This window comes from Onychomys torridus, chromosome 10, assembly GCF_903995425.1.
Source record: "Onychomys torridus chromosome 10, mOncTor1.1, whole genome shotgun sequence".
Classification (NCBI taxonomy): Eukaryota; Metazoa; Chordata; class Mammalia; order Rodentia; family Cricetidae; genus Onychomys; species Onychomys torridus.
Window position 1 is genome coordinate 14,013,315 of NC_050452.1, and position 144,179 is coordinate 14,157,493.

At 41.3% G+C, this 144,179-nt stretch overlaps 2 protein-coding genes and 1 pseudogene across 3 annotated transcripts; 2 read left to right on the forward strand and 1 right to left on the reverse strand.

Moving 5' to 3' along the window:
• The first annotated feature begins 38,699 nt into the window (after window positions 1-38,699).
• On the forward strand, window positions 38,700-100,402 carry Plek (pleckstrin). Of its 2 annotated transcripts, XM_036201701.1 has the most exons (12): window positions 38,700-38,897; window positions 54,301-54,563; window positions 68,312-68,467; window positions 68,790-68,971; window positions 70,986-71,077; window positions 74,404-74,588; window positions 76,194-76,298; window positions 80,491-80,574; window positions 80,721-80,783; window positions 86,990-87,059; window positions 89,327-89,459; window positions 97,608-100,402. In XM_036201701.1, the coding sequence occupies exons 2-12, from the start codon at window positions 54,522-54,524 to the stop codon at window positions 97,609-97,611; spliced, it is 1,116 nt and encodes a 371-aa protein (XP_036057594.1). In that variant the 5' UTR covers window positions 38,700-38,897; window positions 54,301-54,521; the 3' UTR covers window positions 97,612-100,402. The 2 variants fall into 2 exon arrangements, with proteins under 2 accessions (XP_036057594.1, XP_036057595.1); XM_036201702.1 differs by lacking the exons at window positions 80,721-80,783; window positions 97,608-100,402 and having other exon boundaries at window positions 89,327-90,670.
• Window positions 82,151-82,913, forward strand: LOC118592215 (annotated as a pseudogene).
• Window positions 100,403-125,050: 24,648 nt separating the features above from the next.
• Window positions 125,051-128,093, reverse strand: Fbxo48 (F-box protein 48). Its single transcript, XM_036201093.1, is given in 4 exon segments — window positions 125,051-125,230; window positions 125,694-125,947; window positions 125,950-125,992; window positions 127,938-128,093. Coding segments are annotated over 4 exon segments (633 nt in total).
• Between the last annotated feature and the right edge of the window lie 16,086 nt (window positions 128,094-144,179).

The following is a 144,179-nucleotide window of genomic DNA, read 5'->3' on the forward strand; positions in this document are numbered from 1 at the left end:
TCGTAGCAAATGCACGAGATGTTAGTTTATGGTCCTCGTTTGGTTTGGCTTCTCTTGATCACTGCAAAGTCCAAAGTCACGCTGAAGTACACCACATTACGTCTTCACATCTTCCTCCTTCCCAGGCCTTAGATTTTTATTCTTCCCACCGATTTTTCTGGAGTTCCACTTCCTGGTCTTTATACTGTCTAGCTCAGACTTTCTCACCTGTCTGAGAACAGAAGCAACCACAGCTCCTCCCTCCTTATTTATCATATGAGAAAAAATAATGATATTAAAATTTAGTGTCTTGAAAATGTTTAAATTGATAAACTTTTTTCCTCATCTTATCAGTATTTTGAGCATTCTGAACAATGTGTTTTGATCACAGTCACTTCGCTCCGGATATCACTCAGATACACCCTCCTCCACCCACCCAACTTGCATCCTCCTTTTTATTTTTTTAATCCACCCAGTACAGTTTGTGTTGCCTATATATGCCTGGATATGTGTGCTCTGGAGCATGCCACACCTTTAAAATGATTGACTCTCCCTTTCTCAGTAGCTATCAATTGCCAATAGCTCTTCAGCTAGGGGTGGGACTTTTTACCTTCCTCTCCTCTCCATGCTGGGATTTTGTCTGGCTTGAGTTTACATAGATCTTGTGCACAAGTCACAACTGCTTTGAGAAATTAATATTTTTTTAAATTTAATTTTAATTTTTTTTGCAGGAGTTGAGGACCGAACCCAGGGCCTTGCACTTGCTAAGCAAGCACTCTACCACTGAGCTAAATCCCCAAACCCTATTAATACATTCTTAACAATTGAATAAGAAGAATAAAAATTACCAATGTCGTGGGTAAAAAGTAAAACAGAGCACAAATTACACATTACATAGACCTTAAGCTGTGAACTCTTTATAGCAATAATTTCAGTCAAGATGGATAACCTGGCCTGACAGAATCACTCAGTGAGCAGAGGAAAGTAAGCAGTGGCATGCAAGCCTAGCAACTTGATTTTGATTCCTGGAGCCCACATAAAGGTGGATGGAAAGAGATGAATACATAAAGTTGCCACCTGATCTCCACATGCACACTGTGGTGTGCACACCTGTGCACACCCTCCCACATACTAGAAGTAAAAATTTCCCCTTGAAAGATACAAACTTCCAGTAGAGTCATAGCTCCTAAAGGCATTGAGTTGAGCAGATGGCTCCATTAGTTGGTGCCTACTGTACAAACACAAGGACCTAAGCTTGGGTCCACAGTACTCATGTAAAACATTGGGCACAGATCTCTAAGTCCAGTGCTGTAAGGGTGGAGACAGGCAGATCCCTGGGCTTACTGTGCAGCTAGCCTAGTCAAAGTGACGACCTCCAGGTTTAGTGAGAGACCCTATCTCAAAAAATAAGGTGGAGAATGATCAAGGGAGCCATCTGGTGTTAATTTCTGGTTTCCATAGAGATATAAACACAGATTCACGTGAATAGAAACACCACACATACAGAGAGAGAGAGAGAGAGAGAGAGAGAGAGAGAGAGAGAGAGAGAGGATTTTAAGATTGAATATAGGTTTAAATCTTTGATAAATCATTCATTCATCAATAATTTCAGAAACTTAAGAAAATATACCAATTCTACATAGATTCCTTCAGATAGAGTTGGGAAAATTTTCTATCTTATGAATCCAACATCACCTGTCTTAGTTAGTAGGGTTTCTATTGCTTCAGTGAAACACCATGACCAAAAAGCAAGTTGAGGAGAAAAGGGTTTATGTGGCTCACACTTCACAGCATCGCTGTTCATCACTGAAGGAAGTCAGGACAGGAACTCAAACAGGGCAGGATCCCAGAGGAGCTGATGCAAAGGTTATGGAGGGGAGGAGTGCTGCTTACTGGCTTGCTCCCCATGGCTTGCTCAGCCTGCTTTCTTATAGAACCCAGGACCACCACTAATTGAGAAAATGCCTTACAGCTGGATCTCATAGAGGCATTTCCTCAACTGAGGCTCTTTCCTCTGCTGACTCTAGCTTGTGTCAAGCTGACACACAAAACCAGCCAGTGCATCATTGTAACAAACCAAACTGGTAAATGAATTATAAAGAAAGAGGATTTATACAGAAAACATCATGGTCTTTAAGTAAGTTTGTATATTGTTTCTATTATTTGAAATATTAAACTCAGAAATACGTAAGAAGGATGTCAAGACCAAGAAAGTTTTTATTTTTTTTAAAAAACAGAATAAAGGGTGAAAAGTCTATACAGATGTGTGTTAGATAACTATTTTAGGTGATAATGGACCTGATATATACTGCATTGTGACATCACAGCCATCTCAACAAGTGTGAGTACATACTGTGATATTTTCATAATGAACTTGCCAACTGATGCATTTTCTCTTTATTTTTGTATTTTTTATTTAATTTGTGTGTGTACATGAATTTGGATGCCCGTGTGGAAGACAAAAAAGGGAGTTGGATCCTCTGTACTTGGAGTTACAGATAGTTACAAGATGCTCAATGTGGGTGCTTGGAACCAAACATGGGTCCATCTCTCCAGCACCACAAAACACTTCTTAAAAACACATCTCCATTATTAAGTAACACATGACTGTAATGATTCAACAGATACAAGAAAGAACTTTGACATTGTAGTGTTGTTTCTGTCCTCAGCAGACTAGAAATAGAAAGTTTTTCAAACTTATTAAGGGGCACTGACAAAAAAAAAATTCCATGAAACATCATCCTAAACGGTGAGAGAGTGAATCCTCTGCTCATGAGATTAGAAATTGTAAACCCCTACTGCCACTATTCAGAACTGAACTGGGAGTTCTAGTAAGTGCCAAGAAACAACAACAACAACAACAACAATAGCAAAATAGTGTGGTGTGAAATAAAAATGTTTCTGCTTGAAGACAAAAGTGTGTCCTGCAGAAAATGCCAAGCAATTGAACACAAACCTACTAGGATGACTGATTTTGGTAGGTGTTCAGGATACAAAAATTCTTACTACTTTATAGCTGAGCTTTGGCTTTGATACATTTATGTTTTTTTTACTAATAGTGAAAGCAAGATCATATTCATATATTTATGGGACAATTTTTCTCTTGTGAGTTGCCCACTTACATTTTTTTGGCTCACTGTTCCATTTTCGTATTCTTATATTATTTCTTTCCTACTGGTGGCTAAAATTTGTGTGTACATCAATGTGACTGCTCTTGTCCAAACATCAGACCAAGTAGCATGAGGGACAAATTTTATATCTGGTAGTGCATGTGTAAGGTCACCTTCTTCACTACACACTAGCCTCATAACCAGCTCATATCTTCTCTGCCTTATTTCTCCAAATTGCTACTGACAAAGGCCAACAAAGGGGCGTTATAAGGATTCATGCAGACAGAATCTCTGATGCTTTCCCAGGAAGGGCTAAATGAGAGAGGCTTCTGAGGCAGTAAGACCCATGAGCCTGAGATACACAGTATGTTATTTTGAATGAGAATGGCCCCCATAGGCTCATATGGTTGAATACTTAGTCCTGAGTTGGTAGGACTTTTCTGAAAGGATTAGGGGGTGTGGCCTTATTGGAGGAAGCATGATATAGAAAAGTAAATAAGACACACAATGAAATATGTTTGAGGGTTTGGTTTGTTCTTATTTTCCCAAGGCCGTAAGGTAGATCATTAAGTCATTAATTTGAGATCTCTCAGTTTTTGCATGTAGGCATTTAGTACTATAAATGTTTATCTTAGGACTGCCTTCATTGTGTTCCACAGACTTTGGCTTGATGTGTTTTTGTTTTCATTAAATCCTAGGGATTTTAAAAGTTACTTCTTTAGTTCTTCCTTGTCACAATTATCATCCGATAATGTGTAGTTAGGTTTCCATGAATTTATTTACTTTCTATTATTTTTGATGTATAGCTTTTTTTGTAATAAGATAGAGGATGTCATTTCAATTCTTCTAACATGTGGTCTGTAAATGTCTGTTAAGCACATTTGATTTATGATGTCATTTAACTCCAATGTATCTCTCCACCCCCCCACCCCACACACACACAAATTCTAACTGGTCTTAATAAAAAAAAAAAAAAAAAAAACCTCAGAGCCAGATATCGGGGTAAATGCTGAAGGATCAGAGAGACAAAGGAGCAAGCCACAGACATTTCTTACTTCACCAACTCCTCAGCCTGAAAAGGGGTGAGCTCCTGTCTCCTCCTGCCTTAAATTCCTCTTTCCACCCAGCCATATCACTTCCTGCCTCCACCTCCCTAGTGCTGAGATTAAAGGTGTGTGACTCCCAAGTACTAGAATCAAAGGCATGAGATCCCAAGTGCTGGGATTAAAGGTGTGTGCCACCACTAACTGACCTCTATGGTTAACTAGTAGCTGGCTTCACACTTTGATCTCCAGGCAAGCTTTATTTGTTAGAACACAAACAAAACATTTCCCCAACCCCACACACATTCAGATGATATATCTCCTGGTGAGAATGAGGTATTGAAGTCATTCACTGCCACTGTGTTGAGGTCAATCTGTGATTTTACATCTAATGGCATTTGTTTCATTAAATCGAATGCACCTGTATTTGATGCATATATGTACAGAACTGTAATACCTTCCTAGCACATTGTTCTTTTAATGAGTATAAAGTGATCTTTGTTATCTTTTTTGATCTGCTGTGGTATTAAGACTATTTTGTCAGATAGTACAATAGTTATAACTACTTGTTTCTCTGGTTCTATTTGTCTGGAATATCTTTATGTATTTTCACTCTAAGGTGGTGTCTATCATTGACAGTGAGGCAAATTATTTTTGAAGGTGGCAAAATGATGGCTCCTGTTCTCTGATTCAATTTGCTGATCTGTATCTTTTTAATGGGAAGTTGCAACTGCTAACATTCAGTCATTGATAAAGGATATGTATTAATTCCTGTCATTTTATTGTGGTGCTTTCCAAGATTTCTTTGATTAACTGTTCTGGTGTTATTTATTTATTCCCTGTGTTCTCTATAGTGTGTTTACCCTTCTCCTCAGACTGAAGTGTTTCTTTTGGTGACTGTCTTAGTTGGGGTTTCTGTTGCTGTGAAGAGACACCATAACGACAGCAACTCTTATAAGGGAAAACATCTAATTGGGGTGAATTGCTTACAGTTTCAGAGGCTCAGTCCATTATCATCATGGCGGGGACATAGTGGCATGCAGGCAGACATGGTGCTAGAGAAGTAGCTGAGAGTTATACATCTTGCAGGCAACTGGAAATGGTCTGAAAGTCACACTGACGGAAGCTTGAGCAAAAGAGACTTCAAAGCTCACCCCCACAGTGACACACTTCCTCCAACAAGGCTACTGTACTTTAACAAAGCCACACCTCCTAATAGTGCCACTCCCTATGAGATTGTGGAGGCCAATTACATTCAAACGTTCCACTCCCTGGCCTCCATAAGCTTTTGACAAATCATAATGCAAAATGCAATTGGTCCAACTTCAAAAGTCTATCACAATCTCAACAATGTTTAAAAGTCTCTTCTGAGATTCATGCAATCTCTTAACTATAATTCCCTATAAAAACCATATCACATACTTCCAACATAGAATGGCAAAGGATATATGTTACCAGTCCAAAACATAGGGAAGGGAGCATAGTGAGGAAATACTGGACCAAAGAAAGACCAAAAACTATCTGGGTAAACTCCAAACCGTGCATCTCCATGTTTGACTTCAAAATGCTATTCAGATCTCCAACTCTGTTCAGTTCTGTTGAATGCAACACACTTCTTTTTCTTGGGCTGGTTCCACCCCCTGTTAGCAGCTTTCCTCAGCAGGTACCTCATGCCTCTGGCATCTTGCACATTTTGAGGTCTCCAAAGAAATCCAGGCTTCAACTTCACAGCTTCACACAATGGCCTCTCTAGGCTTCCATTCAGGGAAACCCCTGACACACGCCTGGCCTCAGTGACTTTCCTTAGGCACAGAAGCAAATTCCATATAACCTGTTTCTTCTGTCCTTAACTCTAAGGACATAACCATGGGGCTAAAGCTACCAAATTCTGCTGCTTGCTGGGACTGGAACATGGCTACATCTTCACTATCTTTTTCCTTTTCACCTTCACTACCTAAGCTTGGTGGTCCTGAAACTGGATCTGTAGACCAGGCTGGCCTCAAATTCAGAGATCTGCCAGCCTCTGCCTTCCTAGTGCTGGCATTAAAGGCTGTGAGCTACCACACCCAGCTCTAAGATTTTCTTTAGTTCCTTTTCACAAGTTGGAAATTTAGCTGGATGAGATCTTGCCCTGAGGTCACCACTCCCTTTATTCCATTTCTTAATCTGTTTATCTCCCTGAACACAGGACTTAGTTGCATTCCACTATTTGGTGCTTCTTTTCTCCTTATGTTTTACATTTTGTAATTTACCCTGCCCAGCTTGCTCCTTTTCATTATAAATCTTCATTAGAGTCACCACTATCAACCACACAACAGAGTCTATACCAGGCTGTTTAGAGATTCCCTCTGCCAGTGGAGTTAATTCCAAACTCCTCACTCTTCAGTGTCTGTGGTAGAGGTATCTTAGTGATCATGAATTCCTTTGATCAGTTTTTATCATACAAAGTTTTCTTTTGACTTCTCCTTCAACGTTAATAGATAACACTTTGTAGGTATACTAATCAGAGTTGACAGTTGCTGTCCTTCAGAACCTGGCAGACATCTTTGCACATACCTCTCCTTTTACGTTTCTTTGAATAATCCAGCATCTGTTATTCTGATGAGCCTGCCTTTATAAGTAACTCAACCATTCTCTCCTTCAGCTTTCAATACTCTTTCTTTATTCTACGTTTTTAATGTCTTAACTATAATGCTATGGGTATTTAATTTCTGGTCCTATCTAATTGGTGTTCTGTTGGCCTTTTGTACCTGGATTGGAATTTCTTTCTCTAGGTTTGGAAAATTTTTCTTTTATGCTTTTATTGAAACTATTCTCTATGACTTTGGTATGATATTCTTATTTTTCTATGCAAACCATCCTAAGGCTAGATCTTTTAGTGGTATCCCAAATCTCATCTATATTCTATAAATATATTTTTAACAATTTGTCATTGACTTTAATACATGATCCAGTCCCTCTACCTTGTCTTACAGCCCTGATACTTTGTTTTCTAAATGATCCATTATGTTGGTGGGGATCTTTAAAAATTTAGTTTATTGAAGATTTTCATGTCCAGCATCATTTCTGCTTGGTTTTCTTTAGTAATTCTCTTTTTTATAAACTATATTTTTTCATGTCTTATATTGGTTCCCTTATTTGATTCAGCTTGTATCTGTTCTCTTGTACTATATCTATGCTTCCTTTGAGTTGTTTGAATATAATTACAACCACTGTTTAAAATTCTATTTATGGAAGTTCTTCCATGTTGTTCTCCTTAGGGTTCATTATTATGGGATTAGTAAGTTTTGGAGGAAACATGTTTTCTTTGTTTTTAATTTTGTTTTTGTGTGGGGATATATGCACCTGAAGTTAATTGGCTGGGTCATTGTTTCTTTTAAAATAAATTTATTTTTATTTTAATTAATGTGCATGTGTTTGTGAACATGAATGTGTGAAAGCTGGAAGAAATCACTTTATTCCCTTGAGCTGGAGATACAGGTAGTTGCCAAATACTCAAGGTGTGTGCTAGGGATCGAACTTTGGTCCTCTGGAAGGGTAGCAAGAACTCTTAACCACTGAGCTATCTCTCCAGTTCCCCTTTTGTTCAAGCCACCTTTCTTCTTTCAATGGAAGTGTGTGCAATAGTCAGAAGTTGGTTAAGTCTTCGTATGTTTGGAATAATTTTCCATTGTGTGGCTGGTATTGAGGGCTTCAGGCTCTACCTCTCCTTTTCTTCTGAGAGTTAAAGATTGTCTACAGCAGTGGTTCTCAAGCTGTGGGTTGCGACCCCTTTGCAGGTCTAATGACTCTTTCATTGGGATTGCCTAAGACCGCTGGAAAACACAGATATTTACATTACAATTCATAACAGTAGCAAAATTGCAGTTATGAAGTAGCAACAAAAGTAATTTTATGGTTGGGGGTCACCACACCATGAGGAAGCAGCATTGGTAAAGCTGAGAACCACTGGTTTAGAGTGAAGTCTTGGTGCATGGGAGGTCCTAAGTAGAGAAAGCCATGTTCCCTCAACTGCTACAGGAAGCTGTGTGGGTTGGACTCCTGGAGAAAAAAATCCTGGGAGGCATAGCACAGCAAATACAGGAGTCTGGGCACACAGAGTAAGGTTCCAACTTGGCTTAGGCAGACCTGGGCAGGGAAGCTGGAGGTCTCTCATTTGGTGTAGCAGGTTTTCAGGTATTGTAAGTGGACCTAAGCAGGGAGATGTGGGTTCCTTCACTTAGTGCAGGAGATAATTTCACAAAAATAAATACCAATGGACTTAAAAGACCTGCTTGGTCCTTATACAACAAGGATGGATTATTTTGATAAACGAGCCTCATTTCTAGGTAGGTCCTCTAAACTAAAAACCAACAAAGAAACCTCAGAGTTAAACTATACTACAGAGAAAATTGACTTAGCAGGTATCTACAGAATAGTTCATTTATCAGAAACAGATTTTTCTCTGCAGCCCATGAAACCTTTCTTAAAATAGACAAAAAAGAATCAAAATAATACCTTGTATTTTACTATACTATAGTACAATAAACTAGAAATTAATAGAAAAAACTATAGAAAGTACATAAATACATTGAAATTGAACAATCTATATACTTGAAGTACTAATGAGTTGATGAATAAATCAAGGCTAAATTCAAAAATTCCTAAACCAGGCTGTTGAGATGGCTCATAGGTTAAAGGCACTTGACCTCAACCATGTCACCTTGAGTTCATTTCCTGGGACCCATATGTGGAAGGAGAGAAACAACAAAGCTGGCCTCTGATCTGCACATGTATGCTGTGGCATGCCCTGGCATACAAATCAATCAATTAATCAATTAATCAATCATCAATCAATCAATCAATCAATACAATACAATTTCATAAAAATTACCTATGGGCTGGATAGATAGCCTCATCAGTAAAATGCCTACTGCACAGCATGAGGACATGGGTTTGAAATCACCTATGCAAAAGCTGGACATGATCACACATATCTGTAATGCTAGCACTTGGGGGTCAGGGTGGAGGGACAGGTAGATCCTTATACCTTACAGGCTAGCCAGTCTGATCAGTCAGTAATACTGTGTAGAATGCAGTAAGAGACTCTGTTTCTAAAATTAAGATGGAGAATGACAGCAGAAGACACCCGACCTTTACTTTTGGCTTCCACATGAATACACACAGGTGCCTACATGCACACTCACACACATAAACCTATATGTACATATACCAGACACACACACACACACACACACACACACACACACACACACACACACATATGTACATAAACTACATACACACACAATAAATAAACCTAGCCAAGGGTACTGAAGATCTTTAAAATGAAAACTTTAAGAAAGAACTTGTAGAAACTAGAAGATAGAAAATACTTTCATACCAATAGGTAGGTTGAATTAATATTATGAAAATGGCAATATTGTCAGAAGCAATGTATAGATTTAATACAATCCCTCTAAAAGAAATTCTAGTGGCATTCTTTCCAGAACAAGAGAAAACAATCCTAAAATTGATAAAGAAAGACATAAGATCATGAATAACCAAAGCAATCCTGAGCAGAAAGAACAATGTTGCATGCATGCATAGCAATACCTGACCATGTAATTAGACTACAGGGCAGTGGTCCTCAACCTCTGGGTTATGACCCCTTTGGGGCTGCATATCAGGTATTCTGTATGTCAGATATTTATATTATGATTCATAACAGTAGCAAAATTTCAATTGTGAAGTAGCAACGAAATAATTTTATAGTTTGGGGTCACCACAACATGAGGAACTGTATCAGAGGGTCTCGGGATTAGGAAGGTTGAGAAGCCCTGCCACAGAGTCATAGTGGCAGAGACAGTATGGTGCTGACAGAAAAACAGACACAGAAAAATGGAGCAGACTAGAAGATCCAAAAATGTACCCACATGTTACAGTCTCCTAAACTTTGACAAATGTGCTTGGGTTGATTAACTTTTTTTGTTGTTGTTGTTGTTTGTTTGTTTTTTCAAGACAGGGTTTCTCTTTTTTTTAACTTGTGGGGTTTAAAATAACCATGGAAACAAATTTCTGGGTCTGTGAGATTGTAAGCTTCGCCCTAAATGTGGGTGGCACCGTTACATGAGTTGGGGTCCTAGGCCAAGTCAAAAGGGGAAAATGAGTTGAGCACCAGTGTTCAACTTTTTCTGCTTCTTAACTTGGGACGCTTTGCGGCCACCTGGCTGAAGCTCCTGGTTACGCCTTCCCAGCCGGGATGAGCCGTGTCCTCTATCTCTAAGCCAAAATAAACCCTTTCTCCCTTGATTTACTTTAATCAGGCTTTTTTTGGTCATAGTAACAAGAAAAGTAACTAATCCAGGTCCCAAAACATTCTCTGGGGAAAGCACAGCCTCTTTAAAACGATGTTGGGAAGAATGAATGTATACGGACAGACAGCCTCTTTAACAAACTGTGCTGGTTGGTTTTTGTCAACCTGACACAAACTTAGACATTTATGGGGAGAGAGAATCTGTAGGAGGAATGTCTTTGTGCTCATGGACAAGTACTAGGGAACCAGGAGTGTTAAACACACAGGACTGTCTCTTCAAAGGGGGCGATGTATAAACTGCTTTCCATCCACAAAGCTGGGGAAGGATTTGGTTCATAGCCTGGTGACCTCTGTGCTATCTGTAGGGACACACCACATCTGGCTTCCCCAGACCCTTATCATGGGCTTAGCTACCTTGATCCTGTTTTCTCAGTTAATCTATAGAACCCATCTTTATGGAAGATGTCACTTGTACGTTACAGGAGTTTCGGTGTAATCATGTCTTAAGATTTGTTGTGCACACGGGATTGAGATAATTATCACCAGGAAGCCCCCCCCCCTCCCAAATTTTGCTGTGCTAACTATACCTAAAATAAACCACCTAGTGTCAGATACTTGAACTTTGAACCAACACTAAATACTGAGTTGTGTTCCCTTCTTGCCTCTCATGGACTGACATTCTGCTGATTGTGGTGTTTGCAGATTCCCACCCCCCAATACCTCAGTTGAGGAATTGCCTCCATCCGATTGACCTGAAGGTAAGTCTGTGAGGGAATTTCTTGATTATTTATGTGTAAGGTACCAGCCCATTGTGGGTGGTCCCACTCTTGGATCAGGTGGTTCTGGATTGTGTAAGAAAGCAGGATAAGCAAGTCACAGAGAACAAGCTGGTAAGCATGCTCCTTTACTTCAGTTCCTGACTCCTGATTCCTGCCTTGATTTCCTTCTGTGACTTCCTTTCATGATGGACTACACTTGTAAGATGATATAAACTTTTTTCTTGGTAAAGGGGTTTATCATAGCAACAGAAACTTAACCAGGATAAAAATGATTCTGGGAAGAACAAATGATGTTTCACAGGGCAAGGATTAGACTGGAAACAGATCTCTCACTGTACATAAAAATAAACTCAAAATGGATAAAACAAAACAACAAAAAACCCTGGAAACTTTTTGTCTTAGGTTTCTATTTCTGTGAAGAGACATTATGACCATGGCAACTCTTATAAAGGAAAACATCTAGTTGGGGCTGGCTTACAGTTCAGAGGTTTAGTGCATTATCTTCAGGGTGGGAAGCATGGAAGCAGGCAAGCAGACACAGTGCTGGAGAGGCAGCCTAGAGTTCTACATCTGCATCAGCAGCCAGCAGGATGACAGAGTGACCCTGGGCCTGGCTTGAGCACCTGAAACCCCAAACTCCACCCCAGTGGAATAACTTTACACCTATTCTAAAAAGGCCACACCTCGTAATAGTGACACTCCCTATGGGGTCCATTTTCATTCAAACCACCACACTATGTAAGAACAGAAACTTAAAAATGGATAGAGGAAAACACAGGTAAAATACTTCAAGGTGTAGATACAGGCAGAGTCTCTAAACAGGATTCTAGCAGCACACAGAGTGAGCCCAAGAGTTGACAGATGGTAGTCTGTAAGATTATGATGCTTCTGCATAGCAAAGGGTATTGATATCCAGAATACACAAAGAACTGTGAAAATGAAACACTCTAAACCCCAACTCTCCCATCAAAAAATGAGCCAATGAACTGAATAGACTGTCTTCAAAAGAAGACATTCAGATGACAAATAATTACTTGATCAATTGTTCAATATCCTTAGCTACTAGGAAAGATGGTTAAAACTGGATTGAACGTCTTCCTTACCCCAGCAGAGTGGCTATTACCAAGAAAGCACAGGACAACATATGCTGGCTAGGGTGTGAGAACAGAGGAATCCTTAACCACTGTTGATGGAAGTGTAAACTTAGATAGCCGCTGAGGAAATAGTGAGGAGGTTTCTCTAAACACTGAAAATAGAACTATTATATGACCCCAGGTATAGCATTTTGGGGCATATGCCTGAAGGACTTTAAGCCAACATACTGGAGAAATATTTTTATATCCACATTTATAGCTACAGAGGTAGGTAATGGAGCACACTTACATGTCCATTAACAGATGATTGGATTAATAAAACACAGTGCATAAACAATGGAATTTTATGCAGCTTAAAAGAAAATTTAATAATGACATTTTCAGGAAGATGGGTATAACTATATATCATCATGTTAAATAAATTAAGTCAAACTCAGAAACACTTTACATTCTTTCTCAGAGGCAAGATACAAATTTAAAAGTATATGTGCATATGAAAATGAATAAGCTGCAGTCCAAACTTGAGAAATTGAAGTTTTACTGATTTTAGTGCAAAGAAAAGAATTTAGAAATGATAGTGAAGTTGGATATTTAGAGGCAACTCAGGGTAGACAGGTCTAAAATCTTACTATAAAAAAAAAATCTCAATTTGGGACTAGGAGGATGACTCAGAGAGTATAGCTACCTACTTACTTCCAAGCCTGGCAACCTGAGTTTGATTCCCGGGGCAATAATTACATGGTGGAAGCTGAGAACCAAATCCCATTATTGCTCTTTGATTTCCTCCTGTGTACTGTGTCCTGTGTGCTCACACACAAAATAAATAAATAAAATGTAGAGATAAAAATCTCTAGTATTGTCTGACTGTTGTATCCCATGGGCACAAAAGGATGTCAAGTTAGAAAGTCAGCAAACAGAAGGTAAGAAGGCTGATAGAGCTGTCAGCTGCTACACACAACCTGGAAGACAGAGCTTGAAGTTTGAGTCAAGCTGTTCAGCGCTTGCTAGGATGTGAAAACACCATAATACAAGTTGAACATCTCTAACATGAAGATAAAAATACCTGTAACTCTGCACCAGCTGATGCTCAGGAAGTTTGGGGTTTGAGCTGAACGTGGTGATACTTACCTGTAACCTTGGCACTCAATAAGCTGGAATGAGAGAACTGTGACTTTAAGACCACCTGATCTCAAAAGGCAAAACAATTATTTTTGGTCTGAAAACATTTTGGATTAAATTTGCTTATCAAGTTAAGTTTGTGAAAATAATCTCCAATTCTCAAAGCCTCTGAAATCGGGAAAGTGCCGACTTTTGGATAAGGGACACAATTTATACACAGGAGAATAAAAGAGAAACTATAACAGTCAGTGTTACCCACAGTGTTTGGTTTCTAGCCAGAATTACCAAACATGTAATGACACAGAGAAGTGTACACCTAGGGGGAAATCGGCCCATAGCTACTTATAAATGGAGGCAGATATTGGACTTATCAAAGATCTCAAACCACCAATTACAGCCAGGTGTGGCTTTGTTGCAACTGCAGCTACCTGGGAAGCTGGAGTAGGGAGATCACAGGTTCAAGGCCTCTTTAGGGGTACAGAATATGAAAATGTTTCAGGCCAGTGTAGGCAACTTAATGAGACCCTGTCTCAAAATAAAAATTAAAAAGGGGGCTGGGGTATATCAGTGGTACAGAATTTGTTTAGTATTAGAAGGGCCCTGAGTTTAGTTTCCAGTACCACAAAGAACAACAAATCAATAAAACAATCAAACACCTCCCCAGCAGTTATAAATGTTAAAAAATAAAGAAAAACATAACTTGAGCAAGTGGGCAATTAAAACCCTAGAGTTGGAAGTAGGATAGCAAAGGTTTAGAACAAAGTGTGCATCTGAAAATTTGAGGAGAACCAGTGAACTTAAACACACTGCATTCAGAACTCTCCGGGGACCTGCAGAACTACAGGCGACTAATTACAGCTGGGAGAAGGTGAAGTAACCTCTGCCAGGGAAGAACCTACTAACTGGTTGTCTAATCCAGGGTCCTCAACTGTGAATTATATACATACCACCAACAAAAACAAACCGAAGAAGTTGTATTTGTTTATATTTTACATACACTACACATACATATATACATACATCTATATGTATAAAACAATAATAACAAAAGAAAAAGAGGCTGCCAACTTGAGAGTGGGGGACACAGAAGGGGTTTGAGAGAAGGCAGTTTGAGGGGGGATGCAGGGAGGGAAAAGAGGGGAGAAAGTGATGCAATTCTATTTCAATAAAAACATTATTTTTTAAATTAAAGAAGGTTGAACACAGTCTCAAAGGCTTAGGAGATAACACCAAGCTTCCTTACACATGTGTATTTGAAATCCTATAAGAAAAGGAGAGACAAAGGATTGCTATGAAAAATTTTTGCCAATGAAGTTGTCAATGAAGTCGACAACTTAGTTGAAATGAACGACCTCAAATGCAAAATACAAAAACAAAAGAACCCTAAGAAATAAATGTGGATATGCCAATACTAAGAAATTTTAATTTGTAATTGAAAATCTTTAATAAAAATAAAATTTGTGGCTCTAGGAGAAAAAGTATTTAGCAAAATAAAGATTCAAAGTACTCTAAATTTTGGTAAAAAGCTTATAGATTCAATAAATTCAACAATTCCCAATAAAAACCAATATAAAGAAAAACACAATTAGGTGCGCCACAGCCAAACTACTTAAAACTAGACTTTACAATATATAAAGGCATCATTTTACTTTGTATTATACCTCAATTATATGTCAAGGCAAACAGAGGAAGAAAATATTGGCCCAGAATCATGTAAAAGCAAAGGCAGGATTTTGAAAAGGTTGTTAAAGGCAATAAATGTGTAGCTAGACTGACCAGAAAAAACAGACATTTTGAATATCAAGAGTAAATGAGAGGATCTTATTAGAAATCCTAAGGATGGGTAAGAATTACCATGAAGGGCAGGAAAGATGGCAGAGCAGTTAAGAGTAAGCATTACTCTTCCAGAGGACCTGAGGTTGGTTCTCAGCACCCACATCAGCCAGCTTCCTTTGACCTCCTTGGGTACCTGAACACACACACACACACACACACACACACACACACACACACACACACAGTTAAAATAAATTGAAATAAAATATTAAAAGAAAAATTACTGTGAACAGTTTTATTGAAGTAAATAAAACAACAATAAAATTAATTATTTCAAAGGCAGAGTCTATAAATATGACTAATCTGATAAAACTGAATTTTAATGGAAAGCTTTAGTGAATTCTATCCAATATATTATCTGTAAGGTGTGAACGCTTTCCAAATCATTTCATGCAGCCAGCTCTATCTTGATACTGAGACCAGATAAATATATAACAAGAGACGTTCAGACCAGTCACTTGCAGAAACATAGATAGAAAATTCATCAATAAAATATTAATATGAGAAGACATTCTTCTCATACGGAAAACACACCATAATCAATTACTACTTATCTTGGAATTCAAAGTTATTTCAACATTGGAAAAAAGTAATATAAACAAAACAAAGAAGAATATACTTATAAACTCTGTTAATACACAAAGATCTTGAAAACATTCTATAACAATATAATGAAAGCACTCAGGAAAGCAGAAGAGAATCTCTTTAATATCGAGTTTATATTAAAAAAAACTATATAGCTAACATCATACTGTTAAAAAGTTGAATTCTTTTTCCTAAAGATGGAGAGACATGGATAACAACTCTCACCTTTCCATTCAGCATCACACTGAAGTTCCTAGCTACTATAATCAAGCCATAAATAAAAGGAATAGAGATGGGAAGGAAAGAAAGAAAAATGAATTTTTCCATGACAGCACATGTAGAAATTAAGGATTCCACAAGAAAAGCTACAGGATGAACAAGATTTGCCACATTTCAGGATCGGAGATTAATGCAGAAACCCATTTTATATCTGCATCAGCAATGAAAAGAATTCTATTTATAGTAGCATAGAGAATTATGAAATAATAGTAAATTTAAAAAAAATCATGAAACCTGCATGGGGATATTGTAACCTATTACATAGAAGGTAAGAGAAAATGAGGATTTTTAAATAAATTTATTAATGGATTAGAAGATTCAATATAAAGGTATCAAATTTCTCTAAACTGATTTGTAGATTTTCATCACTGTTTTTTTGTCTCCTGACACAGCCTTGGTATGTTGTCTAGTATTGTTCCTTCTCTCTTGGCTTCCCAATTGCTGTGATTACACATATAGATGACCCCTCTCTTCCTCCTCTTCTTCTCCTTCTCCTCCATATGGTGTCTCATGTTTCATAGCCTCACTTTGAACTCTTGGGCACAAGCTATCCCAGCCTCTTGAGTAGCTGTGATTAGCAAATGTATGTTATCACACCTGGCTGAACTATAGATTTGATGCAAATATAGCAGCCCAATTATTGAATAAATATACAAGCTAATTTTAAAATCTCTATAAAAATATAGAGGGCTCAGAATAACAATTCAAAGTTTTAAATATAAACTTGTAGTTCTAAAGTAAGAAATCAGTATAGATTGCAAAACAAAATTTTGTCTCTTTCATTTCCAGACTTAAAGATGGGCATCTACAGAGAGTCTAAAGCAACCAGGATTCACACAATACTTCCAGTGGAAAGAAAAAGTTACAACAGTGTGGGCATTTAAAATAGGATTTATTTTATTTGTAAATGGTGTGTGTGTGTGTGTGTGTGTGTGTGTGTGTGTGTGTGTGTGTGTGTGTGACTACGTGCACATGAGTACAGGTGCTTCTGGAGGTCAGAAGAGGATGTCAGAGCTGCTGGATCTGGAGTTATAGACAGTTGTGAGCCATGTGGTGGGGGCTGGAAACCAAACTTGACCCTCTAGAAGAGCATTACACACACTTGACTTCCATTTTTATTATTTTAAATTATGTGTGTCTGTGGGGGGTTGTGATATGAGTGCAGGTACCTGCAGGGGGATGGAAGTATCATGGAAGTGTAAGATATTCTAGAGCTAGAGCTACAGGAAGCTGTGAGTCCCTGATATTGGTGTTGGGAACTGAATTCAGGTCCTCTGGAATAGCAGCATGTGGCAAGCCATCTCTTCAGCATGGACATTTCTTATGTAGTTAAATGTACACTATCTTGTGTCTTAGAAATCCTCTTGGACATTTACTCAATTGGAATGTACATAATGTTGAGAATTATACTCAGATGCACATCACAGCCTTATACACAATGCCAAAAGCTGCAAACAATCAAGCTGTGCACTTATATGTAAAGAGAAAAAGAAAGCTTGAAATAAAGTGTGCTCTCTACTGATAAATAGCACACACAATAGCAGAGTTCACATACGCAGCATAGTTGAAGATCAAAAATATGGAAGACTTCTTCCCTTCTTTCAGGATTTATTTACTTTTATTTATGTGTATTTCTGTATGCCTGCCTGAGTTTATGTGAAGGAACCCGTGGCTGGGAAAAAAGCCTCAGATGCTTGGAATTTGAGCTGCAAGTGGTTGAGAGCTTGTCGAAGTGGGTGCTAGGAACCAAACCTCTTCAATAACAGAATTTGCTCTTTCCTGTCAAGCCTCTCATCCTGTATTTCTTTCCTAATCTTGAACTAAAATAACACTCCTGGTATATCCTCCAAAGGGACTATACATTTTCATTATAGTTTTTATAATAGCAGCTGTTCTTGTTTTTGAGACAGGGTTTCACTATGAAGCATAGGTTAGCTTTGAACTCACAAGGCTGCCTCGACCTCATGAGTGCATGTAGGCATGCATCATCATGCTTGGCTTATACTAGCTACTGTTAACACCATTATTGATAGACCTATATAAAATATGCTTCTGCCTCCTAAGATTAGAAGCTCTATGAAGTCAGGAATGCTTATTTTTTTTTCCTTGCTGCTATTCCCTTAGTGCCCCAAATTTAGGAAATTCTCAAATACTTTCTGATAAATGAAATAAATAGAAATTAATAATATGAAAATTCTAAATGTAATCTTACACCATTGAATTTACCAATATATTTAATAAAATATTTAAGTTAGGCTTATTTTAGGAATTAATTCCTACACTATCTTCTAATAGAATGATAGGAACTGAAATGATATTTAAGTCTAATTCATCCAAAATTTCACAAATGAAACCATGAGAATTCAAATAAAAATATACAAATGTAGTTGTGTTTATATGCATGCACAATTAATCTCAGAATTAGGAAAGATTTTCCATTCTGGATTGGTGCTAACTGCAAAAGCCTTAGAAGGAAAGACTAATATGTCAGGCTACATTTAAAAAAATTAAATTTACATTGTGACCAAAGTTAATACACATGATAATTGATGAGCACATTTAAAATACAGATCACTTTAAGATTTATTGAAGTCAGTAAGACACACAGGTAGAGATGGATAAAAGATACAATATGTAATTTATAAAGGAAGGACAAATGGCAAATATTTCAAGCCAGCAGTAATTAGAAACATAAATGTTAAAATATTCTATTGTGTTTAAAACATTTAAATGTGGTTTTTAAATTATGTTTATTTATTATTATTAAGTATCCTATCATTTATTGTGTGGGTGTATGTCCCAGGTGCAGTCTAAGTTGGATTTCTTTCTTTCCACTAAGTTGGCTCTGGGGATTGAACTCAGGTTGTCAGGATGGCTGGCAATCTACTGAGCCATCTATCCAGACTCTCCTTGCATTCCTGGAGGTCAGTGTTTGTAAAAATCCCCTAGCATGCACGTTTCTTTTGGAAATCTATCCCAGGTAAACAATAACTTGGCAGACATGAGTAAAACTTAAAGTAGTTTTCCTTACAGTAGTGAGAAATGGAAATATCCAGTAGGTAATAGGAGACATTGATACACTCACATAATGGACTTCAAAATTATGTTCCATATTTACATCTTTGGATGTATATGTATATAAGAAAAAAATCTATGCATGCATGCAAAGACATAGCAGAAGCAGCTATGTTCTAAGAACATAAACTAAAATATTGACAACAGTTGTCTCTAAGAAAAATTAGTATTTTCCACACTTGTATTTTCCTCTGTTGACTCTCTAGTGGTAAATAGAATTCCTGACTAAAGAAGTTCAAATGTATCTCTCAAAAGAATGGGCTGCTAGATTCTTTCCCTATGTTCCCACTGTAGCTGTTTTAAGCATATTGGACACTGTGAGGCCTTAAGGTTTTACAGATGGGATGGATAAGATCTTAGATCCGTGTCTCTAAAGGGGATTCCACAGACCGTCTTTATCAGGGTTGATGCTCTGTAGGCATGTCAGTTTCTTTGGTCCTAGTTTACCCATCATTAAATTAAACAACAATAACAGCAACAGCAATAGCAGCAACAGCAACAACAAAGCCCCAAACACTGGATATGGGAACTAGGACTGAAATTTTAAGTAACCTTCAGAGGAAATTTTTCCCTATATGGATATTTGGGAAATTCTGTGATCTCCTCTGTGGAGGCAGAGGGCACACAGTGCAAAGCTGCTCTTTCTGAGGGAAAAGACTGACCAGTTTTTACAGTAGTCTGCTAGGTGATCTTCCCTTTTCTTATATTTTAGCAAGCTTACTGCATCATCTATTATATGTGCACATACAATTAACTAACTTTATTTGTCAGCTCTATCCTTTTATCTATTCAATGTCAATATGTATTCTATGTGAACATGTATTCTATGTGAACATGTATTCTATGTGAACAGACTCTACGTCTGTGGATTAAACAATCTTGAGCTGAAAACACTCAGAAGAAAATTCTGTGTGTATTGAACATGCATAGACTTTTTGTCATCATTCCCTAAAGAATACAACACAAGAGATATTTACATAATGGTCACAATCTAAAGATGATTTAAAGTGTATGCAATGGTGTGCATGGTTTATATGCAAATACTGAGCCATTATATATAAGGGAAGAGTACCTGTGGATTCCAGCATCTGTGAGTGATCTTGGAACAAATCCCCCATGGATACAGAGGAATGACTGACTGGATGTGGAAGGACTAACATGTTATTGTCCACCATAGCAGTCACTTTTTAGGTTCCTTCAGGTGGAGTGCATTTAAATAGCCAAATGTCATCTATTTAGAGATTTTTTTTTCACATTTAAAGAACTACGAGCCATATAGAATCACAACCTTTTCAGAGTGAATTATTTAAAGTCCTTATGCAGAACACAACAGAGAAAATGGCAACATAGCAACTCTCTCTCCCAGAACTGTTTACCTGGCTTCTTTGATGTCTGAAAGTTCAGTCCATCATGTAAAAGAGCATCAGTTACATTACTCTCTCTCTCTCCACAGGTCCATGAAGGAAACTGAACCCAATTTCCATAGTAACTGGCTCCAAAGCATTTTTCAAAAAAGATTTATTTATTATGTATACATTGTACAGAAGAGGGTGCCAGATCTCATTACAGATGGTTGTGAGCCACCATGTGGTTGCTGGGAATTTAACTCAGGACCTCTGGAAGAACAACCAGCGCTCTTAACCACTGAGCCATCTCTCCAGCCCCAGCATCTTTTTTTTTTATTCTTAAAGAGGTAGTGATTTTTCCCCCTGTAGTTTCTATTTGTTCTGAAACCACACCCCTACTTGGACTTACCGGCATGGTGATCTGGATGGGTTGTCGTTCACCACTTTTGGTAGGAGCTACACCTTCTGTATCATATATGCCCGTGTAGACAACTCTCTCCCCATCAGGCTCTTTACACTTCAGCTCCAGTGGGACAAGCACACCGCCAATGGAAATGTTCCTGCAATGGACTTGAGTTGAGCATAGATGGTAGGAATTAGCTTAGGTATCCTGTTCTAGTCTAAACCAAAATCCTAGAGAGGAAACCCACAGGGTTTGGCTAAGGAAGACATGGTAGAAACTTCTGAAAGTTTAGGAGGTTATAGTTGTCCAGCTCTGCAGTATTATGATCATAGACCAACTACTTCCACTCTCTGGGCTGACTTCAGTATTCTCATGTAGAAGAATTCTTTTCTCATTGAAATCATCTATGGAATTAAAATTCTGCTTATGCTCAGCCTGACTCCAAACTCCAGAGATTAGGATTCTATTGGTCTGGGATGTAATTTGATACTGGTAAATCTAGGTGATATACATAGTTTCAAAGACTCCTGACCTCTCTAATGGGTTTTATTATTATTTTTCCAACAATCAAAGATTTTCCTTCAGGTTTATCATGTTCTAGAAATTCTCAGTGGTATCACTCCTGATCTCCTTTATCTCAGGATACCTGTTTTAAATGCAAAGTCTGAGTATCAACTATCAGAATGTAAACATTTAGGTTTCACCATGGAAATATCAAACTAGAATCTCTGGTGAGCCCCAAATGGTCAGTCCTTCAGGAATTTGATACAAACTCAATTTGTGAGTTCCTGGATTAGAGCACTGAAGAAATCCTTAATAAAACTTAAATGTTGATAGAGAAAACTTTACCACCATCCAATTTGCTTTTAGATTAACTCAAAATCTAGAGAACTCCCCCCAAAAGAAGGGGAAATAACACTTATAAGTGAGGGCAAATGTTGTCAGGGTAGACAAGAAAGGAAAAGCCTGGATACAAGTGCAGAGACAATTAGGCAGTGTGAGGACAATGGGTACAGGGACCTGTGAGGTGGAGGTTTGTGTGTGTGTGTGTGTGTGTGTGTGTGTGTGTGTGTGTGTGTGTGTGGTGGGGGGTGCTGCTGCTGCTGCTGAATTCAATGGACTGGGAATGCCAGAAACCATCCAAGCGTGGCTACAGATCTTTGTGTCAAGAAGACTAAATAACTTTACTGAGTTCAAACTAATGGTATCTAGTGGATTCAAAGCCCCTTCCTCCCTCAGCATGTGTTGGGTATGCTAAGTTTTGGGTTGTTTTTTATTACAAATCCAGACTTTACACAATGTTAAGGTGAAAGGTAAATGTAAAGAACCCTATGATGGCTGGTTCTAATTGTCAATGTGACACAATCTAGAAGCACCTGGGAAGGGATTCTTAAGGATGGACTATCTCGATGGCTTGGCTTTAGAAGATCCATCCTAAAAGTGGAGGGTACCATTTCATGGGCTGGGCTCTGGACCTAGGGAAAAGGAGGGCGCAGCTGAGCACTGGTGTGCAGGTATCCATTCTCTGCTCTCTGTTCTTGACCGTGGATGTAATTATGATTAGCTTCTTCAGGTTCCAGCTGCCCTGACTCTTCCACAAGATGGACTGTAACCTCGAATTGTGAGCCAAACAAAACCTTTCTTCCGTGCGTTGATTTTGCCAGGGAATTTTATCACAGCAACAGGGAACGAAACCAAGACCCATGTATGAATTATTTTCCATGTGCCACTAGGCTGCTTTACACCTGTCTTGTTAACCATCACAGGTAACATCACCAGGCTGACCGAAAAATTCAGCCAGCAAAGAAAGAAAAAGCACAGTGCATGGACAACCATAAAGATAGGCCAAAACCAGGCGGTGTCCTCTAATTTGTGCCGTTAACTCTGGAAAGGAATAGTGGGGAGCACCCCTCGGGGAATCCAATGACCATCTGTCCTCTGATGCTACTCATTCCTCAGCCCTCCCCCACTGGCTTCAGTCTCCTCAGCAAAAGCAGGAGAGCTCCCAGGATCCAGGAGAGGAGGGATGGGATTGCAGTTGCTGAACCCCTTTCTGTCTTTCTACCAACTGCCCCACCCTATCTACCTGTGGTTCCCGTTGTAGCTGGACCGAAGAGAAATTCACAGTAAAACTAAAGCAAACCCCCAAACACAACAACGAAAGCCCCAAGCCCTGGCTTCCTATCTAAGAGATTTAAAGGCTCTTGCTGAGATGGGTGGAAGGAAGATGGAATGCGGGGCTACAAGCTCGGGGCAGGAGAATAGCTTGGGTTCAGGGCGTTCACCTCTTGCCCTCACCCCAGATCCCGCTGAGCACCGGAGAGACTAGGGGAACCAAGTGGAGGCTAGGGATGTCCTGGGGCCTCCACGCTCCTCCCAAACCCGGCGTATTAACGCCCTGCCGCCCGGCGCGCCCCACACTCACTCGACCTGCAGTGTTGTGGGTTTGATCTTCACCTCCACCTTGTAGGAGGAGCCGGTGAGCAGCTTGATTGTGCGGTTCTGGCCGAAGCGCTGCCCGTCCACCTTGAAGAAAACAGGGCCGTCATTGGGCTGGATGCGCAGCGCGATGGAAAGGCGCACGAGCCCGGGTAGGTCCCCCATAGCTGGCAGAGGGGCTGGCGACCGCGGCCGTGGTGATGATGGACAGGGTGGGTTGGAGGGAGCTGCTGCAGCGCGATGGGCGGAGGGGACAGGCAGAGAGGAAGAGGGAACAGATGGATGCAGGCCACAGCTAGGAGCGGTCGCCTCCGTCCACCCCAGATTTTGAGCAGCTGCTGTTGAGGCTGTGGCCCTCCACCGCACTCAGCCTCGGAGCCAGCCCCAGACACAGCACGGAGGCAGCTGGCTGCCCCATCCCCCGCTCCACGCGCTGGGCTCTGCACGCACGGCGAGGGCTCGCGGGGACTGGACTGGCAGGCTGCCCCGCAAATCAGCACAGCTGGGGGCTAGAGAGTTAATCCTGTTTACGCACCACAATCCCCTTCAGCAGGACTGACGTGTAGGCTCCTCCTAGAACGGCACCGGATGCGAGGAGGAGGATGGGGCGGGCAAGCACTGGGCGAAGATTAATTGCTACACCAAGGAGCGGAGACCCCGGTGTCTAGGCACCAAGAGATGTGGATTTCCTTTCTAGAGTGTCTGAGCTGAGATTTGGTGTGAAGAGGCTGAGATGGGAAATGGAGGCGAGGCAAGTTACGGGAAACGGGGTAGAAAACTGCTAGCTAGTGATTTAAATTTCAGGAAATGAGTGTATCCTTTCTAGAGCTTGGGGCAAATGACCCGGGAAGGCAGAGTTCCTTCTTTTGTGGAGCAGAAGCTACCCTAGGTCAGGTGCAGGTGGAAAGACAGATGCGGGTTAGGGAGGAAGGGGTGGGGGAGAGGCCGAGAGAGCCCTGTATGTCCATTTCCATTATACATTTCTTGTCTCAAAAAAGACACCATAGTCAATCACATATATTTGCACGAATCTGTAAGGGAAACCTAACCAACTCTGTCAAAGGTAAGCTAGTGTGGTACTTAAGGTGTAGGTCGTGACAACGTCCAAGAGGGAAGGATGAGCCAGAGGACTACCGCAGAGCACTTCAGACGACACTGCGGAGTTTGCATTTGCAAGTTAAATGTGATTTTGAAAGGCTTTCTCAAAGACGTTGGTTGACGATTCTGAGCAGCAAAGGGAGACCAGGTGTATGGAACTGCGTTCTGATGGAGAAAATGAGTTCCTTGTTCAGCACCACACAGGTGGATAGTACCAGAGCCTCCGCGTACGGCATACCTGGGAAAGGCAGGATCCAATTAGTGCATCCAATTGGGAAACAAAGACTTGTTTGTAACTTTGTACTCACTCAGGTTAGAATTTTTCCTTAGAAATAATAATCTCTATTTGTGCATATAAATTATACACACGTGATTCTGTTGAATTGGTGTTTATTGTAACTATGATTACAAAAATCAAAACAAAATCTAAATGGATTGACAATCCACAAAGAATGGTTGAAAAAAGACCCAACAACATAACGAATGGTTGAATATACTCTCACATATCTATACTACAGATTGCTATACAACTATTTAAAAGGTGTATCATATGTTACATTTGGTAACACTTGCTAAAGCTTAATTACAAGAGCAGGTGTGTGATGTGCAGTGGAAACGTGAGGGTGGGATTTGAAACACAAGGATGGGGGTTTCTCTGTTTTACTTGTTACTGAATACTCAGCACACACAAAACAGTACCTGCACATTTTACATGCCCCCCCCCCCCCAAATGCTGAGTGGCTGGAATTATTGCTGTTTTAACCATAGTCATATGTAAATTCTTCCACATCTAAAAGTAATTAGATTTATGGTGATTCACCTAGGATGAGGGCAAAGAGATACAAGTCCGATTGTAAATAGTATCTGTATAATTTTATTGTTTATCTTGAAGCTCAGGAACAACTTTATTAGTTTGAAAGAAAACCCCTAGTGCAGACTAGCTATAATCTTGACTGGATGAGGAAAGCGGAGAAGAGAAAGAAAAGCCATGCTGTTTCAGTTAAGCTGTTGTGGAGGTCAGCCACATAGTGAACAAGTAGCTATGTATATGGGGAGGGGAGCTTTAGAGAGAGAGGGAAGAAGCCCAAAATACCAGAGAAAGTGTGCTTAGGCTCTGGCTAGCATCCAACAGAAAAAGAAGAGAAGAAAAGGGGCCATGATGCCTTTCTTCACTTAGAAAGGCAGACAGACCCAAGGGAAACTTATGGTGGTTGTGCAGCGACTACAGAGGATGGGGACCCTGGAAGGAAAAGTCCACAGTCCTATTAGAGAAATAGTTATTCCTTCTATCTCTTAAGCACATAATCAAGTGGATCCACCTTCCTGGGGATGATCCCTTAGCCAGGCTATTGGCCTGCCCACTGGATTAACTCTCAAGGGAGGGACAACTGCAACCCCCCACCTGGAGAGAGACCCCCATTCTCTACTGCCCCATTTCCCCTAGGAAACAGTAACTCTAAACTCCTGCAATACGCTGGAATTGGGGACTGGATACAACCCATCCTCACCGAAAAATGTAGAGCTTCCATTCCAAAACTGTCCACCAGAAGGGATCTATGTTTGGATGGCAGTTCTTGTCTTCACCCCTGAATTTAGCCTGTAGGCGGGGCTGCTCATTTAGGAAGAGATGAGAAACTGGAGCTCTGCTGTTTGCGGCCAGAGAAATGAGAACATTTCTGGAACCGCTGATTTAGGGGCATCTCTCTTCCCATGTAAGGTTAAACATTATGTACCTCCCATTCTCATACCCAGTTCCACACCAAGAGGTAACCCTAACTGCTATCTAGGGAGTTGGGGCATCAGTCTGTTATTGGCTTCTTAGAGCTGAGTGAGGTCACTGAGCTTAGTACTTGAGATATTCCTTCAGCGGGACTTTCTAGGGGACACTGAAAGTATATAGATGGTTGCATTTTATAACAGCCAAGTAGAGTGAGGAAGACAAGTCCTTGACTAGTGTCTGCAAAGGGCCACAGGAGGGAGACTGCAGGCAAGAGTTACTAGTATTGCAAGCTGCAAGCTGAGAACTAGGAGAAGCCAGACCAAAGGACAATTTACAATATTTCCTGCCCTTTGAGGTTTCCGTGAGTTGCCCCAAGAGCTCTTTCATGTCAAACCATCCCACCATGAGCGGTGTAACACTTTTGACTCATCTCGACATTGTAACAATACTGAATGTTATTCTTTTTAGGTGTTGAAATTATTATAGGGTAAAAGATGATTTTTTATTTTATGAATTATTCAGTGAGTATGAATATATTAAGAATCATTTAATGCTTTCCATGCCTTGTAGCTGAAGGGGCAGAATGAGCTGGCTGGGCAGTCATGAGGACGTGAAGGGAATGACTTAAGGAGGAAGATAAAAACTTGTATATGATGTTAATAGTATGTGATGTCTGCATTATTTCTGAGAAAGTGCTCAACGCTAACCAATAAAAATGTCTACAAAGTGAGTTCCAGGACAGTCAGGGCTGTTACACAGTGAAACCCTGTCTTGAAAAAACAACAACAACAAGAAGAAATGAATTACAGTATGACATAAAATTTGGAATAGAGATTAGAAGAATTTTTCAAGTCTTAAACTGGTATTTGAAAAGTAGTTGAGACACGAAAAGAACCAATACCACAGTAAGTACAATGTGAAGGCAAGGAATGAGCCTGTTGTTCAAGTACATGAGTCAAGTAAGGAAAAAAAAGTCTGAGTACAGGTTCTACAACTCAGTATGTTAAGTACTTGCATATTTATTTTTCCCTTCACAATGATGCTTACTTGAGAAATCAGAGTTAAGCAAAAAATCCATTCTATTATCAGCCACATCACTATCAAAATTTTTTTAACTTTCTTTTGATTTATTCTATGTGTCTTTTACATGATGTATTTTGATCCCATTCATTTTCCCATCCTTCCACATCTGCCCTGTACCCATGCACACCCCCCAATAAAACAAAATTTAAGAGAAAAAAGAAAAAATTTAAAAAATCTCATAATGGAAGCTGCTGTATGACACGATGAGCCACGCAGCAACCCCCTTGTCCATATATCTTCACTTGCAAGTGTTCATTACAAAGAATCATTGATCTGGTTTGAGGCCTCTGGTTTCTACTACACTATTGATGCTGGGCCCTTGATAGGACTCTCCTTGGATATCCTGTTGTTGCCCTGTTTTGTGGAGAGCCTGCAGCTTTGGGTCTGTGGGTCAGGTCCTTTCACATGGTCCAGCAGATCACAAATGATGTTGGGTTGGGCCAAGTCATAAGCCTGGTTCTGGACCTGGGCAGCTCTAGGGTTGGTCTGCCAGACAGTTCTCTCCTGTCCTCACCACCAGGGGGAGCTCTCCAGCATTGCCCCAGCTAATTCACCTCTTGCACCAGTGATTGAGGGGTCTGGCCAGTTCTCCCACTTTCATGTTCTCAGAGTCAGCTCTCCCACACCTATGCTGTTAGGACTAGCTCTATTGTGTTGTCCAGGTAAGGTACAGGGGCCACTCTCCTGAGTGCTGTAGCTGGTGAGAGGTAGGGACAGCCCACTTGCTCTTATGACCCCAGAGCCAGCTCCTCCACATGTCTCAGGTGTTGATGGTCAGGAGGTTGAGGGAGGGGGACGTCATCTCTCCTCCATCCACACTACCACATGTCAGATGAGTAATGGGGACAGCTCTCCTTTGCTCCTAACATCGGGGCTGGGTCACACTCAACTCTGACCTCTGGGTAGCTCTCCCGCTTCCTAGGTAAGGGCCAGGGCCCATTTCCTGAGTGCTACAGCCGGTAAAGGGAGAGTCAGCTCTCTCATATGTTGCAGGCATTAAGGGGCAAAGGGTAAGGGGGGCATCATCACCCTCCCACACCACCACATGACAGACGAGTAGTGGGGGCAACTCTTCCATGCTTCCAACTTCGGTGCTGGCTCCCCCATACCTCCACCAACAAGGTTGGCTCTATTGTGTTACCCGGATGAGGTGCAGGGGTCTGCTCTCCTGAGTGTTGCAGCTGGTGGGGGGCAGGGACAGCTCTCCCACTCTTGTGACCTCAGGGCCAATTCTCATACCTGCCTCAGGCATTGATAGGCGTGTGTGTGTGTGTGTGTGTGTGTGTGTGTGTGTGTGTGTGTGGTAGCTCTCCCCTGCCCATTCACTAGGACAGATGGGTGATGGGGACAGCTCTCCCTTGCTTACTACTTCAGGGCTGGCTTACCCATACCTGCGCAAACAGAGTTGGCTCCATTGTGTTGTCCAGGAAAGGTGCAGGGCTTGCTCTCCTGAGTGTTGTAGCTGGTGGGAGCCAGAGACAGCTCTCCTGTTCTTATGACCACAGGGCCAGCTCTCGCTTCTGCCTCAGGTGTTGATGGGTGGGTGGGAGTAGGATGGCATCTCCCCTGCCCATGCCACCACAAGACAGATGGATGATGGGGATAATTCTCCAGTGCTCACAGCTTCGGGGCTCACTCACTCACATTTGCACTAACAGGACTGGCTCTATTGTGCTGCCCTGGAGAGGTGCAGGGCCTGCTCTCCCGAATGTTGTAGCTGGTAGAGGTCGGGGACAGCTCTCCACTCTTATGACCACAGGGCCAGCTCTCCTGCCTGCCCCAGTCATTGTTGGGCGGTGGGTGGGGGAACACTTTCTTTAAAAAAAACAACAACAACAACAACAACAACAACAACAACAACAACTTACAGAGGGAATTAGTATTCCAAGAACTATAATTCACATAAGTGTTCATTTGGTAATTAACAGGATAAATATCACTTATTGAAAGTATGAGGCAGAAGTAGACCATTCACTATTCACTTTTAGATTTAAAAGAACAAACATTTATTTTTCTCTAATTATATATGTGATGGTTTGAATGAGAATTGCCTCCATAGGCTCAAATATTTGAATGCTTAGTACCCAGTTAGTGGAACTGTTTGGGAAGGATTAGGAGGTGTGTCCTTGTGGGAGGAAATGAAGATGGGCTTTGAGGTTTCAAAAGCCTATGCCAGGCCCAGCCTCTCTCTCTCTCTCTCTCTCTCGCTCTCTCTCTCGCTCTCTCTCTCTCACTCTCCTACCTGCAGATAGATATAAAGCTCTCAGCTACTACTCCAGTGCCATGCCTGTCTGCTTTCCGCCATGATGAATACAGACTAATCCTCCAAAACTATAAGCAATCCCCAATTACCTTCCTTTGTAAGAATTGCCTTGGTCATTGTGTTCCTTCACATCAATAGAACAATAACTAAGACAATATATAATGAACCAAGGGGGATAAGAGCCTTCTACCCCATATAAACTTCTCCCTCTTCCAGTGATCCAGCCATCATCATTAGAGAAAAGGGTGGGAAGAAAAGTGGAGGCAACAGATAGCTGTTGTCCTCAGCAACTGTGGCCTGTGTGGCAAATCTTCCAAGAGTCAAAGCTTTCTTTCTTTCTTTCTTTTTTCTTTTCTTTTTTTTTTTTTTTTTACAGAAGTGGTGATATTTATTGGGCCCCATACACTTATAGACCCTTGGATATGATCATAGATGAAGGACTGAAACAGTGCATTTCTCTTATATGTATGTTTACAGGGTTGGCCATTTATCCCTGGACATACAATTGGTGTGCTCTTCCCTGGAGAAGACCACCTCCCCTGTTTCCTGCTTTACTTAGTTACCTGTAGTTCTTTATGTGGGGCTGGGGCCCAGTGGGCTTTTCCCCATACAGTTTGGAATATTCATTGGTATTGTTGTGTGAGAAAACTTTCCCTGGTGAGACTTAACACATGTCTATTCACCCCAGATAGAGAACTCACCACAGATCAAAGTATGGATACCTCCAATGTCCAATTTGGTGAACCAATGAATTTTATTGGGGTTACTTTTTTTCTTTTCATTCATTTTTTTATTAAGAAAGTTTTTATTTATTTTACATACCAATCACAGTCCCCCCTTCCCTCCTCCAGCCCCTCCAGCCAAGCCCCTAACCCACACCCTATTCCCTCCTACAAGAAGGTAAGGTCTCCCATGAGGAGTCAGCAGAGCCTGATACATTCAATAAAGGGCCGTCTAAGCCCCTCCCTCTGCTACAAGGCTGTGAGCAGTTTCCCACCATTGGTAGTGGGCTCCAAAAAGCCTGCTCATGCACCAGGCATGGATCCTAAACTGTTGGTAGGAGTGCAAACTTGTATAGCAGTTTCTCAGAAAATTGAGCATCAGTCTTCCTCAAGACCAAGCTATACCACTCTTGGGCATATACCCCAGGAATGCTCAATCATACCACAAGGACACATGCTCAACTATGTTCATAGCAGCATTATTTGTTATTGGGGTTACTTACAGGGATTTGGATAAGGAATTACTTACAGTAGTAAAAATGACTCAGACAGTTGTATCACCAAGGCCCACCCCAGCATGCATGGCAGATCACAGATTCTGGGAAACCTGGAGCATAACGCACAGCCTGCAGGCAGCTCAGCAGGCTGGAGAGTGTCCTTTCAAAGTGACTCTGCTCTAAACCTCTTTCAGGTCTAAACCTCTTCCAGGCAGCTCTGCTGTTTTCTCCTTCAGGGCAGCTGGTCTGGCCTCAGGGTTTCTTTGCATCTTTCCTCCTCTGAGAGTGTTCTTTGCAGCCCAGCTGTGCCAACCTGAGAAGGATTCCCAGCTTTTATTGTTACTCTGGCGGGGAGGGGGCCTAGTGAGTCTGGTCCATTTCAGTGACTTCCTGAAGCTATTTAAAGTTGTTTACCTTACTGTTCAAGGAGCTTTCTACAGGATAGAATGTTTCAGTTCTCAGAGGAAACTGTTACACAATAGGTATACTATTCAGCTCACATATGGTCACATTGGTGAGACTCTTGAGTATAGCTTCTGAAAAGAGAGATTTATGGGAAGGCTTAGAGGGATGAAAGGTAAAGAAGAAACATAATTAAAATATAAGTTCAAAAATAAATAAAAAGGGGTAGATCTATTGCTGAAGATGCCATCATACACTTTGGATACAGATCTTGGAGAAATCATGTCGAATGTTGGAATCTACCTGAAAATCCCCTCCATGAGGAATAGATATCAGTATTATAAGAGGTTATGCAAGTTGTCAAGATTGAATGCATTTGTAAAGACTATGAACTACAACAGTGAAAATCTCAGAAAGAATCCCCAAGAGTGTAACAGTGGCACTTATATCTTGAGGGTAACCAACAGCTGTTTAATTGGACTTAAGGCCTGCTAAATAAGAAGTAAATCATTCTTGGTATTGTAAGCCTAGCCAGCTAGCTGTGGCTGGTTAGGACATGGACCTGAGAAGAGAGTGTATTACTGACACTTCCCTAAACCAGTGTTATACCTAATTGTATTCCAGATACCTATCTTTCAATGCACAGATGAATCAACTCTTCTCTCATCAAAAGAGCTTCTTTTCTCTAACAGATAGAGAATGTGACAGGAATTCACAACTGTTCAAAATGTAGAAAACAAAAACCCATGGTGCTCAACCCCAAATGATCCATGTGGTTATACAATATCTACATATAAGGCTAAGAGAACATCATGGAAGAGAGGGGCAGAAAGATTCCAAGAGGCAGAGGACTAGAATGTCTGATATATATATATGACTAAAATGTCTAGTTGTGTATATATATGTGTGTATATTTGTATATATGAATGCATATTTGTATATATATGTGTATATCTATCACACACATATACGTATATATATATATGAATGTATATTTGTGTATATATATGTGTGTGTGTATCTATCACACACACACACATACACACACACACACATACATATATGTATGAATGACAGGGATGTTTGTCCTGTGAAATCTTAACAATATGGTCACCAAAACAAGATGCCCACATCATAACATGGATGGGGAAATATCACAGGCCCTACTGCTAGATGAAGAGGAACAATCAATTGATGGCTGCTGAGAGAAAAGTCAGTCTTCTTCAGGAATGAGTGCCCTAATAGTTTATCCATCCCTAAACCCATAGACACATGGGCCACACTAAATACACTAAATGGACTCTAAATGCAGGGTATATTTATACATACACACACACACACACACACACACACACACCACACCACACCACACCACACCACACCACACCACACCTCACCACACCACACCACACCTCACCACACCACCACCACCAGACAATAACAACAAGAGTAATTAAAAAAGAAGTCATGATTTTGAGGGAGAGTGTGGGGACACGGGAGGAGCTGGAGTGGAAAATGGGGTTTGAAATGATGCAAATACAAGTATTAACGTATGACATTCTCAAAAAATTAAAAATTTAACTTAAAAAGAGCATTTGTTAAGATCAAGATATTTTCTGGTTCTATGATGTGAAAACACCTTTTACTAGACAGTTTTTTAAAATGGCAACTTAACCATTCTTTGTTATCCTACATTGACGGTTGGCCCAGGACATCTCCTATATGCTTAGAGGAATTTCATAAAATAGAGCTTTATGTCGATTTCCATGTAAGAAAAGTTAGTACTCTGGATATGCCTCAGCCAATGGCAGGAACCTAAGAAGGTAGTTTATGGTTTCCATTGGTGGACAATAGCTATGGATTACCGAGCTCCATGTGCGCCTTTTGAGGTCTCTGTGTTCTACATGAATAATGCTGGATTCTTAGCATATTCTGATAAATAATTTAACTTGTTTAGGAGTTAAAAGTTAATTTTCCTACCTAACAAATATAATAGATTTTTATATTGCAGAGCAGTGTAATCAGAGCATATTTTCAAGGCTTTAAATAATTGTTCTCTCCCCCTTTTATTTTTTATTTATATTTACTACAATGAATAATGAACATGTATTACTTACATAATATGATATAAAGGTAAGAAGTGTACCCTTGATAAAGCAAAACCAGAGAGAGAGAGAGACAGAGAGAGAGAGACAGAGACACAGAGACACACACACACAGAGATAGAAAAACACCCAAGCACCTATAAATTGTTGGCTAAAAAATCAGGCCTTCAGTACAGTCCTGACTTTCCTGAGAATTATGAAAAAGTGTAGAGACAGAAAATGAGTTCTTGAGTATGACAGAAAGAAGCAGACTTTTTTTTTCCCTAAAGAGATGAAGTTCTTCCTGTCACTGAATTTAAGGAGAAATCTTGTCAGGATAGTCTCAGTCAGGGTTTCTATTGCTGTGATAAAATACTGTGACCAAAAGCAACTTAGGGAAGAGAGGATTTATTTCATTTTTGACTCATCATGGAAGCAAGTGAGTACAGGACCTGGAGGCAGGAACCTGGAGGTAGGAACTGAAGCAGAGGCCATGGAAGAGTGCTGCTTACTGGCTTGTGCCCCTCCAGAATTGCTGTCTGCTTTTTTACACACTCCAGGACCTCCTGACCAGAGATGGTGCTGCCCACAGTGGGCTGGGCTCTTCCACACCAATCATTAATCAATAAAGCACCCCTTAGCCTTTCCCACAAGGCATTCTCTTAACTGAGGGTCCCTCTTCCCAGATGACCTAGTCTATGTCAAGTTGAAAAAGACCTAGCTAGCACAGGGAGGTACTTGAATAAAGTACACTGAATGATTCAATATATATCATGAAATATGCTTTTTAAGATGAATATTCTTCATAAGCATTTAAATGTTATTTATTCCATTATCTTATGTGTATGGGTGTTTTGGCCTCATGTATACAGGTGTGTGCAGTGCCTGCAAGGTCAGAAGAGGGTGTCAGATCCTCCAGAAAGGGAGTTTCAGATGATTGTTAGCTGCCATATGGATGATGGGAATCAAAGTTGGATCCTCTGGAAGAGTACCCAGTGCTCCTAACCACTGAACCATCTCTACAGGTTCTAAAAATAAAATTGTTTTTAATATTAATATTAAATTAATTATTAAAATAATTAATATTAACATTAATATTAATGTATAAGAACTAAGAGATTAACATTGAGTCTTACTATAATAAAGATATTTCTATAAGAGACTAAAATGAGATCAAGGTAAGTTTCATTCTTTGGATACCAAGCAAATGTAAGTCAATTCTCTCTTATCCTCCCACTCACCTTAAAGCATTATTGCTTAAAAAGGATAGTCAAACTCACAACATTATTTGTACAAAGTGGACATCTTTGTGGTTTCATTTGTAATTCATATTCCTCATGAAACAAAGGAAGCTCAACTGAACTGGTTCAAGTGGGTATGCTTTTCCTTAGCTCTCTTCACTCCTCTCTCTTCCCTAAATTTCTGTAAACTCCCTGAGATCCAAGTTCACTTCTTGTTCTCAACTGAGTAGAATCAATCTCTTTCCTTCCTTATTAAACAAAGCAAAAGTCTGGTTTGATTGGTTGTATAATTTCTAGTTGTTTTTGCCAGTTGGTTACCCAATACCATACAGTCAGCCCAGAAAACCTTCATACAAGTAACATTATGCAGACTGAACAGGGTGTACTTCCATACCTAGGAGTATCTGTGCATAGACACATGTGCATGTAGCAACAATAAATGAAAATAGAGCCCATGAATTGAAAGAGAGCAAGGAGAGGTCTATGGAAGGGTTTAGAAGGAGGAGAGGAAAGGGGGAAATGGAGGTGTAACTGTATTTAATCTAAAAAAAATAAAAGAGATAACTTTTTGAAGGCCTTCATGCTTTCTTCTTTGTCTTAGGTTGTTTTTCTGTTGCGGTGATGAACACCATGAGCAAAATCAGCTTGGGAAAGAAAGGGTTAAGAGCCAAAGCAGGAATTCAAGGCAGAAACCTGGAGGCAGGAACTGAATCAGAGACCACAGAGGAACAGTGGTTATTGGCTTGCTCAGCTTGCCCTCAATATAGCCCAGGACCATCTGTGCAGGGGTGGTATGACCCACAGTAGCTTGGGCCCTCCCGCATCAATCACTAATCAAGAAAATGTTCCACATCCACACCCTAATGTGATGGAGGCAATTCCTCAATTGAAGTTCCCTCTTCCCATGGGACTCTACTTTGTGTCAAGAACAAAAACTAACAAGCACACCAACCTATGACACTATCCCTTAAGAACTTCTGCTATGAAAATAATATTAAATTATATAGTTTGAAAAGACCTTTCATCTTGTCCAAAATACTCAATCTTACACAAAACACATTTTTTAAAAATCATATTGCTTCTGCCACAGGACATTGGGAAATTTCCAAAGTAATGAAACAAACAATTCCAGTGAGGTACCTTTAAAAGGGAAGAGTTGAGAATGGATCTCATGAAATTATCCATCAGTTTTGAAATGCTGAAGCTTGGAAATAAAAAAACTAAAGTGTATACAGGTAACTTTGAAAAGCATTTGTTTTGTATTTTGGACATTTTGACCATGATGTGTGTCAGTGAAGTTCTGCTCTGGCCATGTCTATATGGATTTGTATAGTATTTAAATGTCCATTTCTTTCTTTTGATTGTCCCTTGTTCCTGAAATGGAACCCCTAAGGTCTTTCTGAGGTCCAGAATGATAGATGTCTCTGATACAGAGATCTCAACTCTCTTAGAATTTCTTTAGTGATAATGTTTTTTTTATTTTTTTGTTCTAAGGAGATGACTCTTTGTAGGATCTTTAATGATTCCTGGCCAACCAAAAGACTCAGCTAAGATTAAAGCTTGCAAATTTCAGCCTTTTACTCACATAAATTGTATTAACCACTGTTAACTATTGATTATATCTTCATGATGAAGCCCTAATAAAAACCTTAAAAAATGTATGGTTTGGAGACTTTTTGGATTTCTTAACATGGGAATGGCTTGGAGGTTGTGGTGCCTGGAGAGGGTCTGGAAGCTTTGTTTCTTGTTCTCCTTTACCCCTCTTCCATCTGAACACCTTACTATATGCCTTGTTATGCACTAGGTAATAAATCAATAAATTTAAGCATTTCTCTGTACTGTTTTTGTTTGAGTTTTTGAGACACGGTCTCTCAAAATAGTCCTGGCTGTCCTGGAACTCACCATGTGGACCAGGCTGGCCTTGAACTCACAGAGATCCTTCTGCTCCTGCCTCCCAAGTGCTGGGATCAAAGGTGTGTGCCACCACTGCCCAGTCTGTTTCTGTATTCCTTAATCTGCCTTAGAAAATTAATAGAGTTCAAAGTGAGGTGTAGGATCCTCCAAATTGTAGCCAACTGAAGTTGTGGGAACCAGACCTTCAAATGGGAGTTATTTTTGTGGGCCTGAGATGATAACTTGTGGGATCTGACTCAAACGCTAGACAGAACCTGTCAGAATTGAATTGGAAGTCAATTATTTGGCATCCACTGAGCATTATTTGCTATAGGAGACAACTACCCCCATCCTTTTGGTGGGCAGAGTTGAACTATAGCCATACTACTGTAAAACAGAACATTTTTTTCTGATCACAATCATATTGAAGAAAAACATTTTGTTTATGTTCAATAAGACATTAAAAAAATCTAAATAATCAGGAGCCCCAAATAACAGAAGGAAGAAAACACATTCCTCAAAACGATTACACAATGTTCAGTACACCTTTCTATACCATAGAACTATTTTTGTTTTTTATACCAGATCTTTCATTTCGTCCTCATAAAACAGCAGTCAGGCTGAAATTGGCTGTGGGCCAGACTGATGAGGACTGGCCTTGAAAATGAGGTGGGGAACAAGGCATAAAGAACATGGGACTTGCCAGAGCTGTGGTAGAAGCTGACCCCAGGCAAGCATTGTGTGTCCGAGCTGGTTTTTGATGTAATGTTTTTCTTTTGATATGCCTTTGGCTATTTGTGACAGCTCTACCATTCTTGAAGAAAGGTCCTTGTTTTATCCATTATTTTATGGACAGTCACTCTGGCTCTTCTGACAGAGTCCAGCTGTATTTTCCATTCATAGCTGGCTGCGGTTCTTGTCCTCAGAGAATTTATAGAGAAATTTGTTAGAAACCCAGGACTATGATCCAGACATTGCACTTAAGATATTATGTTAGCTTGAGGGGTCTGTCTTAGCAAAGTACCACCTACATCTTTTTAGATTTATTTTATGTCTATGGGTATACCTTTGTATGAATATATGATGTGTACACGTGTGAGTGTGTGTGTGTACGTGTACGTGTGTGTGTGTGTGTGTGTGTGAATGCCTGTGGAGATCAGAAAAGAGTATCAGGATCCCCCTAAAAATGGAGTTATAGGCACTGTGAGCCACCTAATTTGGGCACTGGGAACTCACTTAGGTCCTCAGGAAGAGCATCAAGCATTTTTTTTTAATTCTAGTTGTATATTTTTTATTTTTATTATTAAGAAATTTTCTATTCATTTTACATACCAACCACAGATTCCCCTTTTCTCCTTCCTCCTGCCCCTCAGCCTCCCCCCCCCACCCAATCACCATTCCCAACTTCTCCAAGGCAAGGTCTCCCATGAGGAGTTAGCAGACCCTGGTACATTCAGTTGAGGCAGGCCCAAGTTCCTCCCCTCTGCCCCAAGGCTGCACCAAGTGTCCCTCACTAGGCACTGGGCTCCAAAAAGCCCGCTCAAAGCATCAAGCACTTTTAACACTTGAGCCTTCTCTCCAGTCCCCACCTACAATTATCAATAATATATTTATTTTAGGCATTGGGTCATGATGTGATTAACATTGGTCTGCTTCTTCAAGGAGTTATGCAAAGAAGCCTAAACTGAGTGATATAGTTTTTATTTATCCCAGAGTATGGCCCATACTTTCATGAGGTTCTTTGTTAATCCCTTCATAGTTTTCTTTAATGGAAAGGTAGTTCCTCTTCTTATTGTTACCAATATCATATTCTTTTTTTGGTAGAAAGTTGAGAGAGGAAAGGAGTTAAATACGAATTTTCAAGACACTCTGAAGCTTTAACTGCACACACTTTACACTTGTGATCACCTTGGCCTTCATTGGATTGTGCACTATGTTTATTTTATGACAAAAAGAATTACACAGACAATGAATATAGCCTACTTTTTGAATGATCAGCTCAATGCCTCAGCGTCAAAGAGACCAGATAGACCCAGGCTTCAATCTCCGTTTTGGCAGTTACTAGATTTAGAGAGGGTCTTGTCATCTCATGCCTCACTTTACCCTTCTGCAAAATGTAGACAGTGGTGGTTTCCTTGGACGCATGGACTGAGCTCTATAAACAGTTCTCTAAAGGGGAACCATGGGGGTCATAGGGAGACCATATTTGCACTCCACTGGCATCTACTGAAGGGTGGCTGGGCTGGATCCTAAAGGACACAGAGGAAGTTTCTCTGACTTTTGCTTTTTACCTGCTTTTTTTTGTAGTGTTAAAACAGGAACACCTCACTGCCTTTGTGGTTACCATGGTGATTCAGGTTCATTTTAGAAGGAGTGACAGGACAGATTGGTCTGAAGAATTGTGAAATCTCACACTCTAAAAATAAGGACTAGGAAGTCACAGTGACTCTGACAATGGAGGATGGGTAGAACTTCTGCTACCTCTCAGCAAGACGGAATCAGAAGATCCATGGTGAGTCTGGCATGCTGCCAGGGTATGGGTCTCCAGTTTGTCAGGGAACAGTTGTATGAGTGATAAGTCAAAAGAGTGCCACCAACTGTGACATTTCTTTCTCTTTGGATTCTTTTTATGCTTCATGTCTTCCCTCCTGTTCTGTGCCTTTATACCATCAGGCATCTGTTCCTAGGCTATTCATTCTTACTACACAGACACAGAAATAATTTAATGGGCATTAAACACAAGGATTCCTGTAACATTATTTAAGAAAATTTCAAATATGGAAAAGTAGGCTGTATTCAGTATCCAGCTTCAATAGGTCCCAATCCCTGGCTAACATATATACCTATCACTAACTGCAGTGAGAGTCTCCAGCAGCCAAGAGTATGCAAAATATCCATGAATGCAGTGAGGGCTAGACTTTTCTATATGAGGGGTAAATAAGGAAATGCATACTTTCTGATGGTAACTTTCTCTTTTTCTTCATCTTAAAAAAAATCTCTTTCTGGGGTTGTAAGAGCATGGTGGGGTCAGAATCATGAAGGGAAAACCCACAGAAATAGTGACCCAAGCTAATAGGAGCTCATAGACTATGGACTGACAGCTGGGGAGCCTGCATTGGACTAACTAGGCCCTCTGAATGTGTGTGAAAGATGTGTTTGTGGGTCCCCTGGCAATGGGACTAGGACTTATCCCAGGTACATGAACTGGCTTTTTAGACCCAATTCCCTGTGGTGTAATGCCTTATTCAACCTTGATGCAGGAAGGAGAGGCTAGGTCTGTCCTCAACATTGCATGGCAGCCTGTGTTGACTACCCAAGGGAGGTCTTACCCTCTAGGAGGAGGGGATGGGGATAGCGTGGGGGTAGGTGTGTGTGTGTGGGGGGGAGTGGGGGAAGAAGAGGGAGGGGGAATAGGGGTTGGCATGTAAAAGGAAAGAAAAATTTTGTTTAATAAAAAATTATATAAAAAAATCTCTTTTTGAAAATCTGTCTCTGCACTGCTACAATTCTTTACATAAAGCTACATATCTCTCTTTACATAATGCAGCTCTCTCCTGCAAAGCCACACATCTCTATACACAGTTACGTCTCTTTTTTACATAGCTCCACATCTTTCTTCTACACACATTTCTTCTCTCTACTTTGCTACATTCCTTCACACACTACATCATTCACTCACTCGTTATTCACTCACTCACTTACTCACTCACTCACTCACTCACTCACTCTCCTCTACACACACATTTCTGCCCTACTTACACATCTCTATTCCACAGCAAAAACTCTGGACAAATATGATTTACATTTTCAGGGTCACAAAGCATTTCTTGAGTAAATAATAAGAGACAGAGCTGCCGGGTGGTGGTGGTGCATGCCTTTAATCCCAGCACTCGGGAGGCAGAGGCAGGAGGATCTCTGTGAGTTCAAGGCCAGCCTGGGCTACCAAGTGAGTTCCAGGAAAGGTGCAAAGTTACACAGAGAAACCCTGTTTCGGGAAAAAAAAGAGAGAGAGAGAGACAGAGCCATTCTGACACATGTAAGGAATTGTTTCTCTCAGGCTTAGGAGGTCGAGCTGACTGGGCATGATGAATAAAGCAGGCATGTAGCTCCGCTGTGTGATATTTTGTTTGTGTTCTGACAAATAAAGCTTGCCTTGAGATCAGAGGTCATAGCTAGTCACTAGTTAACCACAGAGGCCAGAGAGTGACATTAAAATTCAGGACTTAAACAATAAATAGTTAGTTGGCTGAACCTTGAGGTTAGGAGTACATGCATAAAGTCGATTGCTGCAGGGAGCTTATGTCTTAATGTTATCTGCAGGTTTTGGTTAAACAAACAGACACCCGGAACTTGCCCTTGTGCAATTTGTCTCTAGGGGTAACTAGTCTACTTTGGACTTGCTCTGAGGTCTTAGCTAAGTATATGAAAAGTTGTCTTTGTAGCTGAGGATACAGTTATTTTCCTGCATCAGTCTGAGCATAAAAAATATCCTAGTATTATTTTTAGTCATCAGAATTATACAGATTAAACAAAAATCATCTTCCTGATCATCCACAACTATTATGAGTGCCCAAAGATGGAATATTTTCATGAGATAAACACACAATCAGTGGGAAAATACCCATAGATGTTTTTAAGGAAGAAATGTAGTAACACATGAAAACATTATAGACAGAACAACCAATCCAGAGTCTGTGGTCTGTAAACCTTGCTTAATGAGGTTCCTCCATCAGAGGGTTATTCCTCTGGTAGGTCGACACTTGAATTATCAATTGCCATGTGTTGTATATTCTTATTGGCCACCAGCATATCCCTATTCAATTTTACATTATTTATATTTCTTTTTTAAAAAAATTATTCTCTGAGAAATTCATACATCTATATGATATGTTTCCATCATCCATATCCATTGCTTCATCTTCTCTTCCTCTTACTCCCACTGAATCAGTCCCTTCCTATTTCTTTATCTTCTTTTGTGACCTGCTGCATTTAATCAGGGTTGTTGTATGAGCATGAGTTTGGGATTATTTACCAGTGCATATGCAAGTTACCAGAGATGTGCCTCTAAAAATATTACTTCTTTTTCCCCAGCAATAATTAACCTACAATGGCTCCTCAGGGAGGGGTAGGGTCTTAAGAGCCCTCTATCCATGATGGAATATTAACGGGTCTAATATTGTGCAGATTTTGTGCAGGTAACTAGAGCTATTGTGATTTCATGATGCAAAGCCACACCATGTCCAGGAGATCTTTCCTCCCTTTTGTCTTCCAGCTCTTACATTCTCTCTGCTCCATCATCTGTGATGCTCTGTGAGCCTCTGAGAAGGTGATAGAGTGCTACATAGGGCTGAGCACTCACCAGTCACTTATTCTTGACATTTAGATAGTTGTGGGTCTGATGTGAATCAGCTTGACAAATGCAAGTCAAAGTTCCTCACAGCAAGGGAGAGAACAGTACAATTTGTAGGCATAAACACAAATATTTAGATGACAGTTTGACACCATGTCTCTTCAGCAAAATAACAGGAGTCTATCTCCTCACCCTTCTGGAATTACCACCTTCCCAGCCAGGGATGGGAGGTTTACAGTTTCAGGCATGAATTCTCTCTTAGAAATGACCCTAAATTCCAACCAGGAAGAAGTTGGTTACCCCCATAAAGGTCTTGTCAGTATTATATCAGTGGGCACATATGCCTGGCAGGCCAATACTGTAGTGCACAGGGTTCACAGCTGGGCAAGATCTTTGATGGCTTTCCTCTGCCATCAGCCTGCTCAGCACCCAGCACCATGAAAGCTCACTTCTAAAGAAGAAGCTTCAAGTTCAGCTCCAGTTAGATTTTTCTGTGCCCTGCAAAAAAAATATGTTGTGTCTTCAGCAGCAGCATCTTAGTATTCAGTTCAGCAGTAGTCTATTTGGGATGCTTCTGGAATTTCCCTGGCCAACAATGCTCAGGGAAGTATCCTACACCAGGCACCACAATTTTCATTTTCAAACTCATGGCTCCTGGGAGCCACATTATCTATCCATGCAGGGTACCTCAATTAATATATTTTACAAGTTGTATTTTAATTAGCTTATACAATAGGCTTTCATATGGCATTTTCATATCTCCTAAGTGTCAATCCTTCCACCATATCTCCTCCCATCTCCTGCCCTGATCCCTAATGAACTCTTTCTAACTGAGTCTTCCATGATCCTTTCATCATCTGTGTTCTGTGATTACCCATTTTAATGTGTTTTTTCTTCTTCCTTCATGACCTCTTACTAGCTTCTTGGCCTCTACAGATACTCCAAGTTAAGCTTACAAGTTTAAAACTTTGAAATTAGGATTCTGAAACGAGACTGCATACAGCCTTTGTCTTTCTGAGCCCAGGTTACCTTAGCATGGTATTTTCAGTTCTATCCATTTTATTGTAATTTTGTGATTTCTTTTTTCTTCATAGCTGAATAGAGTTCCATTGTGTATATGTTAATACCACATTTTCATTATCTGTTCTTCAGTTGATGGACATCTAAGCTGATTCCGATTTCTAGCTATTGTGCATGGGGTATCAGTGAACAAGGATTTGCAAGTACATTATTACTATTAATAATACATTGGGTATCTGACTAGGAGTGAAATATCTAGGTCATATGTATTTCTATTTTTTCTTTTTGAGAAATCTCACAGAGCTCCATAGTGACTTAAACTGCTTTACACTTCTACCAACACTAAATAAGGATTCCATTTCCCCAGCATCTTGCTACTTCAGAAGTGCCTTGTTCTTTTTTATGACATTGACATTTTTGAGGAATTTAGTCAGATATTTTGTAGAATATTATGCAGTTGGGGCTTTATCTAATTATTGATTCATGATTAGATATCAAAATATTTACCTTCACCAACTTGAATCACCACTATTAAATTTTTTCCACTGGGCTCTGGCTGAGCAAGTGTTTATCATATTTCTCCTTAATAATGTTATTTTCTTCGTCCTCTCTATTTGGTAAAAGAAAGCCATTATGTACAGTCCTAAGAGTAAGAAATGGGGAATTTCATTTCGTTTTCATGGGTAGTCTAGCTACATAAATTATCTGAAATTCTTGGAATGTATGTCTCTTTCCTTTTTGAACTCCACATCATTTATCAATTTTATAATTTGATCAGTAATGTAATACAGTCACCCTTAGGCACCCACAGGGGATTGGCTTCAGGTTTTCAAGTTCCTTGTGTAAAATTTCATAGTAATTGAATACAACCTATATATATATATATATATGTATATATATATTCTTATATATTTAAAATTACCTCTAGATTGCTTATGAAACTTAGTGCAATATGAATGTTGTGTGCTACATTTGATCTTAGCCAAAGAACTACAAAAGAACCATAAATGTTGTACAAATAGTTGTAATGCTATAGTACTATGTAAATGACAAAAATTCTGTTATACTTCATATAGGTATGATTTTTTTGAATATTTTCCTTCAATGATTGTATCTGCAGATGGAGAGTTAGTGTTTGCTCTCCAAATTGTTTCAGTTTTGACAACTGGGTGTTTTTTCAGATTTTTTTTTGTCTTTGATGTGACACATAATTGTGGATTCATTTATTAATTTTTCAAATTAAACACTTCTTTAAAATACTTTAAATTTATTTTTATTTTGTGTATATCAATGCTTTGCCTACCAGCATGTATGTGCACCATGATGCTGCCTGTATCCCCTGAGACTGGAGCTATAGATAGTTTTGAGACACCATACAGGTTTGGGGAATGGAATCTTGGTCCTCTGGAAGAACATCCAGTGTTCTTAGCCACTTAGCCATCTCTCCAGGTCCAAATTAAATACGTCTTAAAATCACTTTAATTTTGACAGTACAAGTTGATCCTGGGTCACCTTGTGTGTTTCATACTAGAATTGTAAAATCATCCATTTCTCCAAAAAGCTCTAGTTCTTTTTACTGGAGAATAATATTAGAAATCAAGATCTGAGATCCAAGTGTGCTTGTTATTACTACCAGAGTGTTAACAACAGTTTCTCACTGATAATAAAGCAAGGGAAGCTTTCTGTGTGGAAACCACATTTTTAAGAAAAATGGACATATATATCACATGCTTCTACACACACATTACACACATATAAAATAATTCCATGTGAATTTTCCTGTCTGTTGAACTAGAAGCCTGTTTCCTGGACACCAACTAGATACCTTCTAATGTATTTAAATGAGTCAGGAAATGGAATTTTTTTGGCTATTCCCATGAATATCTTAGGTAAAGATCTTTGCAAACAGAGGTACTCTCTTTTTTTAAAAATGTATTTGTTTAATAACAATGACAATCTATTGGAAAGAAGGGAGAGAGAGAGAGAGAGAGAGAGAGAGAGAGAGAGAGAGAGAGAGAGAGAGTCCTTTTAGAGAAGGGGACAGATTTGTTTACTATTCAGAACAATAAAGATTATCTCTTTCAGAGGCAAAATTTGGGCACGTTTACTTGTGGCTTATTGTAAAGGATTCAGGCTTCTTGAGCTCAAGGTTCCTTAGGGGCAATGCACAGTATCCACCAGAGAGGATCTTTGCTCTTCACAGCACTTGAGGGCAAAGAGTACCTCTACAAACATTTGTCTCACTCTGCTTTATTAGGATATAAGTAACAAAGTCCGCTGTCTCATCCAAAGGTCCAGATATTGTATGTGTCGGCCACGAGCCTGGCAGGGCAACCATTTGCTTGCAGCTAGGTAAAATCCCAGACTTGACAAGGTTTGGATACTTTCCTTTCAATTTAGGATCAATAATAGCAATTTTGTGATATTTCTCAGGTTAATTTAAGGTTCTTTTGAGTAACTAGAGATAATGGAAAACTCAAATAGGGCTACTATTGCAACTCTCATGTAGAATAAATAAAAAAATTGCAATTCAACATCACAACTTGTTTAAAGGAGAGGTGAAAGACAAAAACATACAGAGTCAAGGAGTGTTGAAATCCACTCACAAATGGACAGGAACCTGGCTCCACCAGGGAAAGTGCAGTAGGAAATCAGGGCTTGATGGAGTCTCTTGAAATGCAGTTCTGTTCTTGTTAGGATTTGTATTGCCACCAGTTATCCATAACTTACAGTTATAAAAAGGCCCCTAGACAAGGAGAGGCACACACATTTATAGAAACGCATAATCTAGAAGATTTACTGTAAGTTATAGTGTTATTTTGTAGACCTGTCATATGATGGCAGAAAGCAGAAAGATATATAAGGCGTGAAGATCAGAAACTAGCAGCTTTTGGCTGGTTAAGCTTTTAGGCTTTTGGGGGGGGGGCATTTTTTTATTATTATATTTGTGTTTTAATTTTACACATCAGCCATGGGTTCCCCTGTCCTCTCCCCTCCCGCCCCCATCCCCACCTTCCTCCCATCCCCTCCCCTCTATTCCCATCTCTTCCAGGGCCAAGACTCCCCTGCGGATTCATTTAAACCTGGTGGATTCAGTACAGGCAGGTCCTCCTGTCACTTCCTTCCAGGCTGAGCAAAGTGTCCCTGTGTAAGCCCAAGGTTCCAAACAGCCAGCTCATGCACTAAGGACAGGTCCGGGTCCCACTGCCTGGATGCCTCCCAAACATTTCAAGCTATTCAATTATCTCACTTATCCAGAGGGCCTGATCCAGCTGGGGCCTCGACAGCCTTTGGTTCATAATTCATGTGCTTCCATTCATTTGGCTATTTGTCCCTGCACTTTTTCCAATCTTGGTCTCAACAATTCACACTATTACAGTCCCTCCTCTTTCTCGACAATTGGACATCTGGAGCTCCACCTGGGGCCTGGCTGAGGATCTTTGCATCCACTTCCATCAGTTATTGGATGAGAGTTCCAAGATGACTGTTAGGATGTTTGGCCATCTGATCACCAGACTAGGTCAGATCAGGCTTTCTCTCGACCATTGCCAGCAGTCTACAGAGGATGTATCATTGTGGATTTAAGGGGACCTCTCCAGCACTCTGCCTATTCCTGTTCTCATGTGGTCTTCATTTATCATGGCCTGTTATTCCTTGTTCTCCCTTTCTGTTCTTGATCCAGCTGGGATCTCCTGCTCCCCTAAGCTTTCTTTCCCTCAAATCTTGCCCTTCATTACTCCCACTGTCGTCCAGGTTGTTCATGTAGATCTCATCCATTTCTGTCATTGGGTGATCTCTGTGTCTTTCCTAGGGTCCCGTTTTCTAGGTAGCCTCCCTGGAGTTGTGTAGCAGTCTAGTCATCTTTGTTTTACATCTAGTATCCTCCTATGAGTGAGTACATTTTTTTTTCCAGAGCTGAGGACTGAACCCAGGGCCTTGTGCTTGCTAGGCAAGCACTCTACCACTGAGCTAAATCCGGCTTTTGAGCAGCAATTCAGCTGAGATTCATTCAGATGAGGACACAGAGGCTTCCAGTCTGAGGAAACAGGATTAGCTGAGGAACTGGTGAGGTGAGGTGGCTGTGGCTTGTTCTGCTTCTCTGATCTTCCAGCATTCACCCCAATAACTGGCCTCAGGTTTGATTTTATTAAGACCTATTAAGATTCATGCTACATCTGGCGCCCAACATTCATGGTATGAATTCTTGAAAAAGCTACTTGCCTGTGGCCTTGCAGGACCCCAGCTCATACCCGAGCTACGCACAGCTGGTTGTGGTGGAGCATGCTGGTAGGATTTGCTGAAGCGGGCAGAGGCAGGAGAATCCTAAGTTTGAGGCCGGCCTAGGAGGCTTGCTAAGGAAAAGCAGTGGGCAGGTGATGGTGGGACCATGGAGTCAGAGGCTGCTGCTCCTAGTTGCTGGCTGTTTCTCATTGTGTTGATGACAGCGTTGATGCTGCTACCTGGGACAAAGGAATTACTGCTGCTTGCTCAGAGAAGAATTGCCAGAACCATCATGTTACAAGAAAGCATCGGCAAAGGTCAGTTTGGAAAAGTTTGGCAAGACAAATGGTGGGGAGAAATTGCTGTGAAGATTTTCTCTTCTATGGAATAACTTTCACGGTTCTGAGAGATAGACATTTATCAGACTGTGATTGCTTCAAACCACAGAGGAGGCAAAAAAATATCTAAAGGGAACCATGATCATGCCTAACAGTAACTTTGAAATCTTCAAAAGGATGATGCAGGACCCCACAATGACAATTCCACATGGACTATGATAAAACCATTAAGCTGATTAACACCATGGAATGATTGACTTTGGACTACAAACTGCTCAGGACTATTTTGAGATGGCTAGCTGAGATGATCCAGATTCATAGACTACTCAAGCAAGGACTTGAGACAAGCCCTACATTTTCTCATTATGCAGCAACTGGACAAATGATACAGGACTTGATGATTAATCAAAAAATTTTCTTTTCAGGATTCCCTAAAGATGTCTTCATCTCCAGAAAGCAGGAAGTAATTTAAGAAAATGGCGCCCACATTCCTAAGGGGTGGGGTGGATAGTTTTTTGGTTGTTTAATGAGTTTTGGATATTGTCATTGTTTACAATGGTTGGTTACAAGTTGTTAATTGTTAATGGTCAGCAAGAAAAGCTGAACATGGAGATTAGATTCAGAGGTTTTGTTTTAAAAAAAGGAAAAAGAAAGAAGAGAATATAGATATGAGGTAGATCATTGACTCTACTCTGATAAAAAAAGATAAAGAAATAATAGGATAAATGGGTAGATCACTGAATCTGCTCTAAAAAGGAAAAGGGGGAAGATATAAAAATGACAAAAGGTAGATTATTGAATCTATTATAAAAAGAAAAAATAAAGAATATGAATATGATAAGATAAAATGGGAGATTGTTGAATCTACTTTTAAAATGGAACTACTTGTTTTACATAGAATAAGTAATGAAATTTTTTTTGTCTGAGTTTATCAAATGTTACTGGACTAGACATTGTTAATATATATAATGGAGTTTTTTGTCTGAATCTGTCAGATGTTAATGGACTAGACATTGTTAATGTAATTCTTGACTTTGTATATTGTATATACTTATTGGATATAATTTTTCTTATATTAGTTATAAGCTTTTTAAAATTTTAGACAAAAAGGAGAAATGTGGTGGTATGTGTTCTCCAAAATATTGTGCACTCTAATAAACTTATCTGGGATCAGAGACACAACAGCCACAATATTAAACATAGAGGATAGGCAGTGGTAGCACATGTCTCTAATCCTAGCATTCCAAAGGCAGAAATCCTTCTGGATATCTGTGAGTTCAAGGCTACATTGGAAACAGCCAGGCATGGTGACACATGCCTTTAATCCCAAGAAGTGGGCCTTTAATCCCAGGGAGTGATGGCAGAAAGAAGAAAGATATATAAGGCGTGAAGATCAGAAACTAGCAGCTTTTGGCTGGTTAAGCTTTTAGGCTTTTGAGCAGCACAGTTCAGCTGAGATTCATTCAGATGAGGACACAGGGGCTTCCAGTCTGAGGAAACAGGATTAGCTGAGGAACTGGTGAGGTGAGGTGGCTGTGGCTTGTTCTGCTTCTCTGATCTTCCAGCATTCACCCCAATAACTGGCCTCAGGTTTGATTTTATTAATAAGACCTGTTAAGATTCATGCTACAATCATAATCTTTTTTGTCCCTCATACCAAAGCTTTAAATTTTCCTTACACCAGGAATGAGTCCTACACCCTTCCCAAAGCTATTGGTGATTTGTAGGAGTGTAGGAGAATCAGTAAGGAAAACATCTGAAGAAAAGCCTGGACACCCATGTAAGAGGGATGCTGTAAGAGGCTCTAGTGATCTGGTCTAGGAATGGGGGCTAATGTAGAACATTTGCTCAAACTCAAACTCCCTTGAGAAAGAGAAATCTTGAATGATGACATTGAGAATTTCCTTTACTGACCAGTAGGTGTTGCTAGGAAGTCATGAGGAAGGTAGGCGGGGCAACATCTAATCCAACATGAATTGAGATGGGTAAATGGGTGAACTTATGAATGGTGACTTCCAGTCTCTCTCTCTCCATTATAGCAAAATGTCTATCTGAATATGGACTCAACAAATCATTGTCTTCATCTGTTTTTGCCTTGTGTAAATACCATCAAATGCTGAGTCTTTCACCCACATATTTTTAATAATTTCTAATTAATGACAGTGTAATGGGGACTGGTTAGCAAGCCCTTTATAATTTTATGTGATGAGTATTTGTATAAAACATTGACTATAAAGAAGTATCAACTGCTTGTTGAAAATAGGGCTGGAAATGGCAGGGAAGGAACTGAAAGGCTTCTGAACTGGTTTCTTCTCAGCTTTCCTGGCTCTCAGAGGCCTTTCACTTTTCTCCATTATGACTTGGGGCTCACTTTTGGGAAACAGTCCATTCTCTATACCATTCAGGATCTTCTGAGTGTGATCAGTCCACATGCTGCCCCTTCAGTGACCAGAGAAGGGAGTCTGAGGTCAAGTGATGCTCATCAGAAGTTCGGTGCTTGGAGACTGTGTGGAGCTTGGAAGTCATGGGTATATTGTCTTATGATATCTTAAAACTATACTCTGGTAGTTCTTGCTTTCTAGAACCCATAGCTGCCATGTTTCTTTCTTTCCTCAGAATGCCAGGCTTCATTGTTCCTTTAAGTTTATGAATTGTCTTGTTTTCTTCAGCAAATCCCCATTTGCCTCTGTCATCAAAAGAAAAAGCTCCCAACTCAAAGGAATAAAAGACATGATTTATTCTGGAGCAAATTTGAGTAACCATGGTCCAGGAACATTCATTTAGATCTCCCTAACTATAGTTTTCCAATGGGAAGCAGTTTTGTGGAGTATTATAGTAACAGTACAAAAGAACATTACAAGTCAAGACACTAAAAAATACATTCGTGGGGACATCAGAGAGGCAGGTTAGAGCAAGATGGGGCAAATCTTTCCTATGGGCCTCAGATACTCTCTGATCACATTGTTAACTTTTAAGTTGGTTGAAAATAATGGTCTGCTGAGTTATTAAATTACAGAAGCTTTTGTCTATTAGTCACAGGGTATTAGTCACGTCACAGAGGTGGGCAACCCCATGGCTATTTAGGGAGTGAAAGCTAGCCCAAGATTTGGTGTCATTAGGCTCTCTGCCCTCAAAATGTCCCAACCCATCCACACAACTGAACCTATCCCCACCACTGCAGTTAGAATCAGTGCATCAGTCTTTGCAGACACAGCTTCTTCCCAGGAATTCTCTGTCATACCAAGAATAGTCAAAGTTGCTTCTGTTGACTGTAGCTGACAGATCAGGACTAGTCTAGTAGGATAAAGGTTTTAACCCCTCAGAAACTATCGTAATGGATTCTTCAAAATCTCTGTTAAACTTACTGTTGAGAAGGGCTGATCTCAGGTTGATGGTAACTTGTCTGAAGGTAAAGAATAACTATCATTTACAGACCTTGACTGTACTCCATACAATGTCCTAAACATTAACATGTATTATCTTGTTTAATATTCAGAATGGCCTCATTGGATAGGCGTTATTACAGATGATAAATCTGAGGGTGAATGGCAGTTGCTTTCCCATTATCTTATAAAGGTTTACTTTATAGAGTATTAGCTTTTCAAAACTGCATTAAATTTTTTAGAGCAGCCATAATCAAGTATCTCCAAGTGGGTAGCTCTAAACACACAGACATCTTATCTCATGCTTCTACTAGTCTGTAGCACCATGTTTTCTGAAAGACAGCCTTGCTTACATCTTCCAGCTGGTTCCCTTGGATTATAAATTCATTACTACAATTCTGCCTTTGTGATCACAATGGGTTTTCCTTCCTGAGTGTCTCTTTTCCTTATATGAACAGTCATAGTAGATTTGGTGCCCCTTTGTTCAAGTATGACCTCATTTTCCTTAACCATTTGTATCTATGGTGACCCTATTTCCAAATACATTGTATTCTGAGGTACTGGCTTGCCAGAATTCTTACTTTAACTTAATCTATAACAAAGTCTTATTAAGGATTGCTCAAAAAGAATTCTGCAGTCAAGTAAGTTTGAGACCTACTATTAAAGGAATCTCTGATTTCACTGAAACCTGGGGTGAAGTAATGCTGGTCTGCTCTCAGCCTGCCGGGACAACCCCAGTGTGGGTGCCTCCCCCGCCTCTGGCTTTCGCTTTTATGGGCTGTGTCACTTAAGACAAGCACTCCTCTTCTTGAGTCTGAGTTTCCTTTTTTCTACGAAACAATACTACCCTTTCCTCACAGGTTTCTCGAGGGAGTAAATTAAGGCTGGCTAAACAACATCCGCTCCAGTGTCTGACATAGAAACAGGCACGCGCTTCAGAGCAGGCACTTTTGTCATGCTAGCCAGATGGTTCTGAATTTCTTGGCAGTTTTTTTTTTAAATTTAATTTTTTGTTTTTAGAGAATTTCATATGTGAGTAATATTTACATAATTTTTACTTCTTTTTTTCACCCCTTCCAATTTCTCCCATATTCTTCCCAACCCTCTCGACCTAATGGTGCCTTCCTTTGTACAGTTATTCCTGCTCCCTGGAAAATACCCCCACAACAAAATACCATAAAATCTTACAGGATCCATCTAGCGTTTGGTGTTGCTTTTATATACACCTCTGACCTCTTGGGGCTGGATAACCCATCAGGGGGCTTATCCTTGGAGAAAATTGATTCTCCATCTTTCAGCAGCCATTGATTGGTTGTAGCTCTTCCTCTAAGGGTGTGGTCATGTGAGATTTCCCCTATCCACGTTGGTATATCAACTGGTGTCATTACACAGGCTATAGTTAATCAACCATATTGTTATAATGCTGAGATTTCATAGGTGCAGCATCCCTGCCTGTCTAGAAGGCACCATCCAGCCTTAGGCACCCTGGTTTTTTGGCTCCTATAATCTTTCTGCCTCTCTTCCACACTGTCCCCTAAGCTTTAGGTGTAGGGGTTGCATTGTAGTTGCATCAACTGGGACCCCGTGATCGGTGGTTCTTTGCATTTGACCAGTTGTCAATTTCTGTAATGATCAGAGTCAGCTGAACAAAAGAAGCATCTTTGATGAGGGTCAAGTGTAGATGTAACTGTCTTGTTAAATAAGAAACACAGAACCAATTGCAGAGTTAAAAACCATGAGGTCAGAGCAAGAGTGGAAAACCTTACCCTTCACTGCTTCTGCTGTCCTTCCTCTCTGCAAGAGACCTACTTCTGTGTGTCCCGTCTTTTTAATAGACTTTCTGTTCTGTTTTCTCATTGGTTGTAAACCCAGCCATGTGACCTCCTCATCACTGCCTGTCTGTACAGACCTCCAGGTCTTCTATGGTTGGTATTGAGATTAAAGGCATGTGTCTGCCATGCTGGCTGTGTCCTTGAACACACAGAGATCTACCTAGCTCTGCCTCCCAAGTGCTGGGATTAAAGGCGCACACCATTACCGCCCAGCTTCTGCTCTGGCTTGCTCTGACCTCAAGGCCACTTTATTAACATACAAATACATTTCAATACAAATAAAATATCACTATAGTCAAGAGCTACACTTATCTGTGGGTGTAAGTATTGAGAATACATTTAGAAAGTATACTATCTGGACTTTGAAAAATGGCAATAATAGGTTCTCCTCCTGGATCTAAGACCTCTCTCCAGCCAGGGGTAGTTGGCTAGGTTTACAGTATCGAACATGAATCCCTCCCTTAAAGTGAGCCTTAAATCCAATTAGACAGCTGTTGGTTACCCCCAAATTGTAAGTGCCACTACCGTACCATTGGGGAGATCTTGCCATGCAGGTCACTGCTGTGGTTCGTAGGCTTTAGAGCTGGATAGGACTGTTGATTAGCCTTTCTCTCTTGGCAGCTTTTGTAGCAGCTGCTGATGCTGAGAACCAGTCCTCATGTAGGGGGCTTCCAGGTCAGTTCCATCTCAAGTTCCCCATGGCCTGTGTCTGAAGTGTGTGCTGTCTTCAGCAACAGCTCTTGGTGCCCACCAAGGGCAATGATAATTAGCCTCTCCATATTTTTCTTCCCCCACTTGAGACAGGGGTCTCACTATATAGCCCTGGCTGTCCTGGAACTCGTTATGTAGACCAGGCTGGCCTCAAACTCACAGAGATCCATCGGCCTCTGCCTCCTGAGTGCTGGTGTGGATCACCATGCTTCGATCTATTGTTTTGAGAGTTTCCTTGACTATTCTGACCAGAAATTTGAAGGGAAGTTTCCCATGCCTGCCTGATACTGGGGTTTCTGTGAGGTAATCTATGACTCTTGTGGCACAGCTCCATTTCAAACACACACACACACACACACACACACACACACACACACACACACACACCATATATTTTTTAAATAAATATATAAAATAATGTTTTTCCTAAGACTTTCCCAAAGATCCCCAGTGTTATTTGGCTTTCCTTCCCCCTCTCCCTCAGTCTTACCCCTCCTCTCCTCTCCCCAGTTAAAGCCCCTCCCCTACTCCCTTTGCCCTGTTCACAGGCCTGCATCCTATTAAATCCATCTCTACAGTGCATTGTTCCCCCTCCGTCCCATGACCTCTTTCTATATTCCTGGCTTCTATGCTTACTTCAAGTTCACATGTTCACATCTAAAGATCTGGAGCTAGGTTTCATAAATAAGAGAGGACATGTGGCATTTGTCCTTCTGGGTCTGGATTACTTTAGTATAATATTTTTCATTTCCATCCATTTACCTACAGATTTCATGCTTTCATTTTTTCTTTACACCTGGGCCTCTTAAGAGTGTGCAGACAATGAAGGGGGTTGAGCACTCACCTAGCTGGGCTGGTGCACACAAAAGTGTGGGGATGGAGACAGCTTCTTGGGATTTTTATTAAGAACTTTTAAAATTTCAAGAATAATTTCTAAGTAGGGAAGTTTTATTGTTCATCTCTTATCATTTTTTTCCTCTTTAGGAGAAGAGTTTTACATATGTTAATAAAAACTTACATCTGTTAAATATTTGAATCAGCTTTACTACTTAATTTCCAGCATTAGGAAAGCATGGGCTGTTCAGCTGTATAGTTCCTTTTTCTGACTCGTCACCCCAGTGAGGGGAAAAGGATGTCATCATGTAGTCACCAGCAGAAGACAAATTTCGAAAGAGACCTCACTGTCAGAAGGGCAGCCCACAACCACGTCGGCTCTCAGAGGAGACTGAGCTCCTCAGTGAATGTGTCTGAAGAGTGGACCAGTGTGTCTGTCCACTAGGCATGGAACCAAAGCGGATCAGGGAGGGCTACCTCGTGAAGAAGGTAAGCAGGTGGACGGACCTAGAGAGGGGCTTGCCAAGGATTAGTGCTTGCTTCATACTCTGCCCATCCCTTGCAGGGGTGTTCCATGTTGCATCTATTAGGTTGGAATGAGAACTACAGAGAGTGTGCTGGGGTGGGGCTGCCTCCACATGTTCCACTACCCTTTTTGTCTCAAAAATGAATTAACCTAGCTCAGGCTTCAGCACTGTTTGCCCTCCCAAGCCTGAGAATTCCAGACTGCCAGGTGTGGAAGGCGAAAATCCAGATGAACTTTTTCATGATTTGAAACACTTTGCTTTTTGGTAAAACAAAAAAAAAAGCCTCAAGTTCTTCTGTTACAGAGGTTACCTGGAGGACTGTTCAGTTCTTATTTACATCTCAGGGGGCGGAAGGATTAGGGTGGTCTGGGTGGGGGTTATTTATAGTTCAGGAGATCTAACAATAAGCTGACAAAACAAAATAGCTAATTTCTTGGACCTTCTTGGACTTACTCCATGAAAGAAAGACCTTATGTTTTTCTTTTAAGGGCGTGGGGGTGGTTGGAGGTGGTGATGGTGGGTGTGGGCTGCAATTTCTTACTCACAACTTTAGTGAATTTGTATAACAGATCACAAAGTGGTAGATGTATCGTCTTAAAGAACACAAGTGGAGACATGAGCACACTAAAAATTGCTTCATGTCATGGAAAATCGAATTTTGTTAATGTCACTTGTCTTTCTTCTTCTGCTGTGTGTGTTTTGAGCTGTGAAAGTTCCTGGCACATTCACACGTAGGGGCTGCTGGCATCCTGTGGGCAATATGCTGAGCATAAACACACTTACACGAAGCCAAGTGGGTTCAGCAGCTCAGAATGTTGCTTCTGACTAAATCCACGGGTGGCTTTCTAACCAAGTAAGCAGGCAATGTGACTGTTATTTTCTTTTAAACTCAAATTCATTGGTTAATCAAATTTTGAGATTGAGTTTTACTCTACATCTCTTAATGTGTTCATAAGGCTGAACTTGAACTGGTCTCAAGCCTCCTCACTTGGTCTCCCAAATGCTGGGATTACAGGAATGAACAACCATGCCCAGCTGTGACTCTATATTTTAGAGTTGCATTTGTTTCTTTTCAGTTTTAAACAGTCTATGTCTATGGCCACTAAACAGTACACCTTGTGATCTGGTTCCATTTTTACTTTGGGTTAGAAAGAAATGGTGAAGAGACCATGATGTCAAGGCATGGGGGTGTGACAGAGTCAGGAGAAACAACCTCTCCAACCTCTCTAACTTTGGGCAGTGAGTTCTTTTTTCTTTCTTTCTTTCTTTTTTTAAAAATACTCTACGGTTTTCCTGAAGCAAAGCTAATCTTCATTAGGGTTCACAGTGTATCTGTTGTGGCCAGAGTTATGAGTTAGTGCTGGAGAATACATGGGCCTTCAATGTATTTTGAAATATCGTTTCTAAAAAGAACATGTAAAAGAAACAGCCGGGTGTAGGTTTTTGGTAACCGGCACCCATGCCTTCTCTCTCTGAGAACCGAAAGGAACTGTGGTTCACTGCTCTCCTCCCTGATCACACTGAATAGTAGCTCATTTTGTGTGTGTGTTTCTCTGTCTCTGTGGGTACATCTTCCATGGTGTGTGTACAAAGGTCCAAGGACAACTTGCAGGAGTCTGTTCTATTTGTCCCCCATGTGGATTCTGGGAATCTGACCAGGCCATTCTACTTGCTGGTGGGCAACTTTACATGCTGAGCCACATCACAGGCTGGGCCTTGTTTTAATACAAAATGACAAAATTGCTGTCATAAAGTTTGTGTGCTTGTATTTTGTAGTCACTATACTACAAAAATACAAATGATTCAATCTTCAGTAAGAGAGACCATTTCCCTAGAAAGTGGGGGTGGAAGATTCAGGACTGTGACACATCTGGACTTAATAGTTTTTAATCAGTCAGCAATCCTCTGAGATGGTTACCTATGAGGGTAAATCTAGGAAAGACTGGAAGAAAGCATAGAGAAACCTCACATCAATATTTCCACAATGGATGTCTCCCATAAGCCCTGTGGAAATGCACATTCATACTCCACTTCAATTTACATGATATTCAACCTAACATGCATCTGTTCACATTGCCTTGCATTTCCTCAGGGGCACTCCTTTTTGTAATATACTAAGATTTTTGGTTTTGATACTTTACTTTTGTTTGAATTTTCTTTCAGTGTCTGACCTCAAATCCAGGGCCTCACATATGGTTAGGCAAAAGTCCTTTACCACTGAGCTATACCCCCAACTCTCTAATTTGGCACTTTACAGATCTATTGGTTTTAGAAATAGTTTGTCAATTGTAGATGTAAACTTGAAGCTAGGATTTCCTAATTAGGCATCAAAATTCTTAACTTCTTTATATTTTAAGTTTCTTTCAGTTATATAATATGTGGGTTAAAAAAAATCTATCTATCTACCTACCTACCTACCTACCTACATATGTAGAAACCTAGCAAATGGTAGAAACGGTAGGTATCTCATAAGGGAAGATGGAAACCAAGAGGTACATATACCTAGTCAACTTGTGAGATGTGTGATGGTTCAATCAATCCCGAGGAAAGAACCATGAGAATCTTCTTCTGTGGAGACTTTAGGAGTCATGGGTGTGGCTGCTTAGATTAAAGCATGCCAAGTAACAATAATGGAAGTGATTTCCTGCTCTTTACTTCACTGTCCTATTCAGTTGAAGATTTCCAGGGTAGGAATTAAACATTCATTTCTCCTATGCCTTATGCAATATATTTTTTTTTTCCCGAGACAGGGTTTCTCTGTGTAATTTTGGTGCCTGTCCTGGATCTTGCTCTGTAGTAGCCTTGAACTTACAGCGATCTGCCTGGCTCTGCCTCCTGAGTGCAAATTAAAGGCATGCACCACCACCACCACCACCACCACCACCACCACCACCACCTGGCGCAATAATTATTTTTGAGTTAGGATATTATGATTGGAAAAAATATAACATTAGAAAATGCTGGTGTAGGAATTTTGTCAAGTCTTAGGGTTGATGGCTAATGGTAGAGACTGTAACATATCTCTTCTTTGTCCCCCCCCCCCCGCTCTCTTCCTCTCTCTTGCAGTGTCTCTGTCTCTGTCTTTCTCTCTCTCCATGTGTGTACAGGCTGTGACTCAGTGTATGTGCTGAGGTCAGTGGACAACTTGCAGAGGTTGGTTTTCTCCTTCCACCGTGTGGTTCCTGGAGATTAGACTCAAGTCATCAGGCTTGGCAGCAAGTGCGTTTCCTACTGAGCCATCTCATGAGCCCATGTTTCTCTTTTTGTTCTGTTAGAGATAACTGTCCGCATTTCACAATTTGTGTTTCCTCTTTTGCCTCCTGGCTAAGATCCTTAAATAGAGAGTACGGTTAAGAGGGGAGAGAAGAATGTGACTGTCACTCTTCAGCCCTTCATTCTAAATGGGACTCCTCACTGCCCAGTTTGTCACTTGGGAGTATTTTCAGGAGCGTCTGTGGCCCTGTCGATACACCAACCAACGTGATCGCTCTTCAACCCAAAAACCTCACAGAGAGTAGGTGACTTGCTCATTATCAGACGGCTGTAAGAGGATGACCTGGGGTTCAAACCCAGGCTTGCCTAATAGGATGACCCCATAATGCTATAATACCTGAAAGGCACAGGTATATCGCAAATAACACTGCATTTAGTAACTTCAACTCTTTCTGATTAGGGGATTAGTTTTTGAGAAATAGAGTTTGATTATTCCTGACTACCTAGGAAGTGGATATTCTTACAACCATAGCTGTAAAACAAGAGAAAATTCCTCCATGTTACGTCTTTCTTTGCTAAAATCTAGCTTCCATGACAACAGCCCAGCAATCACAAGGTACTTAAGGACAGACTCAAAAAACTTGTTGATAGACAGCACATGGTGAGAAATACAAGGCCAGGGGGCCAGGCAGGGATGAGTTTCCAGAGACTTACGGCAGAAGGTATATAGTGTTGAGCCCGGTGCTGAGGTTGTGTTGGGGAGAGGGGCTTGTTGGGGGTAGAAGGGAGATGAGAGACTGACTGGGGAAGGGTGTTGATCAAAGCACATTATATGTATGCCATTGTTAAAGAATAAGTAACTAAGTAAATAAACCAGAAGTGGGCAAGTCTGGGATAAAGAGAACAGAACAGAGTAAGGATTTTGTCCAAGAATTCTTTCCTGCAGCCATATTGTTTTCTGAACAGAATGAAATGATCCCTAGAAGTTTGCATTCCCTTCTGGCGGTAGTTAACATTTGTACTCACAATGTTAGGGACAGTTCTAGCATTTGGTGCATTAGTGCTTTATAGATCATTCTGAGGTTAACCCTAGGGAATGGATACAATTATCCATTCCTTGCAGATGAGGAAGTTGAGGTACAGAGAGGCAGAAGGTCTTGCTTAAGGCCCTCAAGATAAACCTTGGCACAGCTGATGTGGAACCAGGCAGTACGGCATGGGCATAACCCAGTGCTGTGTGTAACCACCGTAACTAGTTTTCATGTCATCTGCATTAGTTCAAACTGTACTGACCTTCTTTTTCCAAGAATTCTTTTCCCTGATAGATGGGTCCTGGGACGCTGTCAGGCCAGAATTATTCAGATGGTATTGCTTACAAAATTGGGCTCTGACCTGTCTGTATTGCGGCCATTTCTGAGGCCCTGCTACAAGCTAACAGTGTGCTAATCACTTTTAAGTGTATCATATCATTTAGTGTTTATAAGGAGAAGTAGGTACCGATGCTTAGAAAAAATAAATAGTTTGCTTAAGGTCTCAGAGCCTGGGAAAGACAAAGGTGAAATGTGAGCACAGACCTGAAGTTCAGAAAATCAGTTAAGTGTTCTGCCCTTCTGTACAGCTTATTTAATGTGCCTTTGTCAGAGAAAGTCCAGTCTCAGAATGTATTCATATAAAAATATACCACTGGATAGGCTTATTCCCTTGCTTCCAAAGGGTCTGACATGTAAAACAAGTCTCCGAGAAATTGTACAAGCAGGAATGTGGATGATATGATTCATGATGCAACAGAAATGAAATATTGATTTAATATAGCCTCACTTAAAATGAAATGGCCCCTAAGTATGTGGGAGTAGCATAATGACGCACAGTTCTTACTAAGTTTTGGTCATAATAGAATTCTTTGAACTTGGGCTCTGCATCAATGTATAAAATGAGAAGTTTAAAGGAAAGGGGAAGTTAGAAGAGGTCTGTCTCCATTTTGGGAAGTATCTGGGAGGGCCCTGAACACAACAGTCCACTTACCTCGGCACCGAGCCTCCAGTCCTGGCTTCTGTCAATGCAGATGGACATGCTGAACAAGAGGTTACCCTCCCCTCTGTTAGATCCTGAGCTATTTGACAATGGAGATACCATTGTGTTCATTTCTATACTCGCAACATCTAGGTCATGTTAAAACATGAGAAATGTTCTTATCATTTCTGGACTGAACTTTTCTCATGGAAGAAATGTGCTTAAAATAGACTTAAAATATAGGATTTAAAAAAATAAAATAGACTTTAAAAATAGACTTAGAAGAGACCAGAGAGTCAAGGTTCTATACTGCAGTAACATTTAAGGTATTCAAAAAGGGGGAAGAGGACTCAGCTAAGGAGGTCCTTCCATGATCATGTAACACATGTTCCCAGCAGTTACTACTACTTTTGCATTAAGGGAAAGGATCAGGGTTGCCAGGGAGACCTGGTAATAGAAGTCTAAAGGGCTAGCAGTACTATAGAAAAGAACGTGTAGAAATCAACGTAGAAAGGGCTGTGAAACATGAAGTTGAGTTTCTCATTTGTGCCTTATATATTTTTTATTAATACATTAACATTCAGTACTTCTCTCATCAGAGAGCTCACAAGTTTAATGTTTTCCTTTGATTGATGCAAATAAAAATGTTCTTGCTGGGCAGTGGTGGCGCACGCCTTTAATCCCAGCACTCGGGAGGCAGAGGCAGGTGGATCTTTGTGAGTTCAAGGCCAGCCTGGTCTACAGAGTGAGATCCAGGAAAGGTGCAAAGCTACACAGAGAAACCCTGTCTTGAAAAGAAAAAAAAAATGTTCTCTGAAACTTCTTCCTAGTGGAACTTCCAAGTAATCTGGAAGCCGAGTGTGGTATCTAATGCCTAAAATCCTAGTACTCAAGAGGCTGAGCAGGAGTATTACCACAGGTTCAAGGCTAGCTTGAGCAATGGAGGTGGGGATGGAGAAAGGACAATGATAAATTCAAGGTCACATTCAGCCACATAGTGAGTTTGAGGCCAGCCTTCACTGTCTCAAAAACAAACAAAAACAAAAACAAAACAAAACAAAACAAAAAAAAAAAACAAAGCTAAAACTCAAACCCTAACCAACCACTCCCAACAACAACAAAAATAAAAAATTAAAAAATTAAACTAGACACCTTTGAGCAAAACACGTATCCATTTTGCCTGTCTCTTCTTGGTATAAAACTATTCAGTTTCTCCAGAAGCTCTCCTGGAGAGACAGTGCCACCATGGAATTCTCTTGTGAACTCGCCCCAGTTACTTAGTAGCTGTCTGGGTCCTTGAATGAGGCATCTGTCCCCAAGATACCTGAGAAGCATAGAATTTGCACAATTAGTCTATGCTTATGAAGAGCAGGGCAAAGAGATGCATGCATTCAACGTGGCACACTGGGAATAGGAACAGGCCAGTCTCTTTACATGTAGTGATATGAGGTTTCGGTATAGACAGAAAAGTATACACAATTAAGCAGCATCCCTGACCCTGCCCATCATTGGCCATCATTATCTGGGCTCTAGGAGGTCCTAGAAGACCTGGTAAGTTGTCAGGACTGTGTGAACTCTCTTCTAGTGTGGCAAGTTTCTCCTTGAGCTGGCACAGGAGCATCAGCCTTCCTCCAACCCCCACCCTGTGGCCAGCTCATGATGCCTGAGGAAATCCTAATTGCTGGAGGGCTACTTTCTGATAGCCAAGGGTAGGGGAAATCTGTGTATAAACTATTCTTTCCTGTTATGTTTGCTATGATTCCTCTCTGTTTTTATATCTCAGTTTTGAGTGATTGAGGGGATGAGATGATTGAGTTGGTGTGAAAATTCCTGAAATATGCCTGTAGCTGAAACAAATATGATAAATGGAACATAAGTAGGACCAAAGTCAGAAGACATTAATGTCAGGTGACCACACATAATAACTGTCTTTGTAGCCTCTCAGCTTTAGTTTCAAAGGGCTGGCACAGTTTTGTTGTTGGCTCTGAGACAGGATCTCACGACGACGAAGTCCAGTCTGCCCTCAAAAGTGTTAGCTTCCTGTTTCAGCCAGGATTACAGGCAAGTTCCACCAGGTCAATATGACTTCATTTTCATTTTGAGAACTTCGTCCCTCCTGTGACCCATTTATGGACTGGCTGATAAATGTAGCTATAGGAAACAATTCTAAAATTAGCCTTGTAAATTTACATAGTAAGTTTGCATAAAAAATGGGATTTAGAAATATTCTCTACACATTTACAAAAGGATATTTTAAGAACTTAACCATCTTTTCAATGTATGACAGGACTTAGGATTTAATGACACAGCTCATATTTCTTTCTTTTTCTTAAAGTTATTTCAATATTTTGTTACATTATTTTTTCTGTTCAATTATATTTCTTAAAATACCTAACTGCAACCCATTTTAATGTAGTTTTCAGATCCCATTGTCTTTTCTATGGTTAATCACCATAAGTAGGATTGAACTTTGAAGTTGTTTCCCCTGTATCAGAGACAGATTTTTCCATGGCTGTCATTTTATGTGTTTTCAAAGCAGTGACATATTCATTCACTTTGCAGTGTTCAGAAAGTCCTCTTGAAGAGTGGCTAGTGCTCCTGACCACAGATCCATCTCTCCAGCCCTAGAAGCCTTTCTTGACTTTCTATTTTCATTATTTTGGTAATTTAAAGCTTATTTATCTAGTTATACATAGCCCAAGACTAATGGATACTCCATGCTCAGGTATTTTTAGTGGATTTTTTTGAGTCTAGCAAACAGAGAAATGACATATGAGTGGCGTTCAACTTGTGAGTCATTACACTTTGCTCCTATTCATTTCCTCCACCATCTCCTCCCCCATGCCCTCTCACACCCTCCAGCTGGTTCCCTTTGTTGCCAGCTGGTCACCCTTTTGCTTATCTTACCCTCTTTATTTCCCAACTGTGGTGTAATCTCTTCCTCCTTCTCACAATCTATTTTCTAGTTTCATGATACACACACACACACACACACACACACACACACACACACACACCCGCCCATGCGCATGCGCGCGCCCACAGAGGGAGAGAAACAGAGACACATACAGACACACACACACACACACACACACACACACACACACACACACACATATATATATATATATACATATACACACATATATAACTTTAAATCTAGGTACCACATGATGCTTTTTGGGTCTAGCTTACTTCAAGTAACACAATAATTTCTAGCTGTATCCACCTTCTTTAGCTGTATCCACCTTCTTGCAGATGTCATAATTTCATTTTTGTTACCCCTTTGTAAAAATGTGTATGCGTCTTTATTCATTCAGCTGGTGAAGGACATCTAGGCTGGGTCTTTGGCTTGGCTTTTGTAAACTGTGCAACAGAATTGGCAGTATTTAAGCAGTGGTTTCTGGATGCCAGATATCATGTCCAGCAATGTACATGGGTAGCTTTATTTAATCTCCAAACAACCACTAGGATGTAGATATTATTATCTTCATTTTTCAGATGTAGAAAATGAGGTTTAAAAATAATTGTGCTTAAGTAGTATTTCTAGCAAGTGTTGGGTGTGAGACAGATCAGCTTAGGGCCTGCAGTCACCACAGACATAGTATCTTAGAGACATTATATTTACATCTTAAGTTGGCCTAGAAAAATATGGTTTAGAAATATTCTCTGCACATTCCAAAAGAAGACACCCCTCTTCACCTTAGGGCCTGCACCATCTCTGCAGCCTGTGGCAAGGGTGGTGTCTTTGGCAAATGACATCAAACTTCTGACTCAGAGCTCCTTCAGTTTCACATCCTAACTCTTCACCATTATATTTACAAATCTTAAAAAAAATCATAATAGAAAAGATGATCTTACCTAATTTCAGTCTGCAGTCCTTGGGTTGCTATTAAATTCTAGGCTGCTTATTGGGCCCTACATAACTCTTTTAAACATCAATTGTCCATATTATTCTCCATTTAAAAAACTCGAGTGTGTGTATATATCTTTTATTAATTCTAATGAGTTTTAATAGTTTATATTAAGGACATTAACCTTTAACTCAGTGATGGTATATTATAAATGTACACTTTCAATTTGTTTCCAGTTTCTAAAAGTATTTCAAAAATATACAAAAATTCATTTGAAATATGATCACATGTCTCACCCTTTAGAACTTCTTTTGGTGTCATGTAATGCACTAAGATACATTATACCAGGTACTATGAGGATGACCAGTTACTCACTGGGGACTCTAAATATGACTCATAACCTAAAACCTACCTATTGTGAGAGACTTTGTTTTATGCACAAAATGATTAAAATATTATGTGAAATTACCATTTAGCTATATGCATAAGGTGTATATGGCACACAAATAAATTCCACGTTTAGGATTGGGTTCCATAATCAAAATATATTATATATGTATTCCAAAATCTGAAAACATAAAAAATCTGGAGCAATGTTAGTCCCAGACATCATTTTGGAAGAATTCTATGTATGTATGTATGTATGTATGTATGTATGTATGTATGTATGTATGTATGTATGTATCTGTCTATCTATCTGCCCATCCACCTACCTACCTAGATACCTACATACATACTTACCTACCTACCTACCTATCATTAAGTTGTTTTGAGAAGTTGGATCTACTTACCTACCTACCATTAAGTTGTTTTGAGAAATTGATCCAGATTCTGAAATTACTCAAAGTTACTGAAGAACCGAAATGAAGACAGCATCTGCAGCATCTGGGGGAAGCGAAAGAGGTTAACAAGGAGTTAAGAGGCCAGGATTCTAGTCTCAATTCCTTGTTAACTGGGCAAGCTACTTCTCCCTCGGGTTTATTTTTGGGTGAACAGGAGACTGAGGACAGAAAGGTAACTATATAGATATCAACAAGAGTAGGCTGTCTGAGTGACAAACTGGTGGCTTGTAGCAATTGCATGAAGGACAGAGAAGCTACCCTAAATCCCACCACCATAACTCACCATACTACTTTTAAGCTTGGAGGGCAACAGAGCTCTTTTTGTTCAAAGTCCTTGCCTCCTCTTTGTCATAATGACCCCGAATTAGCTTTCACATGAACAGCCAGACATTTGTCTATGGGCACCATGCACGCATTCCAGCTTTCCTACCTCCTTGTCCAGTGAGGATCTTCTTATCCTTTTTAAATGTTAGGCATTTTACTGAATGCACAGCAACATCTCACTGTGGTCAGCGGAATCTCTGGTCCCCTAGTGAATAATGATGTTGAACATTTTTTTGTAGGATTTTGGATGTCTTCTTGAATGATATACCCATTTAATTCTCTTGTCCATTTAAAAATAGGACTGCTTTTACTTATTAGTTTGCAGGATATATGGATTGTAAATCAGGAAAGAATTTAATCAAAATTATTTCATGTATTTTCAAATCATGTTCATTTTTGGAAAAGGCTAATCATTGTTAGTTTGGTCAGTTTTACTTCTGAGGTAGAAAAAGATAGTGCATTTTAGCAGAAAAAAATTATTTTAGGACTAGAATAAAGGAAGTGTTCAAACAAGCAAAATGACAATCCTATAAGCATTTATCCTCTTTGCATAAGTACTTTTCCTTTTAACAACTGGACCCCTCAATGGGGCCTTTGTGTCATGATTCCCATCCTGCTGGGCATGGTTGATAATTCTATTTGTGGTAGTTAGAGCAAGGGTATCACTGTGAGTCAAAGGACTTATCCCCTTCCTTTCCCAACTGTCTGAGCATAGAGACCAGAAAGGACTTCCTTGGCCTAGTACATGGTTAATTTAAAAACAATTTTATTAAACCTTTGACAACTCCATACAATATGTATTCATTCTATCCAACCCTACGCTTCCCCGTAACACCTCCCAGACCTGTATCCACATCCTTGCCTATTCTCTACAGCTTCCTGTCCTTTTTTCTGTTGTTACCCATTCATGCTATTCTAATTCATGCTACCCATTTACTCCCAGATGTGGAGCCATCCACTAGAGTGTGGTTTGTTCATCAGGATCCACACTCTTAATGAAAGATGACTAGTTCTTCCAGAGAAGTCACAGTGTGTCTATAGCTCCCCAGTCAGGAGTGGAGGCTTGTGAACTCTTCCCACTGTGTGCTAGAATGGTGACTGATCTCTTGAGGGTCTTACACAGGCAACCACAGCTGTTGAGTTCATGAGTTCAATGTCCCCTGTAATGTTTAGAAGATACAGTTTGCCTCTGGTCCTCCCTGACCTCAGGTTCTTATCATCTCCCACCCCCTTTTCTATTGTGGTCCCTGAAGCCTTGGGTAGAGGGTGTGATATAGATTTTTCCATTTGTGGCTGAGCACCCACTGTCATGTGCTCTCTGCAGTTCAACCAGGTCTGTGTTTTTATTAACCGCCGTCTACTGCACAAACAAATTCTCTGATGAGGTCTGAGCATTTCCCTGATCTACAGGAAGAGAGAGACAAATTTAGAGGTACTTTGGTCCTTAGTCTGGTTAGTGGACTAACAGCAGGAGGTTCAACTCTGGAGCCTGTGTGTAGCTAAAAGTTTTCCTGGTCCCACCTGGCTTGAACAGGACAGCTCTCTCCCACTAGTGTCCCCCAAGTAAACACACAGAGGCTTATATTAATTAAAACTGCTTGGCCATTAGCTCAGGCCTACCACTGATTAGCTCTTACACTTAAACTCAGCCCATTTTCATTAATCTATATGTTGTCATGTGTTTTGTGGCTTTACCTGTGTGCCATTACATGCTGCTCTCTGGACAGCGGCCTGGTGTCTCCTGACTCAGCCTTCCTCTTCCCAGAATTCTCCTTGGCTGCTTATCCCACCTATACATCCTGTCTGGCTACTGGCCAATCCGCATTTATTAAACCAATGTACAAAAGCATTATCCCACAGCATCTGCGAGCTCCCCAGCCATGGGTTCTTGGTCAGGTTTACAGTACCAGACATGCCTTTACTCCTACGGAGTGTACCCTATGCCCAATCAAGCAGTCGCCAGTTGTTGGTTGGTTTCCTCCTTCTTCCATGAGTTTAATTCTGGCTATCAGCATTGTCAGCAAGAGCCTTTATTGGCTGAACCATCTCACAAACCTTATCGTTGAGAATTTATCTGCCTCCCTTGTGGAGAGAATAAAAATGTGATCCCAAATACTTTGTTGAGACAGGGTTTCTCTGTGTAGCTTTGAACCTTTCCTGGATCTCGATCCGTAGACCAGGCTGGCCTTGAATTTACAAAGATCCACCTGCCTCTGCCTCCCAAATGCTGGGATTAAAGGTGTGCGCCACCATCGCCCAGCTTTGAAAAGGGTTTTATTTTTATTTTTGAGACAACTAATCCCCACAAGCTGTCCTCTAACCACTATGCATACACTGTGACACTGCATGTGCACACACACACACACACACACACACACACACACACACACATACACACATTTAAAAATAAAACAGAAAAGTGTGCTGACAGTTCCTATTCATAGCAGTAGGGTGAGAATGTGGTTTTTTTAGGTTAAGGGCAGTAGAAGGTAAAGGCTCTGGGTGACAAGGTAGACAATAAGAAGAACTAGTCATATTTCTCAGTAAAGTATATTAGATACTAGCATTTGGAAACTTAGAAAATAGAAAAAACTTTCTAAGCAAATAGTCTTCTTTGCCATCATTTTAATGAATATGAGCTATGTGGCAGTTTCTGGCAAGGAAAGACACCCACACTATAGAAATTTAACTGAAGGTGCTGGCTAGATTTTGTCAACTTGACACAACTCTAGACATACCTGGGGAAAGGGACTCTCAGCAGAGGAAGTGCCTACATCGGACTGGCCTGTGGGTAACTCATATAGAACTGCTCAGTCTGGAAAGGTGGGTGGGCAGAAAGGTAGCAGAACATTCCAGGGACAGCAAGCCAATAGTCAGCATGCCTCCATGGTCTCTGCTTCAATTCCTGCCTCCAGGCTCTTGCCTTGAGCCGCTGTCCTGACTTTTCTCCATGACGGATTGTAAACTATAAGCTGAAACAAACCATGGTATGTGGGTCCGTCTCCAGGTTGCTCTGGGGCAGTGTTTTATCACAGCAGCAGAAAGCTAACCTGCACTGACTCTAAAAGGAGGCACACAGCAACGTTTTAGGATACAAAGGACAGTCAGTGAGGGGGGAGGTGACATTTAGATCAAGGCCACAATGTGCAGCTTGGAAAGCCTTTACCTGCTAGGCCCATCAGCTGAGCCTTAAGGAAGGAGATGGGGGAGAGGTCTAAGGGAGGCTACATTTGAAAAGGGCACCCAGAGAATATGACCAACTCAAGCAAACAGCAACAGGTGAGACATATAACAGTGTTTCAAGAAGTCATCACTTGGGGAGGATTTACATTGAGTCAACAGAGATGGTCACAAAACACTTTAAAAGTCAACTCCAAGGGGTTATGAATCTGTTCTGTTAATCGGAAGATACAGGTCACACATCGTCCTGTCTACCCCAGCTTCTCATCTCTGTCTTGCCGTCACAGGGAAGCATGTTTAGCACCTGGAAACCCATGTGGGTTGTACTGCTAGAAGATGGCATCGAGTTTTATAAGAAGAAAAGCGACAACAGCCCCAAGGGGATGATCCCACTGAAAGGAAGTACTCTCGCCAGCCCCTGTCAGGACTTTGGCAAAAGGATGGTGAGTTGCTGTCACTAGTCACAGTGACCATCATGCCACCTGCTGACCTTGCACGCCCTTTTCAAATGCTACCTCTCCTAGCTCTTTCCTCCTGTCCCCATCCTCAAGGCTCAGCATACAGGCCTAGCTGTGCCACCTGCTGACTTTAACGTCTATCTGCACTTTAGCAGTACTTTCTGAACAACTGTCCCCTCTTGTCAACATCTATATTTTACCCTGGCGTTGGACTCTCTCTTTGTTGGAACAAGTTCTTATCAACTGCTATGTTTCATGAGGGGCCTGGAAAGGGGCCATTTCTAATGGGATATATTTTGATTTTCAGTTTGTATGGAAGATCACTACAACCAAACAGCAAGACCACTTCTTCCAGGCAGCCTTCCTGGAGGAGAGAGATGCTTGGGTTCGGGACATCAAGAAAGCTATTAAATGCATTGAAGGAGGCCAGAAGTTTGCAAGAAAATCCACAAGGAGGTCCATTCGTCTGCCAGAAACTGTTGACTTGGGGTAATTTTCTGAGTTTGCCTCCCTCCACCCTTTGATTGTCCTTTCCTCTTTGATCTGACAAATACTGCTGCAAAGCTTGCTTTCGGCGTCTTTGATGACAGCATCTCTGATGCCTCGTAGCTGAGAAGACAGGCTTGTGGTGTATGGAGAGGAGAGAAGAGAGACAGAGGTGAGAAAGAAGAGAGGAGAGAGAAGACAAAAATGTGAGCATTTCAGGGTTTGTAGGTAGAAAGGAAAAAGCAGGGACCATGCATCCAAGCAGACCAAGGTTCAAGTTCAGATTCATGCTTTTACTCCTGGTCAGGAAGGGCCAGCCGGGGTGCACACTCATCCTGGATGGAAGCCATTGGTGTGGTGCCTTGATGAAGGCCTCTCAGGTGTGCTATTGATGACTTGGAATGCAGGTGACATTTGTACTATAAAGGTGGCCAGGGAGCAGCAGGTAACCCCGCCCTGATGGGGGCTGGGAGTGGGGTTGTTTCTAGGGCTCTTTACCTCTGCTCCAATCCTAAGTGTTTTTCTTCAGGACTGTCATTCTTTATGGCAGATTTGCTTTTGTGTTAAGCAAAAAACTCATTAGAAGGAGCGCCATGTTGGCTGCTGAATATGCCTGACAAGATTCAGTTGACGTAGGGGGAGGTTGAGAGCAGTCTCAGAGTGGATGAGAGACATACTTTCTGTACAACTATGTAGGGAATGGAATCGTGTGAAACTTCATGAGAACTGGAACCTCTTTCACTTGGGTAAGACCCCAAGAGAAGAAATCTGGTCTAGCCATAGCTGCTGGCTTCAGACGTCATGTGACCACATTCCTGACCAGAGATGTCAGAACTGAGTGGGAATGATGCTCAAATTACAAAGAAGCACAGAGACAGAACTATTCTGACGAGGCTATTTTTAGTTTATTATTCCAGGGCCCAAAGTAAGAGCTCACTATTTAACCTTATCATTTTCAGAAAAAAAGATAAGCTTAGAAACAAAAATCACTTTCTTGAAGGCAATTATCTTTAGCAAATGGCCTCCTGAAAACTTTGTAAGAATTGGGAGACCGTGTTATCTCTGCACTGCTTTCACAAATATCTAGAAGGACTGAGTTGAAAGGGGGTTTATTGTGGCGCTGAGTGCTTAGTTTGACCTATTACTTTTAGTCCCACGGTGGTGTTTGGGGGCAGCACATCACAGCAGACATGTATACTATAGCATATCTCTTCACTTTGTGGTTGGCATATGAAAGAAGGAACTTGTATTCCCAAAACTCTTCAAGGGCATGTCCACAATGACTTGAAAAACTCTCTCACACACGCATATAGGTGCATATGGAGACTGGAGGCTGACTTCAGATCTCCTCATTTCTCTCCACCTCACTTTTTGAGACAAGGTCTCTCACTGAACCTGCAGCCTACTGATTTGGAGAGATTAGCTGGCCAGCCTGCTGCAGGATCCTCCTGTCTCCATCTCCACAGTGATGGGATCGTAAGCAATTGTGTCCTGCCTTTCCTGTGAGTGCTGGGGATCTGAACTCAGGTCCTCATGCTTCCCTGGCAAGCACCTTACTAAAAAAGCCACCTCCTTCCTGGTCACATTTCTTGAAGCTTCAACCACCTCTGAACAATACCAAGTTGGGGCACAAACCTTTAAGGCATGGGCATTTGCAGGACATGACAGATACAAATGATTGCAGGAACTTTAAAGATCTTTGTTCTTGCAAAACTGGCCTTAGGAATTTTTGAACTTTGACACATAACAAGGCAACTCTCCATCTTAGGCACCAGGATTAAATCAACAAAGAGATTAATGAATTTAAGAGATATTAAGTGCATCTTCTAAATGCTTTACAGGCCATGTGATTGTGTAAGTTAGAACACCACCCTTTAATTTCTGCTGGTCTGTCTGGCAGAGAGATGAGGCTCAGGGCTACTCCAAGGGGTGGGGAAGTGTAGCTCCTGGAGGTCTCTCTAAGGTGGATCACCATTCTAAATGCTTCTTGCCCACCTCTGCTTTTATCCCTGTGCAGGGCTTTGTATCTGTCTATGAAAGATACTGAAAAGGGAATAAAGGAGCTGAATCTGGAGAAGGACAAGAAGGTTTTTAACCACTGCTTCACAGGTAAAATGACTTGCACTCCCAGAGTGGGCAACCAAGGAGGGAATGGGGTGTTCTCCCACAGCTATCTGTGTGCAGTGGGTGTGGCACATAGTAGGTGTACAGGATTGCAAAATATAGACCTGTGAACAAGAGATCAGAATTCTGTCTGTGTAGAAACAGAAACCAGGGTAGAAAACCCTTTGTTTTTGTTCAAGATAAGACTTCAGAAGTCACAGCTATGTCAATCAAGCATTCCTTTTCTCCAATATTTGGCATTATGTTTAAAAAAAAGTATTAGGAATAGGAACAGTTTAATATACTGCAATCCATGCTATGGTAAACAAGAATTAAGATATGTAGTAGAAAATTTAAATGATAATGTTGGGGGTGTCAGACACTGTACCCAGTAAGTTAGTAAGTGTCACCTGTTTGAGCAGTGTGGTATAGAGGTGAAAGCACATTCACCAGAAACATGCTGCCTGGTTTTCAAACTCTGCATCTGCAACTTACTAGCCACAAAACCTCTGGCCAAATAACTGCCTCTGTGCTTTACCGTCTACATAATGGGAAATCACAGTGTACTTACCTCCCAGGCTTGTTCTTTTGTAGTGGAACAGTGCCTGCCACATACCACGCACTTTGAGTGCTAAGCTTTCAAATAGTTATTCTGATCAAAGAGGTTATATCTATGTAACAGTGCCATGAGTTCTGGAAAAAGAAAGAACAAAGAGCTGCTGAGGTGATTAGGAGGCGGTGCCTCAGTTGGACCTCAAGGTAGAGTGTGGTGATATTGTGTTCCCCAGAATATTGTGCATCCTAATAAACTTATCTGGGGTCAGAGAACAGAACAGCCACTAGATATAGAGGCCAGAAAATGGTGGCATACATGCCTTTAATCCTATCACTTGGGAGGCAGAGATCCATTTGGATCTCTGTGAGTTTAAAGCCACACTGGAAACACCCAGGCATGGTGACCTACGCCTTTAATCCCAGGAAGTGATGGCAGAAAGATATACATAAGGCACGAGGACCAGGAACTAGGCTGGTTAAGCTTTGAGGCTTTTGAGCAGGAATTCAGCTGAGATCTATTTGAATGAGGACTCAGAAGCTTCCAGTCTGAGGAAACAGGATCAGCTGAGGAACTGGCAAGGTGAGGAAGCTGTGGCCTGTTCTGTCTCTCTGATCTTCCAGCATTCACCCCAATACCTGGCTCAGGTTTGATTTTTTTAAATAAGATCCTCTAAGATTCATGCTACAGTAGAGGTGGTTTGTGGGGAAGATTTATGATGATGAGTTATGGGTAGAAATGTGCAGAATATGAATCTGGAGAAATAAAGTGACCACCTGGAAGAGCTGATGTTCTTATAGACAGCAAATGGGATGTTAGCTTGGGAGTGAGTCAGACACTCAGCATATTTGCAAGATATGTCACAGGGATACAACTTGGAGGAATTATAACAGTGTAAGCAACTAAGAAGATGCTAGATCCACGAAAATGGCTTAGGTTAGGAAGGGGAAGAGGAAAGGGCATTTGCATTGTAGGGCAGTATCTCCCAGGAGCGTGCCTCAGAGAATGAAGGCAGTAGCCTTTAGCATCAAGTCAGGACCAAGCTTCGCCATCAAGCTACTTAGGGAGATGATAAAACCAAGACAGGACCCTAAGGATGTGGGGCTTGGGTCGCTATGAGACAGCCCCAGGCCAAAGGAATAAGGGGTTCCTATGGAGACTCTGCCACCAGATCTAGCCCAGACTTATTTTCTATTAAATGCATCCCTGAGTCCCAGAGGATTCAGTAACCATCAAGTCCTTCCCATGCACTGTCATAATGGATTCCAAAACTCTTCATGAATGGAGTCTTCATGAGAGTCTGGTGGGGTCAGCTGAGAGGCAGAAAGTAGAAAGCACTCAATGCAATGGAGTACCTCGACTATCTCATGACGGGGAAACCTAAGTGAGGTCTTTCAGACTTCAGCACACCTAGTCCAAGAAGCACAGACTCAAGTGTGAGAACATACCAATGAAGGTCTAGGGAACTGGACATGTGACTGCAGCTCAAGGCTGTTGAAGCTTCTTGGGTCTTACGGTTCTTATTTTTCAAATGGGGTAAGTAACTGCTACCTCTTTTGCAGAGTTGTGAGGACTGAAAGCTGAAATGCTTGTCTTCACAGAGAAGAAAAGTGGGTAAAAATCTTTGTGTGTGAAACTCATGGAGGGACATTCTCTGAAAGGGGTCATGACTCTTTCAGGTGTTCGATACCCAATGCTCCAGCTCCAGTGACCCAGGACCAGCAGGCATCTATGTTAGTTGCCACTGGTGGACTTGTAAAGAACACACTTTATGAGTACAAAGCCTCATTTTTAGCTTGCTGATAATCCAACTGATGGGTTTTCTTCATTTCATTCCCTGTGTTATTTTGAGGTATTTCTCTTGAGGTAAAAGTTAAATGAAATGACTATTCAAGTCCCCTGACAGACTCTTTAAAATGTGTGACAATAAACACAAATACTGTAATCAAAATTTAATTTAGGACACACATTCCATTGTGTTATTTGATAATTAAAGTTTGCAGTATCTCTTCATTGATAGATTTCTTTTTTCCCCCCTTGGTTTCTCTGTGCATCAGCCCTAGATGTTCTGGAACTCACTCTGTAGACCAGGCTGACCTCAAATTCACAGAGATCCACCTGCCTCTGCCTCCCAAGTGCTGGGATTAAAGGCGTGTGCCACTATGCCTGGGTTTGACAGATTTCTCAATGTGCCACCAGACTTTCCTCACTACCCCTCATCTTCCTCCTCCTCTGGACTCCCCTTACTTTCTCACCAGCCCCAGCTCTGTCCTCATGGGCTGTGATGTGCTTGCAAGTTTGTCCACACTGTTGCATCCTTGCCTGTGCTGGACCCTCAGCTCCTATCTCAAATGCTTGCAAACACCTCCTGTTTTAGGTCTCAGCCTAGTTATGTTCTCTATAAATCCTTTTCTGATTTGCTCCAGTCACCCATTGTACCACAGTACTGACTTACAGCAGAATTCTGTAACTTTAATGCTTATGTTTTTGCTAAGGAGCCTGCCCACTGCCCAGCTAGTGTTTTTGTACAAGCTCAATAAATGTGTAAGTTCATAAAAATGATTTGTTTATGTATTTCTTACTTTTACATGTTCTTTAACTTTCACATGATTCCTTTTGTTTCCAAGCATCCATCTCACTAATTTTCCTTCTCCTTCTTGGAGTAGGAGGGAAGCTGGGACAAGTTGGACACTGGTGAGCACTGGAGCCAGTGTGTGGTTGGCAGTCAATGACTTGTGACTTGGGAAAGAGTTAACTTCCCATTCATGTTCTCATTCAGGTAACGGTGTCATTGACTGGCTGGTTTCTAACAAGCTGGTTCGGAATCGCCAGGAAGGCCTCATGATTGCCGCATCACTGCTCAGTGAAGGGTACCTGCAGCCTGCTGGGGATCTGTCTAAGAACGCGGCTGATGGAATAGCTGAAAACCCTTTCCTGGACAATCCCGATGCTTTCTACTTCTTTGTAAGTAGGAAAAGCTACCCACTTGATTTTCCTGACATAGGATCAGGGTAGATTTTCTGTAGATACCAGTTTGTAGCCACACATGCAAACAGAATGTGTGGTCCTAAGGAGAACTGAGAGGTGAGAAGGCTAGAGAAGAAGCCAGCCAGAGACAAAAAGTAACAAGCTGCTGAGATGGCTTAGAAGAGACAGGTGCTTGCTGCCAAGCTCGGTGATCTGAGTTCAATCCCCAGAACTTACATGGTAAAAGGACTCACTTCCTGTAAGTTGTCCTTTGACCTCCATACCCACTTGATGGCATGCACATGTGCATACATATTGAAATTCACACATGCACACACACATAAATATTTTAAGGACAAATACTACAAGCTATGAAAACACAGGCTCATACAGCTTCTATTACACCAGCATTTTCTAGACTTCACAGCTGCTCCCTCAAATGTTGCCTTCTCCAAGTGAACAGTTTAGAGGAAGCAATCGTTTATTCCAATAGTTTTCTCTAAACTCACTTTTGAAATCTTACTACCTTTATTCTTATTCTAAGCAATCAATTCATCTATAAAAGTGTATTGTGTGTCTCTGCATGGTACATGTTGTCCTAGACAAAGGGAACCCAGCAGTGGAAAAGCAAAGGCACCAGTCATGGTATGATGGCCTTTTCAGAGGGCTGCCTATGAAATCACAGATGTGATGAGCTGCCTGTCTGTGCTCAACTGTACAATCAAATACACACCGTGCTTCTATGTACACCTCCTCCCATAACCTTGTATGCTTCTTGTGTTATGCCTACTGAGGTTGCTAAACTGCATGTTACATAACATGAGCCTAGCTTGTGATCATATGATAATTTCAGCAACTGTGGTTTTTCTAGGGGGATTTTGACAGTTTTGTTTCTATTTTGGATCAGAATGTAGAAGTTGGGAAAGCTACATAAAGAACCATCCTTCCTATACAAATGAGGTGGACATCCCAGATAGCATTTCATTTCACTTTTTGGGGAGTTCCACTGTCAGTACTTCTTTCATGCTTCAGACCCTTGGTCTATCTTTTTATAGCCATTTAAATTAAGGGTGCTAAATTAACTCTCCACAGCAGCTCCTCCTCTGTGTGGTTTGTCACTCTCTTACAGCTCAGAAAGTCTCTAATTATTCTGACCTCAGGGGCCAAGGTGATGCATAAACTCTTGGTTCTCTCCAGGCTGGAGTTGAAGTTGAGTGACAAGTCATGGTGGAGAGAGTTGCATCAGGGTGTTGTCACTATGATTTCAAACATGTGGCCGTGAAGTCCCATGAGAAGGAGGTCTTTAAAGAGAGAAATGTGCCTGGCAAAAGAAGACTGAGATAGACTTAGGATATGGCCTGGAGAATCATGGAAAATAAAAGGATATTTGACCAGATCACACCTGAATGGAGACACAAAAGGGCAGGATCCAGGGGCAAAGAAATGGGGGAGGCTTAGGCAGCAAGCCCAGAGTCACCTGGAAACTTCCTGCTGTGGTTCACACAGCAGCTTGGAGGAAGCATGGCTGGCAAGAGTGTGTGTGGACATAGGTGTAGCAATATGTTTGAGACCTACAAGAACCTGCTGTGTGTTTCTCAACAGCCAGACAGTGGCTTCTTCTGTGAAGAGAATTCCAGTGATGACGATGTGATTCTGAGAGAAGAATTCAGAGGGGTTATCATCAAGCAGGGATGTTTACTGAAGCAGGTGAGTGACTATCACTGGCTTCCTCTGCCCCTTTTCAAGCCTTCTCATTTTTTTTTTCCCCTAAATTGCCAATGTGAGCTGAGGATGGTGATACATATCCCAGCACTCATAAAGCTTAATTATAGGAATCGCTGTGAGCTCAAGGCCTGACTAGACTAAATAGTGGTACTTTACCTCCAAAAGACAAAGGAAATAAATGAAAAAGAAAAAGGCTGACATTATTAAATAGAATTTAGTTTGCTTGACCAATAATCAACCAGAATGAAACCTGGAAGCTGGAAGGCAAAATGCTAAGGAGATAATGAACATAATGTTGGGCTAGGACTGTGGCAGCCAGGGCAGAATATTCCCTTGGAAATAGTGAAATTCTGCTTTTGCCAATGTCATAATGATGAAAAGCATTTTAAGAAAATATTGCCATTTTTGTAATAGGAAGAAGTAAGTTGGTCAAGAGATGTCATTCAAAAGATAAAGCTATTTCATGATAAAGTACTCCAAAGTGATCAGAAAATAGGACTAGACCACACTATATGGTAACCTTGAAGAGCAAGGAGGTGCCATTCCAGACTGTGTTAAAGCCTGGTGAGATGGAAAACTATGGCCTGAGACCAACTTTGTAGGAATAGCGGGCTAAGGTCAGGTCCTGTTTGAGTGCATGGGCACCTTACAGGTGTTTGTGTGGGATTATGTGCAATTTCAGGTGTCCGTAATCAGTCTTGGAGGCAAGGGCTGGGGTAAACTGAAGCTCTACATAGTTCTAGGTGTCAAGGCATGTGATGGTAAGAGTGAAGAGAGCACAGGGTCTCTTAGGAAGATGTTGCACTGCAGGGGTGGCTTGGCTCCTCCCACCACCAGCCACAGGGTAACAGAAGCCTCCTTACCCATCTCAGCCCCCGATATGGGATGGCTTTGGGTATTTACCATAGTAGCTGTGACTGTTTTATTTCATTTGTGCCCACAAAGATTTCTGACTTCCTTTTCGTCCAGACCACTCATTGTCTAAGACTGCCTGCTATATTTATTTCCTTTAAGAATGTGACATTCTGTAATGCAGACTCATGTACAGATCAAGGAAAAGAACCGGAGGGAGGGATGGGAATTCAAGTGGCAGCAAAGTTTGGCTCTGCTCCAGAGAGCAGAGATGGCATTGGAATGTGTGAGAAAGTCCACAGTGTCATAACCACTTCAGTGGTTTGTTCTGAACTCCATGTGGGGAGCCCCTGGCTGTGAAGTCTTTCCCCCCTTCATAGTTGTCTTTATCATAGTAGAAGCAGCCACCAGAGGCTACCCATCACCAGCCACACCCATTTTCTCATGGGCTGGGCAGTGGGGTCTATCTGATCAAACTGGTTATTGCAGCCTCCAGCCACAGCCATAGGGATCAGAATTTTTAAAAAGGAGTAGGAAATGATGATCTTGGTAAGAGGAAGGCATTTGGAAACATTTAGTTTTCAAAGTTTCTTAAGAGATTAATCTTGCTTCCTGACTGGGGTCACCATGTTTGGTACTGGGGTTTGTGTATGCATGCGTGTGTGTGTGTGTGTGTGTGTGTGTGTGTGTGTGTGTGTGTGTGTGCACATGAGTGAGCATGAGTGTGTTTGGACTGAGTGTTTTCGAGTTCCTTGCACCTTATTCAAAGAATTTAAAAAGTTCATACAAATGGAAAGGCAATGGCTTTATTTGAAGAGACAGTGCAGAGATGCTACAAGGAAGTGGCAAGCTGGGTGGACTGGAGTCCAAGGACACTGGTTATTGTTTATAGCCTCTTTTCATGGAGTCCAGAGGAGGATGTGTTAGTTTCTAGGGAGTTTAGTCAGGGTGGTCTCAGGTATGTAAATTTTTCTTTATTGCATGTATTTTAGCCATATCACATCTAAATTTAATCAAATTAATTCAAAGTTATAGACATAAGAATATAAAGGATTTTTCCCTAAAAGTTTACTTTATTGCACATGAACCCAAAATTTGTTCGAGTTGCTTTTGTTTCCTGCCTCTAGTTCCCACATCCATTTCGGGACAGGTTTGAATAGATAGATGTGGTGTTTGTGAAGCTCTGGGCAGGTGAGAATCCCAGGATGCCAAGTGCATTGTAAGGAAAGAGGTGTGTGTGTGTGTGTGTGTGTGTGTGTATGTGTGTGTGTGTGTGTGTGTGTGTGTGTGTAGCCCAAGCCAAGTAGAGTCTGGGTTGCCGAGTTTTCCTTACACTTGTCTGCCCCAATCTTTTAGCTCTCAAGGAACCATGGTTCATATCAGAATCACTTAGGAGAAAATTTTAAAAAATCTTTATAGTCTTCAGAGTATCAACTCTCCTACCATTGATGATGGTAGCTTGCCAAGGTTAACCTGAAGAGAAATCAAAACATCAGAAAAAATACCTGTGTTGCACACTCCACAGGTGGGAAGTAGCTGCCTAACTGGAAAACTGTGTTCTCCTTCCCATTCCCCACTTTTATCTCAAGAGAATATTCATAGTTGACAAATAGAACAAGCACAGGATGGATGAATGGGTTATATTCAGTCTAATTCCTTTTGTATAATTTTTCTATTGTAACAGTGAACGGAATACCTTGGTCACATATAGAGTCTGCAGGGGGAAGGACAATGTATTAATATGCTTTTCCTGTTTGTACAGAATTCAACACTCATTTTTTTTTTTGCTCTGTGATAAACAATAAGCACTTGTCAAATGAACAAAGTCAACTCTAATGGATAACTGATAGAGCAGATAATTCAGATATGGTTGTTAGAAAACCCAGGTGTGCATACATTCTTGAAGTCCTTCAGAAAGGTGATCAGACACTTATAATAAACTTTTTAATAAGCCACGTTGTGATGTTGGAGAAGGCTTTGAGAGAATATGGCAGCTGTTCAAGGTTGGCTGACCCACCAGCTTAGGATACTTTGGTGGTCACTTAATAATTGCACACGACAGCATGGCTTTCAAGGTTTCCAATAAAGAAGAAATTGTGTGAGGCAACTTATGTGCTCAGATCTCATGGGCAGTGTTATTAAGGCAAAGAAAACACCCATATTTGTAGAAGCTGATGGATCTCAGAAGTCATTTTGAGGTGGGGAGATGGCTTACCACTTAAGAACACTCACTGCCCTTGCAGAGAGCTGGGGTTCAGCTCCCAGCACTCACACGGAGGCTAACAGACATCTCTAACACCAGTTTCAGGATACCCAATGTCTTATGACACCAGGAGTCACCTAGCACACACATGGTGCACATACATACATACATGTAGGAATGAGAACCTGTGTTCTATCACCAGAACTAATGTAAAAAATTTGGCATGGCACACACTTGTAATCCCCATACTAGATAGACAAAGACAAGCAAATTGCTGGGGCTTTTTTTGGCTGCCTATCCCACTTTTTTTGACAAGCTCTAGATCCTAACAAGAGCCACTGTATCAGAAAACAAGTTGGACAGCCAGTGAGGAATGGCACTTGAGGTTGACTGCTGACCTTCACATACACACACATGAACCTGCATGGGCATACATGCATGTGCACATATGTACATGCACATACACACATGTGTGCACACACACAGGTAAAGACACACACACATGTATATGTATCTATCTATCTATCTATCTATCTATCTATCTATCTATCTATCTATCTAAATCTATATCTATCTATCTATCTATCTATCTATCTATCTATCTATCTATCTATAGAGAGAGACAGACAGACAGACAGAGACAGACAGAAAGACAGCAAGCAGACATCTTTATTCTGCTTTGTTTGATAGCTCATGTCTACAATTACATATCTCTCATTTAATTCTTTTGAAATCCATTATTTATATCTAGGGTTTTATTTGGATTTTGTAATAGTCTATTTCCATGTGGATCATAAACTTCTCAAAAAACAGGACCAAATGTCTTTAACCAAGTTATATGCCCAGCACTGCCAAATATGTCACATATGCTGTACCACTGCACAGAATTTTGAAGTTGGAAGACAGTGTAGAAGTAATTTAATTTATCCATGTGATTCAACAGCATCTGTTTTATTAATTGGCCTTGGTGCTCTTTCCCTGACAAAGACGGGGGGCCAGGACTTAGTAATTCACCATGGCATTCTTTTATCCTGTATCTCAGCAGACTTCCTACTTGGACACTGCATGCACAGAGTGATGCCAGCAACTCATCCTTCCTTTCCTCATTCCTTGATACAGGGGCACAGGAGGAAGAACTGGAAAGTGAGGAAGTTCGTTCTGAGAGAAGACCCGGCCTACCTGCATTACTATGACCCTGCTGGGGTGAGGTCATGTGGTTGAGAAGTCCATTCCAACAGAAGCTTTGCAGTGGTGACGAGCTGGGGCCACATCCCCCTGTTTTGATGCCTTTCGTTTTCACTCTTTCCTTCCTGCTCTCTGTTACACTGTTCTGCCGCCTCCCACCACAGTGTCGGAGCTCTTGTGCCTCTTGGACCAGCAAAAACTCAGCAGGGGGAGAGCACCAGGGTAGTGTATGTATTCAGTTAACTCAGTATAGCTTTCGTCCCGTTTGAGATATATGTTATTACCTTAATCTCTCTCAGCACTCACACTGTGGGTTTCACTGTGAAATTTTCCCACCTGTATCTGCTGACTTTCTTCTACCCCACTGCCCTCTCTTTTCCCTTTTGTCACACCCATGTGATTCATCCTTCCTTTGAATGGTCCTCTGCTTTCATGCCATGTACCGTCTTCCGCACCCACCTCCCGTCCTTCCCTTGTGTCTCTTCCCCCTTATTTGCAGTCCCCATTCCGCTTTCTAACTTGTTGATTGGAGAGAAGATGAGGACTATTTGTCTTTCTGAGTCTGGATAATCTTGCTTTAACAAAATGGTCTATAGTTCCATCCATTTTCCTACAAATGTCAATGTTTTGTTATTTTTATGTCTGTATATGTGATACATTTTAGTTACCCATCCATCTAATCCAACTTCTAGGTTGAATTAGAGACCCTCTACATTGCTTTAAGCAGTGACTGCCTTAGTTTACAGCCTTACTAACAGTATGTAAGTTCATTTCCTTCCCTATCCTTGCCAATAGTTACTATTTTTTTTTAAATGACAGCCATTCTGACGGGTGAAATAGAATTTCAATATGACTTTGATTTGTCTTTCTCTGATGGTCAAGGACACTGAACACTTTTCCAATTATTTACTGACTGATCATATTTCTTCTTTTGAGAACTACTTTTTTTCACTAGCCTAATTTTTAAGCTGATGATTTGTTTTCCTTGGTATTTTATTTAGGGGTTCTTCATCTGTTTCAGATATTAATGTTTGGTTTAGAGCTGGCAAGGAGTTTCTTCCGTTCTGCAGGCTGTCTCTTCACTCTGCTGATTTTAGTCCTCTGATGTGGAGAAGGTTTTCCATTTCCTGCATTCTGTTTGTCAGTTCTTGTTCTTTTCTTTGCTGTTGTAATCCTTTCCTGGAGTCATATTCCTAAGCAACATCTTGAAATGGTTCACCTATGCTGTTTCAGAATTTACATTAAGATCTTTTATCCATTCTGAGTTGATTTTGTGCAGAGAAAGAGCTTTGAATTTAGTTTCAGATTTTTTTTTTTTTTATGAGCACTGTTGGTTGAAAACGCCATCTTTTTTTGAATGTGTGCTTTTGGCATCTTCGTTTAAAAGTGTTTAAAAGATTCCCTGGCTAAAACATTTCTTGGTTCTCTGTGTATCCATTATTTGAGCTAATCCCGTTTTGGTCATTATGGCTTTAGTCCATTTGGAGAACTTGATGCCTACTCCATTGTTGTTTCTGTCTAGAATTGTTTAGGATTTTCAGTCTTTTTGTATTTCCATGTGAATTTTAGGGTTTCCCCCCTAATTTTCTGAAGAATGTTGTTGGGACCCTTACCTTCTGGTGTGTCTGGTCTCCCTGCTAATGTTGCTGCCGGAGGTAAGACTAGATCATCTGTGTGTTGGTACACAGAAAAAAGGAAATATTAATTGAACAGGAGGAGGATGGTACCGGAGACAGATTTCCAGCATCAAGCACTCTGGAGGACTGAAGAAAGCTTTTGATCAAGACAGTGTCAAGCTGTCTACCTACTACCAAAGGCAGAGAATGGAAAGAGTCTTCACTGTATTGGCTGTCTGGTCTAACCTATACAGGATAGGCATTCCTCTCAAAGTCTAGATATCACCAATGCCATGTTATTATTGCTCCAGATTCCAGCCAGGAATTCCAGATTCCAGGTTGGAATTTCATAAGAGATGACAGCTAGAACTGTGGCTGGGCTTCACATGAATGCCACTTAAAGGTCCTGGAAAACCAATTACAGAATGTACTCTTAAATAACAGAGGGCCTGTCCCCAACTTATGCCAGTTTTTCAGTGGACCCCAAAGGACATCAAGTTTTCTATTTTTGGACATTCCAGGGAAAATCACAGAGCTCTGATTTGTGCTTTGAAAAGTCCTGGAAAATACAAATCTGTGTCAGTGTTTGCTCAAATTTACCATCCAGTAATCTGCTCTTGGGGCAAACAAGCCTTTAAAGGACAGTTGAGAACAGACCAGAGTAAATGGAAGGGTAATGAGGCAGCCTGTCTGGTAAAACCCTATTCAGGTTCCCAGGCAGATATGTTTAAGAGCACTTGATGGGCTGTGAGAAGATGCATCTTCTCTATCTGTGGATCAAATGCTCTGTGTGTGTTGTTAAGACTATGTGAGCTAAGTTTAAGTCTGGATTTCCTCCTAGTTTGTATGACATTTCTATAGACAAGGGAGGAGAATTGAAGTCACTCACCACGATTAACCTTTATTCACCATTCATGTTTGCTTTACAAAATTGGGAGCCCGACAATTGGAAACATATATTTATAATTCTTACATATTCTTGATGAGTTTTCTCTTTATTAATATGTCATTTCTTTTAACTAAATTTGGTTTGGATTCTTTGTCAGATCCCATAGTAACCACAACAGCTTATTCTGGGCTGCCATTTGCTTGACTGATTGACTTGATCCTTTGAGTTTGAGCCTGTTGGTGCCTTTGCTAGTGATATGTGTTTCTTAGGGACAATAGAGAGCTGAATCTTGTTTGTTAATAGAGCCAGACAGTCTGTCTTTAAAGGTGAGTTGAGGCCACTTACAATTAAATTTATTCTTGAGAGGTGTTTATCCACTCCTGTAACTTTATTGGCTGTTTTTCTTATTGGTCACATCATTATGGGTTATTTTCTTTCACCCTTAGTAATAAGGGGCTTGCTGGCTTTCTTGGATTTTCTTTTCTTTATTCACCACATGAAGTTTATTCTTTCTGTGCTCTCAGGTAAGAATGTCTTTCTTCCTCTGTACCAGGCTTTTTCTTTTAGGCCACTAATCAGCTCCCAAATCATGACATAAAGACTTCTTATTAGGTATGAATGCTCAGCCTTCTCTTATGCTTGTTTCTTGGTAGCTCTTATAACTTAACCTGTTTCTTTTCATCTATGTATGTCTCAGACTTTATACCTTTTCTTTCTGTGTGTCCTACTTTTCCTGCTTCTTCCTGCCTGTTTGTTTGCTGCCTGGCTGGTTAATCCAGGAAGTCTCCATCTCTTTCTCCCTTGTTCTCTCCTTCCTTCTTCTGTTCTTGAGCCTCGATCTGTCCTCCTACTGATTCTCTCTGCCCACAAGCCTGGCCTAATTTTATCCTCATTTATACCCTCTCACGCATGTATTGGCGGGATTCATGTATGAAAATGGCTATTCTACCAAAAGTAAACTACAGACTCCATGAAGGTCCTATCAAAACACTGATGTCATTCTTCATAGAGCTAGAAAAAGTAATCCAAGAATTCATATGAAATCATGAAAGACCACAAATAGCCAAAGTTGTCCTAGGGGGAAAAAAACAAACAAACATGCTTAGAGGTATCATCACACCTCCTCTCAAATTATACAACAGAGCTGTAATGAGAAAGACATCCAGATACAGGCATAAAATAGATATTTAGACTAACGGAATGCAAGAGAGGACTCAGAAATAAACTAATAAAGCTACAGCCACCTGAATTTTGACAAAGGAACAAGAAACACGTTGTAGAAAAGAGATATGTCATTGAGCAAATGGTGCTGGCAAAAGCTGGCTATTTATGTGCAGAAGAATGGAATTAGAACCACATCTTTTACCTTGTGTGATAAAATTAACTGTATTAATTAAACACTGAAACTAATCATGGAAAAGAGGAAATGTACATCAAGGTATAGGTTTGGGCATGGCTTTCTGAGAGATCTCCAACAGCACATGAGCTAGATCCAAGAATCATCAGATGGGATGAAACTAAAATAAAAAAAAATATCTCTACACAGCAAAAGCAACTATGAGCAAAGCAAACAGATGGCCAGTGGGACAGAAGAAAGTATTTACTAACTGTACTTCAGATAGGTGATAAAATCCAGAATTTTCAAAGAACTGAAAAAATTAGACATGAAACCCTACCAATCAACAAACAAGTTAAAGAAATGCACAGATAATTTTCAAAAGAATAATTACAAATGGCCAATAAATATTTTTAAAAAGTGTTCAACAACCCTTGTGATTATAAAACTTCTTTGAGACACCACCTCACTCCACTCAGAGTAGCTATAGAGGAAAGGAACTTTTACTCAAGGATGATGGGAGTACAAACTAGTCCAGCCATTATGGAAATCAGCATGGAGTTTTCTCAAATAATTAAAAAGAGAACCATCATGTGGCCCAGCTATGTCACTCGCCAACATTCTTACGGGACTCCACACCCCACTACAGACATACTTGCACCTCCCTTCCAGTTTTTAATACTGTTTCTCTGCTCTCTTTTGTTACTATTGTGACTAAAATATGATGTGGCAAGTTTCTTCTCTGGGCATGTCAATGTTTAACCATAAGTGCCTGCTATGTTTGTATGCTTTTTCCTTTCTCTAGGTTTGTGCAACTTTCTGTTGTAATTTCATCAAGTAGATTATCTTTGGTTTCTATCACATCTCCTTCTGCTCCTTTGGTCTTATGACTGTATCCTGGAGTTCTTGGGCACTGTGTTCTGTTTGTTTGTTTATTTATTTATATTAATTGATGTTTGGATGTCACAGTCCCCAATCTTCTCCTCCATCCTTGATATTTTTTATTTTCTTGGTCAAACCCATTGGTGGTACTTGGTGCTCTAATTTTCATTTAGTTGATTTGGATTTTCATTTTCAACATCTCTGTTTGTTGTTGTTGTTCCTCAACATCCTCCTTTGTCACTCTTCAGTCTACATTGTTGGTTTTCTATTTTTCTGCTGTTTCCTTTGTGTCACTGAATTTCCTCCCCAGTCTTACACTGAATTCATCTGCTTGTGTGTAAACTATCCGAGGTCATTAATCATTTCACTAGTAAGTCTTCATCCAACATTGAACCTACTTCAGCATCTTTGAATTCAGTCTGTGAGAGGTTATTATGGTCTCTTGTAGGAGTCATATTGCTCTGTTTCTTGTGTTTCTGTGCTAGGATCTATGCATTTCTTGGCTTACATGTTGGTTGCACTAGGGGATTTTCTTATTGAGCAGCCTACAGTAGAGGGTATTACTGCCCACATCAGAGAAAACAAAGTGCTTTTGGACAAGGCTTGTGTGTGTGTGTGTGTGTGTGTGTGTGTGTGTGTGTGTGTGTGCCTGTGCGCTCTATAGACATATATGTGTACAGGTGTACATGACTGTAAACATGTGTGTCGAGATCAGAGGATAATGTCAGATGTTTCTCGATCACTCTTCAGTTTATTTCTTTGGGATGAGTTCTCTCCCTGAAACTAGAGTTCAGTTTTGTTGTGATTTTCTTCCTAGGCTGGAAGCTAACAAGCCCTAGCAATCCTCCTGTCTCTATGGGTTTGCATTATAGGTATGTGGGGGACATATATAGGTGTTGTATTTGTGCTGAGATCAAAACCTTGGTCCTCATACAAGTGCAGAAAGCCCTCTTAGCTGCTGAGCCATCTCTTTGGCCCTTGAGTAAGGCTTGGATTTCACCTCACCCACTTGTGTCTCCTATACTTTTCTCTCCCCCCTTTACCTGTTCTGTCACTACCACTGTGAATTTTCAAAGCTCTCCCTCCCCTTTGCTGTCAGAGTAATGTCTATTTTCTCTTGTTCTAATTTTCCCCTTTACTAGGTTGCAAGAAAGCAGCTTTTAGTCCATCATATTACCTCAAAGTAATATTTGGTATTTTTGTAGCAACTCATTTTGTCCAATTCTGTGCTCATGGTCTAATATATAAGAAAAGATAATTCATCTTCCAGGACAATTGGACAATCTCTCTAGGGTCAGCAAAGAAGAAGCTTTTTTTCCTCAACAGAAAGATCTGACTCAGAAGTAAAGAGAAGCTTATGTCAGCTGTTGGGATTGAGGCCTCGCTCTGCTCACACACAGTGTTCTTTGACTTACTCCTATGAGCGCTGAAATGCTATGTCAAAGACAAGAACAGGCAGTTCTTCAGTGGGGCATAATGACCTGAGCATTTCCACCTCCCTGACCCCTTTCCTAAAGATCTGAGTTCCATGTTGGCTTGCATCTTCTCATGCAGCTTGTAGCGGAGGGTGGATGTTCTGAAAAGGATTTTTTCATATCCTTCTGCTCTTACCTGACATGTACGTGACTGAGCTTGAGTGTCTGCAGCAAGAGGATGAGGCAAGTTCAACACTGTGTACACTGGAGACACAGCTGCCCTTCTCTCTTCCAGGGTGAAGATCCCCTGGGAGCAGTTCACTTGAGAGGCTGTGTGGTGACGTCAGTGGAGAGCAATCCCGATGGTAAGAATGAATTTCTGTGGGAGGGAAATGTGTCTACTGATACTTTACCCCTGTACACGACCAAGCTAATCAAATGGTCGTGAGGCACAAGCATGCATAAAGTTACTGTCTGAAAACTTCAAGGGGAGTGTCATTCCTTCCAAAGAGCTGGCCTGCCTTTCAAAACTTGGGAAATGGGGGTGACTTTGTGGATGCCTTGAGTGTGTCTCTGAACAATGCTAGAAAAATCCATCACTTCCAACCTGGCTTCCATGAAGAGCTTGATGGTATCTCCTGATGCTGCAGGTTTCCTTAAAGGAGATCATGTACTTATCCATATAGGGAAATGTTCGGCAATAAACAGAGTAACTATAAATGAGGCAAAATGCTTAGTGGAAAGAATACCTAGGTACAGTTTGCTAGGTCTGTGTGTCTCAGTCTGTAGTTGGAAGCTTTTCTGTGTCCTGCCCAGCTGGTCGTCGAGACAAATCTCTCTCACTTGCATCCCCCAAGTAAACACACAGAGGCTTATATTAATTATAACTGCTCAGCCATTAGCTCAGGCTTATTATTGACACTTAAATTAACCCATAATTCTTATCTATGTTTAGCCATGTGGCGTGGTACCTTTTTTCAGTTCTGCCTTGTCATCTTGCTTCCTCTGTGTCTGGCTGACGACTCCTGACTCAGCTTTCCTCTTTCCAGAATTCTCCTTGTCTGCTTATCCTGCCTATACTTCCTGCCTGGCTACTGGCCAGTCAGCATATTATTTGTCAACCAATCAGAGCAACACACATTCACAGCATACAGAATGATATTCTACAACACTCCCCTTTTTATGTCTAATCAAAAAGGAACATTTTAATTTTAACACAGTAAAATTATATATAATAGAACAGTAATCAAGCAAGAATTACAGTTACAGTATCTAGTCTATTTGTATTTGGCAAAATTAAAGAAAGTAGTTTATCATCTATCCTATATTTGTGAGTCTAAAGTTTCATATCTAATTTATCTTTAACCATGACTAAAGAAAACTATAATTGTAGCTATCTTCAACTACATCAAAGACTCCAGAAGGATATAATGTTACCTAAGTAAATAGGAAGAGCATTGTAAGCAACTTCCAAATATCTAGAACGACAGAAACAGCTGCCTGCCTGGACAGTCACCCCAAGTTTCTCTGCAACATTGGGGCAGCATATAGGCCTAGAGTCTCTCAGTCACTTTTCTCTGTGTCCTGTATAATGTCTGGCAGTTTCTTCTGTGAAGCAGAAACCTGAAGGATCATCTTGCCTTGCAAAGTTCAGTGGTCACCTTCCTATGGGTCCTGCATATCCAGTTTATGCAACATTAGTCTGCCACACAGTACACTGTGAGCATGCCACTCTGATGGATCTCAGTTCCTGCTCTGAAAATAAGGGGCTGCACCAGATGGTTTCTGTTCCCTTGTACTTGCATGCCTGATTGACATATGGGTTAACCACTTGGCTTCACTGCCTTGTCAGCTGCAGAGGACACACAGAGTCACCAAAGATGCACTTTTCACAACCCAAATCATGTTTTCTTTCTTTGTTCCCCACCCCCATCATTTATCAGACTATTTTTTTCTGTGTTGTTATAAAAATCATATTTTTGAACATGAAATTATAGAGAAAAATATGTAACAATTATCAAATTTCAACAGGCACCTCTTCACAATAATCTATTTGATGTGTACTTGTCTGTCTTGATACTCACATCTTAATAATTTATCTTGACGCAAATGAAGACAAGCCATTTAAAAGGGAGCATACCATGTGATCACTCTGGCTTCATCTTCACATTTTGGGTTGATTTGCCTTTTTCAGTTTTCATTAGGAGCTCAGACTTAGCTCTTAGTTTATACTATATTTACAAGACTAATGTTAAATCTGGCTTGGGTTCATTACATATATATGCTTGTGGATATAAATATATGTACATTTTAATATAATGTATATTGAGATTAGCTCTTAGCTTATATTATGAGCAAAACAAAGGTACTCAATAGATGCTATTGGTGTGCAAAGGCAAGAAATTTAGCTTCCTTTCACATTATGAAAGAAAATGTTTCTCCTTGAGTATTTTATGTGTTTCTTAATGATCATACTACATAGCTGTCTTTATAAATACTGAACGTTTCCTTAGGTAATGAATACGAATGCAGACTTTTCTTAGGACACCGAGGAACATTTCGTGCCTTGCAGAAGGAGGTAGACTGGCGAGTTTCTGGCGCCCACATGTTATTGTGCTTTCTCTCTCACCAGGTAAGAAGAGCGATGATGAGAACCTGTTTGAGATCATCACAGCAGACGAAGTTCATTATTACTTGCAGGCGGCCACTCCCAAGGAGCGTACTGAGTGGATCAAAGCTATCCAAGTGGCTTCACGGACTGGGAAGTAAGGACAATGGTCCAGTCATCATCCCCTCCTGAGGGAAGCACTTGTGTGGATAAATAAGCTGAGTCTATTACTTGTCCATGTCCATGACAGTTCAACCAGAAAGAAGCAGGAGTGAGAAGTGTGTCTCCATGTAACTAACCGTGTGCCACATGATGTTACCTGCACCGTTCATTCACTCTAGTCTCTCTACCCTGTCTGTCTCACAAGCCATACAATGAGCTATGAGATGAGGTGACATAGGCTTTCCAGGCCGTGGGGCCTCTTGTGGAAAATGAAGGCATGGACTAGGATATCTCTGAGGTCCTTGCTAGTTGAAAAAAAAAGCTAAATAGCAAATAAATACATAATGTCCTGTGATTATAATACCCATAGAAGTGAAAATGTCTCAAATTGTCCTACTGGCATCCTCTTTGGGCCAAGTTGTGGCTCATCTCTCATTACATGTGCCAGGTCTCAGACATTGTCTTTGAAACTGTTGCCAGGGTGTACTGAGAATACTGAGTGATTCTTTGTTCCCTGGTCATTTAGCTGTCTCTCTTGGTTGAGATTGTGTGTAGTAATGAGGCAGCATGCTTGCTTTCTTGTCTGCTCACTCAGACACTTCTCAAGAGCAGCTTTCTATCTTCAGGGACTTTCCACAGCCTTTGCTGTAGTATTTCCTGAAAAATGGACTCAAGAAAGCCAAGGGTAGCTGGGGGGTCTTCCAGGTGCTGCAGATGCTTACATCAAGGTCTGAAACTCTCTCTTGTGCTTTTCTGGAGCATTATGCATCACTTGTTACAACTAGAAGGCGGCCCCAAGCCCTTGAGTTTCTCTTGAGGCTTACAGAAAATTGGTTCATGTGGGGTCCTTGAAAGTGTGAGAGGCTTGGGCAGCTGTCTGGCTAGCATGTCTCTCTCATCTGCAGAGAGTGGACAGGACTGGGATGCAAGGCAAGCTGAATAGATGACAGACCTATGCAGTGTCAATACTGAGGGCCTGGAATCTATGCAGAGCTTGTGGTGCAGGCTGTCAAAGTCATGGAGATCCTACAAACCTCCCAATCTCAATACCACGTAGTTCCATAGTCTGAAGTGCACGCAGCTTCTATTTGGGCTCTGAAAGCTTCCTGGTCCTGTTCAAACTGGAAGCTCATTTGTAACTTTTCACTCCGACTAATCACTAATTACTCCTGTTCCAAAGTATAAAACAAAGTATTCATGCAAAAGAGTGGTTTTTCTTTTTAAAAAAATTAATAAAAAAATGATAATATTTATGTGCATGGGTGTTTTGCTTGCATGTATGTGTGCGCACCATGTGCCATGCTTGGTTCCTGTTGAGGCCAGACGAGGGTGTTGGATCCCCTGGTGCTGGAGCTGTGGGTGATTGAGCCCTCATGTGGGTGCTGGAATTGAACCCAGGTCCTCTGGAAGAACAGCCAGTGTTTTCAAACCCTGAGTCATCTTGCCAACCCTAGGAATGTTTCTATAATTCCAGGTTTAGTGCTGTGATCCCAGTATAGAAAGGAGAACATTCTTGCTGATCCTACCACGTCTCTTTTGCATGCTGTCAATTCCCCTGCAACAGTCATGGGGCTCTGCCCATTCCCAGGTTATTTTATCAATGGCCAAGAGACAAAGGACTATCCTTTTCTGTGACTCTTCAGCACATTGTCTTTGTAGACTACACCTAACAGTTTATTTACAGTCAGTCTTTAAATAATTATCAATATAGAGTCAGCATTATGTTTTGAAATACATAAGATTTAGCTCAGCATCTTTCAGGTATGATTGCCTCTCTTTAACTGCTCTCCCTTTATGCAATATAATTTCAGCTTCTGAATATTGCTTTACTTTATGTCTCAAATCATTTGCATACACTTTGTTTATAAAACAAAGCAGAAGTCAGGGACTGAAGACATGGCTCAGCAGTTAAGAGCACTTGCTGCTCTTGTAAAGGACTGGGGTTCAGTTCCCAGGTCCACACTGTGACTCACAACTGTCTGTAATTCCAGTTCCTGGGGATCCAACACCTTTTTCTGGCCTCCAGAGAAACTGCGGAAACGTGGAATACATGCATGCACACAGGCAAGCACTCATACACATAAAACAAAAATAAATAAATCTTTTTTTAAAAGTCAGTTTACTGTAGGGTATAACAAAAGCATACTCACACTGAAGATGAGGTTTAAGGACAAGGCAGAGTGTACTTCTTGTTTTTAACACATACCCCTCAACTCCAATCTTCAGACAAATGAAGGGACCCATGAAGTACACATAGCAGTTCCCTTCCTTAGGGCTGTAACCTGCTGCCAGCTCAACTCCACTGGACCCAGTGACTGTTTTCTCACGAGATTTCAGTTGCACTGAAATGCAGGTATGCAGCATGGACTGTAGCATTGTCAAGGCTTCCTAATGTAAGCAAGAGCCTTTTCTCGGGGAGAAGCCGTCTCCTGACAAAGCAGTTAACCAGGGAATAGGGAAATGTGCTATTCCTATCTGAACCACTGTTTGGCTTACACATAAAGCTCAGATCCTGTTGGACATGATGATAAGATAACAGACGTGACTTGAGCTCTGTCAACATAGCCACTGCCCTCACCGGGTGTGTGTGAAGGGTGTGGAGGCTCATGATTCTTCTTGCAGGACAGCTGATGCTGGCAAGAAAGACTGACCAGTTTTTTTACTCGGTTTTCCAACTTAAAGTGAGAGAAAAACAGGTTGCTTGATTACAAACCATAGAGGGATTAGGAAATAATACACAAGCCAGGTATGGTGGTATGTAAGTGTAGATCCAGAGCTTGTGAGGTCGTGGCAGGAGGATTGTGAGTTCAGGGTTAGTTTAGGCAATATGTTGAGGCCATGTCTAAAAACCACTGAAACAAGGAAAGACAGAACAAGAGATAATGAAAGGAGATAACCATCTTCTCACCTTATAGACTAATAGTAAGTCAGACAAATAAAACTTCAATTTAAAAACTAAAACACACCCTGGGAGACAAAATGTGTACATCTTAGAGCACAGAACACAGCACTGATTCAAGGATCAATGTTTAGTTTTACACACACACACACACACACACACACACACACACACACTCAGTGGCTAAAACTGCACCATAGTGAGTGACTTTCAAAACAGAATGAGGAACTTCAAATGAAGACATCAGACATCAGTAGTCGTCCATTGCTTGTCAGGAGACACTAAAGAGAGCTAAACAGAGGTTTGGGACGCTGCCTTTGGACTCTTTGAAGAGTGACGGAAACACCTCTGTCCATGACCTTTAGGGCGAAAAGAAAATGGAAAAGTAATTGCACAGTGTTTTCAGATTTAATTTTGTGTTCTCTAAACACAGGGTTTAACAACCACACAGGAAGTGTTAGGAGGAAAGGGCAGTGGAAAAAGAAAGTAATGAGGGAGTTCAAAAATGTTAAAACGTGCTTAAAAATAAACAGTGTGAAATTACACCCTCTCTGAGTTCGGCCGGGTTCAGCGCAAAGGAAACAAGATTGAGAAGTTCCTGGAGGAGACCAAGCAGACGGGAGGAGCTGTCCCGAGGGGAAGCAAGCAGGGATGTTTGTGGGAAGGCTTAGTATTGTGTGAGGAAGGCATTGCCAGAGCCCTGGGTCGGGTCAGGGCTCCAATGCAAGCCGTGGACTTAGTGTAAGCACAGCCTCCCTTAGAACTGGCTTCTGCGTTCGCCAGCGTTTCATCACTGTAACAAATGCCTCAAGTAAATCAACTTAGAGACAGAAAGGTTTCTTTTGGCTCACGGTTTTCATGCATGGTTGGTTGGCCTCTAGTTTGGGGCCCTTGGCGACTATCTCATACTAGCAGGAAGCAGGTTCTGGTTGTAGGTGTGGCTGGAAACAGAAACAAAAAGAAGGGGAAGATTTGCAGGCCCTCATGTCCTCTTCAAGAGATTGCTGCCGGCGACTAGACGACCTTCTGTTAGTCCTCTTACAGATTCTCCTGTCTCCTAAGACAGGAGCCTAAGCCTTAGTTAGCCACATGGGCCTTTGGGGAACGTTCAGTTTAAGCTGTGGCAGCCTTTGTTGCTAAAATGAAGTTGGGGTTGCTATTAGGACCAAATGAAGCAATATGTCTAAACAATCTGGCATGTGTGGACTTATTACCTTAGCTTCCCTTCCTCCCACCCTTCCATAGAAGGCTTTCATGGGAATCTAAGTTAGCGGGCAATGGCTTCCAGTTTCTTTCTTTCTTTTTTAAAATCTATATCAGAATTGCCTAGAATTCTTTTGTTGAACGTTTCTGTACAAAACTTGCTCAAGATCCCTAGGCCTATAGTCAGAGGAGATTCAAAGCCCAGCTTGCCTGACTTCTGAATCCATGCACTTAAGCTCACTGTCCTGTAGTGGATATACTTGGCTCTTCCCAGCTTTGGGTGCCTATCTTGTTTCCATAGGAACGCTATTAACTGTGCCCTGGCTCCTGACCTATCAGTCACAGCAGCATTTCCTGTAGGCACATAGCCAGCCCCTGACTCTGGGTTCTGGGTTTTCCGTTGCCTAAAGGGAAACCTCTATGGCCAGATATAGCTAAGCAAGAGGCTTCACACCTAGACACTGCTCTTGAGGTTTCTATGGATTCTACTCTGGGACATGTTCTTACAAAACATTTTTTTTTTCTGGACAGATTAGGATGTATTTATACACACATCCATTGTGTACTCATGTGTGTACTTAAAAATGTTTTGAACATCACTCTGTGGATGAACAGCAAAAAGTATTCACACATATATAGGAAAGACCTGCTGCATGGAAAAAAAAAATCTAAGTTTTGTCCAAAATAAGAAAAAAAAATAACATAAGGGGAACTTGCCCAAAGATGTGTGACTGGCAAATAAACACATGAAAAACCAAGCAAAACAAAACATGGCATCATTAGCCACTGGGAAAATGCTAACCGAGGTCACAATAAGACAGCACTGCAGATTTGGTGGGTTGGGTGCATTAGCTAACCAAAGAGTAACATGATGGCTTTTGACAAGGATGGAAAACCTGAACCTTTACATAGTGCAGGGAGAGGACAATGGTACAGTACAATGGTACAATCCCTTTGAAGAACAGCCCGAGGGAGACTTCAACCACTATATATACACTATCTTCTCCCTCCTTGATCTGCATCCGAGAGAAATAAAAGCGTATGTTCATGCACAGCTTTCATGAGGCTTCGTCATTTGTAGTTGTCAAAACAAGGAAATGACCCAGATAGTCAAAAAATTAATAGAAACGCAAACTGTATGTATTCATACAATGAAACATCCCACAGCAATAAAAAAGAAGTGACCTCTTGGTATGTACCACATGGGTAGATGTCAAAACAAGTAGGCTTGTTGAAAAAAAAAAGTACACCCTGTATAATCGTAATCACATGAAATCCTAGAAAATGAGCACTAGTCTATAGAAAAGAGACCAGTGGGTATTTGGGAATGAGGAAGAGGATAGAAAGAAGTGAGCAGAAGGAAGCACAAAGGAAGGAGAAAATGTTTGAGAGGAATGAATACCCCCATCTGCATAGCTGTGATAGTGTCACAGGTACACGGGAATGTCAGCACTTGCAAGGTTGTATACTGTAAATGCCATTTGTGTGTCAGGAGGCTTTGCATTTGGGTTCAGTGTGAGCAGCTGCCCCTGAATCTCCTTGCCAACCCTCCCACATCACACTTGGCATTCTTGGGGGTGTGGCTTAGGGGAAGCCAGCAGGATATAAAGCACCATGCCTCATCTTTGGTGAGGCAGGAAGTGTCTGGCTATTAGATGTACACAAAGCCTTAGAAGTGTGGTGTTCCGACTGAGAGGTCTTGCTTTTCGAACATTTGTCAGAGGCGCCCACCCACCATTGCTTCTAGCTTGACAGCCTAAAGCTGTGAGCCTAGGCTCCTGACTGCATAAGGACTGTGTGAAGACATTTGAGACTCTCTTGACTAACTCAGGACCTTGCCCTAGTAGGAATGGTCCTCCTTACTACACAGGACACGGGGTAAATATGGAAGGAAGTGGTTTTCTGGGGCTGTGTGTGAGTTGGTGTTAAAGCACTCATATATCAAGTTTAAGACCCTGGGTTCAATCCCTAACACCACCAAAAAAATTGCTTTTTAAGACAGCCTATACCTGAAACTTCTCAGATTGCCATATTTTGTTGTGATTGCTTCTTTATTTTGAAATTAGAACACAGAACTTGTAACTGCACATCAACTGGGAAGCAGAATCTTTTTAAATGATCCTGAATTTTTCTATTTTCACCATAGCAGGGAGTTCATAACTTACAGTCATCAAACAGGCCAGATCTCCCCCATCCCTGCATATGAACCTGTAACACTGGGATGAAGACACTACTTCGCATCATGACATGAGGGTTAAGCAGAATAAACAAAATAATGCTGCTTCTCATAGTCATTGCGCTCTGCCCTTAGTGTGGCGATCTCCTAAAGCGTGCATATGCACATCATGAATTGTGGAGACATGGTGAGCAGGGACAAGTGCTGTGTCATATGATGACGTAGTTTGCAGTTAGGGTTGTGTCACTAACACCCTAACTGTGCTGATCTGTTCACCTTGTAAGAAGCAAGGGGGCAGAAATGAACTTGTGAGCTTACTCTTCGGCATCCCATCGCACACCTACTTTTCTTTTTTAGATTCTGCATCTTCAAGTCCAACAACTACAAACAGAATTATCAGAAACAGAATCTCATTTTACTATCCTGTTAAAGGTCCAGTTGAGTGTCAGAAGTGGCATGCTATGTCATGTCATGACATGTCAAAGTGGCGTGGCATGCCACTGTGGAGCTTTCCTTTATTGTCTGTGTCTTAACATACAAGGGAAATAACATTCTGGTTGTTCTATCTGTGGGTTACACCTGAGGCAGTATAAGAGCAGAAGACTCAGGGCCTGGCTTACTCACTTGTTTCTTGTCTCAGTGACTGATCCAGATGGTTGGCAGTGTGCCTTCTTGCCTTATCTGGCTGGCCGTTCAAATTCTCTTTGGCCACTGACTGTAGAGGGTAAAAGGTGAAGCTAGAAATATGATGAGAAGCTGATGAATAATTCACTCAAGAAACAACTGTGACTTAGGCCAGACAAGGTAGTCCTATATACATAAGAAAGGGTCCCATTGGAACACATATTGGTGATACTCTCATTAACAAGCCATACTGAGCCATCTGGGAGGAATAAATAAGAATAAAGACAAATGAATGGTGAGTCTTACATACTACTCAGAGTATTGGATAAAAAGTGGAACTATTTGCTGAGGAAGGAAGACGGAAAGATGTGGATTACTTAGTACATCCTATTGAGACTACCACCAATATATATTCCAAACGGGGACTCCTTCCATACACAGGGCTACCTTGTCTGGTCTAAGTTACTGTTGTTTCTTAAATGAATCATTCATCAGCTTCTTATCATATTTCTATATAGAGTGGTAGCATATAGTTCTGGGGGGTTGTTTTCTTACATATGACATGCTTTGAGTCATTTAAGTAGAGGGTAGGTTCAAGGAAATGGGAAGCATTAATGTGTCAGGTGGAAGGCACATGTAGGGTAAAAATACTACATACTTACGCATTTGGTAAATATGCCCTTTTCCAAAGTTTAGCTGTAGATTGCATTTAAAATATAACAATGCTGTATCTATGTGTGAGAAAATAGTGAGGGACCCAGTCTACCTTCTTTTTATTTTTCAAGACAGGGTTTCTATGTGTAGCTTTAGAGCCTGTCCTGAAACCCATTCCATAGACCAGGCTAGCCTCGAAATTACAGAGATCTGCCTGCCTCTGCCCTCTGAGTGCTGGAGTTTAAGGCATGAGACACCATGCTCAGCTTCCAGTCTGCCTTCTTAGGAACCATTTGTCTTCCCTGGTGGGGACGACATTGATTCAGTGTTGGAGTTATCTTGTGGGATGGATGATTTGTTTGCAAAGGTAAAGATGGTATAGTTTGTGTGGGCACAGAATTGCTAGCAAATCTTCTTGGGGAAAATACCTGTTGTTTTTATTACTTGAGGAAAGACATGTTTCCTGAGATTTGTGAACAGCCATTTATAGATTATGTAGCCTGGACCAGGAACCATATCAAATATGTTGTTATAAGTGTTGCTTTATTTCAAACCCACACTAAACCTTCTTTATTGTGGTTGAACAGATGAGGACACTGAGGATCATCAAGGTGAATCTGACTGGCCAAGATTCTACAACCAGGACACCAGAGACAGACTTCAGCCAGATTTGGAATTTTTAGTTGGCATTTTGCTTTGTTTTCACTTTCCTCACATGTGTCCTGGGTGTATAATTTTAATCTACTGTCTATTTAATATTCCCTGTAGCAAGAATTCTCTCCAACTTTGTAGAGATGTTCTTCCCCCAGCACTCAAATAAAATGATACTGTGCCTGCACAGTTTCCATGGGAAGTCTGGACACATCACAAATTTTGCAAAAATTCTCAAGGTTAGGGGAGAACTAGCCCTTTCATCCCCCTCATTCTGAGTTCACCCTCCTGTTTTCTTATTACCTGCCCCCTTGAATAAAATAATTACCCCAACATTTCATGTAACCTCAACCTACATGTGCACCTTGCTCGTCCACACTTCTGCTCAATGTCACTTCTCTAGATGTCAGCTGGATTCTTTGAGAAACTGATCCTGAGACAGGATAAGGTATGAAAGAAACTTCTTGAGAAGGGGAAAGGACATTACTAAACTAGACAAAGGGGCAAAGAAGTAGAGATTGAGTGAGGAAATTTCAACAAAAATCTAACAAGACTTGCTCTAGAAAGAATAGCAAAGGGGCCACCTTCCCCAGTAGAGGTCTGAGCAATATATCAGGTGGAGAAGTGGACCAAGGTGATGATATATCTATGGACTAATGAACGGTAGTGAATTGTCTCTCTACTTGCTCAGGGTCCTGTGAGGAAAAAAGATGGAGAGATCAGAGCCAAGAGATTCTAGGGAAGAAGCATATGGATGGACATTTGGGAGTGGGTGTAAAGTGTGAAGATATGTGTGTCATATCCTAGTATCCCCAGAAGCTTCCACCCCCAATTCACTTGGCCTGTTGTGTGAGGCAGACCTCGTCTGCAATTACCACAGCACTAACACAAAGGACACATGAATGGGGTGGCCACAGTGGTGGATATAGAGGCCACATACAGGGACAACAGCATTGGATTCTACTTTCCAAGGCTGATTAAGATATTGCCACCTTGGAGTGTCTAGCATGTGAGCAGTAAAGACCAGTGCTGAGCATCGTGTGGCATTCTTCAAGGAGATGAACAAGTCATTTGATAAGTTGGCTACATTTCATTCTGAATGTTTTGTCCTCACAAGAACAGACTCTGATTCTAGCTACAGATTTCTCTTTCTTTTTCAGAGTGCTCAATCTATAGACAAAGAGTGCAATACTATAATATCTAGAGAGTTATTCTAGGTGGGAAAAGAAAATGAGGAAATAGACCCATAAAATGGGTTTAACTTTCTGTCTAGTGCATCCTTCAATCACATCTTGAGCTTCTGCCTAGCTCACAAGTTACCCGTTCTTAATACATGTTAAATCATCTTTCCTGTAGATTCACATTTCTGTTTTTAGATAAGAACCCTACCACTTATTGTCTGGAATCATTTCAAGAGCCTCCAAATGGGCTTTCCTACCCCACAACCATACTCCTATCTACTTTATCTATTTTAGCTCTAAACCTCATATGAAATGAAGGTCCCTTAAATAGTTAATGCTGCTTATCTTCCAGACCTCAGTTCATCTCCAACTGTTCCATTGCTCATGTCATGGATTCCAGTGTTGGTGAACTGTAATGTCAGCTTGACTAAATTGAGAGCTGCCTAATGCATATGGGATCAGTTTACCACATCTATAAGTATATCTGTAGGGGGAGTTTTTACAGATAATTAGTTCATGATAGCTCTGACTAAATGAATAGATAGCTTAACTCATGGTAGATTCAAGACTATCAGGAGATGGTATAACTCTGCAAGTTGAAGGAAGTAGGTCTATATGAGTGTGTCTTTGGGGAGCTATATCTTGGCCTCTCCTTATTATCACTCTACATTGATTCCTGTCTGCCATAATGTATCCTGTCCTGGCTCACCACCCTCAGAGTCCACGGTGGACTGAAACCCTTGAATTTGTGAACGAAAAATAAATCCTTATTCTTAGTTGTTTCTGACAGACATTTGGTCATAGCAATAAGAAGATATAACTTGCACATTAACAAGGGGGTGTCCTTATTAGTCAAACACATTGATTTTCATAAAATTCAGGGGTCAGATGTCAAACTTAGTAAGATCTTATATTAAAACAGAAAGTAAACAAAGAGTGGATGGACAATAAGTATTTATTGATGCTGTAGTGACATGACCATTAGGGGTGTAACCAATGGCTTTCTGATTGGCTCTGAGGCCCACTCCAGAGCAGGAAGTTCCTGTTTAGTACTCTACTTGGTCAAATGCCTGTGTCTGGGGAGGACAGAGGTCCTACCAGGGGCTATTACTGCTGTTTTGCTAAATAGACATGCTGTGCTTATCAAATCGCCTTCTGAAAAGACCACTGGTGTCTATGAGTCTAAAAGTCTAAGAATGTCCTCAGGCAAAATCCAGTGCCTACAACAGAGATTTCTCTACTTTGTTGTAATCCTCATAACCTATTTGATGTTTCTACCAATATCTGGAAAATGCCTTGATTTATGACTTTGTTCTGGTACAATGAAAATTCATGTAAGAACCCTGAGGTTATCTCAATCTATATTCCTAAGCCACAGTCAGTCATATTTTACTGTAGAGTAAGCTCTAAACTTTTATTCCCTTGAAGATAAAAGCTGTATTTTCTGTGTCAACAGTGTGGAAGTGCATAGCCCCTCTCCCTTGCCCTAGGCGGTCTCTCCATCTGGGTGATCTTGAATGAATGCCATTATAATAAACTGGCGTTTGTACAGAAACTACTTTCCTGTGTTTTGTAACATGTTCTTGTGAGATTGTACCCTTAATTCATGGAGCCTCCATTTACTCTTGATTCATAATTGTAGGACTCAGATGGTGTCTACAGGATTATTTAATGTGAGGAAAAGTCCCACACACTTGTCAAAGCATTATATGTAAGCAAAAATAAACACCTCTTTTTCTTTTAGGGTTTGTGAACTGGGAAGCTGTAAGAGAGCACTTTGTGTATTTTCCATAGAATGAGCTAGAAGTTGGATATATCTGTGGATTAATGTGCAAAAGGCAAAAATTAAAGCTGCTTACATAAGATTAGTATACTTATATTTAATTGTATACTTCCTACAAAATTTATTGTATTAGTTTTCTATTGCTCTTCTTTTAACAATATAATATTTTTATTGATTATTTGCAATTTTCGCATAATGCACCCTGATCACATTCACTTCCCAGAGTTCCCAGGTCCACCCCCCACTCCCTTGTGACCTTCCCTAAAGAAAGGAAGAAGAAAAGAAAAAGAAAAAAAGAAAAACAACTTCAATTTGTGTTGCCCTATGTAGTCGCTGGAGCATGGTCAAACTCCCAGTGGCCAGCCACTTAAAGCAAACTGAATCCTTTCCCATCCCACCCCTGCCAGAAGCCATCAGCTGTGAAAAGCTACACTCCAGGATCCCAATTTTAAAGTGTTCTTTTCAGTGCCCCCCCATTGTTTCTTTTTTGAGGGGGTGGGGGTAGGAGAGAGAGGTTGTCACAGAAGTCTTCTATGTCTCAGTTTTGAGTCTGCAGTCATCAACACCTGTAGCATGAATTGTTAGAAGGCCTTATTAATAAAAACAAACCTGAAGCCAGGTATTGGGGTGAATGCTGGAAGACCAGAGAAGCAGAACAAGCCACAGCTATCTCACCTCACCAGTTCCTCAGCTGATCCTGTTTCCTCAGACTGGAAGCCTCTGAGTCCTCATCCAGAATGAATCTCAGCTGAACTGTGCTGCTCAAAGCCTGAAAGCTTAACCAGCCAAATGTTGCTAGTTTCTGGTCTTCACGCCTTATATATCCTTCTACTTTCTGCCATCACTCTCTGGGATTAAAGACTCACTTCTTGAGATTAAAGGCATGTGTCACCATGCCTGGCTGTTTCTAATGTGGCCTTGAACTCAGAGATCCAGAAGGATTTCTGCCTCTGGAATGCTAGGATTAAAGGTGCCACCATCTTCTGGCCTCTAGTGAGTGTTCCGTTCTCTGACCCCAGATAAGTTTATTAGAGTGCACAATATTTTGTGGAACACAATATCACCATAAACACCACTGCATAAGAAAGCTTCCTTGTACTTTACAGTTAGTGGCAGCAGGAATTATGGACTTCCATAGACCACAGACACCATCATGGCCTTTGGTGGCAGTACAGGCTATAGACATCAACATGGATTCAGGTGGCAGCACAGACCACAGACATCCACATAGCCTTTGGTGATAACATAGACCATGGACATCAGTGTGACATCTAGTGGCAGCCTAACCATAGACATCTACATGGCCCCTGGCTGTAGCAGTACCACGGACACCAACATGTCTCTTGGCAGCAGCATGGACCACAGACATCAATGTGGCTTCAGGTGGTTTCACAGACCATGCACATCAACTGGTTCCAAGCAACAATACAACCCATGGACATAACATGGTTTCAGGTTGCAGCACAGATCATGGGCATCCACATTGTCATCGGTGGTAATATGAACCACAGGTATCAACATGACCCCCTGCTGGATTACAGACCACAGTCATCTACATGGTCCCCAGCTACAGCAGGACCCAGGACCTCAACATGGTCTCTGGTGGCAGTACAGAGCATGGACATCTATATACACCTCAAGCATCAACACAGCCTGGGGCAGCAGCATAGATCACAGACACCTGCACATCTCCTGGCTGTAGTGTAGATCAGGATACCAACATGGTCTCTGGGGGCACCATAAAGCTCGGAGGTCTTTCTTTCTTTCTTTCTTTCTTTCTTTCTTTCTTTCTTTCTTTCTTTCCTTTTTTTTTTTTTTTGGTTTTTTGAGACAGGGTTTCTGTGTGTAGCTTTGCACCTTTCCTGGAACTCACTTGGTAGCCCAGGCTGGCCTCGAACTCACAGAGATCCGCCTGGCTCTGCCTCCCGAGTGCTGGGATTAAAGGCCTGCACCACCACCACCCGGCTTTTGGAGGTCTTTCAAGGAGGCCAAATCCTGAAAATTAACTGTTCTTCATCTCAGACATCCTGACTTTGCTCAGAGTCAGGGGGATCATGGCTGGGCAACATGTTCAGGGGCAGTGCCTACAAAAGCCCCAGGCTGCTGCACACCACCCTGCCAGCCCTACTTGGCAACGGCATGTTCTCCCATCTATCGCAGCCTTCTCCCACACCTATCACCTCTGTCAGATCTCTAGTTCTGCTTCTCTCCACTACATGCCCACTGCTCCATTCCTCCATCTTTCCCACTTGTCCGTCGCATATTTATTCATCAACGTGACATGGCAAACTGCGCGTGTCACACAGTATATTTTTTGTTTAGCTTTACATGCTCATTGCAACGAGTCATTGGTCTGGCTCAAGGTCTCTGGTTTCTGAAGCACCATAACTGCTGGACCATGGCCCAGACTCGTCTTGGATAGCCTGTTGTTGCCCAGAGTCAGCGCGATCTTTTGGTTGGGCAGGTCATCCGAGGGCAGGATCTGCTCCAGCTCCAGGCCACCACACACCAACCTGCCTACGCTGCCCAGAGGCTCATCCGGCATCCATTCTTCCCAGCAGGGGGAGCAGCTGAGTTATTGCTGCAGTGGCCTCATCCTGTCCTCTGTCTTTGATGTCCCCAACCTCCCACCTTCTAGTCCCCTATCTCCCCAACTGCCATCCTCTCCGCCCCCGTGGGTGGCTTGTGCTCTCCTTCCAACAGCGTGAGCAGCAGCGGGGGCTCCATGCTACAGGCTGGCATTCATTAATGCCATGTTCTTGGTCCGCTGGGCCATGCTCTCCCATAATTCTCTCATATCGTTTCCCACCACACCTCTAGCTTCGCCTTCTCAGCCAAGCACATCTAGCTGCTCCACTGTCTTTCCTTCCAATTTTGTGAAACCACTTTTTAAAAGCATCCTCCCATCAAGCCTGCCTTTTTTTAAAAGTTGTTCTAGAGATATGCAGGCTCTGTAGACTCCTTCTCCAAGTCGGGCAGCCCTGCAGTTCAGGCTTGGGTTTCACAGGCTGACGGCCAGGGTGGGAGTGGGTACTGGCTTGGCAGTGGCATCTCTCATCCCTGCACCAAGTCCCGAATGGCTACAGTGGCCTGTTGCAGGATACCCAGAGCTAGGGTGATGGGCAGACTCCTCTTGGTCTCCACCTCTAGCCTGTCAGAGGAGCTGTGTGTGCCATGGCCATCTTGGCTCTGTCCCCTCTTGAAGAGAGCCGCGTGTAGCCGCACCCTAAAGATGGCTCTGGCTTCTACCCTCTGCCTTCCCGATGGCAAACACTCTTTATGGTAAACAGCTCCTTATTTGGCTATGGCTGGATTCCTGTGCTGCTGGCATATGCGTGAACCTGTGGATAGTGCCCACGTGGCTGCTTGGGGTTGGTTGCCCAGCCCTACTTAGGTGCTGGGAGAGGCTTGCCCCAGCGAGAGAGACACAATGCAACTAATCAAAGGTCTGAATAAACTGTGATGAGAAGGATCCCGGTGTCGCGTCTTCCTTGCTGGTCGAGGCGGGCGCGACAAGTGGTGGCCCGTACGGGGACAATCACCACGTCTCTCTCCGGATTCAGAACTTATTACAGTCAGGCAGTATACCGGTAAGTCCTCAGAAAAAAAAAAAACAAACTGGGGATCCGCGACAAAAGCGGGTAACGCTCACCTGTAGAAGGGAGAGCGGGATAGCAGAGCTGCGATAAAAGCAGACGGGTAATTCTAGAGCCGTGATAAAAGCGGTAATTAGACAAAACAAACAGGGAAACCGGAGGGCTGGAGCAATTCTGCAGAGGCTCTGCGAAACCTCTGAGAAACTTCTCAAATTGAGGAAAGAAAAAAAAAGTATACTAACATGGGCGCCTCCTCCTCGCACTCAATTTTTTTGGCTCTTAAGGAGCTGCTTCTCTCTAAGAAATTGAAAATAAAAAGAAGCACTCTAGCACGATTTTTGCAACAATGTGATGTAGTTGCTCCTTGGTTTGCAATTTCTGGAAGCCTCACAGTGCCTTCCTGGGAGAAATTGGGAAGAGACCTAGATTTGGATACTGGAGCAGATTGCAGGTGCAGATCTCAGTATCATACCTAGCAAAGATTGGCCTCGAGGTTGGCCTATACAGGCTTCCTCACAAACATTGCAGGGACTGGGTCATGCCAGTGTTCCAAATGTTAGTGCAAATTTGTTAAATTGGCAAGATTCCGAAGGTCACTCTGGCGTTATGCAACCCTACGTCCTTGAGCTTCCAGTGTCCCTCTGGGGGAGGGATCTTATGAAATCCATGGGCTTTCAGTTAAGTAATGAATACTCCAAAGAATCTAAAAATATTATGAAAAATATGGGGTGTCATCCTGATTTTGGCCTGGGAAAATTTATGCAAGGCAAAAAGGAGCCAATACAAACAGTACCTAGGAAACCCAAACAAGGGTTGGGTTTTTCCTAGGGGCCGCTGAGGAGGGCATTCCCATATCCTGGGTAATGGAGGAGCCAGTTTGGGTTCCTTAGTGGCCACTCTCCTCTGAGAAATTACATGCTGCATATCAATTAATGAAAGAGCAATTGGAGAAAGGGCACATTAAACACCCCCTTTCTCCCTGGAATACACCCATATTTGTCATCAAGAAGAAATCAGGAAAATGGAGATTGTTACATGATCTTAGAGCTATAAATGAACACATGAGAATTATGGGACCTGTACAGCGTGGTCTTCCATTGCTGTCAGCCTTGCCTGAAAATTGGCCTATTATTGTGGTAGATATTAAGGACTGCTTCTTTTCCATTCCACTGAATAGCAAAGACAGTGAGAGATTCGCTTTCACTTTACCGTCCACTAATCATGAGGAACCTGATAAAAGATATCAGTGGGTTGTATTGCCACAAGGCATGGCCAACAGTCCTACAATGTGTCAATTATTTGTAGCAACTGCTTTAGAACCTTTGAGAGCACATTTTCCAGGCTTGAAATGCCTCCATTATATGGATGATATACTGTTAGCAGCTAAAGAAGAGAGCATTCTTCAAGAAGCATATAACTCACTTGTAGAATTGCAAAAGCAAAAGGGACTCTGTATTGCCCCTGAGAAGGTGCAACAGAGCAAAGTTGTCAATTATCTTGGCTCTAAAATAACTAATCATTATATTATGCCACAAAAGGTAGAGTTAAGGAAGGATCATCTTTGCACATTAAATGATTTTCAAAAATTATTAGGAGATATAAATTGCATAAGAGGAAGTTTAGGAATGGCCAATTATGAGTTAAAACCATTATATGATATTTTAATTGGAGATGCAGCCTTGGATTCACCGAGGCAATTAACCAGTGCAGCCTGAGAAGCCTTAACAAAATTAGAAGATAGGCTACAAAGAGCTTTTCTTCAAAGAGTGCAAAATAATGATGATATTACCCTGTGCATTCTGCCTACCCAGTTACAACCTACGGGAATTTTATGGCAAAAGGACCCTTGTTATGGATTTATACTAAAATCTCACCTGCAAAATCAATTGAGTATTATCCTACTGCTGTGGCATTACTTGCGCAACAGGATATTCAACAATGTTTACAATATTTTTGGACATCACCACAAATGCTAGTTGTTCCTTATGATTCTACTCAAGTCAAGGTATTATGTGCTGCCATAGATGATTGGGCAATACTGCGTTGTACCTATCCAGGACACATAGATTGCCATTATCCTAAACATCCACTATTAACTTTCTTTAAAGAACATCCTGTAGTTTTCCCTAAAGTAACTGCTTCGCAGCCCATTCCAGGAGCAAGTGTTATATTTACAGATGGGTCTAAGACAGGCTGTGGTGCTTATATGGTGGATTCTAATGAACCTGTAAAGCATCAATTCTTGCCAGGTGCACTTCAACAGGTGGAGCTTTCAATAGTTCTTGAAGTTTTCAAGGCTTGTCCATTTGCATTTAATTTAGTGTCAGATTCTAGTTATGTTGTTAATGCTTTGAAAAGCCTTGAATGTGCAGGGCCCATCAAATCTTCTAGCCCGGTTAGCTCATTATTTGGCCAATTACAGAAACTGATCTGGCAACGTAAAAATCCCTTTTTTGTGCAACACATCCACGCACATACCAGTCTGCCAGGTCCATTGGCTAAAGGCAATGATATAGTAGACCAGTGCACTAGACAGGAATGGATGTTTGTGGCTTCTGCCATACAACGAGCACATGCTTTCCACAGGAATTTCATGTTAATGCAAGGACATTACAACAAAAATTTTTTATCTCACGTGCAGAGGCACAAAAGGTGGTACTAGATTGTTCCCAATGTGTCATTTTCATCATCCTTCTAGATTAGGAGTTAACCCTCATGGTTTGCTCCCCCTAAAAATATGGCAAATGGATGTTACACATATCTCTGAATTTGGACGTGTCAAATATGTACATGTATCTGTTGATACCTATTCTGGAATCATTCATGCCACCCCAATGGCAGGAGAAAAAGCCTCTCATGTCATTGCTCATTGCTTAGAAGCTTGGGAAGCATGGGGTAAGCCTCAACAGTTAAAGACAGACAATGGTCCTGCATATACTGGACAGAAGTTCACTTCCTTCTGTCAACAGATGAATGTGCAACTTGTACATGGCCTACCATATAATCCACAAGGTCAAGGCATTGTGGAGCGTGCTCATCGCTCCTTGAAGGAATTGCTTCAAAAACAAAAAGGGGAATAGGCTATGGCCGTACCCCTAAGGACAGACTTTCTCTTGCATTATTTACTCTGAATTTTTTGAATTTGGATGCTTCCAATTGTTCTGCTGCAGACAGGCATCATTGTCAGCATAGTCCTTCTAAAGGAATGGTGAAATGGAAAGATGCCTTGACAGGTGTCTGGCACGGACCTGATCCCATGCTGACATGGGCACGAGGTTCTGTTTGTGTTTTTCCACAGGATCGGCAAGACCCGGTGTGGGTTCCTGAGCGCCTCGTGAGAAGAGTCCAGTGCCAAGAAGAACATGTCTGCGAGGACAGTGATCTCTCTGTTCGCGCTAATGATGATTCAGCTGGGAATGACGGACCAGAGATGGGGGATACTGTCAGTGTTCCCGAGACCAATGCCAGTCCGTCATGATGCAATATTATTCCCACGGCTATTCGGTAGTAATAAAAGTATGGATGTTCCATATCTCCCCATGGACCCAGAGGAAGCTCCTATAGGAGAAAATAGGTCTTTTAATTTAAATGAAATTCTTTGTTTCCAAATTGTCAGAAACAGATCAGATGTTTCCCCATGTGTCTTGATATATAACCAGACGGCTGGATGGTTTGATTTGCCTGGACCAGGCCCTTGTTTTTCAGCCAATGCCTCTTGGGTGTCTGGATGGTGGCCTGCTAAAGCGTTGGGAAATGATACACCAGGTCAGCCAAAATGGGCCCCCTTTTGTTGGGGTCAAGATGGAGGGAACGTCTGGCCCTGGACAGGTTGTCAGTCTCGTATTGTGATCTGGGCCTATCAAGGAAAGAGTTTCACCTTTTCCCCTGGAATAATCACAGACTTTAATCAGACTTTTGTAGGTAGTAATTATAGTGAGCAAAATCCCTCTCAGTTGTATATTTCTAATCCTTTTGATAATTGGCTATTGTGTGGCATTAATGGAAGTTGCATGAATTTAGAGCCCCTAGTTATGATTGCTGGGGGAGTGCATGGGATCAGTCAGTTTTCATGGAGTAGCTCCAAGCCTTGGGGCTCCTGGGATTCTGTGCCTGGCCCACAGGCATCACCGCCAAAACTGATACAGGCTGTGTGTATGACGGAGTTAAGCCACTGGCTAATATTACTTATAATCCTACTCCAGTTTGTGTGTATCCTCCATTCTTGTTTATAGTGAGCAAAGAGAGGCCTGTATGTTGCCATAATAATACCTGTTTTTATACTCAATGCTGGAATGCTTCTAAATATGATTATGCCATAATTACCCGTATGCCTCGCTGGGTGCCTTTGCCAGTTGATGCTCCTAATGCTATGACCCTGTTTAGACAGAAAAAGGATTTTGGCATTACTGCAGCCATTGTTACAGCTATTTCCTTGGCTACTGTTGGAGCTGCCACAGCCGCCATTGCCATGAGTCATACTGTACAGATGGCACAGACCTTGAATAATCTTTCTGCCAATGTGGCACATGTTTTGGATGTGCAAAAGGTCGTCAATGCTCAAATACGAGGAGGACTGATGGCGGTCAACCAGAGAATTGAAGGACTGATGGCGGTCAACCAGAGAATTGACCTGGTTCAAGAGCAAATTGATACCCTCTGGCAGATTGCCCAACTCGGCTGCCAATGGAAGTATGAAGGGTTATGTGTGACTAGTGTCCCATATAATAATTTTACCCATGCTGCAGATTTATCTAAAAAGTTGTCTAGTTATCTTTTAGGCAATTGGACCGGAGAGTTCGATAAACCTGATGGACCAGTTGAGAGTGGCTATTGTCACGGTGAATTCGACTCGAGTGGATACCGGACTGGTGGAGGGATTGTCTTCCTGGATTGCTACAGCCATGGGCCACATGGAGTGGGCGGGAATAGGAGCCCTAGTAGGTTTACTGGTGCTTACCTCCCTAGTATGCTTGTGGTGCATTTGTCGCATTAGGATCTCACAGTGTCGCCATGCAGCCATGATTGCCCAAGCCTTTATGGCCATTGATGCAGGGCAGTCCCCCCAAGCCTGGTTGGCTACTTTAAAAGATATTTAGGCACAGGATGCGAGGCCTGCGCACTGCACTTGAGGTTATGATATGCTGACCTCAAGAAGAGCAAGTCTGATTGCATGTGGGTTGGTACCCTAACTCCCACCTCTGTGAAAAGGGTATCAGACGGGTCTAGTGTTCTCTGGGTGGACGACTCCTGGACAAACATTAGTACATGTTCCATTTTAGCAGAGATCAGACCTCTACTCTTGCCTGTTGCTTTGTAAAATAAAAAGGGGGAAACTGTAGAGAGCTGCGTGTAGCCGCACCCTAAAGATGGCTCTGGCTTCTACCCTCTGCCTTCCCGATGGCAAACACTCTTTAGGGTAAACAGCTCCTTATTTGGCTATGGCTGGATTCGTGTGCTGCTGGCATATGCGTGAACCTGTGGACAGTGCCCACATGGCTGCTTGGGGTTGGCAGCCCAGCCCTACTTAGGTGCTGGGAGAGGCTTGCCCCAGCGAGAGAGACACAATGCAATTAATCAAAGGTCTGAATAAACTGTGATGAGAAGGATCCCGGTGTCGGCGTCTTCCTTGCTGGTCGAGGCAGGTGCGACACCCTCTCTTCTATTGCTCTTTTAAGAAATTACCAGTTTGTGGCTTACAATGATCTAAATCTACTATCCTATATCTTTGGAGATTGTTAAGTCTGAATTGGGTCTCAAGGTGTGAGCTAGGCTACATTCCTTGATGGAGTGCTAGGGCAGAATTCATTTTCTTACCCTTGTAAGAATGTAGCTAGGCTACATTCCTTGACTAGAAGGTCCCTGAGATGGCCAGTCTTGGCTGTCAACTTGACCAGACCTGGAATCAACTAAAATGCAAGCTTCTGGACACTGCCATGAAGAACTTTTTTTGGTGTGGGGGGTAAAATCATATGCATGCCTTTAATCCCAGCACTTGGGAGGTAGAGCCAGGCAGATCTCTGTGAGTTTGAGGCCAGCCTGGGCTACAGAGCAAGATCCAGGACAGGCACCAAAACTACACAGAGAAACCCTGTCTCAAAAAACCATAATAATAATAATAATAATAATAATAATAATAATAATAATAATTTGAAATGTAAAGATCCACCCTAAGTGTGGGCGGCACCTTCTAGTGGCAGCACAGATCAAAGGACACGGAAGAAGCAAAGTTATGCCTTCTTGTCCTCACTCTTGCTGACAAGTCCAGCCATCTTACTGTCGCTAAATTCCTTTACTGATGTTAGAACTAGCTTCTTTAGGTCCCCAATATCATCTGAAGACTCTTCCAGAATCTCTTCCAAAGATCTTCCAGAATCCTCCAGGCCTTTCTCTCCAGATTGGGACCGCTGAGCCACCTATCCTTGTGAATTGAGCAACTACTGGAATCCTGGCTGCTCCAGTGTGAGACAGCTGTTGTTGAATTACCTGGATCTTATTGTGTAATCCAACCCAATAAATCCCTTCTTAATATAAATTCATTTGATCACTTCTATCCTTCGAGAGAACCCTAATAAGACCCCTTCCAATTTCATAGCCAGTGATAGCCAGTTGATATTACTTCTCTGGTTTAACTCATCTGCCTCCTTTTCTCCAATTTGAAGACTTCTGTAGAGTCCAGGATACTTTCTATGTTACGTGCATTTTTTTTTTTTTTTTTTTTTTTTTTTGTGACCACAATACCTGGCAGAGAGCAGTCAATATAAGGGAGGAGAGACTGGTTTTGGATCCTGGTTTCAGAGTGTTTCAATCCATCATAATGAGAAAGGCAGTTCAGTATATGGCAGTGGGGAGTGTATGACATGAACTGTTCACACAGTGGTGGAGTAGGAAACAGACAGTGGGCCAGAACCAGGGCTCAGGTCTACCCTTCAAAAGCCTACCCCAATCAACTTACTTTCTTCAAACTAGGTCTCTCATTCTAAAGGCTTCGCAGCCTTCCTAAGCAGTGCTACCACCTGCGGGAAACTAGTACCTCATTCAAGTCATGCCATGGTATTGGCATCTCTAGAATGCTGGGGTCTTCACTGTAATGGGGTTGTGTCTTCATCAACAGCCTCTCTTGAGCTATTGTTGAAGGTTCTCACTCTGCCACATGGAGCCAAGCCTCAGCTTCTTTCCATGACCCTTCAGTCCTGGAGCATCTATTGCAACAGAGGCTGCACCTTCAGCAATGGACTCTTTCCGCCTCTCCCACATGTCTTAATGAATTCTCCTCAGCTGCCTGTCCTGAGGAGCTTTCTCCCAGGGTCCAGAACAGATGCTGCAAGTGGCTAAGGATTCTAATCTGAGGGATATAAAATGAATCTAAGCACACTGAGTTCTTTAGTCCGTTCACTTTATTCTTCTAAGTAAATTCCATCTACACAGTTTGTTTCTTTCCTGTTCTCATACTTAGCTCCTCTCATTTCCTTCTGCTGTTCTCTCATCTCTACCTAGTTCTTTCCATTTCCGTCCTCATCTTGTTCTTCTCAATCAGTTCCCCAAGTGCTGAGAGGGAATCAGTACATATACACAAACAGTAATTCTTTGGCAAAGCAATGTGAGGTATGAAGTTTTCAGAGTCGCAGAGAGAGGTGATAAGGATCCACACATAAAGCAATTAATTGTCAGCTTCCAATTACAATCCCAAAGGGCAGTGACTGAAGGTGAGTTCTGTGGTAGGGTCAACTAAAGCTAAGATCAGTTAGGGAATCCAGGAACAGCACCTGGCTGAGGAGAAATTAAAACTGAATTTGCACAAGAAAGAAGCTTTGTACCTATTGCCTGTCTGGCCTTGTAGGCAATCCCCTTGGGTCAGTGGGAAGTAACTGCCTTAACTCAGTAACTAGTGAGTGGCTAAAACATCATCCCAGGAATGTGAGCAGTAAATCTCTTAAGTTAGGGTCTTGTATAAATAACCTGGGGTGAAGGTAAGGGGTTGAGGACTTAATTGTTAGTGGTTCTTTTCTCTGTCTGTGGGTGAGATGAGCTAATGTTTATCTGTGTGCAGTTTTGTCCTTGGAAAAAAGTATCTTTGGTGTAATACTTTTGTCCAAAGAATGGCCCTGGCCAGATTTATGTTAATGAAAAATAAACACAGCTGGGGACAGTTGTCCAATGACCCCAATGTATAGGGAAATTTGTGCCCAAGACTGAGATGCAATCGTGAGATCACATGTACACTAACATGGACATGCATGGTAAATGGGGAGAATCATAGCTGTTATTGCACAAGAAGTTTACAACAAGAAACAGCCAGTTCACTCAAAAGACAGTAATTCCATAACGCCTTGTGTGATGGTTTCCTCTGACAGAACCCTTAGTTCTGATAGGATGACCTTCTGAACTCTAGTTGTCACTGCTGTACACTCCCGTGGTCTTTTGCTACCAGTGGCTATCAATAATCTCTTTCTATATATATCTGTATATATACATATATATACACACAAACACCACACACACACACACACACACACACACACACACACACACACACACATACATACATATATATATACATACATACATATATATATATATATATATACACAAACATACACGTATATGTCACAACAATTAAAGATAAAAGGTCATGAATTTTAAAGAAAACAAGGGGGCACATGGGGTGCTGTGGAGGGAACAGAGGAAATGATGTGATTATAATGTCTACAAGTAAACCTAATTTTTAAGTCACACCCGTTTAACCAGGAAGCTTCCAATTGCTAGTACTTATAAATGCCTTAGTTAAGATATTCCTGCGGCATAATCACCGTTAGATGCAGTTTTGGACACAGGGTTTTTACAACAACTTGAAGTTACTGCAGAATTTTTTATAAAAAGTGTAAATGTTCAAAGTTACAATCGGAATTTTTAGTAATCAAAACACGATTTACTAGTAAATGAGAAAAAGCAGATATCAGGTCTGCTTTCTTGAAAAAGGAAAAGATCTCTGGAAGGGACCAGTATCAAAACATCACCCCTGATAATGCATCTGCAACACCTTGGTAGCTTTCCTCCATCTGGGAGAATAAAGCTATTCACACTTTTGAGAAAATGTTTTTCAATGTTTACCATCAGGTTTGAGAAACATTTGTATGTCTGAATAAGGTATCTTTGCCTCACAAGGGATAGATTCAGGCATTACAGTTGTCCTGATGCTAGTGGCTTGTTCCCAACATACTCAGCCTCTTCCTCTAAACTCCTGGCTTTCATTTAGGTGAAAGAAAATGAGTATTTTTGTTGCTGTTGTTCCCACAGATGTTTAAACCAGTTTTTGAATAAAGTATATTATTCCCTAATCCATATTACAAAAATAAAGTGGAGCAATGAAGAAAATTTATTATTATTATTATTATTATTATTATTATTATTATTATTATTGTTGTTGTTAGGTGTGTGACTGTGTGTGCCTGCACCATGGCATGCATGGAGGTCAGGGGACAGCTTTGTGGAGGTGGTTCTCCTCTTCCATCGTTGTGTGTTGTGAGCACCTTTACCTGATGCTCCATCTCGTGGAATCTACAATGACAACTTTAAAACAGCTGACACTTCCTTTAACAAACATGGCCAGAGTGAGAAGTTCTTGGCTTTTGGACAAGCACTTTGGGTTTCAATTGAAACAGTGTTCCCTCTGCTGGCAGTGGATTAAATACCATCTCAAAGATGATGCCCGCTGTGCTTTAGAGCCAGTCTGGAGGACTAGGGGTTTGGAAGATCTTTTTTTTTTTTTTTTCTTCTCTGAATTACAAGTAGAAAAGAAAGTGGATAAACTTTATTTTTGGCCCTAATAAAAGTACTTTCATAAACCCTACCTATATTTTGCCATTTTATGAATTGTACAAAATAATGTTTCTTTATGACATGTTGTACGTTACATAGTATACCCTCATCCTCCTCAATACCTTACTGTTATAGCAGGCTGCAGGTGCTATGAAGGAGGAAATGGGCAAACAAGGCTGGGAGGAGGAGGGAGGCATACATAATACTAAGAATTTTTGAAAAAAAAACCACACAAATCCTATTGTTTTATGTACAAAATTACACATATGTGTACATGTACACACACACACACACACACACACACACACACACACACACACACAGGAAGTTATGCCATTATGGGTGGTCCAATAAAATCTCAGGACCAGGCATGAGAAACCTTTTTTGTTGGTCAGGAGAGTCCAAGAGACTGCCAAATAATATAGGATACATGAAGATATTGTGTTCCCCAAAATATTGTGCACCCTAATAAACTTATCTGGGGTCAGAGAACAGAACAGCCACTAGATATAGAGGCCAGAAAATGGTGGCACACACACCTTTAATCCTAACATTCCAAAGGCAGAAATCCATCTGGATCTCTGTGAGTTTAAAGCCACACTGGAAATAGCCAGGTATGGTGACTCACGCCTTTAATCCCAGAAAGTGAGCCTTTAATCCCAGGAAGTGATGGCAGGAAGCAGAAAGATAGATAAGGTGTGAGGACCAGGACCTAGAGCCTGGTTAAGCTTTTAGGCTTTTGAGCAGCAGTGCGGCTGAGATTCATTTGGGTGAGAACTCAGAGGCTTCCGGTCTGAGGAAACAGGATCCGCTGAGGAACTAGCGAGGTGAGGAAGCTGTGGCTTGTTCTACTTCTCTGATCTTCTAGCTTTAACCTAATACCTGGCTCCGGGTTTGATTTTATTAATAAGACCTTCTAACAATTCGTGCTACAGGCTAGTGTGCTTTCTCTTGGCTGTCTCCCAGAATTCAAAGGTAAGTCCATATTGCTGAGGATACCTCACACTTTGGACACAGGACTTGGAGGGATTGAGCAGGATCTGACCTGGAAGCCCCCTCCCTCAGGATTAGTTCTTCAAGTGCTAGAAAGTGCTATGCAAACCTCCAAGAGAGAAAACATTCAAAAGTCCTACCCCGACATGATGCCAATAACCACAACAATGACCAGCACAGCAAGGTATCCTGTCTTAGTGGTAACTAAAAGCTTGGTCCAACACAATTGGACTTATGGCCTGCTTAATAGGAGAGAATCCATGTCTGGTTCGGTGGTCCTAGCCAACTAACTACCCATGGCTGGTGGTGCCACGGGACCTGGAGAAAAGTCCATCACGTCCACTTTTCTAAAATGGTATAATTTCTAACTACACCCTAAATACGTATCCTGGTACCCACAGATTAACTGCAGCTCTCACCCCTCTTCAAAGAAACTTTTTTTTGCAGCAGATGGAGACTGTTAAAGCAAGCCACAACCGGTCAAAATGCAGAGATCAGCTGACCAAGGGATGCTCACCACCAGCTGATTGATCTAAGACACAGCCTGCACCTAAGGCTCAGGGAACATCATGGAAGGGGCAATGGGAAGGCTTATGATCCAGAGGACCAGGACATCTGCTGTTAAGTTTGTACTTTCTACACAGGACAATCTGTGTACAAACTGCACTCATGAAACCTCAGCAATGTGGTGGCCTGAAACAGACCTGAGCAATTACAGCACCAGTTCACAGGTCAACTTGAAAAGGGAGAATTTCACAAGGCCCACCCCTAGGTGAGGAACTCCAGGTGATAATGACTGTGGAGGGAGAGAGGATGAGGCTTCCCTAGGGATGACCCCCTTTAGTGGTTACCCAGTACCAAGTGGTCAGCCCTAAAACAGACACAGAAGCAACATCGAATGGAATCAGCAGGTTGCATTTATATATTTACATGTGTGTAATGTAGCAATCATGAAAAAAAATAGAGAAATCTGGAGGGATTAGAGTGTTGTGCCCTGGGTGTGAGACCCTCCCTGCCCCCAAGAGACCACCAGAGACACAAACTCACCAACATGCAAAAGCAAGGGTTATTGGAGCAGTTCAAGCCATCCAACACAGTAGAGGCTGGAGGAGGTGCCTGCCCCTCTGCAAGCTCAGTTTTTTGTTTTTTTTTGTTTTTTTTTAAAGATTTATTTATTTTTTTAGTATGTGTACAGTATTCTGCCTGCATGCATCCCTGCAGGTCAGAAGAGGGCACCAGATCTCATTACAAGTGGTTGTGAGCCACCATGTGGTTGCTGGGAATTGAACTCAGGACCTCTGGAAGAGCAGTCAGTGCTCTTAACCACTGAGCCATCTCTCCAGCCTGCAAGCTCAGTTTTAAAAGCAGAAACCACAAGTTAGGGGTGCTAGTACAGGTATAATTCTGATTGGCTCAAGTTTTAGTGGCCAATTTTCAGAATTTCTGTGTTATCTTACTTCATAGTTTTAACTGGTTGTTTGTCAAACTTTATAGACTACCTCCGGCATTGGGGCATTCTGTTGTTAATCAATTGCTAACAGATAGTCCTTCAAACATCCTGACCTTATACTTTTGACCATCTCCGGCACTGGGGCATTCTATGGTTAATCAGTTGCTACCAGATGGCTCTTCAAACATCCCGACTTTGTCCTGGGACCTATGCCAGCAGCTCTGATAATTTTGAAACTCAGGCCTGTTTCAAGCTGGGGTGAAGGGCTTGCTTGAAATGGGGGTGCTTTGGTTCTTTAAGAGGCGGAAGAAGAGAAACAGGATAGGATATAAGGGATTTAAGATCATCAAAGTCTATTATATGCAGGAAATGTCAATTATACCCATTAGTTTGTACAATTAACAAATGCTAATAAAAATGAGAACAAAAGGTGAAGCACTGTCCCATCAGGTAGAGTATTTCGGGAAGAGACTGAGATATCATGTCACCATGTAGGTCACCATTTTATGTTTCATGAGGAGTGTGGAGTTCAGAGAGGGATGGGCACAGTGTAAATATAATCTTTCCAATTAACAGTAAATCTGACATTTCGACATTAATTTAGGCTCAGCACATCCCCGTCTTTTAGAGTTGAGATTGTTAAATTAAATATGGGTGGTCCAGTTAAAGCCAAATTTCAGATTTAAAAAGGAACATTTTGGTGTCATATTACTCATACAACATTACAGATATACTCATTCTAACAGATATTTTTGTCACCCAAAAATGGCCCATGAGGCGAAAAAAAGAAACAGTAATTCATTCAGCCAATAAATTGAACCTGATCTTCCCCATGGGTCCAGTCAGGAGCCTAGCCATGATTCAGCTGACCCAGGGGATTCCAGTGTCCCTGTGAGATGCTTCAGGGGGAGAAGGGAAAAACCCTGACAAGGACAAGGGGCAGGGCACATTGCTCATGGGAGCCTGAGAAGGGTGTCGAAACAGGGGGTTTGTCAGTTCTGTGGGATCAGCACCCTTGGTGAACAGAACCTCCTCTGTGCCCAGCTGTCTCCCACCCTGGAGTATGGGCTGCAAGCCTGGGTTATGCTAAATCAGGGTGATGCTCCCTGGAAGAATCTGGAAGACCCAAAGCATCTCAGTTCCAATGTCTTGAGGGTCCTGCATCTTTGAGAGCAGAGGGTGGGGAGTCACAATCCATCAAGGCAGAAGCGTTATAAACCCACATCAGACCTATTCTCCAGCCATTAGCATTTTGATGCCTTAGTACCCTAGAAGTCACTCTGGGTGTCAACTAGGCAGACAAAGGCCAAAGGTTTTACCTGTTTTAAATCTGTTTATGTAGGCAAGGGTGCTGGCAGAGACAGTCCTCCAGCTTAGGTCCCTGGGACTTTGTGAGGGAAAGGCAAGATCTCCCAGTCAAATGCCTGCCTTATGGAAGAATTAGGGGAAATTCCACAGTGGAGAATTTGAGTATTGGAGTATGTGGAGAACCAACAGTTCGAGAACACAATCTAATAAAGATGTGGATCCCTCCTAAGGAACCAGACAGCACTGAGACAGCAGTTAGTCCAGAAGAGGAAGATCTGGCTCTCAGTAGTGGACAAGAGCCTGAGATCCACCAGTGCTCTGGGCCAACAAGTGAAGGGAAAGCTTATTGCAACATGTGAAGAGAAAGGTGAGTTACCATTCAAACAGCCAAGACCAACTGGCCTATGGAATGCATCATGCCTAAGTATCAGTGGAGGGGAGAGCTCCCAAGTTCTGGGTCTCTGACAAGCAGAGTCAGTGTGGATGTTCTCCCTGAAGACCATCCATCCAGCCTCAGGAGGGCCTGAAACTTTCAAAGGACCAGGTACCACTATAGGTTCTCTGATATCATCTAGGGGGCCTACACAGACCAGTTTTGTGTGTGTGTGTGTGTGTGTGTGTGTGTGTGTGTGTGTGTGTGTGTGTGTGAGAGAGAGAGAGAGAGAGAGAGAGAGACAGAGAGACAGAGAGACAGAGAGACAGAGAGACAGAGACAGAGAGAGACAGAGAGAGACAGAGACAGAGAGAGAGAAGGGCTGAGATACACGGGAACTTTATGGAAGGTAAGGAGAAGTTGGGGTTGAGAGGATTGGTATGGTAGAAGAGATTAAAGTAATAGATCCTCCTTTGGGAAACAGAAATGTGAGACATCCGCTTCATTCTGGTGTTGGCCTTGAAGCAATGGCACCCTCTGGAAGGCCTCAAGCAGGGCAAAGGCAGGTGCTATTTCTCAATTTATTAACAATTACTGTTCTAATCTTCTTTTCAACTTTACCCTACTGTGTGGTTGTAGTTTTCTGTTCTGGCATTTCTGTTTCCTCTTCCTCTCCCGATCCAATCCTCTAGTTTTCTGGCCAAGACTCTATTTTGATCTAGCTTCATCTATTTTTCTCCTCTCCATCTGCCTGAACATATTATTATCATTATTTCTAAATCATCAATAAACTCCACCAGCTAGATCCTGTGACTCTGCCTCTGTGATCTGATTTCTTTTTTCCTCATTACTTTTAATCATCTACTACTGCCTTTTAGCAAGCTTAGTAGTTTTCCTTTTAACACAGGTGCCGTACATAGGTAATTGTAGTGGCTCCGAGGGGCATCATCTTCTAGCCAGGACTCATTCTGTCATCTGTGGAGTCCACCTGAATGGAAGTTGGAGCCTTTGTGTGGAGCTCCCTAGAGGTTTCAACTGAGAACTTTTGTTGGTCATGCAATTCTACTTCTAGACCTACCTACTAGCTGTAACCACCGTGTCTTCAGTACTGTGAGACTGTGAAAAAAATCCCCCTTGCTTCACAGAGGTTCTTTTCTTACCTTCTCAGCCTCCTAGAGAAATATTGCCGAATATTTTTCATCTGAATCAAATCATAAAGACGGCATTAGATAGGGAATGGTCCATAAGATAATCATCTTTTAAAAGGGGGGTAATATCTTGAAAACCAAAACAGTAATGGGGGGGAGAGGGAGAGGAAGTGTGGGAGAGATTGAGAGATGTGTGTGTGTGTGTGTGTGTGGGGAGAGAGAGAGACAGTGAGACAGAGAGACAGAGAGAGAGAGAGCAGGGAAAGGAGGGAGGGTGAGAGAGACTGAGAGATGAGAGAGATACCCAGATGCAAAACGTTATTTGGACACAAAATTTTAAAAAATCATTAGGAATGTTTTGGGGGCCATGGGGAAATTTTCAATGGATTGTATATTAGATAGTAAGAATAAGCACTTTGGGCTGGAGAGATGGCTCAGCAGTTAAGGGCACTTTGGCCTGGAGAGATGGCTCAGCAGTTAAGGGCACTGGCTGCTCTTCCAAAGGTCCTGAATTTAATTCCCAGCAACCACATGGTGCCTCAGAACCATCTGTAATGAGATCTGGCGCCCTCTTCTGGCCAGCAGGCAGCACACAGTACACATAATGAAAAAAATCTTAAAAGAAAGAAAGAAAGAAAAAGAACAAGCACTTTTAGAAATAATGATAGTGCATATAAGAGAGTATCTTTAGGAGATCCATGCTGAACTATTTAGGGCAGAAGTATCAGTTTTGAAAAATACTTCAGCAAAAATAAAAAAAAAAAACACAATACATGTTAACTCACATCTATATGATGATGTGTAGATAAACATATGTATGTCTATATGTAGACACACACAAGTCTCTATATAGAAGTATAGACATCATTGTATATATATATGATATCTATGTTATCTATGTCATATATCACACATATATAGACATATCTCATATAATATACTAATATATTTGCTTTCCTGTGGGCTTGAAAGTTTTAAAAATATGAAGGCCCTATAACATTCTTGGTCCTTCATCAGCTGCCCATTCTAAACCCACTTGAACATTCACCTTACATTACATACTCTACAGTGGTAATGGCTATCCTACAAGATCATTTTCTTTCAGTTCTGAATTCCTAAAATGAAGGGGAAGTAAGGGTTCCCATCCCATAAGCTCAGTACCTGGTACAGAGCAGGGGTCCACTGAATGTTGACTACCCTATCTGTTTGGTATCTTAGGGATTTTAACTTAACTTTAAATAAAAATATGTGACTGTCCACCTTATGTACTTTTCTCTGTGTGTTTCTTGATGTTATTACTCAACTTAGTTTTGCTAATAATGTTAGGACACTTTAAGTCTTAGACAACAGGTAACAAAAAGTCACAGCAAAGGGGAAATTAAAATGTTGAGGATATGCTATATTCTTCAAATTAGGTTTCTACATATACAAATATCTTAAGGTCTGCATTTTTTTTTTTACTGATAATTTCCCAAGACTGGGTTACCAGAAATAACAGAGAAAGGTTTCTAAGTTTATTTTTAAATAGTAAATCCAATTGATCATGAATTTTTTGAAAAACACTGGGAAACACTTCAAGCTTCTTGTTAATAATCTTGCTTCCTTCACACAGTGGTTTATCTATTAATGCGGCACACCTTCCTTCCACTTCGGCTCCAGCTACCCATGCTCTCAGATACAGATTGTTTGGTCTGGTAAATGAGTATTCCCTTTAAGCCCTCACCATGCAGAGCACCAGTCAAGTTGCTTGTTATTCAAGAACTGTTTTAACAAAATAGAAAACAACTTAAGGTTTATGTGCTTAACTTACAAAGGTAATACTAGAAATTGACTGGGTAGCTAATAACAGAAGACAATGAGGATGTGATATCTTAAAACTAAATTTATTTTCAAATGTTTATTAAAAATACAGCAAAACACTTTAAGCTCCACTTACACCTTTAAAGATGACTAAAATAATCATCTACATTTTAACATTGAGTGTCTCATACATTCCAGCAATTATATTTTGCATTTCAATAGATCTTTATCCACTAACAAATAGTAAACTTGCTACTATAACAATACATACTTTACATTATCCAATGACAATATATTTTTCTTGTACATTCTGCATATGTATAAAAATAATACAATAAATAACTAAATTTTAACTAATAAACCTTATTTTTATTTAATAAAAATAAGGTTTAAGGGGCAGAAAAATAAATTAAAACATGATACCTGTCACTAAAAAATTCGATTTATAGGGGCAGGTAGACAAACAGACAACTCAACAGTGTGAAGGCTTTTGAGCAGAATGTTACAAAGAAATATATATGTGAACTTTGGACGAATAACGTAACCCAGAACACTACAGCTTCAGATGGCTTAGAGGCGGAAGCTCTTGCCAAGTCAAGAGCTGACAGTGGAGGAAGGGAGAACCCTGAAAGTGTGTCATCTATCCTCACATAACCTGCACACAGTGGCAGAGTAAGGCAGCAAGCAAGGCCAGGTGACTGCAAACGCTCCTGGGTATGACTGAACTGAACAATACGAGAGAAAAGGCTACAGGGGTAAGCCAGGGTGCATCACCTAAGGCCGCCCTGGCCTCCGGGAGCCATTCTCCAACTGAACGTAGCAAGTGATCGAAGTTAGAGGGGACATGCTCATTTGAGGGCTCTCAGGAAGGGGGGTCTATCAACAGTGTGAGGAAGGAGTACCAGTTAGGAGGTTACCTTAGTCATGTCAACTCCAAATAAGGACAAGACGTCATGAAGAGGAGAAGATATGGAGAAGGGTTGGACTGCTCGGATATTTAGATAACTAAACCAGGAAGAGCTGATTCTTGGCTGGATGGACACAGAATGAGAAAAGCAGAAACAGTGCTAACTACCTAGAGGCCCTCGCTACTTTCCCGGCTAGAGGCAGAAAGAATAACCAGTCTTTTGCTTGAATAAGCTCTGGTTCTGGTGATAGTGACGTAGCTATGATTCCAACAGGTTGGCACAGGCGTTTCTGGAAGAGAATGGGCAAACCTGATGTGGAGTCATGGACACAGACACCATAAACACCAACAATGAATGGTAGTGAAAATGGGGGGGCAGATGTTCCGGATGTAAGAAGAGGACCACAGTCTGAATCTTCATGAACAAGTAACATGTAATGGATAGTTTTAGGATGGTGAGTCTCTGAAGGAAATTTAAAGACTGGCTAGAGTGTGAAAAGAGAAATGAGATGCTTGCCTCCAAACGAAGAATTACAAGAACCAAGCATCAAACAACTTAACAACCAAAATGTGCCAAAGACATTTAGGAAGTAAGTTACATGTGTCTTAGTAGCAATTTCAATTTCCCTGGGAAGAACAAGTTATAGAGGACAAAGAAGGAAATGGATGCTGAGAACATCTGAGACAAGGGATCTCCTCAGGACACAAAACTGGCAGGACCAAGGAAGGGTTCGAAGCAAGGGTTGAGCTCTCTAAAACAAAGATACCAACATAAACTACAACTATCATATACTCGAAAAACAGGCAAAGGAGGCCCTATAGGTAGGGTTCTTAGTGCGAACCCAGATACTAATGTAAACCATACTTTACAGTCACACACTTGAAAACAGTAGGAAAACCCTGTGGGTAGGGCAGGGTTTCTGGCGCAATTTGTGGGGGTTTAGACAAGTGGACTGGCTGAATCAGAGCGGTCACCACAGTCTTCTTGTCCCGGCTTTGTTTTTCTGTTGGATGTGTATTCTCTGACTGAGGAGCCACTTCTCCTGACATCTTCCAGTTTAAGGAGGAGGTGGGTTCAGTCACATTCCAGTCGCACACTCCACACAGAGGCTGGCAGAGAGGGCCATGAGTGAGAAGGGCCATCCCCCTGGTTAGGGCACTCTTTATTAGCAGGAGAAGGTGACAGCCCACGACACCCACACGTACACATGGTTGTCATACATTAGGACACGTTACTGCTTCACTTCCGTGTTTTCAAGATTTCAAAGTGCTTTTGAATGATCTCTTCCTAAACGAAATCAGCAGGATATCTTCCTTCCCAATCACACGTTTGTTAAGAGGGCATGAGCAGCTGAGAGTACTGCTTGGCCTAGAGGTGATGGCATGTGACAGTGGGGAGGAACAGAGATTAGGTAATAGGAAGAGAGGCCATCTGGCTTCAAGCATTCAAACAGCAAACGCAGAGAAGGATTAGATCAGTCTAGTCCTAGCAGGCAGAAACAGGACTACACACACAGGCTATGGATGGTCTTGTATTTTGAGGAGAATTTATCATGATTGCAGCAATCCTAGGAGAGTACTGACTTACGACATATAGAATATAATCTATTGCTATCATAGATGTTTTTGAACTCAGGCCTCTGAGACCTCAGTGTACTGACGGGAAATTACTGAATAGTCCTGGAAACTGCCCTGCCTGGTTTTCAAGATCATTTCCAACTCTTAAGATACAAGGAGATGATAATCATCCATGAGACGCAACAAAAAGAATTTGTATACGATGGGGCATTGACCGATGGCTGTATAGTTACTAAATCGTTTAGTACTGGAGGAAGTATGTGTCACTGGGGCAAGGCTTTGAGAGCTTAAAGCCTCACCTACATCTAGTTGACTGTCTCTGCTTCATGCTCTTTGCTGAGGATGTGATTTCTCAGCTTCAGACTCTAGCCTCAATGCTTGCTACTTCCTCCCTTGAAGTGATGGACTCTTCCTGCTCCTGAACGATAAGCTAAATAAACTCCTTCTTCCATAAGCTGTTTTTGTTCATGATGTTTTATCATAACAAGAGAATGGTAAGGAATAACAACTATAGAAAACCCCATACAAATGACCGTATTTGTAGACACTTTTTACTATGGTTTACAGATTCAGGCGGGATAACCAGAGGGAATGTCGCTACATAATCTCCTTTTATGAAAAAAGAGAAAGGAAGTTGAAAAAAAGATTCCCTCCCTACAAGGATACACTTTAACAAGATCATGTAGTGCTTGGAGAACACATTTTCTTGTTAAGTAAGGAGAAGCATCTAAGAGTCCACTAGGTGGCGCTATAAAGATGTTGAGACACAGCTGACTAAGGAAAACACAGCCTTTGGTGGTTCTCATTGTCCTGTTAAATATTCTGAAGCTTTTCACATATTCTTAGCCTCTGAGACTAATGTAAAAAATAATGTAAATCTTAATCTAAGAGTTTCAGTTCCAAGATTAGATCAAGTTTAAACAAACCTTAGGTTTAACACATTTTAAAATAGTTTTCATTATTTGACAATTCAATCTGTTCCTCTGAAGTGAAAACTGTAAAGTTATTAATGTGCAATTTTATTATTAATTTACATATATTGCAACTATTCTCACTTGATATAAATGAGATAAGTGTATATCTATACTTCTTTATAATGAATCTTTAAATAAGTTTCTTCAGGTAGCCCCTGAATTCTTGAAGGATTAAATAGAAAATAACAGTAAATTCTACCACTTAAAGTAATACAGTAGTTTAACAAAAATACATGAAACAATACATTTCAAAATCTATTACTCTATTATTTCTTATAAAAATAAACATTTCATGATTTCTCACAGCATAAAACCTGAAAAAATTTTCAAAGTGCAAAATACAAAGCTTCACATTCAACTTTGTTTTCTTTTAAATGCTAGATATTTTTTAAAAACCGAGAAAAACATTACCAGGTTTTAAAGTCTCTTGCAGCCTGAGTCCTTTTATCATGCACCATCAAAGCCACGAGGTCTACTGAGATTTTTCAGCTTCTCTTTTCAGTTCTGCTTCTAGAATTTCCCCCCATGTATCTGCGTCCATTGGGCACATAAGTTTTTCTGGCAGGTTCTCGGGAGAACGGATATTGCTGTATCTGCCACTTAGCCACTCACGTTTCACTTTACTCTTCTGGTAATTTCTAAGGAATATTTCCTGAAAGGGATAGACATCATCATTCAAAACTCTGGCAGCGTGGCTGGCCTGTGAGTATGTCTGAGCAGAAAAACTCATTCACAGAACTGAGTTGACTGACAAGGAAATAAACATACAATCACACTAATCAACTCATGTGCGCTTGTATGGATTAGTGTATATGCAGAGGGCAGCCCATCGAATGTACTGTTTTCATAAGGTGAAATAAACGAAATGGACTTCTTCACCTCCCTTTCTGCTTAAGAAGGGAGGTTCTTGACTTCAAGATCTGGGAGGTATACAAGGCTTGGGGGAAGGCAGTGTGGAGACTATGACAAGTAGAGAGAACATCATGATTCAACTCTGTCTCCTTCTCTATAGTCAACACACTCTGTGTAGTACTCTAAGCAGAATGACAGAGTTCTCTTAACTATGCTACAACAACCCCGCCCAAAGCATGACAAATTGCAAAGGTTAAACTCACCCTCCAGGTATAACGATTTTCTCTGTCATCATCTATTTCTCTTTGGCACACAGCTCTTGCAGTCAAGCAGTGAGATTTCCATATCTCATCACTGTTCCTTATTATGAGATTCCAACGCCTGCATGTCTCAGATGCTCTGCATAGACTCTGTATGTCTAGCTGGCTGAAGATTTTACCAGTGACCTCTGTAGGCAGCCGCTCAAAAAAATCACCTTGACTCGCTGTTCTTCCACGCTCAGCATCTGCAGAATCCATTCTGTACTAGGAACTTTCAAATTATTGTTCCTCGTGGATGTTTCCTTTATAGTTTGATATTTTAGTCAACTGTCTTCATATGTAACCTACAGGGCAAAGTTTAAATACACTCAGCCTTTTCAGACCAATCTGCACATTCTATTCTGAGTCAGAAAGTTTTGAGATATGATTTAAAGAACTTTACATTTCCTGACTTCAGTCTCTCAGTCTGCAGGACGGAGCCTGTGCTGTGTCTCTCATGTATTTTGTGAAGACAGACAGGTGGAGTGAATAAAACAAGCAGCTGCATATCTGAATTATACACGGGAGACAATAAATATGTTCCCTTCTGTTTGAACGTTTTTAGCAAATATGGCTGCTGCTATTTCTTGCTGCTCCCAGAAAGCATTACCTTTAAAAAAGGGAACTCATGAAAGTTGAATCAATTGCCGTGGAGTCTACCTGGGACTGGACTAGGCCCTCTGAATGGCGTGACAGTTATATAGCTTGATCTGCTTGGGGGGAGGCTGGTGGTAGGATCAGAATCCATCTCTGGGGCATGATGGGGCTTTTTGGAGCCCACTACCTATGATGGGACACCTTGTACAGCCTTGAGGCAGGGGAAGGGCTTGGACCTGCCTCTACTGGATGTGCCTCCCCATGGGAGGCCTTGCCTTCTTGTGGGTGGGAGTGGGGGATGGGAGGGGAGGCTGGGGTGTGCAGGAGGAGGGAAGAGGGGAATCTTTGGTGTGTAAAATAAATGAAAAATTTTTCTTAATATAAAAAAGGGAAGTGATTCTCCACATTACGTATTTACTGAGTTTAGTGATAATGGCTTTAAGGACAGGTTCAAATATTTATTCAAAGTATGTGTGTGTGAACTGGTGCTTTAACATTGAGCTCACCACCTCCAATCTGATTTAATCACAAACCTGCTGGATTTTTAATAATTTATATAACAACTATTTAATTACTTGGATGAAATGGACAGGTGCTTGCTTTTGACATAAACTTAGCCAAAACAGACGAGGATGAAATCCTGGTTATAGTTACACAGTCTTGTATATTCAATTAAGCTTTAAGGGTAGTGTTTCAGAAATGAATCTATTGTATGTGAATAATTTTGAGCTAAGGATGACTGTCCCTGAATCTAGCAGTGACAATTATAGTCTAAATAGTTCATAATACAGCTAGGAATAGCATATGGCTATGGACTTAAAGCCTGATTTCAGCTAATGTTCTCCAAGACCACAGTGCAAACTTTTGGAAGCATGGCTGGGTACATCTCCCTTGAGCTACTTTTCAGTATAAAGACAATTTGTGTTTACGTACGATCTGTCTATACTATTTACATGTCCCTTTATAATAGGGAATCAGGGTACAACAGGAACTTGAGGTATATCTACATATCTCTTCACTCAGCTAATAATAATCCCCTTTTCCAGATGTACTCCTCAAGTTTTGTTAGTTACGGAATCACGGTGACTGGCTTTGGATAGGCTGTTTATGATACAAATTGGTTGTGATTGGAATTGAGACGTCTGTACTGAACAAGGGGCTTTCACTAGATGGCTCTGCAAAACAGAAAGCAACTCGGTGGGCAAAACAAGACAAAAACCACACGATTAAATATTTACAGTGAACCTCCTCCCCTCCTGCTACTGATACAAACTAAAGCCAAAGCGGCATTTTTGGAAAGAAACTCGTTTTAGAAGGAGGTTACACTACATTCAAACGTTTCTCCTAGCTTCTCATTAGGAACAAAATGCTTCTTTCTGCCAAAGCAATTCCACAAGAGGCAGAAGTTTTTCAAGTGAACATTCTGTGGTTCCTTGGTCATCTTCCCAAAAAGCTCACTAGGAATCTTCTAAATTATTTCTGTTGGATGCTTGGAGAACTATCCTGTGTATGCCTCTTCTTTTTGAACCAACCTCGCCCAACTATTAAGATAGCTTGGAGCCCTTCCGCCCACCTTTCAAAGATTTGTTTTTATGTGTATGGGTGTTTTGCCTGCACGTCAGTCTGAGTGCAACGTGCGTGCCGTGCCGGGTGAAGCCAGACATGGCGTCGGATCCCTGAACTGGAGGAACAGACAGTGGCGAGCCCCCTCTGTGGGTGCCGGGAAGTAAATCTGGGTCGTCGGGAAGATCGGGCAATGCTCGCCATCTCTGGGCCATCTCCAGGCCCTCTACCCACTCGTCCTGTCAAATGTCTCTAGGAGTAGGGGAGCAGAGCAAGAGCACCGCCCGGCAAGACGAGTTGCCTGTCAAATGTCTCTAGGAGTAGGGGAGCAGAGCAAGAGCACCGCCCCGCAAGATCGGTTCTCGGGGAGCCCAAGCCGGTCGGGCCGAGCACAATCGCATCCCTGTGTGATGCGAGGGCGGTGCCGACCGAAGAATCGAACAACCGACCTCCATGGAGCGCTCAGGCCCGGGTCGGGGAAGGACAGGGCAGCCTCTCCTACCTAATAGCGCTGAGCCGGCTTCTCCCGCGATTTCAGTCCTGGGAATTTGAATCCTTTCCGGGAGGCCTCCGAGTCCCGCCCTCACGCTCTCAGCTCCTCCCACTACCGGGCGCGCGGTGCCTTCTGGTCTTAGTAGTTTTTTCTGGGTTTCAGGAAGGAGAGAAAGGGAAGAAATGAAAGGCGGCTAGTGACTACAAGGTCCAGAGTCCCCGCTGAGTGACAGGTGACGGCCACCGCTGGGCGGGACTCCCAAGGGCGGGACTCTCAAAGGCGGCACTCCCAGTGTGTTTTGGTAGCTGGAAAGTTCTGAGAGGAGGAGGAGGGTCTGAGCGCCTAGGCTCTCCCCGGAGGCGATCCCTACCCGCCTGGTCGCCCTTTCCTTCTGTGCCGTGCTTACATGGTTAAGGTTGCTGAAAAATTAGAAGTTCACGTAGTGTTTACTTTTTTTTTCTGAGACAGGTGGTTATTTAAATGTTTCAATGATAAGATCGTGTTATTCCTTTTCTTTTCTTTTTTCTTTAGGAGCTGAGGATCGAACCCAGGCCTTGCACTGCTTAGGCAAGCGCTCTACCACTGAGCTAAATCCCCAACCCTCAACTTCTTTACTGTAAACATTGGAGGGAGCTGCCTGCGGAACCTTGGTTGTCAATGCAGTGTCTAGCAGCATGTAGCAAAAACTATAGTGAACTATCAAAGACTACCGGGACTGCTACATACTGTGGAATCGTAAACCTCTCTGCTTGTGGGGTTATTAAGTTAGCTGAACATTTTATTTTATTTAAATATTTTTTTATTTTATAATTAACTTAATTTCACATATCAGCCATAGATTCTCCCGTCCTCCCTCCTCCCACCCCCCCTTCCCACCTCCTCCAAGGCAAGGTCTCCCCTGCAGATTCAGCCCAGCCTGGTAGACTCAGCCTAGGCAGGTCCAGTCCCCCTACTCCCTACACCAAGGCTGAGCAAGGTGTCCCAGCCTAGGCCCCAGGCTCCAAAAACCCAGCTCATGCACTAAGGACAGGTCCCTGCTCCACTGCCTGGGGGCCTCCCAAACAGCTCAAGCTAATCAGAGGGCCTGATCCAGTTCCATGGAAGCTCCTCAGCCATTGGTTCACAGTTCATGCGTTTCCACTAGTTTGGTTATTTGTCCCTGTGCTTTTTCCAATCACGGTCTCAATATCTCTTGCTCAAATAATCCCTCCTCTTTCTCACCAATTGGACTCCTGGAGTTCCACCTGGGGCTCGCCAGTGGATCTCTGCATCCGCTTCCATCAGTCACTAGAGTTCTATCATGACAGCCAGGGTGTTCGGCCATCCAATCACCAGAGCCAGTCAGCTCAGGCACTCTCTCGACCATTGCCAGTAGTCTACAGTGGAGGTATCTTTGTGGATTTTTGGGGGCCTGTCTAGCACTTTGCTTCTTCCTATTCCCATGGGGTCTTCATTTATCATGGCCTCTCTTTCCTTTTCTTCCACTCTGCTCCTGATCCAGCTGGGATCTCCTGCTCCTCTAAGCTCTCTTTCCCTTAACCCTTGCCCTCCATTATCCCATCCCCACCCCTAGTTTGCTCATGTAGATCTCATACATTTCTCTGTCATTGGGCAATCACTGTGTCTTTCTTAGGGTCCTCCTTGTTAGCTAGCTTCTCTGGAGCTGTGGGTTGTAGTCTGGTTATCCTTTGCTTTACATCTAGTATCCACTTATGACTGAGTAAATACCATGTTTGTCCTTCTGAGTCTGGGTTACCTCACTCAGGATGATATTTTCTAGTTCCATCCATTTGCCTGCAAATTTCATGATGTCATTGTTTTTTTACATGATGTCCATTGTGTATATGTACTAAATTTTCTTTATTCATTCTTCAGTTAAGGGGCATCTAGGTTGTTTCTAGGTTCTGACTATTACAAATAATGCTGTTATGAACATAGTTGAGCATGTGTCCTTGTGGTATGATTGAGCATTCCTTGGGTATATGTCCAATAGTGGTATAGCTGGGTCTTGAGGGAGATTGATTCCCAATTTTCTAAGAAAGTGCCATATTGATTTCCAAAGTGGCTGTACAAGCTTGCATTCCCACCAACAGTGGAGGAGTGTTCTCCTTGCTCCACATCCTCTCCAACATAAGCTGTCTTCAGTGTTTTTGATCTTAGCCATTCTGACAGGTATAAGATGGTATCTCAGAGTTGTTTTGATTTGCGTTTCCCTGATGACTAAGGATGTTGAGCAATTCCTTAAATGCCTTTCAGCTATTTCAGATTCTTCTGTTGAGAGTTCTCTGTTAAGCTCTGTAGCCCATTTTTTAATTGGATTGTTCAGTATTTTGAAGTCTAGCTTTTTGAGTTCTTTATATATTTTGGAGATCAGCCTTCTGCCAGATGTGGTGTTGTTGAAGATCTTTTCCCATTCTGTAGGCTGTCATTTTGTCTTATTGACTGTGTCCTTTGCTCTACAAAAGCTTCTCAGTTTCAGGTAGTCCCATTTATTAGTTGTTGCTCTCAGTGTCTGTGCTATTTAGGTGTTGTATTTAGGAAGTGGTCTCCTGTGCCAATTCATTCCAGACTACTTCCTACTTTCTCTTCTATCAAGTTCAGTGTAACTGGATTTATGTTGAGGTCTTTGATCCACTTGGACTAGAGTTTTGTGCTTGGCAACAGATATAGATCTATTTGCAGTCTTCTGCATGTTGACATCCAGTTATGTCAGCACCATTTGTTGAAGATGCTTTATGTTTTCCATGGTACAGTTTTGACTTTCTTTGTCAACAATCATATGTTCATAGGTGTGTGGATTAATGTCAGGGTCTTCAATTTGATTCCATTGGTCCACATGTCGGGTTTTTTTTTTTGCCAGTACCAAGCCGTTTTGTATTACTATAGCTCTGTAGTAGAGCTTGAAGTCAGTGATTATGATGCCTCCAGAGGTTGTTTTATTATACAGGATTCTTTTGGCTATCCTGTTGTTTTTTTTTTTCCATGTAAAATTGAGTATTATTGTTTCCAGGTCTGTGAAGACTTGTGTTGGGATTTTGATGGGGATTGCATTGAATCTGTAGATTGCTTTTGGTAAGATTGCCATTACTACTATGTTAATCCTACCTGTCCATAAGCATGGCAGATCTTTCCTAGCTAAACATTTTATTTTTGTTTCCAGAGTCTTTGTTTGTTAGGATTCAGTGGTTATCTCCATTGCCAGTCCTTCTTTTAGTCTCTATAACTTCTTTTGCTTATTTCAACCTTACTATTTTAAGTTGGACAATCTCTAAGTCTCTGATTATAAAGAGGCTGAAGCTAAGAGGCACTTGTTCACCTTACCCTTGGCAGAGAGCATCCATCACAGGGGACACCCCAGGGTATGTAACAGTCTTCTAGGGAAACTCAATACATCTTTTTATGGATTTCAGAAACCTTGACTCAACTGGGAAGACACATTTAAGAGTTGATTACTGTAGATGAATTTCTAAGCAGTCTTATTAAATAAAGAACACAGAGCCAAATATAGGGGTGAAAGCCTTACAGACCAGGGAAACAGTGACAGCTACAAACCTTACCTTTCCAGCTCTGCAGCTATCAAAAGGTGAGTTACTTCTTGTCTAACCTGTGCCTTTATTGCTTAGCTGTTCTGCCCTCTCATTGGCTTTTAGCCCAGCTACCTCACTTCCTTGTCACTGCCTGTCTGTACAGACCTCCAGGTCGGTATGGTTGGTACTGGAATAAAAGGCATGTGTCACCACACTTGGCTCTGTTCCCAGTGTGACCTTGAACACACAGAGACCCTGCCTGCCATATGAGCTGATTAAGGGCGTGTACTACCACTGCCTGACTTCTATGTCTACTTAAAAATGGCTGGCCTTTCCCTCCTTGATCTCCAGGCATGCTTTATTTGTTAACATACAAATAAAATATCACCACATTTCAGCACAAATAAAATATCACCACATATTACCTCAGATTGGTGCATACCCTAACTGTCATCATAGAGCCTTCATCTAGAAACTGAGGGAAGCAGATGCAGACATCTTCAGCCAAGCATCAGGCCGAGCTCTGGGAGTCCTGTCAAAAAGAGGGAAGAGGGATTCTATGAGCAAGGGGCATCAAGATCATGATGGGGAAATCTACAGAGACAGCTGAACCAAGCTCATCAGAACTCATAAACTTTAGATCAACAGCTGTCGAGCTTGCATGGGACTGGACTAGGCCCTTTGCATATGGAAGACAGTTGTGGAGCTTTATCTGTTTGAGGGACACCTGGCAGTGGGATCAGGATCTATTCCTGGTGCATGAGCTGGCTTTTTGGAGCCCACTACCTATGGTGGAACACCTTGTGCAGCCTTGATGCAGGGGGAGGGGCTTGGTCCTGCCCCAACTGAATGTACCAGGCTCTGCGGACTCCCCATGGGAGGCCTTATCCTTTTGGAGGGAGGGATGAAGGGTGTGGAGCGGGGAGGAGGCTAGGGGAGGGGAGTGAGAGGAGGGATGAGAGGTTGGTTGTAAAATGAACAAAAAAGTCTTAAATAAAAAATAAAATAAAGTTGATTCCCTAATGTGAGTTATTGTCCACATTCCCAGTTAATGTCTGAGATAAACTAGAGACTCATTGAGAGGAACTGACCTTGGGGTGAGAGCTGAGGGGAGGGAGCTCCTTGAATAAAGAGTAGATCATTCTGACCCAAACCACATCCCACTAGCTGGCATAAAAAAGAGCTCAGTTTTCTATAGAAGCTATGAGACAGAAATACAAGGAAAGAGGAAATGTGTGTGCTGGCTAGGTTTTGTCAGCTTGACACCTTGGAAGAAAGAACCTCACATGAAGAACTGCCTCACTCAGACTGGCCTGTGGGCAAATCTGTGGTGGCATTTTCTCGACTATAGGTCCATGTGGGAGGGCCGAATCCATTGTGGGCCATGTCATCCATAGGCAGATGTAAGGAACAAACTGAACAAGCCATGGAAAGCAAGCTAGTAAGCAGTGTTCCTCCCTGGGTTCTACCTTAAGATCTTGCTCTTCCATTGCTGGCTGGAATTCCTTGTTATTTTTGAGTGCATACTCCCTTAGAAAATTTCTAAACCTGCCATTTCTGCCCCTTTCCTTCGGCTAAACTTTATGCCGAACGCGCTGCAGTTAACCAGCAGAGGGCACCATTCACCTATTGGCGCCCCCTTCCCCCGCCCCCTAAGATCTAAGTTTAGTAACAGTGTTGTTAAATTTAGTTTTCTGGACTGGACAGAGCTGCAGCACTTACAAACTTCCAGCAGCTGTGGTGCCTTCACTAAATAGGTCAAGTCAGTCAGCATTCTAGCATGCAGGAATGGGGGGTAGTTCAAGAGCCTAGACCCCTAACTGAGGAGTTAAAGACAGCTGATGGCTTCCAGGGGCAGTTTTCTTTACGGGGTGTGTCATCTGGTAGGTCAAGCAAGCACCCGTGGATAGCACCACCCCCAGAAGTAAATAGCAGACCCAACTGGAGTTGATGGATGGAAGAGAGTGAGAAGGAAAAGATGAAGCAGGAGAGCTGGTGTGTGTGTGTGTGTGTGTGTGTGTGTGTGTGTGTGTGTGTGTGTGTGTGTTTGAATCCGAGAGGCATTAGGAGGAGGAGTGGTGAATGTCATCAAAACTATGACATTCTTTTTTTCTTACTTAGTAAAACTTAATATGCGAATTATTGCATTCATAGACGGGAAGACTAAAAACTGAGTGTTTGAAAATGTCCATTTTTATCAATGTATTGGTGCATTACCGTGAGCTCTAACATGAAGATGTCTGTGACATGCTGAAGCTTCATTGAAGACTATATTTAAAGAAACATCAGCATTGGCTGGGCACCTTAGAAGCACTGTATGTTTGTATTCATATATTATTCTGACAAACACACTGCCATTGATGCTGAGATGAAAATGTCAAAAACAACATGGGCCGTGCCTCTTTTAAACACGTATTCATTTGCATATATTTTTTTTTATATTTATATTTTATTTTGTTTTACTTACTTATTTTTTATTTTGTGGTTTTTCAAGACAGGGTTTCTCTGTCTAACACCTCTGGGTGTTCTGGAACTCACTTTGTAGAAGAGGCTGGCCTCAAACTCAGAGATCTACCTGCATCTGCCTCCCAAGTGCTGGGATTAAAGGTGTGCCCCACCACTGCCCGGGCCCTTATTATTATTTTTTTAATTTAAATTTTTAATTTTAATTAAAATATAATTACATCATTCTCCCCTTTCTCTTCCTAAATTCACTCCCTCCCATGTACCTATTCCTCTGCTTCCTCTTGAAATCATAACCTTTTTGTATTATGGTCACACACACATACACACACACCTAAGTGTGTAAACTGCTAAGCCTGCTTAGTGTTATTTGTTTGGGACATACAAGTTCAGGTCTGACTACTTGGTACTGGATAACCAATTAGGGGTTCATCTTTGGAGAACACTAATTCTTACGTTCTCTGTATTCCTTGGTTGCTTATAGCTCTTTGCCTAGGGGTGGAGTTCTGTGGGATCTTCCACTATTGTGTTAGCTTTCTTTTTTTTCCTCCGTTTTTCTTTATTAAGAAATTTTCTACTCACTCCACATATCATCCACAGATCCACCCTCCTAGCTCCTCCCACCCTCCAGCCCTCTTTCTGAAGCCACCCTGCATCTTCACATCCCCCAAATCAAGGTCTCCCATGGAGAGTCAGTAGAGCCCAGCACACTGAGCCTAAGCAGGTCCAAGCTCCTTCCTACTGCACCAAGGCTGTGCAAGGTGTCACACCACAGGCACTGAATTCCCAGGAGCCTGCCCATAGACCAGGGACAGATCTCGATCCCCCTGCCTGGGTGCCCCCTAAACAGTTCTAGCCAAACAACCATATCAAACGAGTCTTCCGTATCCAGAGGAGCTAGTCCAGTCCCATAGGGGCTTCACAGCCACCAGTCCACAGTTCATGGGCTTCCACTAGTGTGGCCAGTCATCTCTGCACGTCCTCCCATCATGATCTTGATGTCTCTCGCCTGCAGAATCTCTCCTCTCTCATCAACTGGATTCCCAGAGCTCAGCCTGGTGCCTTGCTGTGGATCTCTACATCTGCCTCCATCAGTCACTGGACAAAGGCTCTATGTTGACATCTAGGTTATTTGCTAGGCCAGTCACCAGAGTAGACCAGTCCAGGCACCCTCTGGACCACTGCCAGTAGACCAAGGTGGGGTCATCCTTATGGATTTTTGAGAGCCTCACCAGCACCCTGCCTCTTCTTTATTCCCATGATGTCCTCATCTATCATGGTATCTTCTGCCCTGCCCTCCCACTCTGTCCCTGTTCCAGCTTGGCCCTCCCATTTCCCTATGTTCTCATCCCCCACTCCTTGCCCTCTGTCAACCCCCACAACCAGTCCACTCATGAAGATCTGATCCACTTTTCCTTCACAGGGTCATCCATGTGTCCCTCCTAGGGTCTTTCCCTGTTATCTTGCCTCTCTGGAGTTGTGGGTTGCAGTCTGGCCATCCCTTCCCTCACATCTAGTATCCACTTATGAGTGAGTACATACTATGTTTGTCCTTCTGAGTATGGGTTACCCCACTCAAGATGATATTTTCTAGTTACATCCATTTGCATGCAAATTTCATGATATCATTGTTTTTTACTGCTGAGTAGTACTCCATTGTGTATATGTGCCACATTTTCCTTATCCATTTTTCAGTTGAGGGGCATCTAGGTCATTTCCAGGTTCTGGGCATTATGAATAATGCTGCTATGAATGTAGTTGAGCATGTGTCCTTGTGGTAAGATTGAATATTCCTTGGGTATATGCCCAAGAGTGGTATAACTGGGTCTTGAGGAAGACTTATTCCCAATTTTCTGAGAAACCACCATATTGATTTGCAGAGTGGCTGTACAAGCTTGCATTCCCACCAACAGTGGAAGAGTGTTCTCCTTTCTCGACATCCTCTCCAGCATAAGTTGTCTTCAGTGTTTTTGATCTTAGCCATTCTGACAGGTATAAGATGGTATCTCAGAGTTGTTTTGATTTGCATTTCCCTGATGAATAAGGATGCTGAGCAATTCCTTAAATGTCTTTCAGCATTTGAGATTCTTCTGTTGAGAATTCTCTGTTAAGTTCTGTAGCCCATTTTTTAATTGGATTGTTCAGTATTTTGAAGTCTAGCTTTTTGAGTTCTTTATATATTTTGGAGATCAGCCCTCTGTCAGATATGGTGTTGGTGAAGTTCTTTTCCTATTCTGTAGGCTGTCATTTTGTCTTATTGACTGTGTCCTTTGCTCTACAAAAGCTTCTCAGTTTCAGGTAATCCCATTTATTAGTTGTTGCTCTCAGTGTCTGTGCTATTAGTGTTATATTTAGGAAGTGGTCTCCTGTGCCAATTCATTCCAGACTACTTCCTACTTTCTCTTCTATCAAGTTCAGTGTAACTGGATTTATGTTGAGGTCTTTGATCCACTTGGACTTGAGTTTTGTGCTTGGCAACAGATATAGATCTATTTGCAATCTTCTGCATGTTGACATCCAGTTATGCCAGCACCATTTGTTGAAGATGCTTTATGTTTTCCATGGTACAGTTTTGACTTTCTTTGTCAACAATCATATGTTCATAGGTATGTGGATTAATGTCAGGGTCTTCAATTTGATTCCATTTTTTATGCCAGTACCAAGCTGTTTTTGTTACTATAGCTCTTTAGTAGAGCTTGAGGTCAGGGATCATGATGCCTCCACAGGTTGCTTTATTATACAGGATTCTTTTTAGCTATCCTAGGTTTTTCTCTTTCCATATAAAGTTATGTGTTGTTCTTTCCAAGTCTGTGAAGACTTGTGTTGGGATTTTGATGGAGATTGCATTGAATCTGTAACTTGCTTTTGGTAAGATTGCCATTTTTACTATGTTGATTCCACCTATCCATGAGCATGGGAGATCTTTCCATTTTTCTGATATCTTCTTCAATTTCTTTCATCAGAGACTTAACGTTCTTATCATACAGGTCTTTCACTTGCTTAGAGTTACCCCAAGGTATTTTATATTATTTGTGGCCATTATAAAGGGTGATGTTTCTCTGATTTCTTTCTCAGCCCATTTATCATTTGCATATAGGAGGGCTACTGATTTTTTTGAGTTAATCTTGTATCCTGCTACATTGCTGAAGGTGTTTATCAGCTGTAGGAGTTCCTTGGTACAATTTTTGGGGTCAATTATATTTACTATCATATTGTCTGCAAATAGTGAAAGTTTGAGTTCTTCCTTTCCAATTTGTATCCCTTGACCTCCTTTTGTTGTCTTATTACTCTAGCTAGAACTTTAAGTACTATGTTGCATAAGTATGGGGGGGGGAGTGTACAGCCTTGTTTTGTTCCTTATTTTAGTGGAATTGCTTTGAATTTCTCTCCATTTAATTTGATGTTGGCTGTTGGCTTGCTGTAAATTGCCTTTATTATGTTTAGATGTGTTCCCTGAATTTCTAATCTCTTTAGCACCTTTATCATGAAGGGGTGTTGGATTTTGTCAAAGGCTTTTTCAGCATCCAATGAGATGATCATGTGACTTTTCTTTCAGTTTGCTTATATAGTGTATTACATTGACAGATTTTCACGTGTTGAACCATTCATGCATCCCTAGGATGAAGCTTACTTGGTCATGGTGGCTAATTTTTTTTTGATGTGTTCCTGGAGTCAGTTAGCCAGTATTTTATTGAGTATTTTTGCATCAATGTTCATGAGAGAGATTGTTCTGTAATTCTTTTTCTTTGTTGCATCTTTGTATGGGTTGGGTATCAGGGTAACTGTAGCCTCATAAAAAGAATTTGGTAATGTTCCTTCTGTTTCTATTGTGTGGAACAATTTGAAGAGAATTGGTATTAGCTCTTTTTTGAAAATCTGGTAGAATTCTGCACTGAAACCATGTGGTCCTGGGCTTTTTTTTTTTTTTTTTTTTTTTGCTTGGGAGATTTTAATGACCATTTCTATTTCCTTAGGGGTCATTGGTCTATTTAAATAGTTTATCTGGCCTTGATTTAACTTTGGAATGGGGTACCTATCCAGAAAATTGTCCATTTCTTTCAGATTTTCTAATTTTGTAGAGTACAGGTTTTTGAAGTATGACCTGATGATTCTCTGTATTTCCTCATTGTCAGTTGTTATGTCCCCCTTTTCATTTCTGATTTTGTTAATTTGGATGCTCTCTCTCTGCTTTTTGGTTAATTTGGATAAGGACTTATCTATCTTATTGATTTTTTTTTTCAAAGAACCAACTCTTTGTTCCATTGATTCTTTGTATTGTTCTCTTTGTTTCTATTTTATTGATTTCAGCCCTCAATTTGATAATTTCCTGACATCTGTTTCTCCAGGGTGAATTTGCTTCTTCTAGATCTTTTAGTTATGCTGTTAAGTCACTAGTGTGAGATTTCTCCAACTTCTTTATGTGAGCATTTAGAGCTATGAATTTTCCTCTTAGCACTGCTTTCATTGTGTCCCATAAGTTTAGGTATGTTATACATTTGTTTTCATTGAATTCTAGGAAATACATAATTTCTTTATTTCTTCCTTGACCTATTGGTGATTCAATTGGACATTATTCAGTTTCCATGAGATTGTAGGCTTTCTGTAATTTTTGGTGTTGTTAAAATCTAACTTGAAACCATGGTAGTCTGATAGAATACAAGAGGTTATTCCAATTTTTTTGGTGTTTGTTAAGATTTGCTTTGTGTCCAAGCATATGGTCGATTTGGGAGAAGGTTCCATGGGGTGCTGAGAAGAAGGTGTATTCTTTTGGGTTGGGGTGGAATATTCTGTAGATATCTATTAAGTCTATTTGAGTCATAATTTCTGTTAGTTCCCTTAATTATCTGTTCAGTTTCTGTCTGTCAGACCTGTCCATTGGGGAGAGTGAGCTATTGAAGTCTCCCACTACTAGTACATGGGGTTTGATGTGTGATTTAAGCTTTAGTAATGTTTCTTTTATGAATGTAGGTACCCTTGTATTTGGGGAATAAATATTCAGAATTGAGACTTCATCTTGTCAGATTTTCCCTGTGATATAGATGTACTGTCCTTCCTGATCCCTTTCGATTGATTTTAGTTTGAGGTCTATTTTATTATATATTAGGATAGCTACACCAGCTTGCTTCTTAAATCCATTTGATTAGAAAGTCTTTTCCCAGCCTTTTATTCTGAGGTAGTGTCTGTCTTTGAAGTTGAGGTGTGTTTCTTGTATGCAGTAAATAGATGGATCTTGCTTTGGTATCCACTATGTTAGCCTGTGTCTTTTTATAGGTGAATTGATACCATTGATATTGATGCATATTAATGACCAGTTATTGTTAATTCCTGTTATTTATGTGGTAGTGTTGTATGTTTTCCTTCTTTGGTATTTGTTGGTATGAGACTATCTATTTCCTGTGTTTTCATGGGTGTATCTAACTTCCTTAAGTTGGATTTTTCCTTCAAGTGCATTTGTAGGGCTGGATTTGTAGAGAGATATTGTTGAAATCTGGTTTTATCATGGAATATTTTGTTTACTCCATTTATGTTGATTGAAAGTTTTTCTGGGTATAATATTCTGTGTTGGCATCCATGGTCTTTTAGTATCTGCATAATGTTTGTCCAGGACCTTCTGGCTTTTAGAGTGTCCATTGAGAAGTCAGGTGTTATTCTTATGGGTCTGCCTTTATATGTTATTTGGCCTTTTTCCTTTGCAGCTCTTAATATTTTTTCTTTATTCTGTATGTTTAGTGGTTTGATTATTATGTGGCAAGGGGAATTTTTTTTTTTTTTATCCAGTCTATTTGGTGTTCTCAAACCTTCTTGTATTTTTATAGGCATTTCCTCTTTTAGGTTGGGAAAGTTTTCTCTTATGATTTTGTTGAATATATTTTCTGTGCCTTTGAGTTGGTATTCTTCCATCCCTATTATACTTAGGTTTGGTCTTTTCATGGTGTCCCAACTTTCCGGGACATTTTGGGTCATGACTTTGTTGGCTTTAGTGTTTTCTTTGACTGATGAGTCTATTTCCTCTACCATATCTTCTACCAGAGATCTGCTCTTCCATCTCTTGCATTCTGTTGGCTATACTTGCATCTGTAGTTCCTGTTTATTTACTCAGATTTTCCACTTCCAGCATTACCTCAGTTTGTGCCTTCTTTATTGTTTCCATTTCAGTTTTGAAATCTTGAACTGTTTCCCTCATTTGTTTACTTGCTTTCTCTTGGCTTTCAAGGGACTTACTGATTTCTTCCCATTTTTTGTTTGACTTTTCCTCAATTTCTTTAAGGGAATTTTTCATTTTCTCTTTTAAGATCTCTAGTATCTTCTTAAAGTCATTTTTATGGTAGTTATCTTCTGTTTTTTTCTGTGTTGGGATGTTTAGGTCTTGCTGATGTAGGTTCTGATGGAGCCATATTGGTTTTTATGTTGTTGACTGTATCTTTTAAAAAAAATTTTTTTTTTTGAGACAGAGTTTCTCTGTGTGTAGTTTTGTGCCTTTCCTGGAACTTACTTGGTAGCCCAGGCTGGTCTCGAACTCACATACACATGTGGGGGTGTATCCTATAATTCTTGAATTTTAATTTTTTTTTTAAAAGAAAAGTACTTCAGGAAGCCTAAGGTAGATGGAAGCCTCAGGTGGCCTTGTCCTGGAATTTCCCCAGAACTTTGGGAAGTGACCCAGAGTGATAGAAGACAAGCTCTGACATGTGTTCCTACTAGCAGGAAATATACCTCCTTTCAGACTTGGCTCTTTCCTAGAATATATTACAGCTGTTTCTGATGCTGTGTTCTGGCTGTGTGTTCTGATGCAGAAAGAACGTGCACAATTCTTTTCCTTGGTCAGATGTGGGCAGATCCCTTTTCCTGATCCTCCTCATCTACCTGAGAACTTGGGTCCTGGTGTAAAGGGAGATGGCTCTGATACCACTCTCCATTGTGAAATCACGGTAAAGAGATTCTCAGTCTTTGAGTTTCTCCTCTTCAGGATTCTGAAATCCAAAAATGTAAATGTCAACAAACAAAAATATAGTCAAATCTCCACAGAACTCTAGCTCTCTTAATCCTTCAATCTAAATAATAATAAAATAATATCTCCTTTACTCTCAGTCTAAATAAATAATAAATAATGAAAAATTATTTGAAGCAGACATCATTGTATACCGGTTGCTGTCCACAGAAACCCATGGCATCAGGAGGGGCAGTAATGTCAGTATAAAAGCAATAGTTAGCCCAGTCACACAGACAAAGCTTAATGGGAGCATGGCTAAGGGAGAGATGTGTGTGGTTGGGATCTAGGAGGTGATTTCACCAATGAGATCTTTATAAGGGAGGTAGAATATAGGTAAATCTCTTAAAATGTACGGGACTAAAGAGATAATATGTCCCAGCCAGAGAAGGCAACTCACAATTGCTAGCCAAGTGGTGAGTAGAATCTGAGGTTGATGATAAATGCTTATGAGGGTGATTATTGCTACTCAAGACTGCTAACCAGCAAGGTTGCTCTCTAGAGGGATTTACACCCCAAAGATAATATCTTCATGCAAAAGAGTCCTTCATAGTTTCAGAAAATGAAAATGGTATGTACCTAAGTATTTCCCTGACACCAGGGAATCAAATTACAGTGTTCTTCTGGGCAGTAAGCTGTGCTTGAAAATTGTAGATAAGGACTTTGGGAATGTGAGAAAATTCTACCCTACAAATCTTCTTCACTATGCACTGTCTTTTCAGACTCTTAAGGCCTTGGCATGTGCCTCCAGTGTGGTGATGGATTCTGATTTGGTTGGTTCTGCAACCAATTTTTGGAACCCCTTTGAAGTCATTAAAAATGGTTCCTTTACATTAACACAGAAGTAAACTTATTTAGGATGATGAAGATATCACAACCAATAACAGTGTAAGTCTGGAAACTACTACAGAGGTGCCCCTTTGCCCACAGTTTCATTTTTAACATTATAATTGCTGGTGTCAACTGTGACCTGAAAATGTGAAGTAGAATGTTCTACAATTAAATATTAGTTATTTTCATTAGTAAGTAATTAGTAAGTATTTTTAAGTTTTAAATTGTAGTTTTAAAAGTTGTTTTAAGTGTCATGATAAAACTGTTGTCCAGGAAATGAATTACCCTTTTATTCAAGGTATCCATGCAGTATACACTGTCCACTTTCTTAGTAGCCATTTCATGTATGAGAAGCACTGTTCTGATATTCCAGGATTTGTGTTCTAGGAACCTTTGTTTTGCTCCAAAAGGAAAGAGTGGGGATGCCAAGGGGATTGCAGGGCATGAAACATGGAAGCACAGATTAACTGCTGTTGGTGGCAACACTGCAGAGCATGCTGCTGAAGGCCTGCTGTGTAGGGTGTTCAGCATTAGCTGCTGATTTGGGCATCTACCAAAAAGACTTTCTGGAGCATATCCTACAAGGATGTGGGTGCTGCACAAAATATATGAATTCTAGAAAAGATATGATACCTTGTTTACTTATTATGAGCTTGCCCTACATTTTCCTATAGACACTCTCTGATTGTTTCCTTATATGATAATAATTTTCTATTATTTTTATAGGGAAAATAAAATATTCCATCACTTCTTATGGGTGATATTTTAAATGTCCATCTTATTGACAGTCTCATGCTGGGATAGGATCTCTGGCTCTGTGCAGGGAACTCCTGACTGATGGCACATAGAGCAGGAAAAGATGTAGCCTGCATCTGGAGGAAGCCTTTTCTTCTTTCCCAGAAGCCTTTTCTTCTCTGCTTTCTCCATATGGCAGTCTGCTATATGCAGACATGGGTACAGTTTATGCATCAGCTCAGACTGCCCAGTACAGCCCTCCTAGCCTAAGTCAGGTTGTCTGAGCACCTGTGACTCCACTGCATGGCAAGCCAGGAGGAGCGGGAGAGGGCTAGCCACACACTCATGTTCTAACCTGTTAAGTTTAACTGTCCTGTGTTTTAAAGGTTTAACAAAACATGAACTTAAAATAATAGCCTTGGAAAGATGTCTGTGATAATGAGGGGCCTTGGAGCAGCCAAATTTACTTTATCTTTTCTGGAAAAACTCCTACAAGGCTATAGTCTAACAAAACAAAGAACAAATTTAAAAAATGAAGTTTTGGGATAAGGGAAATAGTGGATCAAAGCTAACTGAGCTCTGAAGAGAATCTCCTAGATGTCAAACTTCGGGTTTCATTACACAGAATATTAAAAGAATCGATATTAATGACTTGATAGTTAATGATGCAAAAACAAAATCAGATTTTTTTTTTAATGAGCAAGAAATGTGCTTATTCTCACTCATCATCATAGAACTACACATCAAAACCATAGGAAGATTTGACCTCACAGCTGTTAGGATGACAATTGTTACAACAATCAGATGACAACAGTATCGTGGAAATGGAGAAAAGAGAACTGCTATAGTCAGTGCCGTAAATATAAACTGGCACATTCATTATGGAGAACAGTCTAGGAGTTCCTCAAAATTAAGTTTGGCACTACCATATGATTGGGTAATTCTATTCCTGTACATATTCAAATAAGTTAAAGTCAAGGGCTCAAAGAAGTTCCTATGTTCTCTTATTCAATGTAACATTGTTTATAATTGCCAAGATGTAGGGAAAAAAGATAACTTCCCATCAATGGGTAAAGACTAGTAAAGAAAGTGTGGTATATGCATATAATGGAAAGTTATTTAACAATAAAAAGGGGGATCTGTTAGTTGTGTTGTGTGACACTATTCTTGGGGGGACATGAGCAGAATTTTACTTACTGATAGAGAACTGCCAACAAATCAAGTAAGGCTACCAAAGTCTGACTTGGTGAACT

Excerpts from the sequence above, each read along its gene's own strand:
- Plek (XM_036201701.1), top strand. The coding sequence starts at position 54,522 with ATGGAACCAAAGCGGATCAGGGAGGGCTACCTCGTGAAGAAG. Across the intron at positions 54,564-68,311 it reads AGGGCTACCTCGTGAAGAAG|GGAAGCATGTTTAGCACCTG; the intron begins GTAAGCAGGTGG and ends TTGCCGTCACAG. Across the intron at positions 74,589-76,193 it reads CCGATGCTTTCTACTTCTTT|CCAGACAGTGGCTTCTTCTG; the intron begins GTAAGTAGGAAA and ends GTTTCTCAACAG.